Source organism: Brienomyrus brachyistius, unplaced genomic scaffold (genome assembly GCF_023856365.1).
Source record: "Brienomyrus brachyistius isolate T26 unplaced genomic scaffold, BBRACH_0.4 scaffold105, whole genome shotgun sequence".
In the NCBI taxonomy this organism is placed as follows: domain Eukaryota; kingdom Metazoa; phylum Chordata; class Actinopteri; order Osteoglossiformes; family Mormyridae; genus Brienomyrus; species Brienomyrus brachyistius.
Window position 1 is genome coordinate 211,683 of NW_026042380.1, and position 121,283 is coordinate 332,965.

At 45.5% G+C, this 121,283-nt stretch overlaps 4 protein-coding genes and 2 long non-coding RNA genes across 16 annotated transcripts; 2 read left to right on the plus strand and 4 right to left on the minus strand.

Annotated features, from left to right (window-relative positions):
• Positions 1–1,074: 1,074 nt before the first annotated feature.
• LOC125727647 (muscarinic acetylcholine receptor M5-like) lies at positions 1,075–5,825 on the minus strand. Of its 2 annotated transcripts, none has more exons than XM_049004522.1 (2): positions 5,724–5,825; positions 1,075–2,655 (listed from the first exon to the last, which is right to left on the minus strand). In XM_049004522.1, the coding sequence occupies exon 2, from the start codon at positions 2,551–2,553 to the stop codon at positions 1,075–1,077; it is 1,479 nt and encodes a 492-aa protein (XP_048860479.1). In that variant the 5' UTR covers positions 2,554–2,655; positions 5,724–5,825. The 2 variants fall into 2 exon arrangements, with proteins under 2 accessions (XP_048860479.1, XP_048860480.1); XM_049004523.1 differs by lacking the exon at positions 5,724–5,825 and adding an exon at positions 2,938–3,038.
• A 7,989-nt stretch (positions 5,826–13,814) lies between these two features.
• On the minus strand, positions 13,815–43,164 carry LOC125727645 (sodium/potassium/calcium exchanger 3-like). 4 transcript variants are annotated; one of them, XM_049004508.1, is made up of 17 exons: positions 43,038–43,164; positions 32,815–32,898; positions 28,112–28,182; positions 26,640–26,714; positions 25,620–25,704; positions 25,126–25,229; positions 24,664–24,738; positions 23,687–23,712; positions 23,472–23,525; positions 22,646–22,788; positions 22,411–22,577; positions 21,522–21,768; positions 20,548–20,714; positions 18,886–19,000; positions 18,122–18,234; positions 17,270–17,335; positions 13,815–16,836 (listed from the first exon to the last, which is right to left on the minus strand). In XM_049004508.1, the coding sequence occupies exons 3-17, from the start codon at positions 28,130–28,132 to the stop codon at positions 16,723–16,725; spliced, it is 1,572 nt and encodes a 523-aa protein (XP_048860465.1). In that variant the 5' UTR covers positions 28,133–28,182; positions 32,815–32,898; positions 43,038–43,164; the 3' UTR covers positions 13,815–16,722. The 4 variants fall into 4 exon arrangements, with proteins under 4 accessions (XP_048860465.1, XP_048860466.1, XP_048860463.1 ...); XM_049004509.1 differs by having other exon boundaries at positions 43,142–43,158; XM_049004506.1 differs by lacking the exon at positions 43,038–43,164 and adding an exon at positions 41,152–42,458 and having other exon boundaries at positions 22,411–22,574.
• Positions 43,165–45,986: 2,822 nt separating this feature from the next.
• Positions 45,987–81,968, minus strand: zmp:0000001168 (signal-induced proliferation-associated 1-like protein 2). 7 transcript variants are annotated; one of them, XM_049004500.1, is made up of 16 exons: positions 81,643–81,968; positions 57,889–59,724; positions 57,239–57,363; positions 56,935–57,123; positions 56,673–56,847; positions 56,474–56,577; positions 56,040–56,197; positions 55,234–55,834; positions 54,848–55,122; positions 53,496–53,864; positions 53,046–53,184; positions 52,644–52,767; positions 51,245–51,343; positions 50,224–50,308; positions 49,940–50,018; positions 45,987–48,066 (listed from the first exon to the last, which is right to left on the minus strand). In XM_049004500.1, the coding sequence occupies exons 2-16, from the start codon at positions 59,024–59,026 to the stop codon at positions 47,923–47,925; spliced, it is 3,804 nt and encodes a 1,267-aa protein (XP_048860457.1). In that variant the 5' UTR covers positions 59,027–59,724; positions 81,643–81,968; the 3' UTR covers positions 45,987–47,922. The 7 variants fall into 7 exon arrangements, with proteins under 7 accessions (XP_048860457.1, XP_048860455.1, XP_048860456.1 ...); XM_049004498.1 differs by having other exon boundaries at positions 49,880–50,018; XM_049004499.1 differs by having other exon boundaries at positions 49,940–50,021.
• Positions 81,969–87,983: 6,015 nt separating this feature from the next.
• LOC125727633 (insulinoma-associated protein 1a-like) lies at positions 87,984–89,895 on the plus strand. Its single transcript, XM_049004488.1, has one exon. It carries the CDS (start codon positions 88,310–88,312, stop codon positions 89,564–89,566), a length of 1,257 nt encoding a protein of 418 aa, XP_048860445.1. The 5' UTR covers positions 87,984–88,309; the 3' UTR covers positions 89,567–89,895.
• Positions 89,896–95,541: 5,646 nt separating this feature from the next.
• Positions 95,542–111,684, minus strand: LOC125727634 (uncharacterized). The gene is made up of 4 exons (XR_007388807.1): positions 111,543–111,684; positions 109,549–109,711; positions 98,835–99,359; positions 95,542–96,017 (listed from the first exon to the last, which is right to left on the minus strand). It is a non-coding gene; the product is annotated as an uncharacterized LOC125727634 (long non-coding RNA).
• On the plus strand, positions 111,685–114,725 carry LOC125727635 (uncharacterized). The gene is made up of 3 exons (XR_007388808.1): positions 111,685–111,728; positions 111,876–112,160; positions 114,583–114,725. It is a non-coding gene; the product is annotated as an uncharacterized LOC125727635 (long non-coding RNA).
• Positions 114,726–121,283: the final 6,558 nt, after the last annotated feature.

The following is a 121,283-nucleotide window of genomic DNA, read 5'->3' on the forward strand; positions in this document are numbered from 1 at the left end:
GCAGTGATTCAATGCCTGTTTGTGACATAGGAACGGCTTTGCTGTTGCACCCTTCAGGTTGTTAATCTGAATTTTCTTTCCAGCAGATGTTCGGTTTGAAACATAAAAAAGTGTATCCTGTTCCTAAGTGGTCTGTGTACAAAAACGGCACAGTCTGCAAGGAATCCATCGAGATAGCCTGAACACTAGGAAGACATAAAAAATAACTGATACAATGTTTCAAAGCTTTGTTGTAATAGTAAATATATCCATGTTAGACACCTCTATTTATTTCTTCTAAACAGTAATTTCTGTTTTGTTGTGCAAAGGAAAAAAAAAAGCTAGCACTATGATAATGTTTGTTCAGCTAGTGCGAAGCATTCAGCCCCCAAATGTGGTCAATAGCAAGTGTAAAATGCATATGTTTTTCTCCAGTCTATTCAGGCACACGAATAAATAGTAAATTGTGAAGACGCTGATTCTCAAGCCGCACAGAAAACGGCTTTTCCATTACGTTGCATCATCTTTATTTGCGCGGTGTGTTTACCTTCACGACATGTTCGCCGGACAATCGCATAAATAGACCTTAAATAACTGAAATCGTATGGCGGTGTGTTACGTTTCAGGCGAACCGCTGCCAGTTTGGCATCTCTGCTGTGAGTCGCATTATAACCTTATTGGTACAAATGCACTAGAAATGCATGCGCAACAGCCATGATCTGGGTTTCGTTCCTGTAGTCTGGTCTGAGTACATCGGATCGTTATTCCAATTTTCTTCCTTTATTCCTTTTTTTTTTGTACATTCACTGGTTAAATATTTCATGAACTCATGAAATATGCATCAGTCCCTGACTTCATTCGTCTTGTTAATGCCTGAGTGCATATATATAAAATATGTCCCACATATATACACACACTCACGTTGCATATGGCGGGTCTCCATGACTTACATGCGCCCTACAAATGTGGAATCTTCTTTGTGTTTAGTAGCTGGAGTGACTGAAGAAGATCCAGACCACCTTCCTGGCAGGCGAACCAGGCCCCTCAAATGGGGCTCTGGCTGCAGATTGCCCCCCCCCCCCCTCGCCGGGACACTCAGACTGTACTGCTGGTGTGCGGTCTGAAGGACGGGGGGGCACTCTGTGGTGCCTTGCGCCACTTCCTCCTGTCCCAGCGGCAGAGCAGCAGCATCTTGAAGGTCACCCGGAAGGACTTGTTGCAGAGGGCGTAGCACACAGGGTTCACCGTGCTGTTGACGTAGCAGAGCCAGTAGCCGAGCTCCCAAAGCCTCTTGGGCACACAGTGGAAGATGGACACGAGAACCATGATGTTGTAGGGTGTCCAGGTCAGAATGAAGGCCAGCAGGATTGCGGTTAGGGTCCTAGCGGCCTTCTTTTCCTTGACGATCATGCTCCGCCTTTTGGTGTTGGGTGTTTTGGGACGGCTTGAGGGGGGGGCGCTGTCCGTGTTGAGGGAGGACAGACTGCCCAGCTGCCTTGCTCGACAACTCCGAGGCTTGTGCTCAAAGTCCCGTCTCATATTACCTTGCACGTCACTCATATGAATTAGGGGCAGGCACACCATCACGGTGCCCAATGGTTTAGCATCCTTCTCTGTCTCCTCCTCTGAGGAAGGGCAGCTGGAGATATCTTCCTGTCCTAGATGCCAGCTACTGTGGCTCACCCCTGAACGTGGTGATGGGGTCATCGCTCCCCTTCCCCGGATGAGCCAGGGAATCTTCTCTCTGATGGAGAAGACGCCTGGGTATCCCTCCCTGCCCTGGCTCTCTCTGGCCGGAGTCTCCCTGGAGATCCGTATGCTACTCCTGTTGCTGCTGGTGTAGGCTCGTGGCCAAGTGGATGCTTGTGAAGGTCCCCGGCTCCCTACTGAGCCCAGCAGGCTTGACAAATCACGGCTACGATTCTTCGTCTCCCGGTAGACGCGCCAGTAGAGGACAATCATGATGGTCACAGGGAGGTAGAAGGCGGCGATGGCTGTAGCGAATGTGATGATGGGCTCAGACAGGAACTGGATGGAGCATCTCCCCTTATCCACAGTCCTCTTTCCCACAATGTACTCCCAGAACAAGATGGCGGGTGCCCACAGCACGAAGGAGACGGTCCAAGCCAGGCCAATCATAATCGCCGCCCTCTTGGGGGTGCGCTTGACCCGGTAAGTGAGGGGCCGTGTGACGGAGAAGAAACGGTCGAAGCTGATGACCAGCAGGTTCATGACGGACGCGTTGCTGGTGACATAGTCGATGGCTAGCCAGATATCGCAGGCGAGGTTCCCCAGAGCCCAGCGACCCATAATAATGTAAGTGGTGTACAAGTTCATGGAGATGGCTCCAAGGATGAGGTCTGCCACAGCCAAGCTGAGCAGGAAGTAGTTGTTGACCGTGTGCAAGTGTCTGTTCACCCGAATTGAGATCACGACTAGCAAGTTGCCGATGATGGTGGCCAGAGAAAGGGGGCCGGTGATGAGGACGATCACTACTACCTCCCATATTCGGTGACCTCCCAGTGTTTCCATGGTCACATTGGAAGCCTCAGAGACACATGAGGCGTTCATCATGGTGCAGACTGCAGAATTAAAGTAAGTAGTACAGCGGAGAGGCCATGCTTTCAGACTGGGTTCCCCTTTACCATCAAGTCTTAGTCGGTTTCCTCTGACAGGCTGGAAGAAAGTGCAAAGATTAGCGTAAGTAAACAACTATCAAATCCCGCAAATCAAGTGACGGTCGGCTCGGACTGGACAGAGGATCGTATTTGTTCATTTTTATGTCCCCCGTCGTCCTTTTGTAAACTTTCCTAAGTAACAATCTAGAATGGAGACCGTGATTAAATGCACATGGGATGCAAGTCAATTCCAAATAATGCTGTCAAAACAAAAATTGTCCCAGTAACTAATTGCTTATTGAGTTCATTCTCCATTGTAGGGCTTAAGACATCTGCTTACTTAGCTTGGTAGATGCATGGTCGTGTATATTCTGTTGGCTTTTCTGAAGATGAGTTTCCACTGTAACATTCCTGTTCAAGGCGAGAAAGTGAGACGGTGTTGGTAGAGCAATGCCCTTGCGATCACCTGACCTTGCTGCCCGTTCCTCTTCCATTATGATTCAGTGTGCCTTCGATATGGGTTCGAAACGGTGTTCTGTCAGTGGCCTAAGCTGTCAGGTGTTGCTGAGAGACGCTTGAGAGGTACACATGGGTGCCGTGATGTACCGAGGTGAGGTAACACGTCTTGGACACGCATCCGATGACAGCATGGCAAACAGGCTTATCGCCTGCCCCCCACTGCCTTTTCCCAAGAAGGAAGCGGACTGGAGACTGACTCTGCTGGTCTTCATTAGATTTTGAAGCACCGGCTTGTAAAGTGTATAAAGAATCTTGGCGCGCGTGATGTAGGTGCAATGTTTGATGTCCTGTGTTTTTGGCTGGCCAACAGGTGCAATCCAACAGCTGTTTGCTAAGCGATAACGACTCTTTTTGCGATTACGGCACTAGGGAATGAGGCTGGCTGAGGCACCGAGCATTACGGGCATCGGCTGTTTGCGTTGTTCAGTGGCTCTGTAGTACGAGGTCCCTGAGAGCCAGTCAGAGGCCTCGCTCAAAAGGTTTCAGCTGCCTGCCTTAGTAATGCAGTCAGAGGGGGTAGAAATCGCTGTTTGTGTACCTGAAAACCGCACCAGCCAGGTCCCCTTTCTAAACCACGAGGCCCATGATCCTCATTATGGCTATATTGAGCTGTATTCATTAAATTCATTAATTCACCTTCGTCACATATGCCAATGTCAATGTAACACTAATCATTTAGATGTGTGGTCATTTTTCCATCCATTTTTCAACCCCTTCTAATCGAATCATGGAAAATGGCCATGTTTTGTATAGTATGTATGTCAAATAAGATGTAATTTATTGATCCTTGAGAGAAATTAGTCCCCCCCCCCCCTCCAGTATAAAAAGTCATAAGCAAGACCTAGGGAGCCCCAGGATTTGAACCTGGGGTCTTTAAGTTTGCAGTCAAATGCTCTTGTACTGAACTACGCCTCTCCAGACATAAAACCTGCTTTTGTAATCATATTGAATAAATATATGTAGCAATATATTAGAATGTATAAGTAGCTGGTGAAGTTCAGCAGGGTTTAGCGTGGCAAGTTGTGTAGGAACCTAAATCCCATGTTCGGTGACACTGGCTCCTGTCGTTCAACAAGTAGATCCGTGTGCTAACAATGCAAAGATCATCAATTCGGATCAGCTTAAGGACTAAAGCAACAGCTGCTTTCGCAAATTAAATCAACTCTGACTTGAAGACACTTTCTTACAGAGCATTGCGCTGATACAAACTGGGAAATGCACATTTATGTACCAAATTATTTTTTGTAAGTATTGATAGTTGACAGTGGGGTCCATCAAAAACCAAATAAATGTACAAAAGGGTTGCCCACCCCATACCACTGCACTTTCTAGAAGGACCTCATCGTAAAAGGTCTTCAGACAAATAGCCGCCCAAACCTCCAAAATTTCTACGGCACAAATATGGCACGCACTGCACCCAACATAGTTACCAAAACTGTCAGACAAAAATGTCTGAGTGGCATTCCCCCAGTATAACACCCCACCCCCTCCGCCTTCCCGGCACCATCACAACTCACTGCATCCGAGGGATTTAGAGGTGCGGTGCTCAAGGCCCACTGAACAGGAGGAAAGGCTCCAGATAACTTATAACTCGGAATTTGCCAGCCTGGTGCTAAGCCAACGAACATAAAGACTGCGGCCGCAAATTAGGACTGAGCAGGAAGTTATTATCGCTGGTCCTCAACGGCTTAGTACTGCCTAGCAGCTGCCCGTTTTAGTGAACAAAATGCATATAAGCTAAAGCTTCAATTACTGCCGATTTTTGATATCTGACCTTGGCGTCTGTCAAGTGTGAAATAATAGGCCTATATACACTGGGTATATATTTCTCAAAGGAAATAAGCAAATCTATACTTGCAGGAGGCTCAACGTCTGTTTTTAGAATATAGCCTAGTTTCAATAATTCCCTTTTCGCTTATTCTTTGTTTGCCTCAAGATTTCCCTTAATCTTCAAAAGTCATCTCTAGATGAATACTTCAATCAGCCGGGTTAATCAGAGTCGTTATGGTAATGCTGTCCTCTGATATAACTCATCGAAATCATAACTAATTTTCGGAAATTACCTTAATAAGACAATGTGCATGTATCACTTTTTCTCGCAGACTCGCAGTTACTATCGGGAAAGCTCTTCTTACCAAATATTGCTGGTTTTCTGTTTTTCCAGATAATGCATAGTTTGGAATACTTTCACGGCTGTCAAACATTAATACGGTAGCTCAAAAGTGTCAGCGGATGCCTCCTATACCTCCAAAAAGTACCTCTATACCATATAAATTAGGTCCACTTCAAGCAGTAACCAAAGACCCGACGAGCATGGACATAAAACGAGAGGATTTGGTCTGAATCTGATGCTGTTCATTAAACTTGTATAAACTAATAATAAGGTTATTAAAGGAACGTTGTAAACTTTATAGAACAGAAGAGCACTAAATTATCATCACAGACCATGTTATTACAGTTATCAGTTCAGACCATCGGTCAAATTTATCTACGGAAATTTAAAAAATGAAAAATAATCGATTCGACAAACGCCATCAAATAGGCTATTATTAGTATTTATCGTGAACTATTTAACCGTAATAAGCTGGACAACATGTGTACACTTACCAATTTGTAAAGTGAAGACTTTTGCCACGCTGTATGTTTTTATTGTAACTTCTGGCAAATACCGCAATTAGGAATATATTCTGTTGGGCTCATGCAGGGAAAGGAAGCCCCAATTCCCCTACATGGTCCCTCCACTTTCATTTAGCGGGATTCAGAAATGCACCAGCACCAGCGGAGAGGACGCGCCGTTTCTGGATGCGATTTTCCTCCATTCGGTGCAAACTAATTCATTCATCCGTCTTACAAGTCGGCGGCTATAACTTAAGGAGTCGAAGCACGCATCTGGGTCTCGTCGCTGTAACGTGGAAAGAACGTGTCTGCAGGAAAAAAAAACTGCCTGTGAATGAAGACCTGAAAAGGATCTAACACCCCCTCTAACAGCTCGACTTAGCCCCGCGTCCCCCAGCAAGGCGTACAGGTGTCTGTGAAGTCCCGAAGCATCCCAGACCACTTATACGCTTAAGGATCTAGTTTACGACGACCGACCTCCACACGCGGTAATAATAAAATCGCCCGAACGTAAATGGATAACATGCAATGCATATTTATCAAATCAACTCCAGGGCAATCTCGAGCAATGCAATTATAACACGATTTATAACAAACAAACAGCTGAAATCGATGATCGGATGGTGCTATTCGATTATATCTATACTTTAACAGAGTTCATTTAAAAGATAGTGAATCAGTATAGGTCTACACTGTATGTGTGGACTTAGGTTTTGATATTTTTGTCAGTTATCACAGGTCACAGTTTCAGCTTTTTGTCTTGCTTGGTGTATTCTTATTCACCTCTATTTTGTTTAACGCAAGGCTGGCCACGCGCAAATGGGACACCCTGAACTTCTAACATTTCCCTCAGAGAAGAAACGTGGTTGTTTCACTGCGAAGTTAGACTCGGATCTGTGATCGACACACGTGGTTTATTTGGGAATTGCTTATTTGTGGAAGTTCGTGTTGCTCTGTAAATGTCCACATTTTCAGCGTAATCAGCAGTGTTATGTTGGCATATTTAATGTATATTAGCTTACATCATATCTTAACAAGGTACAGTTACTCGCTCAGGAATATCTGCTTAAATGGCCTGTATCCTAAAAATGAATAGCCGAAGCGTTACTCAGCAGAGGGATACCAAACATTCGTGATACCTGACGACTTCTTCCCCATTAGCAGCTGATCATATTCACTGTGTGAGCCCGGGAGTATCCATTACATTCTTTAGGAGAAATAATTGTAATACCAAAAAAATTTATTTGTGTTTATGTTCTTTGGAGTTAATCATTGGAATTTGGGAAAAGCACACAAACATATGTGATGCAGTGTTTCTTAATGGGCTAAATGACTATTTCTAGAGAGAATAATCCTAGTGACTAGAGGAGGTGGGACCAAGACACCTGATTGATTAGTCTCGCCTCCCCTATGCTTGGACTCACCTCCTCTACAATTTAATTGGTTCTGAGAGATTACCAGTCATTTTCCATTCTGCCCTCAGAATATTTTTGTCTAAGTAGAACTCCTTCATTGTACTGAATTTAAACGTTCAGTGAAAAATAACAGGCATGCAGTGGTTTGCACTGTTACCTCACACCTCTGGGACCAGGGTTCGAGTCTCCGTCCTGGCTCCATGTGTGTGGAATTTGCATGTTCTCCCCATGTCGTCATAGAATTTCCTGCAGGTTTTCTCGTTCCCCGCAGTCCAAAAAAAAAAAAAAAAAACGTTACGGCGAAGTGGAGTTACCGAATTGTCAATAAGTGTGAATGGTGAGTGTTCCTTGAGATGGGTTGGCACCCCATCCAGGGTTGTTCCTGCCTTTTGCCTGTAGGTTTTGTGATACGCTCTGAACCCCCTACAATCCTGTAAAATGTTGGACAAGCTATTATAGAAGATGGATGGATGAATGGAATACTGACATTAATGTGCTGATATATCAAGACTAAGATATTTCTAGCAACCTGAGATCATGAAGATGGCCTCAGATCTCCTAGGTGAATTACCTACAACATTAAGAATTAAACATAATTAAATGCGATCTCATTCATTTCTTCCTTCAGTCTGGACATGTGTAATGATTCAAATCATCTGCCGTTTTCTTGAGCGCTTGTCCCTTTGCAGAGAAACCTTACGTCCGTTTACAGCAACATTCCTTAAAGGACTCCTTTGTTCTGCCTGACATTTTCCTGCTCATGCATTGTTCTTGAAACAGGCTGAATTTCTATTTCACGCACTCTTGCATTCTAATTGCAATCAAATCTGTAAGCCCCCCTTTAAAACTATTAATCTATCTATCTCAGAACTGCTTATCTAATACCGGGTTGCATAGACCCTGGAGCACGACTGTGAACCAAATGACACATTCGGGGATGCCAGTCTGCAGTGTTTACAATGTCAAAAAATATTGTATAGTACCATGTTGTACTACATTAAAACCACTCTGAGCTGGACTGGGTGAGGTGATTGGCAATCGTTCATTGTGTGAGTTCACTGGAATCTGGCAAAAGTGTATGAAGTTGTTTTCGAGAACAGCTACAGCAATTACAGGGAAAACTGCTCCTACAGGTCTCACTAGGGACAATGCAGGATTTGCCAAAAAAAAAAAAGCTGGTTAACTCTCCTGGTCAGCTGTGACAGCTCTTTCGACATTAAATCTAACTTACATGCTAGGAGATTTTATTTTATTTTATTTTTTACCTAAAATAGCTCCTTTTTAAGTAACTTTTTTCTGTCAAAAGTGTATCTAAGTTGCTGTGCTGCCGAATGTGAATTTCTTAGTTATAAAAAGCATATTATGTGGACTGGTGATCTTTATGATTGCAGTACTAACATCAAAATCAGGTTTTAAAACATTTGTTCCCAGCATCTGTATGATTGACATGAAAATAATCTATTCGGCCATCTAAAAATAGATCTATTTTGTTGTTATAGGCCCACTAATTATATTTTGTATACGATTATCATGCCCGAGAGAGTTGGATGTTTTTTTTCTTTTAATCCTGTTGCCTCCTGGCTTTTTCGTTAATTGCATCACGTTAATTGTTCATCTACATCACCGTGGGTGTTATATAAAAATAAACCGAACGAAACATAATTGCATGTATGCTAAACATCGGCACCATGCAGACCTTCATTATCCTGGAAATCCCGGGCGGACCGCGTCAGCTGTCACGTGGTTAGCGGTATAATTAAGTGCCTGCGCTTGCCTGTGCGGATGGAAGGACGGTCCCTTGCATGTGAGATTTGTTAGGCAAAATAGGGGTATCGATAGCCCTCGAAAGTACCGGGGTCAGTACGATCGCGAGTCTTTTACTTGACACGGCAGTCCATAACATCTGGATTAATTTCGCTACCATTTTAGAAAAATATTTTCGCACGTTTCCCGTAACCCGTTTAGTATTTATATAAACTAATTGCGTGCCTGCCGTCCCGTACCCTGTCTTTGCTTAAAATGTCCACAGCGGAAATAAAAATTAGGCATATGGCGTCAGGGGTGCTGTAAAAAAATATTGAGGGCCGCCTTATCGTACAGGACACACTATAAAAATGTGTTTATCGAAATGAAGCTGAGAAATTAATTACGGGGTCCTTTTGCAATTTCCGTCATGTTTACAAATGGCTTCTCCTGCACAGGCAAAGATAAAAAAGGGGGCCGGGGTAGGGGGTGTGTGTGAGTAATAATAAAATTAAGTGGCTAACTGGGAAGAGATAAGGCTGCCAGGAGAAAGGTGAGTTCAGGATTCGGGAGATGGCAAAAAATGTGAGGATACGGCTGTTACAGCCCACGTGGATGCAGCACTGTCCGTGGGGATCGGTCCTGGGGGGTGGGGTGGAGGAGCATATGGTAAGCGGACGTAACGCTGTTTTCCGCGTGGCCCTCTCGCGGCTGTTATTGGTGACACATGTTTGCCTTTGGCTGTTAACAAGCTGAGAGGGACTTGTTGGATGAGTTAATGAGTAAGCTACAGGCCTCACATCTGCTCTGGAGGCTTTGGTGGGGCTCCACTGCATTGCTTACTGCAAGCACAGGGATGCGGGTGCGAGCTGAGAGCTGATTGGCCCCCTCCCCTGTCAATCCCCAATTCAAACCATATCATTGGCTAATAATAAGGCTGGCCCTTCTATGAATTATGACTCCCCCCAAAAGACAAGGACCCCCTGGATGAAGGTTCTCTGGTATGATATTGTGGGATAATCTAATTATCTAATGGATAATGACTAAAGGTAGGGTTTGAGTATCATCAACACAGGTGGACATATTTTCTCTTCAGTTAATCCAGCGTTTGTTGATATCCCCATGCTAATAGAATGAAACTGTGGTTTATAGGGTCCAGACTGGGCTCAAAATGGCACAGATAATCCAATGCTTACCCATGAAGGGATACAAAATGTTACACCGGCGCGTGTATTTCCACACTTGACTTCTTGTCGGTGGACGGCCAGCACCGTGTCGCTCCCTGTACGCGGCGTGGAGGAGCTTCTCATAACGGATCGCAATGGCATGGTGGCACTGGCACTTATGGGGACGGCAGGTTGGCACTCGGGGGGTGGGTGGCGAGCATGCCTTTCTTCATCCTCTGGATCCCTTTTGATGTCGCAAGAGGGAAGGGGGGTCTGTCTACCGTCAGCCTGAGTCGGTGACAGTCACGCTCCTGTTCCAGCAGGCCACAGCGACCAGAAGCCGGAAAAATCCAGGACCCGGGCACTGGAACGGCAAAGCTCCGCCCGCCCGGCCTCCAGGCAGCTGCAATACCGCCAAACTTTCCGAGTAACGTTTACCAGAGGGTCCTGTCGCGTTTATGTGCGGATTACCGCTGTGGTGTTCAGTAGGGTCACATCTCCACGGCTTCAGTGTTCTTCCTGTTTTGGCATTGATTTTCTTCTCAAGGGCCAAAATTGTGTGGTTTACGTGGCTCAAGTCAAGTCAGTTGCCACGTCGTCCATATACAGGTATACAGTGGCTTGAAATCATGTCCCCCAGGACTAAGGTGAAACATAGGGTGCTTTTCCACTGCACCAAGAACCGGACTTTTGGTACTTCATACAAGTACCATAAGTATGGAACTTCAAGGTGTCGGCTTACCACTTGGGCTCTGTACCCTAGCAGTGACCCTCCATGAGAAATGCTCATGGGTACCTGTAACTCCACATGATGTAAACTTTGTGAAGGATGGATGGATGGATGGATTATTGGGCTACATCAATATTATTATTGAAGTGAACAGTTCTGTTGGTCTTATATTTATTATTTAACCAATACATTTATCCAGAGTGACTTCATACTTAGCGCACCTCCTTACGGAACTTGATTCTTCTTGAATCGTCATCACTGTGCTGCTTTACCACATGAAATTTCCTTTTCCAGCTTGCGCAGAAGATACCGTTCCGTGAGCTCAGCGCACGGGACCGCAGCGGAGACACGTCCCCTTGCATTTCTTCGCCGTGAACGTGTGAATCAACATCTGGCAACTGCGCCTTTTCCGGGTCTGGAAGAATGTACGGCGAGGCGTCCTGTAAACGTGGAACGTACATTAACCACGGGTTCCTCCTCAATGAAGGTTCGGTAAACATACACACTGTGACACGGACATCTTTCACACCGGCAGATGTGGCTCGCGGCTGCGCAGAGTCATCGTCCCCCACCAGTCGCTCCACGCTGATGACTCACTCCTGAGTCAGAGTCAGGTTTTGGGCTCTCGTCGGCTAGTTAGCTAAGCTCTCGGAGGTTGTTTGTTCAGTGGACGGGGGCCCGGTGCACGCAGATGGAGAGCCTGGTATGGACCTGACTGCGTGCTCTGGCAGCCTGGGCAAACACACAGTAATCTCTGCTTCTCCACAGCCCGTTCTGCTTTCACTCAAGCGGGAGTCACCGAGAGCCAATCGACGCCCAAGCACCCGCCATCGCCCCCCGTGGTGTGCTCGCCGCGCTGCTGTACACGCACTCAGGACCGCGGGGAAGCGGTGAGTCCACCCAGCATGTCGAGAAGCCCATATCGAGGACCGTGTCTCTTTTAGTTCAACGCTGGTGCCGTGAGGTTTGGTCTCGGTGCTTTTCAGTATCTACTTGCTTGTTGCAAAGACACCAGCCGAATTGCTGTGCGTGTCCAAATCCAGTGACAGTTTGACACCGGTCAGTTCTCTACCTGGCGAAAAACGAATAAAGAAATTAATTGTAAACATGATGGGCCGCTTCTGATATTCCCTCCCACTGGGCCTGGAAGGTTGCTTTCTTCTTAGGTAACCCCTAGTAGGTCTTTTGCTCTGAACTACTATCTCAATAGTAGACGAATTATCTTCTGATATCATCAGGACTGTCTCCACCTTTCCAGGGGCCCAGATAAAGCTTTACTTAGGAGTCACCCCTACCTAGAAAATTGCTAGTTATTTCACTTCCTCCACATGTAATTTGGTGGCCTTTGGTAACTGCGTATTGTCCCTATAAGGGCCCTCGTCCAATGTGGCGTATAATTTTACGTACTCAAAGGCCCCTGTCAAGTGCTGGACCCCAATATCCATGGCCCCACTGACACCCCTGGGTAGGGCTGGACCTAGATATTACCATCTTTTTACATTCTTTGCTTTGGTGTCTTTTTTTACCGAATGTAGCTCTGTAATATCAATGCAATTATTATTATTAATCGAGATCAATATATGAGGCTCTGCACTCTCCTCGATGATTGAATCTCATTGTACTGTGTACAATGACAAAAAAAAAAGGAATTCAAATCCAAGTATTTGTCCAAAGCAATTGCGTTTTTTCCTTTGTACGGCAGATTTTTTTTCGGGTGGAATTAGGTTAGGCACATTCTCACAGGAACGTCAACAACCCAAACTGCTACCCGCCATCATGTGATGTAAGCCATCCGACACAGCCCCCCCTTGCCCCCTTCTGGGGAGAAGGCATCTCAGTTACAGATAATGTTTACAGCTTTTGACTTTTGAGAAAAAAATCCCAGGCTCATCGCAAATTAGACTCTGGGTCTGTACCTGCCCTTGAGAAACGCATAATTGCATGCCCCCCGGCCACTCTCCGTCCTCATTCTCTATGGCAACTGCATTGAGCCCTGGCCCATCTGATTGGCTGCAGACTCCTTTATGACATCATAATGCACACTGTCCTTGTGACATCATAATGTATGTCTGCATGGATTCCATCCCCATTCTACGTGATATTGACCTGGCCTCTGAGCTCAGGTCATTTTCTTAACAAGGGAGCGTGCGGGGCTACGAGACGCCACCATTCACCTGCCCCACCCCCCAACCCTCTCACTGTGCAGTGCCACTGCAACAATCTATTTACTTAAGTAGCATAGTTTTATCATCCTCTGCCTCCCGACCGCCGCCTAGTCCTCTCTCTCGCTCATACACACGTGCATGTTTACCACACATCTCCCTCTCCAAGAATGGCAAAGAGGACCTCACGCAGACTCAGCGGCTTACCGTGCCTGGGGGAGTGAGCGGGGGACTGCACAGTGTCTCCCTGACTGATGATGAACCCCCGGCAGGGCAAACGGGGCCTCTTGTTTATATTTATCTGCAACACCCCCCCTGTGCGTAGCACACAAGTGGCAGAGTCACCGCCCGATTGTCCCGCTGCGGGAGTCACCTATGGCGTTGGCACGGCGACTGAGACTACTGCTGCTTTGTAAAACCAACACGCGCTTTATTTTTTGCCCCCGCTACGGAGCTTGGGAGTATATTTTTGTTTTCCTGTTGTTATTCCTTTGTTTGCTGCATGCGTTTGTCCTCAAAGCCATGTAAGACCATCAGGTAAATACTAGGGACACATGGGGACAGTATGAGGCTCAGTGGGCTGAGCCTCTGTGTTACTGATCAGAAGGTTGCTGGTTCAAACTCGCTTTAGTAGAACAGCCACACCTGTAGGCCCTTCAATAACACCCGTGCTGCTGCCCCCCCCCCCCCCCCCCAACTCCATGGGTGCTACTGCAGATCTTGTTCTCAGTTATGTCTGTGTCTCATGGAGAGCAAGATGGAGTCAATAGTACAATTATTATTACATGTGTTTCTGTGACACAGGTCATTTAACATGCTGTGTACCATCCTCCAAAACATTCAAAATGTCACGGGACAAATACCAAGCAGTTTCACGCACTCTGCTTTATTGCACTCAAAATTTGAACGAACATCTGCAAACGTCGTACTAAACACCAATTAACATGGACACAAAAGTCATGTGACAATAGTCATATGACAAAGAAAAACCCAACATCAATTAACTAAGAATATGCTTTTTTCTGTCTGTCATATGACTATAGTCTATGTGACTATTAGTCATGTGACTATTGTTTTTTTTTCATGTGACTATTGTCACATGACTATAGTCATATGACAGAAAAAAACCCCAACATCAATTAACTAATATGCTTTTTTGTGTGTCATATGACTATTGTCACATGACAGAAAGAAAAACCCAGCATCAATCAACTAAGAATATGCTTTTTTCTGTTTGTCATATGACTAGTCATATGACTATTGTCACATGACTATGGTCATATGACTATTGTCACATGACTATAGTCATATGACAGAAAAAACCCCAACATCAATTAACTATGAATATGCTTTATTTCTGCGTGTCATATGACTTATCACATGACTATAGTCATATGACAGCTAGAAAAACCCAATGTGACTTATTAAGAATCAGCTTTTCTCTTTTCTGCAGTCTTTCAACATTTGGTAAACAAGTACAGGAACAGAAAATGTCAAAGAAAAAAATCAAATCCACTTGACAGGGGCCCTTCGCTGACTGATTCTTCACGCATCTGACATATATTTTACACTTAATATCATAAAGTCAGCTATTTACAGAAGAAATTCAGGGCAAGTAATGTTCTTATGTTTTATGTGTTTAGCACAAAACAACAACTCAAACCATAAAAGCCACTTTGTCTGCATGAAGGGCAGCTTTCTGCATATACACAGGGTGACCAGATAATCCATGTCAGTGAGGACACTCTGACACATAAGACATTCCTCTAAGACCAGGAATCATTCTCGTCACCCCATGTTGCCCCCTTTCCAAGGCAGCAATGTCCTTCTTAAGGTATGGTGACCAAACCTGCACACAATATTCTAGGTGGGGTCTTACCAAGGAATATAATCGTAGCATCACCTCCCTTGACTTAAACTCCACACGCCTACAGATGTAACCCAACATCCTATTGGCCTTTCTAATTGCTTCCCCAAACTGAAGAGAGTGCGACATGGAAGCATCAACATACACACCGAGGTCTTTCTCATAATCAGCTACCTTTATTTCCGCGGAATCCATAGAATATCTGTACTTTATATTTCTGCTCCCCGCATGGATTACCTTACATTTATCTATGTTAAATTTCATCTGTCAGGTATCAGCCCAGTCGCTAATTAAATCCAGATCCCATTGTAGCCTCTGTGCTGCTAGATCAGTATCTGCTACATCACCCACCTTGGTGTCGTCTGCAAATTTAACCAGTTTACTGTACATATTGGTGTCAATATCATTAATGTAAATTAGGAACAGTAGTGGTCCTAAAATTGAACCCTGCAGTACACCACTATGAATGCAGGCCCACTGTGACATTGTGCCCCTAATAACTACTAGCTGCTTCCTGTCTGTTAACCAGTTTTCGATCCAAAGCTGCTACAGTTACTAAAATCCCAGCAGCTTTGAGCTTAAGCAAGAGCTGTTTGTGGGGGACGACATCAAAGGCCTCCTAGAAATCGAAGAAGATCACATCGCAGGCCTTTTTGTGATCAATTTCTCTTGTAGCTTCCTCAAAGAACTCAAGTAAATTCTACAATTTGATTGGTTCTCTCTCTGCACCCATCCCTGCAACCAATTCCTTCTGCCCACAGAATTCAATACTCTCATTAGCTGTAGTGGCCAATAACTAGAAAGAAAAAAAAAAAACACTTTCCACTTAAAAAGTGTTTTCACCACATCGGTGTCCCACTTAATCCTCATGTAACACCTGTGTTCCGCCTCACTGGAGGGGCTGGACTAATTTATTTCACGATGCTCAAGTATTAATGTGACAGAATTATATTTATGGAAATTCTGCACAGACAGCGAAAAAAGAAAACAATATATTTAAAAAGGACAAACATCTTGGCTCTTTCCCACAATATGTTTTACATAACAGTCGTTAAAACACATGACACATACAAATAAATATATAGTGGCATTTGATTTACACTTTTTATACCAAAACACAGTGAACAGAAATATGAACCTCATAAATATATGGAAAGTGCCAACACTCTAAATATAGAGAAATCTATCAAATATCAAAGGTATAAAAATGAAACGCGATTATAATGGGTGGAAGGGTTTCGCGTGTTTAGTTTGTAATACTTTGTATACTGTAATATTCAGAAGTGAATAGTTCAGGTCCAGGAAGTAAAAATCCAGACCAAGATTTTGTTTCAACCGACCACTTGAGTACAAAGACTCGCAGTCACAGAGTGCTCAGCTGGTTGGCTGAAACAAAATCTTGCTCTGGATTTTTACTTACTGGACTTGAGCTATCCACCTCTGGTAATATTCATCAGCAGGGGAGTTTCTATTGAACAGATCAGGGGCTAAGTCAAGTTTACCTGGGGTATGACGTTTTTTTGTTGGCATTGGGGATAAAATTGGACCCACCGACGCCCATGTTCGTAAGCAGTCTGACCTAAAGCTCTGTCAGCCATTGTTGAGTTGAGGTAAGTGTCTGAAACCTTTAAATTTCTTCATTTCCTCTTATTAAGGATCTCTGCCACAAATGTGATGTCAGACTGAAAAAATCTCAATGGGGTCGAAGGAGCAGAACCGGCCCCACGTTCAGCCCCAGCAGCCAGAACGGCCCGCTGACTCGCTGGAGCGTCTTTTGGTTGGTGCTCCAGCGCCGCGTCTGTGCTGATGGGTCCGCCGTGTCTGTGCTGATCCGTCCGCACTGGCACAGACACCCCTTATATGTTGGAAACGGGGCTCCGTCCCTTGACGCCGTCCGGATCACAACGTCACAACTGTACATTCAGGATGATGGAGCAAAGGATGAAGATGGCGTAGAGGAAGAGCAAGCCAAAGCCCAGGCGACGGTCCAGCTTCCAGTGGTTCAGATGGACACTTGACACCTGGGGGGGGGGGGGGCGGGAAACAGAGTGGGGAGGGAATTTAGGGACATCGCAGAAAAGATAATTCGACTGATACTAATTCAGCTACACCAGCAGTTATTCTTACAGAAGTACAAAGGAAATCTCACTAGCGCCCCCCAAAGCTGAATCCCTGTCCTGCATCTCACAAGGTAATACCATAAATTAAAAAAAAATCCATTTTAAGTGACGCTGCAAATATACTGAGGCTTGGGTCTGAAGCTCTAGGTTTTTTTCCCCACACCCAGCCGTGACTCTGCTGCCCCCTACTGTCGACTTCTCACCACGCTTCACGGGATGGCCGTCACGCGGCGCGCTTAGCGTTCTGGGAACGGGCCGCCATGGACGCGTGCTGACACCTTCGTACCCCTTTACCCATGACCTGGACGAGCTGCCGGGCGCCAGCGGAACTTACCGTAAGAAAGACAGATGCCAGGAGCAGGATGACGGAGTATATCAGTCCCTTGTTCTTGATGGAAACCTACAATGGCAGAGAGACAACACGCCAAGACTAAGCCGTGAGCAAGAGGTCCGACCCAATTAAGGTCTAACAGCAATAGAAAAAAAAAACTGTCCGTTCTTTTGCAGGTTTCTCTACCTTCATGTTCTGCAGCCCCCACCTCTCCATCCCAGGATTAGAATCCTGTCTCGCACTCGCCTAACTGATCCGCTCCTCCTTATCCAGTCCAGTCACTATGAAATGTTTATGCAAATGCCCGATATTTTCCAAAACGAGGCACAGACTACGTAATTCATCATACGTGTTTTGCCAAAATTCAATGCAGAATAAAATTAAATTAACTACTGGACGCGATGAATGAATATGAGTAGCTTTAAAAAGAGGGACGTGATGTATTTTTAGACTAACGGGCGACACGACGGAGAGGAACGGGAAGAATGAAGCAGGTGTTAACTGTGGGCGTCTGAGAGAGGAGAGACGCCATGCTATTCATGAGCAGCTAATTGTCCACCAGACTGACCTCTCTCTCTCTCTCTCTCTCTCTCTCTCTCTTTCTCTCTCATGACATGGAAGTGTGAGACACTTCAGCGCTAGTGTGGGAAAACGAAGAGAGAGGTCGAACAAATAGATTAATCTCCGGATTCTACACTTTCAACATTTGTCTTGACAATTTTTTTTTTCTTTTTTCACTATGCTAGCTTGCATCCCTTAAGAAGCAAATGGCTGAATTAAAAAAATGTAAACACAAGATGAAACTGGAGGAAGAAGGGAGATCAAGAAATCACGCGAGGAGACGATGGTACCTACTGCTGATCCATAGTCTACCACCAGGGTGCGCAATACCCAGGGAAAACCCAGCCCCAGGAGAATGTCGAAGATGTTGCTGCCTATGGAGTTGGACACTGCCATGTCCCCCAAGCCTGGACCCCGGGAACAACAGGGAGACAAAGAAGGCAAATGCTGACCTTCAAAAAAAGACAGATTTTATATACGCTTTCCACAAATGTATTTTTTGTAACGTGTTACTATAGGTAGACACAGATCACAATGTTTGAAGAAGTATGCATCACCAAAAGCATCCAAAGTGAGGTTTATTTTATGTCTACCTGAGATCCAAGGAAAAAGGTTTTTTTTTTCATAGAAAAATACAATTTTTATTTGACAGGAGGAGGAAGTTGGCAAAATCCCACGCGTGTGATGTCACCATAAATCCCAAACAGATATGAGTCAAAAAAACATAACATCCTCTACAGGAGATAAAGAGGAATTGCTGGTTTCGTCAAGATATAAGAAAACTGAATGTAAAAATCCTGAAATCATGTATCTGGTATCATGCAATGGGTCATGGGGTCCAGTGTCCTTGATGCACCAGAAGTGCCTAATTTTATAACAATTAATTGCTGGTCGTAATTTACCCATAATTCCTCTGAATAATGCTGACATCTGCAGGGACCACCTGCATGGCACCAGATCCACATAGCAAGCTTGGTGTCAGTATAGAGGGCAAATAGCAAGTGGAGAATAACATGACACAAGATGATAAAAAAAAATGCAGGCGAATGTGCAGGCACCTTGGCGGGCGACTATGAGGCTGGCCATGCAGTCGGGCACGCTGGTGCCAGCGGCCAGGAAGGTGATGCCCATAATGAAGTCGGGGATGTCGAGTGTGAGGCTGATGATGGTGACCTGCAGAGACACAGGCCATGTCGTCATGTCGTCACTGCCCCAAGGCGGGTACCTTACCCTCTGGCCCTCATTAAAACCTTTAGGTGTCCGTGACAATGCCTGCATCTCGAACGCCAATTATTTCTCTCAGCTGCCATTTTTAGGACCCCGGGTGCACTGGTAAATAAACACCAGTGAATTTTACTCCACAATATCTGGCCTGTCTTCAAATGTTACACCGTTTTTTGGACCTTGCTTGTCCATGCAGTTGCACGTAAAAATGTATAACACACAGTTACTACACATTCAGTTTACAGGTTCACACCTAAAGACAATATTTTTCACGTTTAAGGGCCGAAAACTCATTTATTAGTAGAACTACTTTCTTCTGCCAATGATTAAACACATCCATTCAGATTCCATTGTGTTTTATGTCTGGGATTTTAAGTAAGAGTATACTCACACTAAGTGTGAGTAAGTGTACGTGTGATTGCTCCGTGCCAGGCCCCCTTCAGCTAGACTCTGGCATGGTATGAATACAGTGAGATGCAACTGACACACGCATACGCACAAATAAGTTATACTTTGACCAGACCTGGCAGGAACAGATCAGGTAGCAACAAATATTTAACAAACATGGCCGCTAAGGGATCACTTTGGTCTGTGGCAGAGGTGCAGTGTTTGCTGGGAATTTGGGCTGACGAAAGTATCCAGGAACAACTGGATGTAACACACAAAAAACGCTGAGGTATTTGGTAAAATACAGAACTATCTTAAACGTGCAGCACGACTAAATAAAAATCACTGCATTGCAAACTCAAACCTATAAGAGGGCCGTGTGTCATCACCCAGGGAAAAATGCACTGTGCAATTTCATAGTAAAACTGTAAACTTGTTTGACAGTTTTACTATGTACTTTCGCAGTTTCACCATGAATTTGTACAGTGAATTGGCACACTTTTAAGGGCTCTACTGTGAAACCTACAAACTCTAAACTTCACTGTCAGAATTATTAAACAGCAGAACAGGTGACCATGAACTTCAAAGTAAAACAAGACTTCACAGTTCTACTATAAAACATTTGTGGTCGAACCGTGAACTTTCTAGTATAACTATGAATAATTAAGATTTAACTTAACATTAACCACAATGTGAGTGCAGGCCAGTAGGGGAGTGCGTAGGGGAAATAACCGTGGCAACCAGGCTAAGTGTGAGTACACCCTGAAGTTAAATAGAATTAAAGATCGCACACTGATTCACTACTGTGATTTTCCTGGCTGGCACAACTTGCACGGTTATAGAAAATGAAGCAACATCCTTCTAACCAATCAGATTCAAGAATACTAATAAGCTCTTTGTTATGTTGTTATGTGATTGGCTAGTTCAGGGTTTAAATAACATATGGAGGTCTGCTGACCTACAGGAAATCTAACCATGTGATAGCATGTTACTCCTCTATATTCCCAGTCCTGACAGGTTATGCCTGTTACATAGGTACTTGTACTTAAACCACCTTTGTATGCTGAACCCTTGGTGCCGGCAGACCCGTCCGATGGAGCCCCTCTTACCATCCACACCATGAGGTAGGAGAAGACTGCGATCCACAGCGTGGAAATCACGAAGGTGACCATGAACCAGCGGCGCCATCGCGGGAGCACGCAGTTGGGCACAGTGCAGTAGAGCAGCAGCCTGAGGGGCCAGGACACCAGCCACTTTATGCGATCACAGCGCCCTCCTGTGGTGGGGAGGACACACAGTCATGACAAGGTCATGCAACTTAAGTATCCTTTAGCCTTGTCACATGAAAATAACATAAGACATTTTTGTTGCCATGGTGTTCTCTTACTATACTAAGCTATTCAAATATGCTACACTAATTGCTATACTAAAACTTACTACCACAGCACTACAAATGACACTCAGCAAAATGTGATCCTTTCACACTATACTAACAACTATTCTTATATGCTACACTAATCGCTATACTAAAACTTACTACCACAGCACTACAAATGACACTCGGCAAAATGTGATCCTTTCACACTATACTAACAACTATTCTTATATGCTACACTAATCGCTATACTAAAACTTACTACCACAGCACTACAAATGACACTCGGCAAAATGTGATCCTTTCACACTATACTAACAACTATTCTTATATGCTACACTAATCGCTATACTAAAACTTACTACCACAGCATTACAAATGACACTCAGCAAAATGTGATCCTTTTACACTATATTAATAACTATTTTAATAGGCTATACTAATCGCTATACTAAAACTTACTACCACAGCACTGCATAAGACTCTCAGCAAAATGTGACCCTTTAAAATAAAAGCGTTTCTTATCTATTTGAACGGGAATCTGCAGAGATCTGAATTTCGGGAAACCGTGAACGGCCTCCACCGTCACAGGCAGCACCCAGAGTGTTGTGTGGGACAATGGAAAATGTCACTGGTTACCAAGCTACTATTGACAGCCCCACAGCATCACGCAGGCAGGGCTGACCCCCCCCCCAGGGTGACACTCACTGGGAATCCTAAAGGGGCTGAACAGTTCCTCTTCTTCATCATCTTCCTCTGCCTCCACGGGCCCTCCATTGCCCTCGGCAACCAACTCCTCCTTCGATCTGCTCTGTGCCCTCTCCACATCCCCAGCCTCTTCTGGAGACTGCCTTGTGGCCTCTGGGAGGTGGCTGCCTCCACCCTCCTGGCTTACACCCTTGGCTGCGACGACCCCCCCATTGCCGGCCGCAGAGTTCTGGGACAGCTGCTGCCTCTGTTGCCGTAGTGACAGGGAAAGAGAGAACAGCATTCGGGTGGAGCATTATATGGTGTACGAGCAAGGGCTCTAAAACCTTTCTCTTTTCGTTACCGTTTGATGCTTCCTGCGTATTCCAGGAATGTTCAGTTTGGGTCCAACTGCCCCCCTAAATGCTGCAGGGCGTCATTCACGCAGACAGCAGTGAAGGAAAACCTTCTGCAAATCCTCACCTCAGTGCCAAAATCCCTGAATAGTTTTAGTTTTTGTTTTCCCAAAAACAGCAGAACACTCCATCAACCCCTCGCTTCCAACACCAGCGCTCTGATACATTTTTTTCAAAAACAAAAATGTATTTATAATATTTTTAGCCCCATCCATTCATCTTTATTACAGGTTTGGTCTGAATTATGATTGATGAGTTATATTACCTATTTACTTCACAAGCTTATTTGTTTTACCTTTTACATTTTTATTAACCTACACAGCATCATAATATATATTGTAAGTACTTAAGAAACCTGTTTCATAAAGGAATATCCGTTTCCTGCGATCAGAGCTTCAGTCCCTTAACTACTGAGGCACTACTATACTAATCACTATACTAAAACTTACTACCAGAGTACTATAGTCCCATTAAGTATGGCGTCCCTTGCTGACCTCATTGATGAGTAGGCGGCTGGCCATGACCAGACGGGTGCGGGGGCAGAAGTGGCCTGTGATCATCACACGCATGCTGGCCTCGGAGAAGGAGATCTGCCGGGGGTGTGCCCTAAAGAGCTCGTCCACCATCACCACAGGGGGCTCGGCCGCTGACACGCCCCCTGCTGGGCGAGGGGGACACCTGTCAGCCCGTGGATATCATGGCGGACCCTCGACCGCCATCGTCGCCTACCTTTCCTCAGCAGGATGGAGGAGAAGTCGCCGTTCGCCCCCCTGTTGGCTGCCACGCCATCATCCTGCAGGTCGCTCCCCCCGCAGGACGAGCCAGGCCTCCCGCAGTGCTGCTCCGCGATCCCAAAGATCCTGCTGTTGAACCTAGAAGATGCAGTTCACACCACAGATAGACAGACACGCACATCAGTCTCCCTCCTGATAAATAATGTTCGCTAGCGACACCGAGCCCTGCTCTTGCCCACAGTAAGTATCTCTGCGCCAGTTTCCATTGCTCTCGAGAGATTCTCATCTCACTATATTTAGTGCTTAAAAGTTTCTCTGTGAAATAAGCAGTAATTGTGTGTCAAATGTACAAAATTTCCAGGAACACGTTAGACGTTTAAGGAGGGAGGCATATGATATTAATGCAACTCATCAGCATGTCTTTATACAGATGGATCTTCACTGAAGCATCTTAATATGCCTGTCAAAGGTACAACAAATGCCTCCTTAGCCACATTTGTGTTCACAGCTGCCCATAAAGTCAGTTCCTTAACCACTCTGGCACCTGGGGGGCACATGTTTGTCACACCCAGTTTGGTTTCTGTGACTTGTAATGATAAAAGGCTACATGTACCGGAACAGTCGAGATGCAGTGTGCGACCTTAGTGCGGCGTCAGGAAGCTCAGGTGATGCCCGCTGACCACCTGATCACATGATGCAAAACTTCCAATGAGAGCATTCCCTCAAGCCCGCCCCCACGGCCCCTATGACCAACCCACTATCCTTTGCTCCTCCCACTACTCCACCCCTAAGTGTGTGGCTGTAAATGATTGGGCGCTCACTTCATGATGAGGATGTAGAGGCCGTACATGGTGACCAGCAGCACAGATTCCCACCTATGATGGGGGGGGGGGGGTGAAACAGAGGATGGTCAAAGATGGAGGCTGCGAATGGGCGGCTGGTGTTGCGCGTCTCCGCAAAACAGCTCTCCTGGATGGAGCATTACCCTCCCCCCAACCGTCTTTACACCCAATGAGAGCTCGACGACGATACTCACCAGACCACCCTCCCGTCGTAGACCACCTATGGAAACACGAGACGGCATGAAGCTCACATCTATCCTCTACCTATCTACTGCACCCTAGGGCTGAGCGATATCACATCGATATTATATCTCGCATGCGCGATAATCACCAGGGCTCCTGATGATGGGCAAAAATATTTGGCCGGACTCTAGTTTTTCAGCATTGTGTGGACGTTTATTTACGCCCACAATTTGTTAAGTGGATTACTAATGCGGCGAAAATATTTATAGGATGCATTTTGTGACACCCAAAAGTTAGAAATCTGCATAAACTTCTGTATCTTTATGTTTATTAAATTCAGTTAGCCGAGTACACCACATGATATACGTCAGTGTGATACACACCTTGGCCTGTATTTATACAATCTGAACCTGAACTACCCACATGTGTCTGTAAAGGATTCCTTTTGTGGGTAACTTCTGCAATACTGACAATAACATTAACGGCATCGACAAACACACACACACACCCACCTGAATGGTATAGCCCATTTAAATAAATGCACAGCGTGGCAATTACTGTGTAGTAATGATAAAAATAACAGATATGCAATGGAGAACTGGGTATGGGGGGGTGGCATGGTCGTGCAGTGGTTAGCACTGTTGCCTCACACCTCTGGGACCCGGGTTCGAGTCTCTGCCTGGGTCACATGTGTGTGGAGTTTGCATGTTCTCCCCATGTCGTCGTGGGGTTTCCTCCGGGTACTCCGGTTTCCCCCCACAGTCCAAAAACATGCTGAGGCTAATTGGACTTGCTAAATTGCCCGTAGGTGTGCATGTGTGAGTGAATGGTGTGTGAGTGTGCCCTGCGATGGGCTGGCCCCCCCATCCTGGGTTGTTCCCTGCGTCATGCCCATTGCTTCCGGGATAGGCTCCGGACCCCCCAGTAGGATAAGTGGTTTGGAAGATGGATGGATGGATGGAACTGGGCATGATTATGCTGCTCTCACCAGGATGAGGGCTACCACTGAGAATAAGTAGAACAGGGAGTCCCGGAATAAGGGCCACCAAGTCAGGGAGATGGTCTGCAGGGAGAGAGGAGGCAGTACGTTAAGAATGTACTGTGATTAGCGGGTTGGGGATCTTTGCCTGTGATCCAGAAGGTCGGCAGGTCAAATCCCGGGGCCGGCAGACTGATGGTGTCCTTAGGCCCCTGAGTAAAGCCCTTAATCCCCAGCTTCGGGGGTGATGCACACTGGCTGACCCTGTGCTGTGACCCCCCCCCCCCCCCAAGCTTCCTCTCACCTATACATGTATCTGTGTGGCTCACAGAGAGCGAGATGGGACATGTGAAAACGAGAATATCCTACCAGGAAAGAATAAAGTATCACTATTCTGTTCTATAAGACAGGACAGAGATTCACAACATCCCAGACAGTGATGCGGACTGGGCCCTCTAGCGCACGACGTACCCGGTACGTGAAGACGCCGCAGATCCCGATGATGACCAGGATGTTGAAGACGGCCGAGCCGACGATTGTACCAACTCCCACGTCCCCTTTGGTGATGAACACACCTGGAAGAGTAAGAAGATCCTACTGACCAGCAGGAAGGGGTCGCGGGGTATCTGCTATGTGACAGTCACTCTCCTGCCATTATTTAGTATTTGTTCTCTTCAAATGTGGATATGTGATATATAATCTGATCTAGCCTGGATTGATCTAGTTTGGGTTGTGCGTAAACTCTCATAAGTCCTAAGCAGTCTGCAAGGTCACAGAAAGTACTTGACAAACTTGGCTGATGCCTGTGCTGACATCTATTGGATAAGAGTGGAACTGCGTGAAGTATAAAATAATGTAAAAACAGCATGACACTTAGGAAAAAAAAACAAGAAATTATGGCTGGAGTGGTTTACTTTTATACTCTGTGCCAATCACAGAGAGACAGAGCATTGGACGGAACTGACCAATCAGAGATGTAAAGAGTTCAGGGGCGGAGCTTCCAGCTGCCATGAAGGTAGCCCCTGCCACATCCTGACTTAGCTGCAGGTTCTGAAAGAGACACGTTATAATGCACAGCTATAATAGGGTCTCGGTGACAGAGCAGCAGTCACAGAGGAAAGCAGCGTTTCCCCAATCCGCTCCTCAGGGACCCGCAGACAGTCCACGTTTTTGCTTCCTTCTAATTCCAGGTAGGACTGTCTGGTAGGGAGCAAAAATATGGACCGAATGTGTGCGCCTGAGGATCAGACTGGGAAACGCTGGAGTAAAGGACCGTCTCTCTGTCTAGCATCTCTGGAAGAAGTACAGTGTGTTTGACGACATACCCCATCTGAGACTGACGCCACATATACCCCGCCTGGAGTTACAAAACAGACGTCATGGTAACAGCAGCCAGATAAGTAAAGCCGTACCAAGCCCAACTTCCAGGTCTGACAAGCAACCCTGGTGACTGGTATCTCCATCACACTGGAGAGGTCGGGCCAGAAACACAATGTATTTTTATACAGACCCTCAGAAACACTTTAGATGACTGAATACCAGAGACAACGTAGACCGTACCACAGCAACAAAGTCAAGGAGAGGAAATATTTCACGTTTTGTGTTTTTGCAGCTACTATTAAATATTATTGTGTTGTAATATACTGGTGTACTTTTCACGGCAGCGTCAGAACAACTATCAACTGTTATACATTTTTTCTTTAAACAACCGTCTGTTTATTAACTAATTCTTCTCTTTGTATTTAACCGATAAACAGTGTGAGCAGGCAGCAGGTTCATGGGTAGATACCAAAAAAGTTCAGCGTTTGGAGAAGCAGCTGCCGTTAAATCAGCGTCTGATCCTGCGTCAGGCGACACAGATGGTCTAGCAGAGTACCAAGATTCGTGCGTCTCCAAAAGCAGTCGTCGATATTTCACGATATTTACATTCGGTTCGAGGTCGTTCGGCCTGACGAGACGCGTTGGAAGAACGGGCCAAATCTCACCTCGGATATCTTTTCGAGAGAAGGGACGAAGTATTCGTCACAGATGATGGCAAGTGCGTAGAACATGTAGACGGCCTATGAGAGGCAGGGAGAGAAGGTGGGGGAGATGGTTTACAGGATAAACACAGTTAATTCCATGGTAGTCCACAGGGCCCCAAGTTTCCAGAGTCACCTGTAAACACCGTCCCAGTATCTAGAGGATACTCTCTACAAACACGTAAATCAGGCGTGGTGGAGGCTCAGGATGGAGGGCAGCACAATGCACAGCCGGGATCAGAACCTCCAACTGGGCTCCAGTCAGAAGAGCGGAGAACTGGCTCAAGAATGGAGGGATAGGCGGCACGGAACGCCGCGCTGTTCTGGAGGCCGCGTGTGGATTCGCCGCTCGCTGATACATGTGTGACAGACCCACCGATGTCAGCTAAAGGCCATGGCAGCCAGGCACAGGGCTGAATCAAGCACCTGCGATGGATTTTCGTGCAATAAAACTGAGGCCTGCTGATGCTTGTTGGCCAGAAAAAGACCCTTTCCGCTGTATGAAAAAAAATAACGCACTTCAGAAGAGGACAGCCCACTACACACAGTACAGAAGAGCTACCTGAAACCCACAATGACCCACGAGAATGAGGTTTGACCCGGCCACTCAGGCAGTGGAACATGGGATGAGGACGTGAAGGGCAACGACCAGGCAGCTTAAACTATTAAAATCAAACACTGCAGGAAAATCAACGTGTCCAAACATGTGAATGTGTCAGGTACTAGAAACACAGGAGGTGCTAGAAAGTATCTCCCCCTGGCAACCGCGGTGTGAGAAGATTGCGTGGAGACGAGGTCAGTGGCGTGATGGTCTGTATAAATGCTTGTGTGGTTCTAAAGAGGCGCAACCAGTCACGGATTTCCGAAACGCAGGATATTCATAAAGGAAGTGTTACCTGATTGGGCAACGAGTAGGATGGCTCATTAATATTCCCAAAAAAAGGTGCTACCTGATTGGCCAGTAAGTAGAATGGGAGGTGGGTGCTAATTAATATTAGTAAAGGTGCCACTACCTGATTAGCTGGTGAGTAGAATGGTGGGGGGGGGGGGTGAGATAATTGTGCTTGTGTGGTTCTAAAGAGGGACAACTGGCTGTGGATTTCCAAATCATAGGATATTCATAAAGGAAGTGTTACCTGATTGGGCAGTGAGTACGATGTCAGGGACTCGCTCATTAATATTCCTAAAGGAAGTGCTACCTGATCAACAGGTGAGTGGGATGACATGGGAGTGCTCATTAATATTCACAGCAAGGTTACCTGATTGGCTGGTGTGTAGGATGGCAGGGGGTGCTCAATAGTATTCATAAAGGAAGCACCACCCGATTATTGGAGCCTTACCCTGCCATCCAAGTCTTGGAAATTCACCAAATGCAACCCCCCCCCCCCCTTCCCCAAGGGTGAGAGGTGGAAGGTCGAATGGAGGGGGCCACTCACACAGAAGACGTGCAGCAACATGCCACCTCGGCGGCGCTCCTCGGTGGTGAAGATGTCGTCCGGAAACTCCACTGGTGGGAGAGCGAGACCAGCACAGGAGTTAAGCGCTGACAGATGTGGGGTGGAGCATGGAAGCCACAGATGATGGTTAAACGGAGTGGAGTGAGCGCCCCCCACAGGACACACACGACATTACACTATCTACCACGTCAAGGAAACACTTCGCATATGAAACCATGAACACAAATTCATTACAGTTGCTTCATCCCCTAATGTTCTCCTACTCCAAAGTCACCTTACAGCTGAGAGCAGAAACCAGTTTCATTCCAGAGCAATCAGCAACTTATTTCCGCATTCTGCAGCTAGATCATACCATAAGGTTGACATTCGGTGTTGAATGAGGCAAAGCTCTTGTGTTACTTGGCGAAATTCTTGACTGACGCTCTCCAGGTGTCACTTCTGAAGTCTGCTCTTTGTGTCGCAGGTGACCTTACACCCTGACACGCTATTCGGTGAGAAGTTTGATTGACAGGTGAACAGGGTCTATCAAAGGAGGTCGAGTGGAGCATTATTGGGCGATATTAAAACATCTTGATCTTCAGTCCCCAGCTTTGATGTTGAGTATGTGGCAGGCCACTGATTAGATGACAGGGCTTTTGTGTCAGTTTAAGCCATCGACAGAACTCCCTGAACTGTACCGGAGCCTTTAAACTTTACGTATGACATCCTTTAACATCCTGAACTATAATTATTGTTGCTGCCTAACAAAGGCCTTCCATCAGATGTGACTTACACAGTGTACATCTTCTTGGCATGTTCTTCTCCAAGGTTCAGCAGATCCCTCACTTTCCTTCTCCAGCAATACTTTCTGTCCCACGTAGACGTTACGTCAACTACTCTATCTCTGTAACCCCTTTTCACAGCTCTCCAATCCCACCTCTGGTGTCAAGGGCAACCGGCAGAAGCAGCCAATGGCCTTACAGTCTCTTCAAGGTCAGCCAATTACAGAGCTGTCTTCGTGAGAGTACACATGGACTTCTCTCTCGGGTTGGTTCACATCTGTGTCCCTCTCCTGGCATTTTAATGTAAATGCCCTCACAACTGTGCACACAGCTGTGTCTATACACAATCTCTCCTAGCGATCTTAATTGGATGTTGACTCTGTTGTGTACCAGCCGAAATCAATCAAGCCTGAGGAAAAAGCTGCATAAATCTTTCATCTCTCTTGGCATTTGCAAGAAGGTTTAAAATCAGTTGAACTCCGTCAATCCAACAGAAAAACGACAGAAACCAGTTCAGGTGAGAGGAGTAGCTGTACAGAATGACCAAAAATCTGTTTTATCCAGTGATAAACTGTATAAATGACAGAATAAACCCCCTTTTTATGTAACTAATCTACATTTGATAATTTGCAGTTGGGGGACGATTCACTACAATTATACTGATAAAAACTGACTGCTGAATTTTAGAATATATATATTCTCTCTCTCTCTCTCTCTCTCTCTCTCCCTCCTGAGTCACTAGTAATGTGATAATCACATCCAGTCCTCCACACTAAATCCACTTTTAGTGGCCCGGTGTAAAAAAATAATTGGTTTTGCACAATCAAAATCCACGTCTCAGCGGGGGTCTCCCAATGCCAGCTAATCTCTGCTCTTTTTCACCCTGAAAATTAAATTTCGAAATTATGTGAACATTTAGCAAAATGGTGGCTTTTCGTGGGAGACAAAGGTACGGGTACTCTGCATTTTTCCTAACCGTTTTATTCCGCATCTGTCAGCGACTGCTGTCTATATTTAAGCCGTTACTCAGCTCCTTCTTGAAGAGGAAGCCCCTTCCTCGCATTTAGACTGACATAATGACTACAGCGGAGATAAATCTCTCTCTCGAAAGTAAAGAGAACTCCGGGTAGATATTCCAAGACTGTCTGCCAACCCTTCGCTCTCAGTGTCAGCCTCATAATATTAAAATAACCATGATGGAAAATTAATTCAATGGAGTGACCCCAATGTTTTCGCCAAAGTAAACAAATAAATGCATGAAGGACATCTGCGGCAGTCATATTGACACATATATAAATATAGTCGATGTGCTTTCATATTCCATGCTGTCCCCTGTGTGCAGTCCTGCTGTCTCAGGATTCTGCCCGCTGAAATACAGATTTTAAAAAAAGAAGCCTGTGGTTGCCTAGCAACGAGGATCTCAGAGGAGATTCGGCAGCTGCCCATTTATGGTCTGGAGAAATTGGGGCTACGTATGGAATCAAAGAAGCATACAGCTCCGGCCTCCCGTACGACCAAATCATTTGTCTATAAATCTGATTCATTCCTTCCTTCCATCCATCCATCCATCCATCCATCCATCCATCCACTCACACAGCTTATTCTGGTCAGGATTTGGTCAATTAGAATTATAACTGCATTATTTATTTATTTATTTTGATGGCTTCATTTCAATACTCTGCCACTCGATTAATGTTGTCTGTAAGGGATACTGTCTCCAAACCAAATCGCAGACCCAGATTCAGTCACTGCCATTCGTAAAATAAAATGACATTTCACCATATGCCTTTATCCCAAGCCGACATGCACGCTGCCGAGGCCAATCCTTGGAGCAATTGGGGGGTTAAGGGCCGCATTCAGGGGCCTAACGGCAGAATCATGGGATTTGAACCAGTGACCTTCCGATCACCGACACGGCATCCAATAAAACGATAAAACAAAAAAACTTGCCGAACGTACATTTCCAAATTCTGGACCAGTTTATTCAGCACACTTGCAGGACAGAGAGGTTGTTACCGGAAAAACGGCAGCTTCTGAGACACCAGCAAAGTGACAGGTTTTATTGTCCTGTTGATGTTCCGATTTTTGTTCAGTACGCAGCGGGGAAAAAAATCCCAGCCTAGTTTACAAGTCTTCTGGTAACAGCACCTTCAGAGCTACATTTCAGAAAGATAAGCTGGATTTAACCCGGGGGGGTTTTGCGGTGGCTTGGCCTGGAGCAGAAATCATGGACGGGGGCCAGGGCTCCACAGCCCAGACGGGTTGGGGTCTGAGCCATGTCAGAATCCGACCACAGCTGCGAGCTCCGGTGCTGTGAGAGACCAGCAGCTTTGGGGCCTTGCTTTAAGCTGACTGGCGTATCCGAGCTGAGCTGTTAGATCCAGAGGATCAGAGTGCCAGCAGTGAGCAGTACCCCCGTCTCCCTGTAGGAGGCGTACAAAGGAGTCCTGGCAGGTGGTTGGGGGTCCTGCTGGTAATTTAGAGCTTAAAATTACCGAAGATGGGGAAAAAGTTCACAAATTCTTAGACTACTTACAGTCTTTGACCCTAACACCATGTGAGCAGACGTCCTTAAGCTGAACGAGTGTCTCACTTCCTGCTTGCTGCGGTGATGTCACACGTGCAGGACTGCCCATAAAACCCCAGGCGTGATTCGACACCCGGCCTGCTTTCGGACACCCGGTAATGGACCGCCCTTTCGTGCGACGAGTTCTGGTCTGAAATTGTGTTTAGGACCTTGCTCAAAAAGCGGGGGGGGGGGGGGGGGGGCATGCAAGATGAGGGAAGCCATCCGTGTCATCACAGGCCATGTGTGAAGGCTGCTTTCACTGGCTGCTTAACTCTCCCGGGGTTCCTGTCCCCCCCCCCCCCCCAAACCATCATGCTCATTGTTTACTTGCTGTTTATCTACCTTCCAAACACCCCCACGCTCAGTTCCTAAACACGGCCCCCGACACACTCGTCTCCTGCTCCCAGAGGAATCTACCCCTGGGCTTAGTTTACAAGGCAGACTTTCCAGAGCTCAAAGCCCTCACTGCCCCCTCCCATCTCCCTGCCAACCACACGACTTCCCAGCATTCCCGGCGACTGAGCTGGCCTCCGCGGTCAAGCCACACAAAAGGGGACTTTTTTTTCGGCCAACAAGCTCTTAAAAAAGAGCAACATCGGAAACAATAAAACGTTTAATAACCTCTCAAGGATCGTAAATCCCGTTTCAGCATCTCGGTGTGTAATTTCCGTCAGCGTGTTGCTTTTTCATTTCTGACATTTACAACAACGAGCAAATGATTAAGATCAGGGTCTAGATCTGAGGTCTAGCTGTAAATTTTCTGATTGTATGAATCGGTACTTTCTCTGGCAAAATCTACTACAATATGTGTTTCTACAGTCTAGAAATAGAACTCAAAATAGATTTGGTTTGGTTTACATCTTGTTGTTCACAACTCATCGGAGCATTACTTTGATAAGTCTGTAAGTTTCTCTGGATTAGGCCAGGATGCTGGAAACGTCAGACACCAATGCCAAAATGCATCCCCATAGTGTCAGTGCACCATATATACATCACAGGTAATGCTGCAGTGTCACCACCTGACTGAAGGTTATAGAGTCAAATCCTTAAGCACATGGAGCAAAGAAATACAAAGCAAAAACTTAACAAGAGGATGAACACTTATGGATCATCTTCTGCAGGTCCTTCAGCAATGACCAGCTGAAATTAATCTGGTTTATCATCAACCTTTTTAAGAGGGACATTCAGGGCACCCAAGTGGCGACGGATATGGGGCCTGAAGTTCCAGGTTTCCCAGGCAATAGCAGGAGTTATATTTTACGCTACTGGGACCATGTGACCTACACCCCAGATGGACTAGAACATTCAGGGCACATGAGCAGACCTTTGGGGTCCGACGGCCTGAAACTCACCATCCCGGGGCCGGTGGGTACAGTTTTCCTCGGCCTCCTGCAGCAGCCTGCGTGTGGTCCATCTGGAGCTCCCAGAATGTGTCCCTGCAAAGGAACAGAAACAACACAGGCCGGTGATGTGATTCCTCAGCGCTTACGCGTTACGCAGACGCAGCCACTGTGTTTAATAATAGCGAAACAACAAATTACTCAGGAAAGTTAAGAGCGACTCCAAAACTTATAAAGGGAACAGAGAGGCAACAAAATGATCGATGACTTAGTGATCTAAAGCGGACTCGCTACAGCATATATTCTATATTATATTATCAACACAGTGGTACACTCACACCGGAAATTCCAGCCTTATTTTTAGCAGTAAATCAGCATAAAAACTCCTTTTCCGCAGAACCCACTGAACACGGATTCTTATTTTCCTATGCTGCGTTGTACGATTTGAATATCAGAGTATGTTCGAACAATTTTACAGAGAAAGCAGACTGAGTAAATCATTAGCATTTCCTGTTCGTACTTATATAATTTATCCCCTGTCATAATTAATAATGTGACGAAAGCAGAATATATACTCACCCATGAATCTGGCTTTAACACTCACAAGTGGGTATGTAATTTAAATTTAAATCTTTCTGGATAATCATAGTTACAGGCCTCTAATCCCCCCCCTCCCAACGTGCCTAACAAATATCTTCGTTAAGCTTTGATTGCATGACTATATAAGAGCAAAATCAACAATGGATCGTCTCCAGATGTTTCTGCTGTCTATCAGCGCTCGCCATGATGAACCAGGGGCCGTACCTGAAGGCCTTGTGGACCCGCTATCGTCTCATCTAAATTTGTCTGAACAGTTTGTGCAGGACATCGGTCATGATTAATGATCGCGTGACTTCTAAACCTCCTCGGCAGCCCTGATCACCGGGATAAGCACCTCTTGCATACAAGGAAGGAAGAGAACAGGCTTCGCAGTGCACAAGGCATAACCTAATATTACCATAGTGCACTTACCTGCCACAGTACCGAAGTATTAAACTACCAGTTTGCACACCGCAGGTTTTTACCACTTTTCCAATTATTTCATAAACTGCACATTTTTTATTCTTGTTAAGCTTTGGAAAGTTGAGTGAACAACCATAAATGAAAATATAAGTCAAATAAAACAAGTTCCCTCATTGGAAAGAATATTTAACAATGTATGTCTGACGTCTTATTAACTGGCCGTGTGGTGATGGAATAGTCAGATTCCAGGTCGTCCTTTAACTTTAAATGCACTAGTTACCTGCTTCACCCCATGAGACAGAGCAGTATTTAATGTCTCTTGTAGACAGAATGCCTCAAATTTTCTCTGCTGTTATGTCTGATAGAGGAATCAAAGATAAGAAAATGTTGTGCTAATAAAGGTACTCAAATGGTGAACATACTGTAAATGTATTTGTTAGCAAAGAATATTGGGTGTATTTTTAGTAAATTGAGTTAAAATGACTAACATGCACATTTTTTTGCAGTGTGTGCAAAAACTTTTGACTGGCGGTGTAATTCAACAGAACTGGGAATTATCCAATTCTCATTAAACAGGCATAGAGTTACATTCACACTGCCATTATTTATTTACCAAATGCTATTATCCAAAGTGACATACAGTTGAATAAGCATAATAAGCCAGTCCATGGAGGAACTGGGGGTTACGGACTGTAGTCAAGGGATTTGAACTGATGACCTTCTGCTCACCAACATAGCATCGAAACCCACTGAGCTACACAACATAAATATCTTAATCAGAATCCCAGAACAGCCTCAGATTAGTGATTTAGTGGCTAAAAGCCATTCTCAGGGGTCCAACTGCGAATTTGCTCTGTTGACACTGGGATTTGAACAGGCAACCATCTGATCTCTTTTGGCCAAAAGACAAACAGAGCGGCTGATTATGCTTGTAAAGGGGCACGTCATTATTAAGAAGGGGAAAACGGAACAAGAACAAATTAGTCATTTGTTGTACTCTCTCGTTTCGCTGATTCTCCTGTCAGTAATTGTTACGGCGGTTAGCCGTATCAAACCAACCTGCCCTCCCCCTCGGCAACCGTGGTAGTGACAGCTGACTGCAGCCACGACCCCGAGGTCAACACAGTCGGCTTGAAATGCCATCGAAACGCGGGAGCGAGTCAAACACAGCACGACAATACTTGCTTCTGTAAAGTTTCCATGGAAACCTGGCCCAAAACAACCAAGGAAAAGGTGCTGGGGTCCAGTTACCAGAGCTTACTGGTTAGCCTGCATTCAGATCTACAAATCATACTGAAGCACAAACCAGGCATTTCAGAAGTTCAAGATCGACATTGCAAAGATGGACTTTACAGTACAGCCTGTGGTTCACGAACACAATCCGTTCCAGGAAAGCGGTCGTGAACCAATTTGTATGCGAACAAAGGCAATTTTTCCCCATAAAAAAGCATTGAAATTCGATTCGTTTGTTCACAAGCCTACCAAATAATAATTTTTGTTAGTTTTCTGGTTTTTATAGGAAAAACACAATATAGTGTGGTGACAGAGAGCAGAGAGAAACATGGAGACTGGCCTGCCAGGGAAATCACGCTCTTTATTAACAGTCCTTAACGCTTGTATTGTTGTTGCTGTTGTTAATGTTAATGGTTGTGTTTCCCTGTTGTTGTGCTTGTGTTTGCCCGTGTCTTGTGTGTACCCGGTCCGATCCTTGCGTGTATTTAGCATGTGTAAATCTTCCACCTTGTGCATCTCGGTGTCTTACAACCTTGTGTTTCCCGTTTATGTATTTGGGTTCCGTGCTCATTGGTTGCCTGTTGTGGTCCTTCTATATACAATTGCACGTGGGGCATACTGGGGCATGCTGGGATATGCTGGGGCATGCTGGGATATGCTGGGGCATGCTGGGATATGCTGGGGCATCCTGGGACATGCGGGGGCATGCTGGGATATGCTGGGGCATGCTGGGATATGCTGGGGCATGCTGGGATATGCATCCCACCAGTCCTACACTAGTATAAAAAAGGAATCTGGTTGAGGAATCTGTTTGTCGATCAAATCTTGCACGTGAACCAATGCATTTTTTCATGGAATTTCTGGTGGCGAACCAAATTGTTCATAGATCACAGCGTTCCTGAACCGCAGGCACCGATGTAATTACATTGATCATTAAGTTAAGTTAAATGAATAAATCAATAAATTAGACGTAAGCATGTGACTTGAGGTGTCTTGAGGTGTGAGGTCCACAGCACAGGCGAACCTCTCAGGATTACATCTTCCTGTCTGATCTTTCATTGGTTAAGGCAGGGGTGGCCAATCTTATCTGCAAAGGGCCAGTGTGGGTGCAGGTTTTTGGGATGACCTTTAGGTCAGCTATTCAAACCCAGGTGCGAGGATTCTTCAGCCAATCAGTCCCCTAATTAGTGATCTAATTAGGGAGTTGCAGTGAAAACCTTCATACACAGCGGTCCTTTCTGGATAAGACTGGCCACCCCTGGCTTATAATCCTGCATGCGGATGGCTTTCCTCTCATGGGGACAGTATTGCCTTCTGTATAATTATCTCCATCTGCAAGAAAACGCTCTTCCACTGTTCCACCTTGATTAGCGTTTACTGTTACACTGTCTGTCCAGCCTTATTGATTTGCCAGCACACTTTGGACACCATAGCTGGCTGGCCGAACATGTATTTATCATTCGTATTTCATTGTCAGTTATCCAGTCCAGGGTCCCAGTAAACGCAAAGCCAATCACAGCAATGGGCACAATGCTGGGGATCCCCTGGATGCAATGCCTGTTCATCGCAGGGCACATGCATACTCAGATACTATGGCCAGACTAGAGACCAGAATTTGCTGCACTGCAGTACTGAAAGGTGCCAGGTTAGGTGGTCCGGACATCTAGAACGATGATCTATGTGTTTCGGGCACGTCCAACCGGGAGGCCCCGAGGTAGACCCGAGACACGCAGGAGAGATGATGGCTGGGAGCACCTTGGGTGGCCGAGGAGACGGAGGTCTGGACATCCCTGCTCAGACTGCTGCCCCCGCAAACCCGACCCCAGATAAGCGGCAGAAGATGGATGGATGGCATATTTGTATACCGTGAAAGGAAATCAGAGTGTTCAGTTCACGACCCACACCATGACAGGGAGAACATGCACCAGGCTTGGATGATGGTATTACGGTATACCTCAGTGATTGCGTGGTGCTGCACAGCGTTAGCAGTGACCGCCTCACTTATGTTAGAGAAGTCAAAGAATAACAGGCGTTTGTGTAGGTGAATGGCACAAAACCAAAATGCACTGTAAATTGCACTGTAAACTGTTGGAGCACACGTGCTATACGTCAGATCCAGTGTGCATGCAGCCGCAGATTGGCCAGTGACAGGGGTGTCAATGACTTCCAGAGTTTACAGTATTGTACTTCATTTACGTTTTTTTTTTTTTATTATTTCATCATATATCATATACCGGGGTGAAATTTCTTGAAGGTGTGACGGTATGAAAAAACAGACCCACTCCCCACCCCATTAGGAAACCCTCCTGATGTGAAACTTAACTCACCAAACTTACATTTTTCTACCTCCCAAAATTTGGTGTATAAGTAGTATTTGCTCAGCTTACGGCTCCGACACATAACGCAATAAGAACACGGCCGTATACCTCAGACTAAATCGTCGTTGTTTTATCAATAAGACGTAATATGAGCTGCAATCGGCGTGGTCACCACCATCACCGTGATGGAATGGTTATGCTTTGCACAGAGCCGCACTTTAATTAGTGTAAATTAATATATGCATTTGTGTATTGCTGTTAATAGTAAATATCGAATGTAATGACTGCTGTGGAAATGCGTGGATTTCTCGTCAGCTTGTAAAAATGAGTGTCATGTAAATTGTTTCCTCGGCCGTGCTGCTGCTAGTATTAAACTAATACTGGGTGTTAACAAAGACAGACTTCCATTTTAAACGAGCTCTCGTCTCCTTTATTAAAACGACTCGCGTGTTTGCCACAATGCGTTCATCTGCACCCTGTATTCGGATCTGCGTCCTCGTGGTGGGGCCCGGAACGAGCGAGGCGGCAGCGGCGTTTTAAGCGTGCGACAGATCGTTCACACTGACTTGTCCGATTTCGTTTTTGTTCAGACGTCGTCTGAAGTGCCCGGCCACCAGTGAGTCGTCCCTTAATCACTTCCTGCCACCGCTGCAGGGGTCTCGAGTGAATGGCCAGGTTGTAAACGTGATGAGTTTATTCCTGCGTGTGTGGCACATCCTCCTCCTCCTCCCTGATGGCCTTATAGCGGCTGGCACCGGCCTGTTTCAGCGCCTCTCCAATTCTCCCGGGAGAAGCACAAGCTCCTAAAGCCTCGCTCCCCTCCGCCAGCTGCCGGCCGAGGCTCTCCTCGATCTCCTCGCACCATATGGCACCAGAAACTCTGTCGCCAGACCCAGTCCTACTCTGCCCTGCCGATAGCCCACTGTCCGTTTCCTCCAGGTCCGCACCTAAAGTCTGGGTCTCTCGTCACTGCTCGGATCGGTCCTCGTCACAGTCTGGAACCCAAACCTAACAATGCCTCTGGCATCTCTCTCCATATTGCTCTGCAGCCTCTCCTCATTTACCGACTGAATTCTGTTTCAACCAATCAGGTCATTGAGCGAAAAATCTCGGTAGCCTAGGTGTGACCGCGACTGTGTTTACGACTTTACCTCAACCTTCCAGGCTCGGTTTCTTTTAACCTTCGCGAAGAGGCCATTTCGTACGTTCAGCCTCAAAGATCTCTCTGACTCCGGCACGAGTCACTGTCTGGCGCACAAAATTTGGTCGCAAAATTCAGCAACTGTCAGAGAACGAATCGCTTATTGCCGTCAAAATTTGCGAATGGTCGCTAATCAAAGTAGCCACTAAACAAGGGGCAGTTGTTTCAATACTGACCTTTTGAAAATGGATCAATTGCTCCGGACAGTAAAATGCACAGCTGTAATCGCACTGTTCCCTGTGAATCAGCTGCAGTGCATATTTCCTTAGCATCTGCTTCTTCTCGCACTGGCGAATGTTTGCATTTTTAGAGATTCACCGCTGATACAACTGATGATGTTACCATACAGTTACTAATTCTCAAACAATTATATCATTACTGGTTAATAGTTAAAAATGATACAGTAGACAACATAAACTGTGTGGGTATTAGGTATAAGGTGCTACAATTGCTGCCAATTCCACTGCCTTTTTGTTTGTTTGGTAGATGCTTTTTCCAAAGGGACACAATTTTTTGAGAACGCAGAGTTAGCTACTCCTCGGAACAACTGGGGGTTGAGGGCCGCCTTGGTCAAGGGATTTGAACTGACGACCTTCAGAGGTGCAGCATCCAGTCTCACCGAACCACGCAACATTTTAATCTTAATTGGAAATCCACAAATACCAGTAGCTCAGTGAATATTATTTCAGCGTTACATTTTCATATTTGATATTCACAACAGTACACCTTAGTAGCGAGTGAAACATATTAGGTACTTACACATTAGAATAAGTACCTAAATAAAACTAAATCATTTGCTTATACGGTAAAATTCAAGTTGAACATCAGTAACCTTTGTAACGATTACCATTGATGGCTCAATTCTTGAACCTTCCCCAGCTGTTTGACGTTCATAGCAAAAATGATTATTTATCACAAAAAGATATTTATCTGCATAACTACGTTCTACAGCGTTTTTGGGATGACCTTTGTAGCTCTGAATCAGGTTACCCAAAATAATACAAATTGAGATTTATTTTTAAATAAGAGGTATACATATGAAATATCTGTTTTTACAACCTCCTCACCCAACTCCATGAAGCTGAACATTTTACAAACAAATGAGGAGTGGAGATGGATAGATTAGGTTCTGGAGCACTTTCGGTTTGCTGGTTATCTCACAAGTAATATGGAGGTCAAACATTAGTACACTGCCCAAAGGGCACGTAGACCAGGCCGTACATCAGGGCTAAGCAAAGGAAGAGTGTATGCTAGGAGCCTGACAAAGAGTATTATAATTTTAAGTCATTGAGCTTTTAAGTCATATGACGAGACTGGTCCTACTGGAAAGCCAGATTAAATCCTACCTGGTTCTGTAGCATCTACCAGAAGACTTATGCTTGATTCATGGCTTCCAAAACTAAAGTACTTCCAATACCTCAAAAGTTGAAGCACTTTGCCCAGAATCAGTGGAAGCACTCAGTCCATCCTCTGATCTCGGCCCTGGATTGTAAACTTCCAAGGGGCGGCAATTCACACAACGGCTTATCAGACACTCTCATCCAGACTGGCGTACAGTTTTAAGCATTCATACATCTGGCTATTTTCCTGCAGCATTTCAAATGAATTTACTTGAGAGAACTTGGATTACACAGGGAAACTGATTACGTCAGTTTCTGCGAAGCACGGATGTAGAAGACCAATTTATATATTCAGCACATTATTTGAGGGCGTCTATTTCCATATCTCTACATTTCACCTTTGTTCAGCATCGTTTAGAAATGTTTCGCATATGTAGTTTTAAAAACTGTGTAAACAGTTTGTATTCTTTTAAAACTGGACCTCTTTGGAAGAAGTTTAACGTTATTTAAACCACGGAATATATTTTTCAAGTTTGTATGTATTTACGTTTCAAATATTAAACACAGTATGAAAGGCGACGCCAAAACCAGAATGGAAATATAAACGAAGTGACGAGAACCATACTTCATATCCCGAAATACTCTGCAGCAGCGGACCCGAAATCTGAAACTGGAATTAATCTAATCTGGCTCCAAGTAGACAGAGAACAGGTTCCTTGAGAAAAAAAAATAAAAAGTTGGGAGCAAACTTTATGTAAACTTTAGTTTCTGGACGATTACAATACAAATGCACTTGAAAAGATGCTTCGGTAAGGTGCTTTACGAGCGTGACGTGTCGTGGTAACAGGGGTGTTTAAAATTGCCGTGACAGCGTCAGACCTCAGGTGTCATGTCCTTAATGAAATTGGTCACTATGGGAATTATACTGATTAACCACCTTCAGTTTGCGTACACGCATAAGTACGTCACTTCCGTGCATATTTTAATATGATTTAATAAATTAAAAAAAACGATCAAACTACATTTTAGAAACGATGGCTAGGACAAGCAGTTCTGTACCAGGAACTACCCATGGTTAAGTAATGCACAAAATGTTTTTCCAAAGCCCTCCTCCATGACACAAGTGCCTTCCAAATAAACAATACAACCCTATACTATGATGGCAGCACTGAACGCTGAAAAATACAATAATGATGCATAAACGTTAACTCGCGAGTTAACACCAAGATGTGCGTTAAAAGGGAGCCCTACTCACTTTGCAGAAGTTGGCTGAAGCCGACGAAAGCGAGGAGTGCCACTGCGCAGCATCCGAGGCGAAGGGCAAGCCGGGCTCCCCTCTTCTTCATCATCGCCTTCATCCCGCTACCGTTTCGGTTCCGTTCAGCACATGCTTGTCGCGGCAGCATACTTTTTGTCCCCCCCCCCTCTCCCCACCCCCTCTCTTCACTGTTTCAGTCGCCTCCCTTAAGACTCAGTGGTTTACGCCGCTAGTAAGGCATGGTACCACTTTATTAAAGTCCTGCATCTCTCCCCTCTGCGTGCTTCGTCCGATCACGGAGCCACATGACCGTACGCTGTACCCGATCAGTGCGGGTAGACTCAGACTGCTGTTTTTCGGATAAAGTGAATAAAATCGAGATGTGGAAGAGAAACTGAGAAACATCGAAACAAATCCGCTAGTCAAATCCGCGGCTCGCCGCCCTCCCCTTTCCCAGCAGTCGACTGCGTCCTATAATAACACCACCATGAATAAAACTGAGGGCGCCACACAGCAGTTTGCGTGCGAAAGGCAGCGTTTGAGTTTCTCTTATCGTAGTTCGGCTTGTTTACGGTGTCTGTTCGAGTATAAATAATGTATCGAAACGTTAACCCACTGGGGGTCAGGAGAATATTAAACAAGATCGACGTAATCACTGTCAAATACATTTTAATTACAGCGCTTTTGGAATTTAGACGCTTTTGTAAATTTTCGTGCTTTTTAGCAGGTTTGCCAACACGCTTTCAGATTCTCAGGCTCAAGCAAGGCATCTTACGGTATATTTATATTATTCCGTTATAAACCTAAAATTAACGATTGAGTTTGCAACCTTACATACTATTTACAAGACATTAAAACATACATGTAAATGCGTGTGCAGACTTGCTGACCAAAGTTGGCACTTCAGTTTTTGTTCATTTTGATCATTTTAGGGTTTCGTTTTGTTTTACCGAAGCAACAAACTTAAAAATAATACTGAGAACTAGCTGCGTTTGTCTTTCTGTCCAATGAATGGAGCAGGCTTTCCCACTGCATTTCTGGGGCACTGCCGGCTTTGCTGAGCTCACAAGCGGTCACTTTTCACGTTCGTCCCGTGTTTGCGGGCAGACTCGTTCCCGGACGCTGGACAAGATTATTTGTTAGGGAGCAGGAGATTTTCAGCGGGTTAGTTATAGAAATTACACAGGCATCGATTCATGATCGCTATGCTCTTATTCAAACCTCCGCCTAGACGGTCTGTCTGTTTACAGGGCGCTGATGAGTAAAACTCGCTAAACTGAAGAGACGGGCTTCACTCGTACCAGTCCAGCTGCGCTCCAAACCCATATAAAGGCAAAACGGCCAAGTACTGAAGTCATAACACCTTGTATAGGTGTCAGACCATAAAGACAGAAAGCCCTACTCTGCCTGGTGTTTAGTCAAGGTTTCCAGTGGCCACGTTCCAGGAAAGTGTTTGCATGCTGTTGTGTGCTCTGTTATATATTGCTCTACAAGCAAATAGTTCAGTAATATATTCATCTTGATTTTATATGCATCATGATAAAAGCACACACAAATTAGTTTTTGGAGATGTGTTGCTCTGGGTGCATATTTGCATTTTTCATTTGCTGCCTCCCACAATGGTAAAACAGTATTTGCTGAAAACCTTCTATACAGGAAACACTCATACACATGTATTTTTTTTGTCTTGCTATATCTAGTTACCTCTATGGATATCATTTTAATTTTCAGGCTGCCGAGGAAGAACATTTAAAAAGTTCATTAACTAGATCTGGGGCCTGTACTACGAAGCGGGGTTACTGGCTTATCGGGGTAACATGTTGGATTTAAGGTAGTCTGGGCAAACTAAGTGACGAATATGAAGTTCATTTAAACTGTGGTACCTTAAATCCGTGATGAACGGGCATCCCTGTACCACACGAGCAGGTAGTTGTCGAATGGTTTGGATGATGGATCCCACACTCAGGACTGGCAACTGTACACCTACCTTACAACCTCACCATCTTCTCCTTCAGCTGCTCTGCTGCACTTTCAGCCCACTGGAGGCTTTGGAAATCCCCCAGGGACTCCAGGTCAATGGCCTGCACCATGTTTGAATAAACAATCACCTACAACCGCGCAAATTAAAAAAAAAAAAAAAAACTTTAAACTGCTGAAATACCCTTTACTCAGAAAAAAATTTGAACACCACTGATATATAGAGTTGGGTGTTTTTGAAAATGTTCGGGTTTAACACCTGCCTCAAGGGTAGAGCAACAATGCTTCCTAAGGGATTTGGCGGAGCAACCTTCAAATGATATCTTTAATCATCGAACTCCCAACTTACCAGCTTGCAGGTTTTAATTTTTTTTTTCTTTCATGTCATCCATTACGCCAACGGACAGAATTAAAGGGTATCGGAAGGTTATCATCCGGCCTTACCACACTCGTTTGGTAGCCATGTCAAAATTAGTCCATTCAGAGACACATTGAGTCAGAGGTCATAGTTCAGACAAGGTCTTTATTGCCAGACGTCCTCCATTATATATGTACAAGAGTCGATCGACTGGAGAGTAAACGAAGGAGAGGAAAGTAGGACAAACTGTCGCCCTTTCGTCTGCTTGTTGGTTTGTTATCTTTTCTCCCTGATCCGAATACAATCAGCTCTGTTCTATTTGAACACCAACACCGATCTGCAGTAGCAGAGAGCACACAAAATAAAGTGTAGCTCTGTACAACTAAATTACAAAGAGAAACACTATACAGAATAGCATATTGAACCTTAGTCACGGATTCACTGTCTCTTACAGAATATTCTATACAGATTCACTGGCTCTTACCGAATTTTCTATGCAGATTCATAGTCTATTACCAAATATTCTTTGCAGATTCACTGTATCTCACTGAATATTCTATACAGATTCATTGTCTATTAACGAATTTTCTTTGCAAATTCGCTGCCTCTTACCGAATAGTTTTTACACTCAAGTCTCTTGCCAAATATTTTTTACAGATTCTTCTCTTACCGAATATTCTTTGCGGATTCATTGTCTCTAACCGAATGTTTAATAGATTCACAATCCCTCACCCAACATTATTTACAGATTAGTTGTCCGTTATCCAAGTTTTTTTCTTACAGATTCACTATCTCATACCGAACATTCTTTACAGATTTCACTGTCCCTTACCGAAAATTCACTCTTAGTGAATACTTTTACAGATTTGCTCTACCTTTGCAAACATTTGTGGCAGATTGACCAGACCTTACAAAACTTCTCCATTGATTTACTGTTCCTTACCGATCATTCTTCACATATTCGTCGTACCTCTTGCACACGACCTCAGATATCATATACGCTCAAATACGGAGAGACCCAGACAGCCAATCCAGAGAGATACGCGTCCGTCCTCACGTACCTGACCGATATTACCATGAGGTGTGGCCCCAGTTCCTCCTGTGTCTTATTAGCCAATTTGGTGCAATTTCCAGTGTTTCCAGTGACTTCTCAATTGTTGTGAGGGAGGGTAGCACGCAGGGAACCTATAGCAAAAGTGTAAGTGGAGGCAAGTCTGTGAAAAGCAAACCGAATGTGGAGTTTAAACCTCAGATTAGCACCTGATGTAGATCGTGTGGTTTTCCAGACCAGGATCTCGGACTGGCAGTCATTTGTCCGCACGGCATCCGAACTGCCAATGCCTGGCCGCTTGGAGGGCTGCAGCAAAAACTGGGAATGGTGTCGTGAAGCTACATGTGGGCTGGGACACGGGATCGGTCTCGTCGTGGGGCATCTGTCCATCGATCATCGACGAAGGGGCCGTCTTCGATCTTAACGTGGGTGCACCTGCACGATCAGAAGGAGTACGGCTGGCCGGTCCGGATGAATCCAGGGTCTGAGGGTGAATTGGAGGGCGGGGCTAATCCGGAGCTGTGTGATTACTTTCTTCACGTGTGTTCAGCCTACGAGGAGCACCGATTCCAACAAGCCCTGCGTAACTGCGAGTCAAAATAAAACATCTGTGGCAAAAATATGAATAATATTTCATGGTTACTTAGGCACGACGTAGGGGGAAAAAAAAAACGTGTTTGTCTTTGCTGTGTAATTAGAGTTATCCATTCCTGTCTTCAAGTTTCAAGGTTATTTCAGAAAGTTATTTTTAAATCTTTAATCCATTAAGGTGCAATTTGGGGCATATTGACCCTTAAACAGCAACAGATGACACACCTTGAATAAGCACAGAGGGAGAACAAGTAAAACCTTCCTTAAAAAATGGGGATTTTTCACCATCCCAAATATTGTCGTAGTATTGACACAAAGGCCCAAATACGCAGAGTTCTGCCAACCCTCCTCCTCATGCCATTTTTGTTTTGATTTTAGGGAAAGAAAGTTCTTTCTACATACACACATATACAGCTGACCTCAAAAGTCTCCCGGTGTGTCTTTTATACTCGAAACAACTTCACACACAAAGTACTGACATGGGGGGGGGGGAGACATCTTCCTGACCACTTCCGATAATTTCATAGGACGCATCGCTTCGACTAAAAGGATGTCAGGGTAATTATCTAGTTAGGGCACATTTAATTCCATCGACATAAATAATCTGCTATGAATACGCTCCAGTGTACATCAAGTAACGAAGAGCATCCGTATACATCATGATCTCGTATATACATATAGATATACTATAGAATTTAATTTCAATATATTGTAATCTGCTGGTACCAGGTAATCACAGTGACTATAAAATAAAAATCAATAAAATAATATTTTAAATTACCAGACGACGGGAGAAAAGTATTTACAACACATATGTTCATCACATGTCCAATAGCCTGTGCGCACCAACCCCCCCCCCCCCCCCCCCCCGTGTTTTTACAGTGCATCCAACTCCAACAGAGTCATCTCCATTGCCTGCAGAAAGAAGTCCAGAACCTTTCATTATATTAATCTCAGATTCTCAATTAATAATGTTGTCACTGTCTCCTCCACCCAAGCCCTGAATTTTGGCGTATGCGGCCCCATGGCACCGTACGTGCGGTTTGAGGGTTTAGAGGAGGGTGGTTTTGTCCCATCGATTCTTGGCCGTGCTTCCCCGAGGTAACAAAGAGGACGGTCTCTCGAGTGGCCCACTCTTTTACCGCCCTCCGTTTGCTCATCCGGCAGCAGAAAGCGGGGGATTCCTGTCAAAGGGAGGAACACGGATTCCGAGGTGCCATGATTCTGGAGGTCAGTAGGGTGACGTCTTCCTCGCCAGCCGGCGGAGATTCAGGGGGAGGATGCAGTCCGCCCCTAAACCCACGCCGTGTCAGACAGATGGGAGCCTTGAAGCTGAACTCTCACCTGATGAGGTAATTGAGCTTAACTTTTAAACACTGACTTGGTTATCTACTTAGTTATATACCCACTTTATCACACAAACGAGTCCCATAAAAGTCCATCACCGAGGGAAAACGAGTCCTTCCTTCTGTTCGGTTCTTTAGATCTGACCCATCTTGGGTCTCAGACTAGGATGCCGTGAACAAGTTCTTCTCAGCACTCGTGGTAGCCTGGTTTGGCGCGGTGTGTTAGCAACAGAGCCATAATTTGGTAGGTTAGAACCAATATGGCCGCCGTTCGTTGTGAATACGGTCTTTCCCGCCTGGGAACGGTCACTGGCATGACCAGAGCCTTCCAGAAGGAATTAAACCAATAACTTAAGGTAGCATGAAAACTCTCCCCTCGTCATTGCTGTTGTATGTGGTACTGTGGTAGCACTGTTTTGTGCCACTGTAAAGCCCACTTGACTTGGACAGCGGTCTTGGGTCTGCTTTTTGTGATCTTTGTCCGTTCACAGATGTGACCAGCAGGAGGCAGACTCTCTCTCTACTGTCGTGGCTGCAAAAATCCTAAGTGCCGTCCGCCATTCTCAGCGCACATACCCTTCCACGTCCGTGAGTGAATCCGTGACAACGTCACATTGACTTCCAGGGAGTGACACCAGTATACAGACCCGGCACACGCTTGGGTCCACTCCCTTTTTTTGTATGACATTGAAAACAAAAAAATTACCAGCCAGATATATAAAGGTATATGCAAGGAAACAGGGGTTCATGTGCTAAACCATCGCAGGGCCAGCGTGAAGCGGAGGATGTCCTAACGACATAATTTAATCTGTCCGACGTGCTTTTGCTCAGGATTCCGGGCAGGAGGTCAGACTCAGCTCGGGGGAGATTTGCATAGAGTGGAACAGAAACCCGCCGATACCACAGCAGAAGGGATCCCGCGAGGGGAATCAGACAGCTGTGCTCTGATGTGGTTCTATTGCTAATGCAGGAGATATACTGAGGACTTTTGATCCAGTTGTAGGAAGCAGATATATATAAAAAAAATGTATAGACTTTAAGTTAATCTGATATACATTTCAAAATAACCACCAAACATATTGCTATCCCATAAATGCTCTCACCATATACATAAAAGCTACAAACTCTGCATTTTGCTATTTAGCCCAACTTGCCGACAAAGTTGAAGTTGGGAAATATACCTACATTCATGCACGTGCGCACACACGCACACACACAGACACACGCGCACACACACACACAAATGCATCCCCATTGTAGGGATCCTCAGTCCTGCAATATTGGAGTCCATTTTTGAAAGAAGGTGGGTATGCATACCGTGGTCAGGCAGAGCCAGCCAATCAGAGGAGAGGGTTAGCGGACATGGGTCAAGGGTCAACAGTCTTTTGGGGTGGGTGCTGGGGGGGTAAGGGATGCACGATGCGCTGGTGGAGCTGCGGGAGGAGCTAGCAAGGCTTGTTGACGCTGCACAGAAGCTCCGTCACCTTGATGAGCCGAGCCACTGTACTCTGGGACTCCTCCTGCAGCCGCTGGTTGTTTTGCCGGAGGCTCTGCACCTCCGCCTGGAGGACCGCCTTGTCCTCCTTCTCCTGGAGGGGAAGGAAGATCCATTCAAGGGGGAGAAACAGATAGAAGATGAAGGTTTCCTGAGGGAGAGGAGGAGTATACCGCTGCTGCAGTTCTCCAAGTGCACCCATGCTCAATAAATATGTTTTCAAAACCATCAACAGGTTTTCACACACAGAGATTTTCTACATTAAAATGTACTAAAAATACACTCAATATTCTTTGCTAACAAATAAATTCACAGTATCTTCTCTATTAGAGTACATTGATTAGGAAGAAAATGTCATGTCTTTGACTTATCCTCTAGCAGCAGAGAAAATTCGAGGCATTAAATGCTGCTCTGTTTCATGGGATGAAGCAGGTAACTAGTGCATTTAAAGTTAAAGGACGACCTAGAATCTGACTATTCCATCACCACACGGCCAGTTAATAGGACGTCAGACATGCACTGTTACAGACTCATTCAAACAACTCTTGCAAACACTTGAGACCGGTAGTGTACATCTGTCACTGAGAGGTGCAAAACGATCCCTCCCCAGGTTGCACGCTTTATCTTTCTCCACAGGGAATGAGCGGAAAACACAAAAGATGCCAGCTGAAGGCGTCGATTCTCGCCTTTAGCTAGCTGACGGAGCGTAATTGGCAAATGGACGTTAAGTAGGTCTCGGGGTGACGGACGCCACCAGGATTCATCTGCCGTTTATGTCGGGGGGGGGGGGGGGGAGGTAAAACGCATCAGCCGGCTACTGTTTTGATCCCTGGTGCTGGCAGGATGAAGGCCAGGAGAATCATTCAGAAACACCTCTTTCCTCTTGGCCTGCATCTCGAAATCGAAATTTATGCAAACTGTCTAATGGAAAGCAGCCGCAATACAAAAAAGGGGAAATTATTCAGGAAAATAATTCCACATATAAATAAAGGATAGAAATAAGCCAAGTGAAGTGACCCGCGGAGCAGAGTAGCCTACATTTCTGCTTCGTCCTTCTGGGTCCACGCATCTACGCAAGATCCCTAACTGGCTTCTTTGTACCTCCACAAATCACCTCTTAATCCCCAATTCAACAAAGGTTCCATCAAACGTCGGACTGATATTACATTTGTCACTCGGGGTGGGTTTGATAGATGTAAATGTAAAATGCATTATGAAAGGCGCGCACCGTATGTGCTGTAATGCAAGGTTAATCGACGGCATTGACGAAACGGCCGATCGCACATGAATCAGAGGGTGAACCAACATATCGGTTACTATTCGAACACACACAACCGTCCGCCATTATATTAGACTCCATATCCATTCGCAGGCTTGGATATAAGGGAAAACAAATGTTCCAGCGGAAGGAAAATTAATAATGTAATTTGACGGTTCGCTTATTTCATATTTGAAGAGGCAGCCTGCGCGATGACTTCCTCCACCGCTTGTGCCAGGCTCCGTCTTTTTTTCCCACTCAGCTCGATAACGAGCTTACATCATATATATATGGTTGCATGCAATTCAAAAAGTCACCGAGATCCATTAGCGGCATATAAAGGCAAATGAATCCATATAAAGAGTCCCAATAACTCATCTTATGACACTTCTGATTTCGTGTCTGCGGTCGGCGATGGTGAGAGGCGTGTCTGCGCCGTGTGTCGGGAACTGCGCCGACACGCTCACTTTCTGACTTCCCGCTTAATTGCTATCGGTAAGCCGGCTGGGGCATATGCAGGGGCGGGACCACAGGTGCACTGGCCCCAGCTGAAAGCTGATTGACCCCAGGAGTCTCCCCTTCCCTGTCACTCACAGATTCAAAACATTTCATTTGCTAATGATAAGGCCGGGCTCTGTTATACCCTCACCATAAAAAATCTCGTCAACAGTCCCCCATCCTGAGGCTGAAGAACCACGAAGCCTGTTACCTTCTGCAGGTCTTCTTGAAGTCTCTTCAGCATGGCTTCTAGCTGGGAGACCTTTTCCTCCAGATGTCCTGGGGAATCGCTGCTAGACGGAACGAGGGAGAGCGAATGAGAAAGGTAAAAGAAAGGATGGAGGAACGAATAAAGCATAATTCAGGAGAAACACATTAATTAATACATGGACAAAAAGAAGATAGATTTCCTGAAATGAGTTAATGAGCAGCAAATAGCCCAAGGATTCACGTGGGTCAGAACCTACTGCAAAATGTGCCAAAGAGAAGACTCACCTCTCCTTGATGTCTCTCAGCTTAGCCTCCATCTGTCCCGGAACATTAGCGCCCTCCGCAGACCCTGGGCCGTCTGTTTTACGATCTGGAACATCACGTTAGTTAATTACTCACCTTCACCCTCAGAGATCTTTTTTGTGCATCGTGTGACCCGTGGACGTTAAGCTATGGAACAGTACCTGAACGCTATCGAGGAAAAATGCTCTAATAAAGGTCCGAATAATGTTGTTTCTGCCTTCGAGGAAATTAGGAACCTTATTACATTTATCACTCAGTGATTAATTTTTAAATAAATTTACATTTAGCACAGAATCTTCGTTTTCACAGCTTGTGCCTCTAGAGAGCAGGGGAATTCTCAAAATCCTCCGGTAATTTATATTACGCATTAACAAAAATTCCACAAGGAAGAACAGACAAGACTGGGTCATATGCCAGGACTCACTTTTAGACTATAACACCCCTTTAATATCTAAAGTTTTGATTTTCTGTCCCCCCCCCCCCCACAGAGAACCTGCTGGATTGGCTTCCCTGTATAATTTTATTTTTCTCAGCTTCTGTTTGCATTAATGCTATAGGAGAAAAACCTTCAGTTAGCTAAGTAGAGGAGACAGGACACACAGTGTTCTTTCCTTGTAGTTTAATTGAATTCATTCGGAAGGGGGACATGAACCGGGTTTCATTTTTCAGTAATCCCAGCGGTCCTGGACACCTTGAACTGTTTTATTCGTTCTCCTTGTCTCTGCTCGACTCCCACATGATTATTCCCTGGTATTCATTGGCTCATCCTCCGCTTCACTGGTTGCTCTTGACCAATGAGCATGATGCAGCCTCCAGGTGACGGTGTCGTTAGCCAATTAGCTTCCCCGTGGAGATCAACGCTGCTAAATGCTGCCTATGACAAGGTCTGATGCGTGATGTATTTACGAATCATATCATACATGGGGGGGGGGTAGCTTTGCACGTAAAAATAGACTCGCCCGGGAAGAATGATTGTCCCCCCCCACGTCCTCTGCAGCGTTACCTTCTCGGGACAAGGCCTCCAGGATGTTCCGACAGGCTGTGGCCAAATCCGCAATGGACTGCCAGTCTTTCCCAGAGGTTTCACTCGTCTCCGACAGGACTGAGAAAGAGTGCATACAAATCCATTAATGAGTGCTGTAAAATTTGTGTTAAGTACTGTAAAGGATACAAAAATGGGTTGTTAAATGTAGCAATGTTTAAGTGTAACATGGTCCCACCACCAGAGGGCACTAGCGGTAACCTTAACGCAACTTCATCTCTAAGGCTGGGTCGATATAAATAAAATAAATAAGAATCAACTGTATCTTTAGGAATACTGAGTGCTATTGTGAACAACTTTAAATCAGTACAAGCTGCACTTTGTAACCCAAACCACTGGTTCAGTTTAGTTGCCTAAGTAGCTATTTGGAATCAGCTCAAATGTATTGGCACTGCACTTCCGCTAGAGTGATTAACATTATGGAGCCTTAACACGGGAACGTTAACGTACACAGGGAGCAGATAAAAACCGCGACTTGATGCCAAAAGCAAGTGGCAGGAAGGGCTCAACCGCAGGGATCTTGAGCACAATGATTTAACCCGATTTTCTTTGGCGTGGACGATTCAACGAGCGACGTGTAGAACAGTAGGCGGTGAAAGTAATGAGAATCACAATAAGCACTGGCCATCCGGTGTGACTGATCAATTCAAAGGGTAAGGGGGCCAGATGGCTGAAAGGACGTTGGGGTTTGGGGGCTGTCACCCCCCCCCCCCCCATCTGTCTCCCTCTTACTCAGGATGGTTAGAAGTGGTGGGGGGTGATAAGAGCTGGTGGTTAGAGGTACTGGCTTTTGAGACGGAGGGGACAGGCAATTAAAAAATAGGAGAATGCATAGACTAGGAGACAACCGCACTAAAGAGGTGTTCAGTCGCCAATCTGTTTAAGAGCTGTCTAACAGCATCTAAAAGAGTCTCTTCAGTGTTCAATAATGGAACACTGCAGCTTTTTATTCACCACTGCCAATTTTTTGATGCACAGTCGCTATTAAATGATTTTATTGAATGACTGTTGTTCAAATGGCATCCTGACTAGGGTGTCCCCTGTCTTATACACTCTACTGTCTGGGATAGGCTCCAAGGCTTGGCGAGACCCTCAAGAGTATTTAAGAATACTCACTTAATAAGAGGCTATGGAAGACGAGTGTATGAACTGTTGCTTGAACTGAACATTTCGTGCTATACAAGAGGGTTTTCCAAAAAAAAAAAAAAAAGAAACCCCTTGATGACATGTGACAAAACCGAAAGTGAAAGTATATTCTCTAATCTTGAATTTTTAATCCTTTAAGTTGGTTAGTTGTGATCACATCATGTAGCAGAGAGGTGCTTATAGGTGTTACTGGGGACTTATAGATGGTCCATACTCTTGGTGATGGAGTTGTGAAGGCTTAGGGCCCGGGAGTTGCGGTCGGCTCTATCTGGGCCAGTGAGCACTCCTGGGGACTGGGAGGGGTCGCTGGACGAGGGTAGATCTTCCAGCCCTATAGACTGCAAAAAAGGAAGGAGTAAGTGTTCAGGCAGGCTGCCACAGACCGTATTTTACAGCCATTCATAGAGTACCCTGCTGCTTCCAGAACTTTTAATGAGGGGTTTCCCAAAATCTCCCATTAGCAACTTACATAGTTGGAACCGTTCAGCTGCAACGCTGCAACTAGGTAAGTTGCTAATATTGTTAGCAACTGTGCTTTTGGGAAATGTTCCCCAGAACCTCACATGATCATTAAAGAAGTCACAGATGGGGGGGGGGGGGGGGGCTCCACTCATACCTGCATCTGCTGCTCCTGGCTGTCTAGTGGCACCTTGGGTTTGGCCGCCAAAATGAGGTCGGGCGTGGCGTCACGTAGCTCCGTGACTTTCTCATAGGCCGGCTCATCCGCCCCCATGTCCACGTCTTCGCTCATTGGCCTGCCAGGTGGAGAAGGACACAGATGATCGGTCACTGCCCAAGAGGAAACCCTTGAAGTGTTAAAGTGCAAACTTCATTGCTACAAGAGCAACTCTTAGCATGATGTTAATCAGTACCGGTTGAAGCCCATGTGGTGCCCTAGGCAAGCTTCACTGCTGGCGCCCCCCATCTAAGACAAAGTGAGATTGGCTTGCTAAGTCAGCACCCCCTCAGAAGATGGCATCCTAAGTGGCCACCTATGTCAGCTAATCAGTTGACTGGCACTGATGTCAAGCTAAAAGCATCTGTGATAACAGTGGAGCCGGCGTACCCATCACCAGAGTCCTGGTAAGTGCCGTGCCTCTCCTGGGAGCAGCTGCGTGACGGTGGGGAGGTACTGACTTCCAGGGTCTCGGTGGTGGGCTGGTCCTGGGGCGAGGTGGCCTGTACAAGGGGGAGGCTTGGAGAGGATGGTCGGGATCCCGGCTGTCCATCCTCTGGCGCCGTTGACACAGGTGGGTCCTCCCTGCCTTCATAAGGCTCCGCACCCCCTTTCTCACGCTCCACCACTTCCTCCTCCTGCTCCTGCTCCTCCTCTTCATCCTCCCTCTCGTCCAGCACCCAGGCCTCCCCAGTCGGCTCCTCCCCCGCCTTCCGCTCTGCATCCTGGATGGCCTTTTGATACAGCTCGGAGAAGCTCCTACAGCCCGGACAGGGAGCCAGAATCAGCCATCAGTATGGAATCACCAGGTGTCCAGCACCACACAGGACACTGATAATATCAATTGGCTACCCTGCCTGTCAATCTTTAGAAATTGCCCAATCAGCATGTTAAAAAACAGTTCATTTACATTTAACATTCTCGTCCTAACTGCACCTCTTCACTGAAATATGCTGATTTATTTTTTGTTGTCAAGTGTAAATGAATGAAATGGTCAGTAGTTTCTGCTTCAAAGTAATTCCAGAAATAAAGAAGCTGGTTCAGACCAGTCGAAAGTCAATGTGTCTATAAACAGCAGCCACCTCTGAATGACAGTTCAAAGCAGATTTCAATCATACCGAGAATTAAAATAAACCCGGCTGCTGCTTGCTTGAGAAGGAGTGCTTGTTATTGTGGGATTATAATATTACCATAACCATAAAAATGACTCAATAATATGTAGAAACTTGAATGAAATTTTACAGAGGAGGTTAATTGTTCCGCACTTGTCAGTCACTCATGGCTCCGCTTATGGGACTGGGTCTAGAACAACATTTATGTTTTTTAAACGGACGTTAAAGAGGTTGAAAGAGCATCCTGTCAGCACCGGAAAGAGGGATTTTAAAGTGGAAGGTGTTATCCACTTGTGTTCAGCCCTGCATTATGTCAGGCCAACACTATTATATTGTATCAGCCTTATGATTATTTCAAAATATGGAAATCAGGCAGGATTATTATTGTCAAGCTCCTTCACATGAAATTTCTGCTTTTGTTCCCGCCATATTGTGAACAAATCCGTCCACCTGACAGCGAAAGAATATGGAATTACATATTTGCTCCTCATAAATATCATAAATCACACGCCTGTTGGCACACTGGCTGATAAAAACAAACAGCTATCTGCCCAGGGGGGTGTGCAGTTGCCCGTATTGTGTTGCCATGACGACCGTCTCCCCATCCCCCCACCCCACATGCTGTCTCACCTGCGCGGCTTGCCGTTCTCATCCGGCGGGATGACAGTGAGCTGGATTTTGGGGGCAGAGCGCAGCAGACACGCCCTGGCCTCTGCCTCCAGAGTCACCAGCGGCTGGCCACACAGCCGCACCACCCGGTCGGCCAGCTGCAGGCCCCCGCTGTCGGCGTAGCCAAACCGTTGGAGGTCCGTCACAAAGCCTTCCTCGCTCAGAGAGAAGCCGGGCTGCCCCGCTCCATCACGCAGCGGCATCACCTCCCTCGCCTCGCAGCCTCTGGTCACTATCTGTGGGTTGGGCATGTATTCAAATGACACAGCATTAAGGGGGGTATAAAGTATGTATCGAAAATTCGAAAAATGTATCGAAAAATACAATAGCGGTAACGCTCCCTGTACCTCAAGCCTCTGCACCACCTCCCGAATGTCCTCTGTTTGGCTCTCGGGGACGCTGACCGACACAACTTCCCCCCTCTCGTAGAAGATATCCAGACTAGCCCCGCCCCTACCGCTGCCATCCATCATTGCCTTCCAGCCAATCACGTCACGGCAGCAGCAGTTGAAGACCACCCTTCGGGTACACCTCTCAATTAGCACCACTGACTCAGCGGACACGCCCAGCAGACAGGGCAAGCTCTGCCCAAGGATGCCGTCTCCCTGTGCTGTCACTGCCCACACCAGGGCCCCGGCACTGTGCAGCTCCGCCCCTTTCGCTCCCTTCAGCTTGTCCTTGCGCTTGCCACCTAGCGAGAGCAAGGGGAACTTGGTGGAGGAGTCGATGGGCGTGGTGGTGACGTAGTTCTCTGCCAGGTCCTTCAAGTACTCCTGCCGTGTACGCATGGCCATGGAGCGGAACTTCTCGGACTTCTCAGCAGCGTTTTCCGCATTCACGGCCTTGGCCAGCAGGAAGTCCCGGAATGCCGTGGAGCGAGGGAAGCGTGCCCCCTTAGGGAACAGCGGCCCAAACAGCGGAATGTCCTTGGAGCGTGTCACGGCCACCCTGAAGCACAGCGTACACAAGCCAGACAGAGACACACAGGGAAGAATAAGACTGCAACACCTGTGACACTCTTTCCTGACTTAAAACATGAGGAAAAAAAGGATTTTCATGCATCAGACAGTGACGGCTGTAATTTAAGATGCTACAACATAATGACAGCTTGTCTTTGTAACGTGGACATGTGACCAGTTCCAGGAGAAGCTACCTATAGTAGGTGCGGTCACTACATGGGTGGTGGACCTGGACGACGATGAACACATGCTGGAAGTGGGATCGAATGGCTCTGGGTGTGAAGGGCAAGGCGCCGGGCTCCTGGAAGACGATGGTCACAATGTCGTTGCCGATGTGCCTCTTCCTCAGTAGCTGCGACGTAGACGTACAGGGAAGGGAACGGGATGAAAGCAGTTGCTGGTTTTCTCTTTCACTCCTCAACGTTATCTCACTCACTCAGGCCTCATATATTGACTTTCAAATACAATTACAGCACATTTCTATATCAAAAAACCATCACTGCTAAGCACAAAGATCACAGTGGTATAACATGGGTTGGCCTGGTATACGAGTCAAGTGCACAAAGGTTATCTGGGCACAATTTCTGAGGGTGGTACTCAGAACCATAACATCAGACCATCTCCGTACCTGCTGGGTGTTGTTGGCTGTGTACGGGAGCATGGTGGACACGTGGAACATGATCTCATAGTCCTGGTACCGGGTGTACAGGGAATGGGTGCCCGTGGAGTCCGCTGCATAGATAAAAACACGGGGCATGTTTTTGGGAGGTACTGAGACGAAGGTAGGGGATTGGTGTGAGAGGGTATGCTCGAGTAAGGGCACTGACTCTTGGTGTCAAGCTGAGCCCGGTATTTCTCGAAGCCCCGCAGACGAACACGCTCGCCCAGCAGGTCCAGGAACTCCTCGAAGGCGGGTCCAGCGTTCTCGTTGTTGTACATGTCTTCCTCTGAGCTTTGGCTGGCCCGGCAGTACATCACCCCAACCTTCCTCTGGAAATTCAGCTGGAGGGGTGTAGGGTGGCTGTGCTTATTCACAATTGTGGGGGCTCTGCCCATCCTTGTCCCTCAAGGGCGGCCGGTTAGACTCACCCCCTGCTCGTCCAGCTTCAGCAGGGTGTCCCGGACCTTGGGTGAGGTGGAGGCCAGCCGCAGACAATGCAGGTTCAGCTCTGGGATAATGTGCTCCAGCAGTCGCTTGGGGGAGAGGCCACGGGGGGTGGTGTGGCGGGCAGCCGAGGGCACCGATTCCTCCAGGACAGATCCCCTGAGGGTCTTCAGCTGAAAAGGAAGCAAGGCGGTTTTATTATTGGGGTGGTTTTGTGATTGTGCCATTTAGGTCCTATAGTTGTGTTGTGTTGGCATGTCCACCTCTGCAAGTAGGTATAACTAGTACCTCTGTGGTACGAAAGATGATCCTGTAGTTATACTGGGCACCACTGGAACCTTCTTTCTCCTCCCGGCGGAAACTGATGGCCACCGGTCCAAGGCGGTCATCCATGCCAAAGAAATTCTGGTGGTCTGTAAATAAGGGTCAGATGTTCATTAATGATGGTCATTTCAGGAGCATCGATCAAGGGAAAATGGGCTAATGGTTCATACACCACTTTACCAACAAAATCTCTTATCCTGTTCCTCCTGCTTCTCATTTTCACTAATGGCCATAAGCAGAATCACGGGATCACAAAGACACGGGCATGAAGGACAAAAGCAGTGAGAAAAAGCTAAAGGGATAGACCTACTTGGCAAGACCAGTGGCAGAGAGAGAGAGAGAGAGAGAGATGATTCTTCCTCTTGCAAGAGGTGGTCAAGCTTTACTTACACCTCACCTGCAACATGCTTAACAGTCATGTGCTACCAGGCTAATTAGCCTTCTGTCCTATGGCCCTGTCACAACTGAGGAGAAGAATGGTTGCCTGTCTTCCTCGTAGTAGTTTGTATACTTCCTGAAACATAATCAACCTGATTCTAGTGTGAGAAGTCAATGAGGCAAAAAGAGGCAATGTGAGAATGAACCAAAAAGACACCAAGGGATGCATGGCTTACCTTTCATGTAGAAGTACTTGCGGTAATAGTGGGCTCCCAGGTCAGCAAACTCAATGAAGAAGTTGCTCTTGCCCTGTTGTTGCACATGGCTCTCCTTAGGCTCTTCCAGGACAGAGACGGCATCGTTGGGGCACTGCAGGCTTGGCCGCAGTCCCCCCGGCTCCCGTGCCCGTCCAAGCCCTGCCCGTTCCTCACCACCCATCTCGTTCCGGAAGTGCGGACAGCTGAGGAGCAGGTCATTGCCATTGCCGTCGCCCTCATCCAGTGGCAGCAGCAACTGCTCAGGGTCATCGGCGCTGCCAGTTCCACTCCCTCCCAGAGAAGGTGAGGGAGGGCCCCCGAGGGTTGGGGGTCGCAACTGGGAGGCTGCTGAAGCCCCTGAAGTGATGTTCTTTTTGCGGCCGATGCTGTCTCTGCTTGACGCCACTTCCTGCAGGTCAAACAGGATGCTCTGCACATCATAGTGCGCAAAGTTGCGCACCCAAGCACCTCCTCCCAGGTTGTCAACAGGAACTGGCTGGGGGATCAGAGGAGGGGTGGGTTTAGACTTCTTGCTTTGCACCTCCGGCTTAGGAGGCTTGACCGGTTTTGTAGTGTCCACCACAGCAGGGGTGGAAAGCCCCCGGAAAAAGCCTTCTGGATCCGGGGCAGAATTCTGCAGCCCGAGCAGAAGGAAAGGGTCCTTGAAGTGTAGAGAAGAGGGGCTAAGTGGACCTTGATCCTCACTGCTGGGTGCTTGGGCTTGTGTCTGCCGCTCCAGGGATGAGAGGCTGCCATACTCCCTGTGCAGAGCCATCCCAGGGTCCCCCAGTACCCTGGCGTCTCCTGACCCAGCCTTTTCAGCTCCTGTTCTGGCTACCTTCCCTGCCCCTTTAGCTGAGGAGTCCAGATCCCCGAGCGTGACGTCACTGTTGCTCCTCTGCATGATGTGACCCCGGCCCAAGGCTCGCAGGTTCAACCCAACCCGGCAAGTTGTCAGGCTCTCTCCTTCCGGCGCATCCTCGTCCTTTCTGGGAGGCCACTCAGCTATCCGTGTCCGAACACCGCTGTCACGCTTGGGGTCGAAGCTGACCGATGCTACGGGGGGCCGAGGACTCTGCCGGCGGAACTTGCGGATGAAGAGGTCGTCCGACTGCATGATTGCTTCAGCCTTGCTTGTGAACTGCTTTCAAGCTTATCCCTGGCGTGCTCCTTTTCACTTTCTACTCGCTTCAAGGTAGGCCGTGTTAAGAGATGGGAATGGACACACACTCACACACATATGCTGACTAACAAACAGTATGACACTGGCTATGCAAAGCCTTAGCTTATGTACCAGAAAACCAGGCCTACTTCTTCACAGCCAATCAGAACGACGTTCTTTGCAAGTTTCACAATTCAGGTAACTTTCCAATAAGCCTTCCGTGGGGGAAGACAATGGGAAGATCCTTGGGGCAGATTAAATCGTCAGTTCATCCTCAAGAGCGAGGAGGAATGGAAACATGGCATCCCATCATGGACAGTATAGGACACCCAGAAATTGAGCCTGGTTCCATGTTTATTTGGTGTGCTGATTTGCTACAAAACTAATGTCTCTATTCCTGACATTATGGATTGGCTGCTCCTCGCAAGACCCCTGCAACTTTGCCAACCTGCCCATTGTAAAGAGGGCAGGCAAATTTGATATAGCTGGCAAGCTAGCTGCAGGGAGCGAGCCAATTCAATGGGAAAGACTGGGGCTGTACCAATGCTCCTCTCCTGACAAACAGGGGACCCTCATCAGCCTCTCGGTCCCATCCTCTGCAACTTTTTACTCCGTGTCTCCTAGGGGATCTCTTCGGGTTTTCATTGCGCCGTCTAGATGGAGAGATGCAAAGCAATGTGTCACCAAAACTCTTCTCTGTTTTGAATGGCATATTACACAGATTTCCTGGGCGACCCTCACTCAACGAAACAAGACTGCTGGATTACATGCAACGCCTGCGAAACAGGCTACACACATAAAGCAACCCACCTACTCAGATTCTATGCTTACACATTGATGCAACTCAGTGTCGAGCATACTGGTGAGGACTCTAAAGTACTCTAAAAGTGAAATCACTCGGTACTGTGACAGACGTAGCCAGGACACACTTTTGACAAGTAAGCGGAGAGCCACCACTCGAGAAAATATGCATCATTACAACAGCAAGCCCACTATGGTAATTTGCATGCTTGAAACCTCGGATGCATTATACATTATACACGAGCACAAGCTACAAAATTGTCAGGATGACAATGGAGAGCCATGAGCAAGTACTGTCAGTCAGCATGGAGTGAACAGTGTGTGCTTGTATGTATGTGCGTGATCGATCGATTACCCAAGCAAAGGATTAAATAACAATGAAAGACCAGCAGTACCACCACGCTAACCACCGAAGGCACTCACTCACATCCCTCCTCTCTATCCCACTCTCCTGCTTGCATTCTCCCACCCCTCCCCCCACATCTCAGCTCTGCGCTAGTAAACTAAACCCTCTCCCAGGAGGTTGTCGAGGAATAAAGTGCAAGAAGTCAGGCGTCACTGCAGAGATGCCAAGGCACTGCAGGAGGAACGCCATTCCTGCTCCCAGCTCCCCGATAGTGCTGCATCCGTGTGCGGGATGCTTGCTTTGGACCCTGCACCTCTCCAGAGATCACAGTGACTGGAGTAGACTGGCTTTCTGTTTCAACCAAAATGACCCATATCTGATTCACGTGGCCCATGCATCTTCATGTACTGTAATACCAAGACATTCTATTGTTTACCAAGCTACAATCAAACCATTTCACCCAAGCAAGGCACTAAATACCAAGAGCAATCTATAGCAAGCTCTGAATTTTAAACCAGGGTTTTAAACTACTGAATAATAGCTATTTTATAATGAAAAATAAAATCATCTTACCTTTAATTTACGCTTTTTAATATCAACAGTAATCATTCTTTTTTTAGATCCAGCGCCTCAGTAAACACATCACAGGCATCATCCACATCAAGACTGTAAAGCAGGGTGATTTCAGAGGGGAAACGAGACCCAGTTATTCAGAGATTTCCTGTTTCTCTTCGCTTTCCGTAAGAAACACCTCGGCTGGATTTGACTGTAGATTTCACCACAAGGTGCAGCTCTGCATCTACACACCCTTCCTGTACCCCAACCACCGCTGGATTTACACAAAGTCTTTGTCCCCCAGCCTGGCCTCACATCGATATGCATTTTTATTTAGCAGATGCTCTTGTTCAAAGCGATGCACAAGTAAGGCAAGTGGGGGAGGGGGGAGCAGCGAGTGGCTTAGTGGGCTAAGTCGCTCTGCCCCTTATCGAAAATTCACCAAATTGAGCCCCAGCCTTGGCAGAACAGTCACATGTCCTTAACCTCCTGCTCCAGGGGCACCACACGTGGCCCCCAAACAATGGAGAACAAGATGGGGTCTGTAAAGAGAAGCATTCCAATGTACCTGCACTCGGGCAAATGGAAAATAAAAAAATTATCAATTAGGATTTATTAAATAGCACCTTATAAGCACATGTGCTGTCGAGGAGTCGGTCAGGTGTATGTGTAGCTAGGCTGAGCTTCCAATGAATGTAAGCAGTATAAGAGCGAGATCTACATAACATCTTTCTATGCATGACTACATAGATGCATTCAGGGATGCCGCTGAAGATTTCAGGCCTCGTGAAGGCATATTGTATTGGGCCCCCAACCCACACCAATCAGATTGTGTTCCAGATTATTTAGGGCAACAGTCATTCAGGAGCCCTTGGAATCATCGTAACCCCCCCACGGCACCCCAGGATACATCCATATATTCTTAAATCATATTTACATTTACATATTAATATTTATTTTACCTAAGTGTTTGTCCTATATCTCCTTACCCAGTGTCTGTCTGCAAGAAACACGCAAGTAAGCATCACATTATACACAGAACCATACTAGTACAAATGAGACCTTTGAATCCTTGAATGAATATTGAATGAATGACCCCAGTTACACTGGGCACAAGGTCACACTACGGGCAATTTACAGATACCAATTCATCAAAGTGCATGCAATTAAGGGGTGGCATGGTGGTGCAATAGCTTGTGATTTACCCCACATCTCTGAGACCAGGGTTCAAGTCTCTTTCATGGCTCCATGTGTGGGGTTGCATGTTCTCTACATGTCCTGGTGTGGCCTCTTTCAGGTTAGCCCCCTCCCCCACAGCCCAAAAACATGCAGAGGTTCATTGGAGTTACCAAAATTGCCCATAGGTGTAGCTGTGTGAGTGAATGGTGTGTGAATATGCCCCGCGATGGGCTGGTAGCCCAATCCTGAGTTGTCCCCCACCTCGTTCTCATAGCCTCCAGGTTACCGGAAATGGATGGACAGGTGCATGCCATTACATAAGAGGTGGGACATAAGAGGGAACCTCACACAACGGAAACAAAACATGCAAAGTCAAAGCGGGATCCCGATGCCCTGGGGCAAATGCCACCCACTGTATTTCTCTGTTGCCTTACTGCTAATGAATATTGATAGAGCTTGTGTTTAAATATTAATTATGTGTGGTAATAGTCGTAAATTTTAGCTTTGCTACTGTCTGCTCAGACAACTATGCAATCCAATATGCACAGGAGACTAATTACCATTATGATGATGTTAATAACGCACGATACACACGTACACATATGCAGATGAATTACGCTAGTCCCGTGCACTTTCATTATTTTTGCTTTCGCGGTTATTCTTGTGGTTGGTGGGAGTTTCCTTTGCTGTCGGCTCAACTCTCAATTTCGAAGCTCTGTGATCAAATCTGGAAACATCGGGAGCATCGATATGTTGTGAGGATATTGTGAGAATATCCTCTTGAAATTTTACAGATGCGCGTTTGTACAAAAGGCTACAAAATGCACGCTCCGGTGGTCTATTTCTGAGCGACTCCGTAGCAGAAAGATGCGAGTTTTTAATGCGATGCCTGCGCCGGATCTCCGCTCCGCCTGCGAGCCACAGCTCCGAGAGACACGGCAAAGACCATTAAACGCCAGTGAAGGGAAACCGATATTTCAGATTCATTTAAATACATGGCAATTAAAACCGCTTATCGAACACAACGCGCACCATTAGCACGCGCCATACAGGCATCGTAGCTTATTTTAATAGCGTTAAATTAGCGAAGACGCAGACTTGCAGTTAAATTTCACAGTCGATGTGTTTCATTTGGTTCGTGTGTTATTTTTAAGAATTGGTGACCATTACATCGGACATATATCGGAAATATAGCTACCGTAATTCATGAAAGGCATGAATCGATTTAGGTGTAAAAGAGAAACCTGGCAGAGATGTAGTAAAGGCTTTTATTTCTGCTGAGGCCTCTTATTTTGAGGTTATGTGGCGTTAATACTTCTAATCTGCTTGCTGCTGTTTATATACTGGATGAGATAAAGTCTATGACTTCATATATGGTTGGTTATGCAGAGAGTTTTGGGTTCGACTCCCTCATTTCCTGTGTATGGCTGGCTATCATTGTGTTTGGTTCTCAATCCTGCTGTGTTGTTCAGGATTTTGTTCAGGTTTTTAATTAATTTGTCTGTCGAAATTTCCCACAATGTCCTGGTGTATTTGTGAGCGTGTGCCCTGCAAAGGACTGGCGTCCCAACCAGGGTAATCTTCTTTGGTAGGCTCCAAACACAACACAGCCCAGAACTGGACAAGCGAATATGAAAATGGATGCATTATTAGAACAATTTATATAGCCCAACACTATAGCAAATTAGCCTTCACGGTTTCAGCTTCTATAGAAGACAAGTCTGTTCCCTGCCTTGACTCTTCTCAGTGGACAGGAAGCCAGCCCGTTGCCCTCAACTCAGAGTGCAAATTAACACCACATGGAGGAAACCTGGTGTTGATCTTCTTCTCATGTGACCTGGCCAGCGATGCTTTCTCACGTTGAATTTTCAGCGATATCGGCCACACTTCGGTGTCTCCCCACACCCAAGGCCACATCAAGGACGGACACGGGTCTTAAAGAAACACTCTGGGTCTGGCAGGTGTTATTTTTACTTTCTGCTCTTGCCGCTGTGTCGGAGGTAAACCAGAGCACCGCACACAAAGGACCTCGGTCGTGATACGACATCTATGCCCGTCACCTCGGAGAGGCAGCTCAGTAGCTATGAGTCACCATGTAGGCTGAATCCCAGAATGCACTGCTACGTCGCTGAAGCACTCTGGAGCTCTTGTGCCATGACGGCACTGGCTCTCTCGTGGAAGCGCGACCGAATTACGCACCGCTGAACATGTCAGAAAAAAATGCCTGTGACTGTGTGCAGAGCAGTTAGAGCGAATGTTTGTTGTCCGTAAGTCGTTTATTTCTAGGTCGGTGGTGACAGCTTACTTCCAGGACTGCATTCGGCACCAAGCTTTCCACACCAGACTGCGTTCAAGGAAGCAGAGAAACCATAAAACCTCACATTAATTAATGACCAGTTCTACACGGACAAAGTCTCAGATTCCCAGTGACACAGACTGCAAGCCAATCAGGATTGTGATTGGTCCAAAGTCGATGACATCACGGCAGCGAGAACTCGCGCATTTTCAATTAGAAGGCTTTAAATTTGTCTATTTGACATTTACTTACAAAAAGGGTCAAATCTGGGGATTCAACCACAAAGGGTTCATGGCCAAGAGATTTAACCGCTTTCTAAGATACCGCATTGGTCTTCTCCGGAAAAGCTTATAACTGTGGCATCAGAAAGTGATTCTCGATAAAGTGGTAAAATAATCTAGCACTTGCTGGAATTAGTCATTCGTAGCATTTAAACTAACGTGACCATTATGACTAATGCGTGTCTTTCTTCCCCGGCAGCGTCACACATCTTGATGCACTTTGTCATTTTCTCCAAGCTCGTGTCGGACGCACCCACTACTGCTTCTGGCATGATTACGCCACACCACCTCTCTGGCCCCAAACCCGGCCCGGGATCGACACTTCAAGCACCTCGGAGTCTCGGAAGCCATCCCACCTGCATCCCAGTTGACGCAGCCTTCGTTCCGTGGTCCTTCTTCCAAGGACACCCCGACACCTAATTACTCATTACTGCGGCTTGCATAATATTTGCAGTGAATTAATTAGCCTGATTACATTACATTACAACATATGGCAGTATAATAGAGATGATCATTTTGTTCATCAACTGCACATGCAAGTCAGTATCCATATATTATGTATATGTTATATATTACCTATAAAAGCATCACAATAAACAGCAGTCTTACAACAGGTTCACTGACAGTTTTCCAACTTATCAGCCTTACGGTTGACATTTATCTTCGACTGATAGCAGCTCTCTCTCACATGTATTCTTTATGAAGAATCCTCCTTAAACCTTTTTTTTCTGGTTAGCACTGTTGCCTCATGTCTCTGGGACAAGGGTGTGAGTCTCTGTCACGGCTCCATGTGTGTGGAGTTTGCCTGTTCTAACCGGAACGTTGTGGGGTCTCGTCCAGGGACTTCAGTTCTTCCCCCCCGTAGTCCAAAAAAATTTTTTTTTATTATTATTAATATTATTATTTGGAGTTATCAAATTCCCGTAGGTGTGAATGGTGTGTCAGTGTGCCCCGTGATGGATCGGCGCCCCCATCCAGAGTTGTTCCCTGTCTTGTGCCTGTAGACTCCAGGGTAGGTTCTAGACCCCCTGTGATCCTGAATAGGACAAGCGGTCACAGAAAATGGATGGATGGATGGATGGATGGAACGTCATATTAGCATAAAGGCTATGAGATGACTGGAAATAACCACAAAGCTAAAACCTGGCAGTGTCTGGATTCTCAGGAAGTCATTCGACAGAAGTTCATGCTCCCCTCTGACCTCGGTCTAATCTCCAAAACCCGCTGTGGAGTCTACAGCGCTTAAGCAGCTCAAAGGTCAGCCAGTGACCTTTAAGGGGAGAGCGGCGAAACATCGCTTTCTGTAGATGATCGAAATCATCAGGGATGCGGGACATACATGATGTTAATCCCAAAGATAATCGCTTCCACTCTAATACCCACATTCATATAAAACATAACTGCGAATGACTGTTAGCTACCGCAGTGCAGCACAGGGGTTGACTCCTGTCCAGTATCTCTGTCATTAAATAACTCACATTGTCCTCTTAACGGTCCTGATGGACTTGTGTATAGCTATTGATTGGTACCATTTTCACGATGTCCCTCCGACATGCCAGTTCGGTACAAACTCCATCCCGTCTCTTGACGTTGTCACTTCTCAGTCGGCCCGGTTTCCCTTTGTCGTCACGTTCGTTGCTGACCGTCGGCTCAAGACGAAGCGCCGAGCGTACAGGTGTCTTCACAATGTGTCATTGCCGTGGATACCATAGCCCAGGTGATGGATTTAAATTCAACTGGCTGCTTTCCACCAACGCTTATATGACAATGATAATAATTGTTCTTATCGATCCTGTTTTCGGTAGCTAGTTATCCTTCCGGGATATAGAGCAGCGTGTAAAGCGGGCCTGAGTCTGGATGGGGAGCCAGCCCCATTGTTAGGCCATCGCAAACAAAGGTGTGACAGGCGGAGATAAGAGTCCACATCCTATTGCAGACAGCTGACAACGTAGAGCGGGAGAGAAAGGAAAAACAGCAGCGAAAAAATGAAAACCAAACGGAGGGGAGATAAACGTTTTTTTTTTTTTTTTTCAGAGGAGACTGTAGTCGTTTGGTCTGTTTCAGTTATAAGGAAGGGAGCATGAGAAACTGAATTGAGAGAAGGTTTGCCAGCCGATGACTGGCAGAGAGAACGGGACAGAGGACACTTTCATCAGGCCTAACAAGCCAAACAGCTGAGTTATTGTCTTTTTAAGGGGTTGGTGTGTAACTCAGCGAGGTTAGCAATATGTGCCTTGCATCCGGAAGGGCATGGTTTCCAATCCCATAGCCGACGTACGCATATCACCGTTGAACCCTTGAGCAAGACTCTTGACCCCAACAACTCCTCACTTGTGTGTTACGTCGGACAAAAGCGCCTGCTAAATAGATTTTTTTTTTATCGCCTGCTAAATTATTATTTTTTTCCGGTGCAGACTTTCAGTGCCTCCCCATTGCCCGCCTGTCTTGGGTGGCACTAAATTATCGATGGGCCAGATATCACGCCGCATCTGCCCGCCCTTTCCTTCCCCTGGCGGTCGCACGGAAGCGATGGGTGTGGTTGCTTTGCCCGGCAGAAATGCTGCACTGGCGTAACCGTATAAAAAAAAAAGAAGAAAAAAACAAGCCCAGGGCCCCCAGGGGGGTGACACTCCTTTTTATGATTAACTGTTTTTTTAGATCAATAATTCATAACGATGTCAAAAAAAAAGCCCAGAACAGCCTAAGGGCGAGCTGGGGCCCCTCCCTCTCTCGCACTCTCTTTCCGCCTCCATCCTTCTTTTGCCGTCTAGCAGGAAAGGAGCTTGCAGATGCTGGGGTGGGGGGTGGGGTGGGGGGGTGCTAAGTAATTGGTTCTGGCCTCACACTCTCCTTTTGTCATGCGGTTATCTGTGCTTTTATTTTATACTGCTGGCTGGTGTCTAATTAAGTTATTGGGTCTCTGGAGGAATTCCGGACCACCCACTTAATAGATTGACTGGAAATAAGGTTACTAGTCAAAACGGGGGGAGTATGTGAAGGGGGGGAGGGGGGCTCTTGATTGGGACCCCCCCCCCCCAGACAGTCCATGTTTTTGCTCTCTCCAGCTCCCTGCCAGATAGTCCACATTTTAAACGAATGACTTAATGAGAGTAGCATTTACACAGGCTTTTCAAGACACCCAAAGTGCTTCACAGAAGAAATGGGGAACCATTTCAACCACCCCCCCCACTGTGTAGCCCCCACCTGGATGATGCGACGGCAGTCATTCTGCGCCAGTACGCTCACCAGACAGTAGCTAAGGTGGTGAAGAGGCAGGAGAGTATTCACCAATCAGATACAGGGGATGATTAGGAGGCCAGATCTGATAGGGCCACAGGGGACAACATTAGGCAGGACATCGGGGTACCACTCCCAATCTTTCGAAAGATGCCCAGGGATCTTTTATGACCTTTTATGTCTCCTTCCAGCTTTGTGCCAAACAGTCCACATTTTTGCTACCGGGAGCCGGGAGGGAGCAAAAACATGGGCTGTATGGCGGTCCCCGAGGACCGGGTCGGGAAACTAAAGGGTCCCATTTGGCTTTGCCATGCTACTGTGCTGCAGTGGGGCATGCTGGGAATGCAGAATCTTAAATCCCGTACTAGATCTAAGGAGTACACAGCACGATTCGAGGATTTGGTGTGTTGATCTTATTGATCGCTGCACAGGAAATTGATGTTAGATGATGTGGACTGTTCCTTTTATACTCCAATCGTCTTGCCCATGGTGACACAACAGAGCTGAAAATGCACCCAGGGACGTCGCTTTAGATCTGCTTTTTGTTCTGTCGGTACCATTCTAGTACCCGACTGTGATATTGCTGTTAAGGCCTCAGCTACATTAAGATGCGCAGAGCAGCAGTGGTGTGATAGTTAGAGAAGCGAGCTTGTAATCCAAAGGTTGCTGTTTTCAATCCCCAACCAACAAAGTACCACTGAGGTTCCCTGAATGAGGTACTGCTTCCCAGCTCCACAACTGGTCCACTGAGGTAGTATTTTGATGTTTGAATTAGTTACTTAAAATAACTCATTACCGAAATTTTGTTACTGAACACATTTTCTCTCTTTAGAAAAACTCACTATCGCAATATTGTAAATGTATTATCTATTTTCCAGCTGCCGCTGATTAAGACCGACTCCCACAGCCTCCTTTCTGTATCCGCGTCACAACGCCGAGAGGGTTAATCATAATCTTGTCCCGCATACGCAGATTAGTTTATTGGATGAACCTCGAGTGAATCTAGGCCGCGGAAAGTAGACAAAGATCATGGACTAAAACCGGGGGCACTTCTCAGTTTCGCTCTCACCATTAGATGGTTAGTGATGGATTCCTGAGCCCTACCCAAAGAGGACCTGGTGTTGGTTGGGGGGGGGGGGGGGCGGGGGGGGGGAATGAAGAGGGGAAAGACGGTAGGCGCCATTTTGATCCCAGCTTGGGGGCTGTTCTGCTTGTTGCATTGCATGATCATCAAAGGATTTGGATAAGTCAGGCTTAATATTCATTATTAATGCACTTAGGGAAATGCTGAATGAGGATGGGGGAGGGACTGACTCTAGGGTGGGTGGGGGCATGCTAGTCATTCGTAAGGAACTCCTGTGACCGTACCTCCACTTAGGGGGCTGCTGGTTCATGGAAACCACATTGCTTCTCCTAAACACCAATCTTGCACCTCCATGGCGATCCATCTGATGGTCACGTCCACCACTCAAGTAGCACTTATCTATCATATTATATTGTCGGCGTGTGTTATAGGGAGACACGTTCAGTTAGCATGGCAAATGCAGGCGACCGTGTTACTCGTGTGAGCGCCCCCTGGTGTTTAAAAACCGAGGGTACAACAACATAGATCTTTCCAGGGATCCTTTACATTTTACTCATTTATTCAAAGCAATATACTTTTTTTTTCTCCGCGGTTTAAACGCCTTGCTCAGGGGTCCAACAGTGAAATCACTCAACCGACCCTGGGATTTGACCTGACAACCTTCTGATCACAAGTACAGTATCATAATCCAATAAGACAGACACTGCCCCCTACAGGAGAATCCTGGATGCCCCGCAGTTAGACCTCAACTTTGAGGCCCTATATTTGCATTGCATGTGCACTGGTGTACTGTACTGGAGGGACATATGCTGTCAATCACTGCCAGGTTTATCATAATTGGAAGTGTCATAAACCAGTGGGTGATTAATTGTCCCAGCTTTCGCTCTTCATCAGGATACAGTATAACTGCTTTTAAGAAACCCACGGAAAATCACAGTAAAATGTTCTGCATGTCTACTTTTTGGCAATTTAAAACTAATTTGTTTGAAAATTATGTATCCTACATGCAATTGATGATGTCCTTCTTGCCCTGAGTAGGAACATCTACAGCAAAAAACACGAAAGGCAATTTATCATCACGTTTGCTGGCAACATTGGGCCCAAGGGACAGCAGTGGTGGCATGGAACCTCGCCACCCAGGCTGCATCGTGATTGGGCAAGCTGGCCCATCGACTGCAGTGATTGGCTGTTAGGCAGCTGCATACACACGCGCGCGCGCGCGCACACACACACACACACACACACACACGCGCGCGCACACACAGAGAAACAGATTTACAGCAGATTTTACAAAAGGACATCCGTCTCTGTGATGACATGGGATTGTTTTATAGGAAGGTACTATAGAAAAATATTGCGTCCAGTGCACCTATAAAACTTAGTTAGATTACAGTCCTCGTTTAACAAGCAACAAGAAGCAAAAGGGACAGGAAAATTCTACACAGTTTGAACTTTTCTTTTTAACTGTTCATCTTTTTGCAATGTGAGGTTGTGTGGGATTGGCCAAGACCAGCAGAGAAAAAAATAGATGAAAATAATTTATCATAAATCTGGCAGCACACGTACCCATAAGAGGCAAAATGCCAAATGTAGAACTTGCGGTGGGGGGGGGGTTGAATCTGTCAGGGCAGGTGGAGACCGAGATAATTCACCAACTAGCTTCTAGTTTGTCATTATCTCTTCCGTACCAAAAATGTTTGGCTAATTCAAACCAGCTTAGATTATCATTTATTACAAGTACATTCATCTCACTGATAGATTTCCATTTCACTACATCGCTCTATTTTGTCGCTTTTAAAAATAATAACATTCGTCACTAATGAAATTAGGCAAAAACTGCGGTCTGTATACCATTGTAAGATTTTTTTATAGCCATTGAATATAATGACATAAAGGCATGTTCCTCTTTGAAAGTAGTTTTTTTAGACTCGGCACTGTAAGTCACCTCTCGGAGGATGTTAATTTATAAAGTGGGCTCAACTCACATTTCTCTATTTTGGAACCAGCCAATCCCAGACTGCACAGTTTTATGCCCCCCCCCTCCTCCCTCCCTCCCTCCCTCCCCAGCACTAGCTGCAAACTAACATAAAGGTTTCTAGCAAAGCAGTCTATTCGTGGATAAATGCTCACCTGTGAAGCGCCAGGCGGTGTCACTACCAGCCGCCGCCCCGCCGGCCGTGGCAGGATGTAGCCTGACCGCGCCGCAGTTTCTCTTCCTCATCTTGTGCGAGATGCTCCTTTTTTTGTTTTGTTTCTCGGTGAAGCACAATCCGAGGAATTCATTTGTTTTTGCCGCAACCCTAGCCGGCGTGCCCGTGTCTGTTTGTGCTTGTAAGGGCTTTGCATTTGTGCTTACATGTCGATGTTTAGAATCATAACGTGCATTTTGCGACTTTCTCCTCCCCGTATTCACGGCCGGAATTTCTTATTATTTTCTATAGTAAACCAGGGTAACTGCACAAAGGACCCTACTACCGGACTTGATCCGCTCCGTGCCCTTAACATCTCTACGGTACCGCCTTCAACCAGCAGCGTACGAACAGCCCGCCTCTCTATGTCACTCGATTGCTCACACGGTGGTTTATGTCACTGGATACGTCTGTTTTTTAATTGCTAGTTATTAGTGATTGTTGTATGTGTGTATTGGCCTTCCAGGGGAAAGAAAACAGTTAAAACAGAAGGAAAAATCAGAATAAAAACGAACGCAAAATAAAACAAAAAGGGGTTTGTGTATTCAATGTATTCAATTCGTTTTCCCGTGTGTCCTGCCGATTTATGGGATAGTAAGACTTAGGCTACATAACAACCCTTTGCTTAACAGCAATTAACCAGCCTAGTGACTGGGCATCAACTATGCAGGAGGGTAAAAAAAACCCGTTTGTTTTCGTTCATACCTGTCCTAGCCGATGTGGTCCCCACAATGTAATATAAACATAATTCACATACAGAGAGAGATAGAGACAGACCTATATACTCACATCTATTTTGGGACCCAACATTCACTTCTATGGGCAAACCCCTACCCAGCCTTAAGCTTAACCATAAGTAACCAAACGAAATACGAGATTTTTGCCATTTTTAGTTGCCATTTGATTGCATTTACAGGTCTTTGTGGGGACCTATTATATTATATCAAATATTTCCACCTCAGGAGAACGGAGGTGTTGCCAACAGCTCATGTGCTGCATGAAACGATCCTTGCAACCACATTCCACCCAGAAGAAAGACGAAAGAAGTTAAACGTATCCACCAAGGACTGAATCCGGCGAGCGTCCCCTTCCTGACGTCCGTGCGCCATAGCAGTGACACTGCCGAAGAGAAAACTAGGCGGGGTGGCGGGGGCTTTCCAGAGGGGGGTCACTCTGCAGTTCTGTTTTTAGGCCAGTTTGGGGCCCACGGGGGCCAGGAAGCAGGTTGGTTTTGTAACTGGATTCGACACTGAACACACGGATTCACCTTGAGCCCAGTCATAGGAGTGGTTTAGTCTGAACATCACCTGAGAAACGTTAAATCACCGGCTCTGGATTTAACAAAAGCACCGTAACACATCTACAAGCTCATATGCACAGGATATCTTGTTCTGCTTCCAAAATAAATATCATTCCTTGATTGGCAGAGAGATGCATTAATCGCTTTTATATACGCGCGAGACCATGCGGTTAACCACCATTTGTTCCGCTGGCCTCTTACTTGAACCGCGGCCCCCTGGACTGTCAGTCTACTTCCAACATTCAGGGAAAGCACGTTTTCTTCTCAAAGGTGCAAGGAGGCCAAGGAAGATGGCAGCCCTTCGCTGGCACTATCTACCAGAGCTTTGTGGACTAAGGGGATAATTAAATGTTAAGCAACATGTCAGATGGAGTGTAATTGGGCTAAGAATGGGTTCATCTCAAGGCTAAGCAGAACAATGGATCTCTCCTGCTTTCTCTAGCTCAGCGTAAGTACAATAATCCGATATGATTACATGGCATAATAAAGGCAAATTAACAAAAATAAAGCTGTTAGCCTTTACCCAGATAAACAGTACAAGAGTCTGTGTAAAAGGACAGACATGCATTACTACAGTACTTATTTCTGATAAAGACTGCTGGTCATTTCCCCTCCACCCTCCTGGCCATATCCCATCCACCCTCTTGGTCCCTGGCCATATCGCATCCACCCTTCTGCCTCCTGGCCACATCCCATCCACCTTCCTGGCCATATCCCATCCACTTTCCTCACCCCTGACCATATCCCATCCACCCTCAGGCCCCTGGCCTTGTGTCATCCACCCTCCTTGCCTCTGGCCATATCCCATCAACCCTCCTCATCCCTGGTTTTATCCCATCCACCCTCCTCGCCCCTGGCCTTATGTCATCCACCCTTCTCGCCTCTGGCCTTATCTCATCCACCCTCCTGCCTCCTGATCATATCCCATCCACCCTCCTGACCATATCCCACCCACCGTCCCCATCCCTGGCAATATCCCATTCAACTTCCTGCTTCCAGGCCATATCCCATCCACCCTCCTTGCCCCTGGTCACATCTCATCCACCCTTCTTGCCCCTGGCCTTATGTCATCCACCCTCCTCGCCTCTGGCCATATCTCATCCACCCTCCTAGCCATATCTCATCCACCCTCTTCACCCCTGGCCATATCCCATCCACCCTCCTCACCCCTGGCCATATCCCATCCACCCTCTTCACCCCTGGCCATATTCCATCCACCCTCCTCACCCTTGGCTTTATCCCATCCACCCTCCTCACCCCTGGCTTTATCTCATCCACCCTCCTCGCCCCTGGCCTTATCTCATCCACCCTCCGGCCTTCTGGCCACATCCCATCCACCCTCCTCACCCCTGTCTTTATCACATCCACCCTCCTCACCCCTGTCTTTATCCCATCCACCCTCCTGGCCATATCTCATCCACCCTCCTCACCCCTGTCTTTATCCCATCCACCCTCCTCGCCCCTGGCTTTATCTCATCCACCCTCCTGGCCATATCTCATCCACCCTCCTCACCCCTGTCTTTATCCCATCCACCCTCCTCACCCCTGGCTTTATCCCATCCACCTTCCTCACCCCTGGCTTTATCCCATCCACCCTCCTCACCCCTGTCTTTATCTCATCCACCCTCCTCACCCCTGTCCTTATCCCATCCACCCTCCTCACCCCTGTCTTTATCCCATCCACCCTCCTGGCCATATCTCATCCACCCTCCTCACCCCTGTCTTTATCCCATCCACCCTCCTCATCCCTGTCGTTATCCCATCCACCCTCCTCACCCTTGGCTTTATCTCATCCACCCTCCTCGCCCCTGGCTTTATCTCATCCACCCTCCGGCCTCCTGGCCACATCGCATCCACCCTCCTGCCTCCTGGCCCTATCTCGTCCACCCTCCTGGCCATATCCCATCCACCCTGCTGGCCTTCCTCTTACTCACACTGCCAACTGGATAATAACCAAATACTCGACATACATAACTAACAAGCTGAAGCTTTGGATCCTGCGACAGACTGCATCCTAACAGTGATAAGAGTGACTGGCATGACCAAGCCCTGCATTCCTCCGAATGCTAAGACTCCGGGGCGCGATGGTGGGGGCGCCTGGGTATCACTGTGTATGTGTCAATGCGCGGGTGCGTGTGCATAGCATCGCTCAGTCCGCTTATGTGCACACTGTGCATGATGACATCACCTCCCCAAAGTGAAGACAGTGGGGACTCTAGTTAATAATGCAGTGAGCTAATCGTATCCGTTTCCCTGGCTTTAGCATGGTCAGCCGCTCAGCTGCAGTTGCTCTCGATGCCTGCGGCTAGCTCTGTAACAGGACTGTCTATTTATCATCATCGCGCACCGATTGGTCGAAAATGGGACATGAATTCCTCCTCGCTAACGCACCGTCCTTGAGCTGTACGTGTTGTACACACGTGCTCGGCCTCACACCTACCAAAATAGCAAATTCGCACCGCGCTCCACCGGGATTACTCCGCTGGTGTCGTTCCGTTGATGAAAAATCCTTTGGATATATTTGTACATGATACGACACTGTGCCGCAATATCAGCTGAAGTCATGCTGGAAGAAAATATACATTTAATATAACATAAAGGAGCTTGCAGGCCGGAAACCCGTCTCACGTTTCCAAACAAACAGGCCGTGCAGTTTAAATCAGGAATGATGCTTGCCAGTTGGGGCTGGATGGGATACGGCCTGTCGCCTGAACAGGATGCCGGGTCCTGGTCGACGTATCCAGCCGCTTGGCCGCAGGTCTGTGGTCGAGCACACCTGTATCCCTCAGCCTCTGAGGTCTGGAACAGAGGGGTCTAAAAACCACAGGGCTTGTGATGGCGCAACTCCTATTGATGCGTGTGTAAGGAAGGGAGGGACCGCCTGCATCGGCAGCTAAGCTGTGTGCTGGCGTCCGTCATCAGTATCAACAAAGAAGAAAATCAGCATCTTTGTCTTCTGCCATGTTCCCTGTGCTGCCTGGAACGGGGTCCAATCTCACTGTGACCCTGCACTGGATTAGTGGGATGGATGGATGGATGGATGCTCATGGGAGTATTACTTACACAAAAATGTACTGAGGGCAGAATTAAAAATGATCGGTTCAGAGAGATAACCAATCAGATTGTAGAGGAGGTGGGTCCAAGTAACTAGAAGGGGTGGGACCAACCAATCAGATGTCTTGGCCCCACTTCCTCTAGTTGCTTGGACCCACCTCCTCTGCAATCTGATTGGTTTTCTCTCTGAACCGATCATTTTTCATTCTGGCCTCTGAACATTTTTCGCGTAAATAAAACTCCACAAGCTGGATGGAAGGAAAACCGCAACCTTCATCTAATAATGACACAAGTAAAGTTTACTGGAGGTGACCCTTCAGTAATGTTCTTTATGAAGTTTTTGTTTTACCCAGTTTGCTTAATGTTATAAAGACGCAGAGTCCTTGTAAAAACCGTAAAATAAAACATCATTTAAGCATCAAACTGCACTCTGTCCTCTTGCCATTATGTTAACAAACAATGTACTGTACTACTGCCTTGTACTTGTCAGGGACTACAATGACAGACACACCGGGGCAGGGCAAGGAAATAACTTGCCAATTCAGTGGACATATTTGCGATCGCCAACCTCTGGGTCCATCTGACCCCCCACAGTTCATTTGGACTCCAGGGGGAGCTGCCCCTACCTGACCCCAGGCCCAGGGTCCGTTTCACAGAAAAAAAAAAATAACGGTAACAGTAAAACAGTGTCATTTCACTGTGGTCTCCCTGGAATGAATTAGCACACTAACGCTAAGCACGCTACCGCTAAGCACGCTAACACCAGCACACAAAAGCTAACATAGCATGCTAGCGCTAACGCCACCGCTAAACACAGTAATGCTAACACCACCTCTAAGCATGCTAGCGCTAACGCCACCGCTAAACACAGTAACGCTAACACCACCGCTAAGCATGCTAGCGCTAACGCCACCGCTAAACACGGTAACGCTAACACCACCGCTAAGCATGCTAGCGCTAACGCCACCGCTAAACACGGTAACGCTAACACCACCGCGAAGCATGCTAGCGCTAACGCCACCGCTAAACACAGTAACGCTAACACCACCGCGAAGCATGCTAGCGCTAACGCCACCGCTAAACACAGTAATGCTAACACCACCTCTAAGCATGCTAGCGCTAACGCCACCGCTAAACACAGTAATGCTAACACCACCGCGAAGCATGCTAGCGCTAACGGCACCGCTAAACACAGTAACGCTAACACCACCGCGAAGCATGCTAGCGCTAACGCCACCGCTAAACACAGTAACGCTAACACCACCGCGAATCGCACTCTTCCCTCTGAGCACCCGTCGTCGAGTGTGATCAGCGCTGTGCTTCTGGCCAGTTTCTGAGCTGAGCCATCCCTCCACCGTGCAACTAGCCGAGCTCAGTAGGATGACGGCTTCATTTAGGATCCGCGCTTATGTACCGTGAGAATCAGCAGCGTGCAGTTTAATGAGTTGCCACATAAATATAAAATGTCCTCCAGTTAAAAAATAACAGAGACCTTGTGGTCTAATTTAACTGCACTATATTTTCTTTTGACTATAATAAACTAGGGTGGTATAGTGGCTCATTGGGTAGGGCAGCAAACTCGCACCTCTGGCAGTCTATGTGTATGAGTGTGTGTGTCTCTGTGAATTTGTAATTATTACATTGTGGGGACCCAGTGTCCACACATAGTCATACATAAAATGGTATTACAGTTGCTAACTTGCTTGGTAACTCGATAATCTAGACACTTGTACTCTTCATTTTGTACTTCAGATCATATGCAAAAAGAATTAATTATAGTAGGGTTTGTGGACGTGGGATTTAGCAGGGAATGTGATTTGTAAGTGTAACATGAGGAAGTTGTGGAATTTGTAATGGCAGCATGAGATAGACTGGGATTTGTAGGCAGAGCCTGGGGGAGAGTGGGTCATGTAGGCAAGGCTTGGGGCAGAGTGGGATTTGTAGGCAGAGCCTGGGGGAGAGTGGGATTTGTAGGCAGAGCCTGGGGGAGAGTGGGTCATGTAGGCAAGGCCTGGGGCAGAGTGGGATTTGTAGGCAGAGCCTAGGGGAGAGTGGGTCATGTAGGCAAGGCCTGGGGCAGAGTGGGATTTGTAGGCAAGGCCTGAGGGAGAGTGGGATATGTAAGCAGACCCTGGGGGAGAGTGGGATTTGTAGGCAGAGCCTGGGGGAGAATGGGATTTGTAGGCAGAGCCTGGGGGAGAGTGGGATATGTAGGCAAGGCCTTGGGGAAAGTGGGATTTGTAGGCAGGGCCTGGGGGAGAGTGAGATATATAGGCAGGGCCTGGGGGAGAGTGAGATATATAGGCAGGGCCTGGGGGAGAGTGAGATATATAGGCAGGGCCTGGGGGAGAGTGAGATATATAGGCAGGGCCTGGGGGAGAGTGAGATATATAGGCAGGGCCTGGGGGAGAGTGGGATTTGTAGGCAGGGCCTGGGGGAGAGTGGGGTGGGATATGTAGGCAGGGCCTAAAATAGAAGGATTTGAAGGCAGAGTGGGAAAGACAATGTACAGGAATAAATTCCAACAGTGCATGCTATTTGACTCCAAGGGGTCAGGTGATCTGTGGTATGTGGCGTGCATCTGTGTGCATGAATGCGTGCTGGAAGATTCTGGATACTGTGCATTTAGTTTTCTGTAAATGAAGGTCTTTTTGCTTCACCATGACGAATGATGCAAGAGCTTTTGATGGCTATGCTCTGCAAGTGTTACTTCTGTTTAATTTTTTCTCACAAGTTCTCAGAGACAGTCAAAAGCGATCCTACGGATAACACGGAAGAGAACTCCTTCAAAGCTTCTTCTGTCCTTTCATATGCCTGTTCTCTAACAAAACCCAGAGAGAACTGCAACAGAGAACCACAGGCAATTCTTTGCACCTGAAAAACGGCCATTGAAATAGATTTTCCATCAAAGTTTTCCAGTTAATGCAGTGAGAGGTGAACGTTCCGTCATTTGGAGAAAGGATTTTTTAGGCCGCTGAAAAATAGGAACAGTAGGTCGGAGGAACAGTGGCTAAAAGGAGCCGGAATGTTCCTTGGGAATTCAGCAAGGAGGTTTATATCCAACTTACAACTAGTGGCCAACCCACTTCAGCCAACTGCATGCATGTGACCCCCAGTCATGTGACAGATTGCTGCTGCTCTCCTTATTGCCTCTGTTCCTCTGTTGCTGTAGCCCTAGATGCGTTTACAGGGGACGGGGCCAACTGAAAGCTGATTGGCCCACACAGTACCCCCACAATTGTCACTCACTGATTCAAAACATTTCATTGGCTAATGATAAGACTCCCCCCCCCTGTATGAAATATGGTCCCTCTTTTTCTCCCCACCTTAATAAATCCAAGAATCGCCCCTGCATCAGAGCGGTCCACCACACAGGCATTCTCAGGAAGCTCACTAACGGCGTCGAGCTGAATCCCACGGAGTTGACCGTGGCGCGAAAACGTAGCTTAGCGGTTCTGCGGAGGCCGCAGTCTGGGCCGTGGGTTGTGTAGGCTCGACCGGCACTCGCCACATTTGCCCCCCCCGGGCAAGGCGGGTTACCTCAGGCGTGCGAGTTAAAAATGTGTCACTGCTGTGTCATTTCCTCGACGCGGGGAAGATGTGAGATCGTGTGCACCGTTGCCATGGATATTGGCTCCCGCCGAGTGAGTAAACAGACCAGGAATGAATACAAGGATTTGTCATTCAGCTTGTGCCACAGACTGTAATTGCCTTAATGATATTTCAGTCATGTGTGTTATGGTAGCTTTAGACAGACGGCAGCGTGAAACATCAAGAAGACGAGCGAATGAGAATGACGGCATTTTTAAGGGGAAGGATGCTTGTTTTAAATTACTTTATTTAGTCCCCAATTTCTATTTGTGCGCTAAACTAGGGGGACGCTTTCTATTCATAGAAAGCTATTTCTGCATCATGTTTTATGGTGGAAAGCGCAGCTCCCCTGCTGATCTTCCTGCCCCCGTACTCTGTGCCCATCCTGGAGTGGAAAATCCACAGCAGAAAACAATGACTTTGTCCCCGTCATGCCTTTATCTGCTGGCTGCGGATCCAGACAGCCGCTGTTTACCACAAAGACCATGGATCTATGGCGTACGAGAGCATAGCGCCTGATCCCCTCAAACCATAGAAGGGTGTTGATCAATCCATCTTCTAATTACTTACCCTGGTCTGGATTGTTCATGGGAGTTTTACTTACACAAAAAAAAATGTTCCGAGGGTAGAAAGAAAAACGATTTGTTCGGAGAGATAACCAATCAGATCTTGGTCACATGTCAGACCAACCAATCGGATGTTTTGGCCCCACCTCCTCTAGTTGCTTGGACCCGCCTCCTCTATAATCTGATTGGCTATCTCTCTGAACCAATTTTTTTTTTTGTTCTGCTCTTAGAACATTTTGTGTTGTGAGTAAAACTTCCACGAGCGTCAGGATCACAGGGCGTCTGAAACGGGGCACAAAGGGCACAAAGTTGGGGGGTACATCCATGCTAATGCTAATGCTGTTTAAAGTCGAAATAATAAACAAATAACACTAAACAAACACGCCCCACAAAAGGACAACATTTGCCTCCTGGGGCTAATTAAAATCCACGACCAAAGTGACGAACAGCGGGAATGTCTTCGGGAGTCGTCTATTGCAGCTTCCTCCGAAGGTTTGAATCTAGCAACAGTCGCCGGAGGGGGGGGGGGGGGGGCTGCTGTGACTCATTCCGCATCCATGGTGCTAAACTCTGACTCGAGTGGCTTTGAGTCTCTACATCCCTGAAAAACAAGTCTTGCTGCTTCAGAATACATGTGACGTCGCAACATATAATAGCAAAATTAGGAAATTCCTTATTTCAGATCAAAAATCCTTATTTTTGGATCCACAGTCCCCTTCCGCTTTATCGCGACGTCTAAAATCACCACATATAGCCCCTGTTGACATATTTGGGATCAGTACCGAACCTAGACCTGGATTGTATTGGGTTCACCTGTGTTACATCTCAGCCCTGTCGTGACAGAGCCTGCCACCAAATCCACAACTTTAAAGCACGTAGCATCTTCCCAGTGGAATGTTCCGGGAGCCACTGACATCAGCTGTTACCAGGGTCCTGACAGAAAAGGATCCCCTAACAAAGCCACTCCGGAACCAAGCATCTGTGGACCCATCCCGTCCCCCTCTGCAGCCAGCCAATCAGCTGCTCCGAATGCCAGAGCGCATAAATATATATATTTTTTTTTCTGCTGTGATGTGCGCGGCGCTCGCATCGGAACAAAGCAACTCTCCGTGCATGTGACAGTCCTGAGAAACACACAGGGCCCTCATCGATCCGAGCTGCCCCCATGGCCCGGCTCCGCAGAAACAGATAACATAAATCTCGTTTTCCAGCATGGACCAGCTGGATAGCATGGGGGGCCACGGGCTACCATCCGCTGCTAAATTTGGAAACATGCACCGCGGTAACTGTTGCCAGGGACAAAGGGATGGAGAGCGGATCAGCAGCCGGACCACCATACGGACGCCCTTGTGCGGTCGCAGGCATAACGGCGGATGCTATCTAGCCCAGCATCTCCCCCTCTTCCCCATCCGCTACCCTGACAAACCCCCCCCCCCACCACCATAAATGTTCCCCTACACCGCCTGCCTCCGCAGCCACCTTGACAACAATACACCCAGGATTCCACCACCTCCCCTTGCAACCCCCCCCCCCTCCATTTCTGCATCTGCGCGTCAATCACATCCCCCCCCAGTTTGCATCTCCCTGCTTAATCCCCCACCAAACAATAACCATGGCAATTTTTTTTTCTTTACCAGAAAAAAAAAACATTTCCCATTTGTCTTACCTCCCGTGTCTGTGAATGAATGCATCCTCCTCTCTCTCTCCCTCTCTCTCTCTCTCTCTCTCCCTCCCTCTCTTCGCTTTCTCCACTGCTCCCCCCACCCCCCACCTCCCGCTACCCCCTCTTGCTCGCTAAGCCAGCGGCGGGAACTGCAGCGGCTTCATGTCAATGTCACATCGCCACTGAGAACGGCAAGGGTGGGGGGGCAGAGGGAAATAGGGGAAATCTAGCAGAAAACCTCATTTCCTCTCTCTGACAAAGGGCTTCCTTTGCCGGGGACTGACATGTATCCTCTGCTGTGTCTTCTGTTGTTGTTTTCACGCTGGAATGCGTGGCGTGTGCGTGTCGGCGTGCATCTCATGCGACGCATGCACCGGTCCCCCCCCTGTCACTGAGAAGATCTGGGTCAGCGTATCGGCGAGCGCTTACCTTCACGTCTCACCCCTTGTCCTTCTTCTCCCTCTTCATCTCAGTCCCTTGTCACACCTCTTCGTGTGACGGTACCACCTCCCCTGCTGTCGCTCCCATCGGTCGCAGTTTAATTCATTCCTGCTCCTTCCCCTGCTTCCCTGATTATGAGCGTTATTTCCTCTCCTGCTTCAGTCTGTTAGCGAGCTTATTTTTCCCATCAAATCACTCAGTCTAAAGAAGCAGGCTCACTTGCTCTCCCTTTCTCTCTCTCTCTCTCTCTCCCTCCCTCTTCCTCTCTCTCTCTCTCGCTCTCTCTCTTTCTTGCCGTTTCTATTCCACACACATCACAGCTAAAGCCAGCCTCCCCCCCCCCATCCACTACCACATCCCTGATAACCCCCCCCCCCCTCACGCCCCACCTCCCCTGTCAAAAAGATGCAGCGATGACTGCAGACAGGATGCTCTCTTGTTCTCTTCCTCTAGAGCTAATCTGCCGCACAGGCTGCCGGTTGGATGATTAGGAGAGTGAGATTAAGGCTCTGCTGACAACGTGCGTGGCGATGTGCCCCCCCTGACCGCCCGTGGGGGCTCTTTCATGTGCCCCCGGCATTTTGTTGGGAGATCGTCACTGCGGTCCTCTCAGATGTTAGCAGATAGACAGAGTGTGCAACGGAATCTCAGGGGTTGCAGCTGAACCGGTGACGGTTCCCTTCAAGAAAATGACACCCCCCCCCCCCCCCCCCACACACACACACACACACACACACCAGCAAATAACAGCGTATTACTTCACCACGGAACACACCCTCGCATCACCCGCTCGGTGGCATCACGTTGTCATGTTGAGTCAGCAGCAAAATGTGAATTTTAGATTTTCTTTCACGATTATTATGAAATTCTATTGTCACGCAGGGAGATGCATCCTAAAACTGGTGATATCCATTAACTGGGCTGGTTTTGTTTTGAATGAATAGATTCCTTGATAAAAAAAAAAAAACAGAGAACAAAAAACAAAAAGCCATAAGTAAAAGGTAATATACATTTCAGCAAAAAAAAATCTAAACAAAGCATAATACAAATATAGATCCTGAACCGGGACTCTGATATATGCTGAAGATATTCGGGGATACTGTCCATTCAAAGGTACAAGGGAGGATCCCTACTGGGTCTTTAAACATCAAGGCCTTTCGGACACAAACACCATCTATGATGTGCGACATTTTTCTGCTGCCCTATGCTGTCAACAATTCAAGTTGCAGCACTTACAAAGCAGCTTTTGTGTTGTACAACTGGTAAAATGGGACCCACCGTACGTCATGGACATCCGATAGACACTCATCATGAAAGGCTTCCAATTTTCCTCTAACAAGGCTAACAGATCTCAGTTTGTTCTTCAAAAACCAGAAGCAGCTCATTAAGAACCTGCGAGCCGACGTGTAACATTCTCAAATCATTTCTGCACTCGTCGCCGCTATCGTCTTAACGCCAGTTAACGAGATGCGGTTGGCCGCCAATCTTAGAAATCCGGTTTATGTTCTGCACCCTGCAGAATAGCAGAGGTCGTCTTTCAGATCTCCAGAGTGGTGAAACCCCCCCCCCCCCCGTGTCAGAGGTGCTTAGGGTTAGAAGCGAACAGACGCGGTGATGGAGGGTGTGAGGACCTTAATACTGCTTGAACCCTTCCACCTTTCCATTGTGTCCTCACAATGAGCATCTGGTGAGGGACACACAGCCCCACCCCCACCTCCATTATTGAATGACCACCAAGTCCCCCCTGCCTGTCCATATGGCCTTAGCCACGGGGTCAACGATCCTGGTCAAGCACATGACAGCGGGGGTTGGTTGGAGATGGGGGCGGTGTTTGTGTTTGTGTGTGGGAAGGGTAAGTGTGTTATGGGCAGGACTCTGTCTTCTAAAATTAGGCGGAGGGGGTTGGTGGTTCTCTGTCCTCGAAGGTGGGGAGTAAAGGTGCGTCAATTTGACACGCATGGGATGCGAGAGACGCGCCTTGTGCCTTGTCTTCCACACATTCCTTTGTCTCCGTACCCTGCTCAAGCATGCGAAGGGTATTTAGGAACATGCTGTCTGCGTTCTTCATCACACTCTTCTCCGGGAAGCCCCCATGCGCTCGCGCATCACATACTACCTATCACCTGACCACCACTAAAAAAAAAATAAAACGGGGTCCGAACCTACACCGTGGCCTCCGGTGTCCCGCCCCCTCCGCTAAAGTGAAAACGCCTGCTGCCGTAGAACACTCACTACAAAACACCACCACGGGATAATAATTCATTTGCCAGCTTTCATCCTAATTTCCAATTTACCTTTCATTACCCTGCGGCCCCGTGAAATAGGAACGGTAACGCAGAGCAGACTGATGATTAATATTCTATGGTTCACGCACTAACCATAACCTCTGTGGACCGGGATTCAAATATTGCACGCATTAAAATCACAGAACAACGAAGCCGCGAGATGTACGATACGCAATCGATATGCGTGCGCTTGCGAGGCATGCATTGTCCTGACTGCCCATACATCATATCACATCCACCGTAAATCACAGGGTAATTAATACCTGCCTTCAGACTTCATCTGTCGAAGATGAGCGTCTGATAGATTTCCTGTCTTTCATTATGAGCCACAATTCAAAATAAAGGAGTTTACACATCCTTATACTATTTTTTATTATATAAACACCAGAATCCTCAACTTATATCTGAAGAAGTGCTTTCAGCTATGGTCACCTTAAAGAAAGTGCTCCAAAATAGATTCCATTTTGAATACCACGAATCATATATTGGTTTGGTATAGGTCACTAATAACTAATTCCTACCAAAGATGATTCCATCCATCCATCCATCCATTTTCCAAACCGCTTATCCTACTGGGTCGCGGGGGCTCCGGAGCCTATCCCGGAAGTAATGGTCACGAGGCAGGGAACAACCTAGGACAGGGGGCCAGTCCCAAAAAAGATTAAGGATATTAAATATATTTAAACAATAGACATTTGTACATTCATGCACCTACACAAACCATCCATCCATCCATCTCTCCGCCCATCCATTTTCTGTACCCGCTTGTCCTATTCAGGGTTGCGGGGGGGGTCCGGAGCCTATCATCCCGGAGGCTACAGACACAAGGCAGGGAACAACCCAGGACGGGACGCCAACCTATCGCAGGGCACAGTCACACACCATTCACTCTCACATGCATTCATACACAAACCACTGTTATAATTTAATAGATAATCCGGCAATTATGCGCAATTTAACAGAGACAAACCGTTTGCGGCTACAATAGGCGAATGGTAAGTAAATCCGAATGTGTTGCAAAATCCATAATAGATATGACGATACCTTTCAAAAATTAGGCTGAGTAATAAACTTAACAAGACAGCTAAACAGATTTTATTATTAATTGGTATATATTGGCAAAAGGTGTCGAATTTACGAGTTTTTGTTTAATTCTCATAATTAGGAATATAGGATAAGCCTGATGGACAGCCGACAAATATTTCAACTATTGTAAGCACATCTAGTTGTAGTAGTTTTTAAATGGAAATCTGTTTCATGCTTAATTTGAATGATAACAACTGCACAGAATACAGGATTCATACTCGTCATCTCATTACTGTCAGTTTTAGTCTACATTAATATATAACTGGCTGAATTACGACACGCTAGTGTAATAAACAGAGGGACGTTTGCGGTATATAACTTAAAATTCTATGCAATTAAACAAATAGGTTTCCATCACATGGTTTGTAATTTCTTAAAAATGCATCAATAGACCGCTTCTATTTCAAGCCGGCATCTCTTACGCAACACATTTTAAAGACAAAGGCGCCGCCTTGTGGAGGGTGTGTCAAAATGCAGAAAATCTAAGAATGCGGATTTTAGGGGCGCGGGTTCACAGGTCATCCGGGCCTAGTGCTGAAACATAACAAGCGAGCGCAGTCATCGAAGTAGGTAGTACTAGTTAGGCTAGTTTCTCAGAATACGGCATGTTAATTAGTATTAAATAATACAGTACTGCATTAAGTATGGGCCTATGTAATCCACAAATAACTTGCAACCGAAAACAAGAAACACTTTATCTAGACGTTAATCTAATGCGTACCTTTAGTTAATAAGGACCTGATTTCACGCTAGCTTTAATGCAGACGTGACCAGTTATCAAGACGCTGATCTGATTTTAGTGTAAACATTCACTTGGAGGGCAGCTGTTGATTATTTCATAACTTAAATAAATAAATTAGGAGGCTATATTATTACATTTACGGGCTTATTACAAAATGAATTACCTCAACGTTGCGTCTGTCTTACGAGGTCCGCACTGCGCGGCTCTCGGTCACGTGTTATCTGAAGGAATAATCTTTGATTTTTATTTCACTGCAACATACGCCTACCTTTAAAAACTGTAATCTATAGGTACCATGTACAACTATTTTATATTACGTTACGGATTAACCGACATGAAAAATGTTTACATATACAAAAGCGCTCATAATAATTAGTTCACCGGGAAACATAATAGTTACTTTCGATATAGCGCGACATTGGTTTAGCGTTACTTAAATAGCGAATAGCGAATTCCAAACTTAATATCTTCGAAAGAGTAAATGATAAATTGTTAAAGCAGTTTGGGAACAGGGGTTTTTGTGACAACGTGTTGTCAGTGATGCAACCTATAAAATGTCAGTGATACAACCTACTTTACAAACATTATTGCTTTTCTTGGTGGCAAAAAAAAAATGTAACAATGTGCTCTTTGGCGTTATTTATTGATTTCTTGGCGTGGTAGACTATATAAAACAAAACCCTATCGGGCTACGTTTTTCTTTGCAGCTTTATGGAAATAAAGGTCAGAAAAGTCAGAGAGAGCGCGTGGCGGGGGCGCTATAGGCACACTTAGAACAGTCCCCAGGGGAAAAGGGAAAGACGCTAACCAGTTTCACCAACTTTGGTCAGCTGGCTGGTGTTAGATTTTCAATTCGAAACAAGTCTGCGCAAGCTGTTAAATGTGTGCAGCAGTTGTATTACCTTGTACAGAGTCTGTGGGGTTTGTAAACTACCCCAACGCCTTTGATGTAGCTAATTTTAGGTTTATAATGCAATAATATAGATTTGCCATAAGATTTCTTGCGTAAGAGTCTGAAAGCGTGAGTGTCACGCCAAATACGTGAGAGCTGGCAAACCTTCGCTAAACATGAAAGGCAGGTACCACCTGGATACGGCGGACGAGTCTGTAGTTTGCCCAGAAGCTGTGGTTTGTCGCTGCAGGACATCTGCGTTGTTGAACCTGGAGACTGCGTGCAGTTATGGGTAGAGAGTCAAAGACCAGCCATCCTCGGGATTAAATTGAACAGGGACCAAGTTGTTGTCATTTTCTCTCTAATATTCACTAATCTGGTGTTCGAGATCGGATTTGTCGCCTTAAAACGTTTTCTTAAACGAAAGTTTTCCTTTCGGAGAGTTGGAGAATTGTGTTTTCTAAAAGAAATGCCATTTCCAAGGTTTAATTATATTCAGTATATTACACATTTCCGTCTACAACGTTGGATTAGCTGTGGTGGCATATTAGTATCTGACTATGTAGCGGTCAATAAATTAAATACAGGCCTAGGAGTTTTGCATTGTTTTTGTTTGATTGTTCTCTAAAATGTATTATCCTTCAAAATGAGCATGTGAGAAAGACATTAATATATCCGGAAAATATATTCAGTAATTCTTTCGAGTTGCAACATCAGAATCAGAATCCGGATTTAATTAGATAATCAGATCATAATCAGATCAGATAATCAGATCCGGATTTAATCCGGATCCACATCACTCCCTAAGTGTAAGTGTATTTAAAGCAAACATTAATATTTTATACATACAAAATACTTAAATTCTTATGCTTCCAGGCTAGAGGCCAAACCCTGTAGCTTAAATTAAATGACCTGTAGATTTATGGCTAAGCTGCTGTAACTATCTTATGCGTAGCGCATTTACATAAATTCTGTGAGGAAAAAGTATCATTTCCTCAAGCATATCTCAAAATTCACGTGAAAGCGGATTTGATAATCCGATTACAAACGGAAAATTGAGTGTACGGTGCGACGGCGGGCTGCTTTATAGAAGTAGCTGCGAGGGCGAAAAAAAAGTTCATATTTTTTTCCGCGTCGTAGTTTTAAAGAATTCGTTGCCTTACTGGGTCTCTTTAACCTTGTCACCCCCCGGAGCACACGTTAACTTCTATTGTACTCCCTGATAAATTAAGGAAAAGATACGGCACGTGCGCGCGCTGAAAGGGGTCCCAAAGGACGCGGGCAAACAAAGGATGCAGAGGCTCGTGGCGCGTGGCAGGGTCCAGTTCTGCACAATGACAGAACACGCGTCCGGGAGGGGTTGGAGGCTGGGCATGCCGTGGGGGGAGGAGGCCGAAGGCTGACATCTGTCGCACTAGTCCTTGGAGACCCCCGGCGTATCGTGTTGTCAAGGGGGCTGCCACTGAGCACTGCGCCTCAGCCATATGGGATACCGGGCTCCCCGGTGCCTTTAAAAACTCCGGACAGAGGAATCAATCAGTTGAGCGCACTTAGCGGAGGGAGACGGATGTATTTACGCTTGATTCTTCCTAAACTCGTGAAAGTTAAAAAGCACGTGTTGCTAGTGAGCGAAGTTGCAGCCAGTGTTACATGCCGATAGCCGCGATGCCGAAGGGGTTCCTGGTAAAGAGAACTAAGAAAACAGGTTCGGTCTGCTATAGGATGCGTGAGGAAGACCGCCTGGACCAAGCATCCGGCTCGCTCGCCTCTCCGTTACATTACTGCGATGGAAAAACGGAGAGATCTGCAGTCCAATCCTTGGATTGCAATAGACAGAGCACGAAACTCAGAAGTCCGCTTTGCTTCAGGGACATTACATATTTCGTCCGACCTCCGCTGTCAAGTCCAGAATCTCCCCAACAGTCCCGATCTGGAAACCGCTTTGGCCGGACACTCAGCTCAAATCGCCCCTTCCGGGCGGAATCCTTCCCTGAGCAGCAAGCGATCAGCTTCAAAACTTGCGAAGCCCCGGCAGTATTTTCAGCATCTCTGGCAGAAATGACCAGCAAACTGGGCACTCTGGGCAGCAAACCAGTCACTCCACAATTCAAGCGACTGGCTTCTCCCAGCGCCAGACTCAAACTGGTGAATCCGAAAAGACAGACGCTCTCACCCTCGGACGAAACCAGCACATCGCCGGTGTTCGGGTTGCGCATCCTGGAGGATCCGGAGGTGGAAGTCAAGCAGCGATCCAACACCAGCATCTCGCTGGGGGAGTACATCTGTCAACTCTGCAAAGAGAGGTACTCAGATCCCCTAACTCTGGCGCAACATCAGTGCTCCCGTATAGTTCGGGTAGAGTACCGCTGCCCGGACTGTGAGAAAGTCTTCAGCTGCCCGGCCAACCTGGCATCGCACAGGCGTTGGCACAAGCCGAAAATCGCCCGGGGCGACGCGGATAAAACCAACCTGCGTGCAGTCGCCGTCCAAAACGCAGATATCCAGCATCCGCCGCCGTCCTCCCCAAAACCTCCAGACTCGCACCCGGGGGAAAACACGTCTTTTAACTGCACCCTTTGTTGCAAGAAATTCCGACGAAGGTCCTACCTGAGGAAGCACCTTGCGGTGCACAGCAGAAGGACCGTTTTACAGCACAGCCGGTTTTCCGCAGAGGAAAATAACGCAAGGATCAGCCAAAGTGCCCCCAAGCACAGCTTCAATGTAACTCCTGCTCCTCTTAATCCGAGACGGGAATCGCCAGCGGCTATAATAACTGACAGCAGTGATACCTACCCGTGTAGATTTTGCGGGGAAACATTTTTTTCCTCTCCTGGACTGACTAGACATATCAATAAATGTCACCCAGCAGAAACCAGGGAGGTAATATTTTTGCCACAGCGCGTTTGATTCACGTCTAATAATACAATTTTTATCGTCCATATAACTGTACTGGTATGGAAATGTACTTTTTTATCCCTCGTAGATTTCGTAGAAACGTGTCGGTCTGTTTTCATACATCACCTTTAGTGTATTTGTGTTTTATATATGTATTTATTTATGCATCTATTTATTACTTATCATATAATTGGAAATGTTGCCGGAGTTATTATTAAACTATTAACATATAGCTTTTAACTTTGCTCGTTATAAACATATTAATTGTTTTATACTGTTATGGTGAAATGCCGCCTTGTTTACAGCAGTAACGTTATATCACTGATCTATGTGAATTTCGTCATGGGAAAATTACTTTATAAGTCTATAGACCTAATACATGTGAATAAAGTAGACGATTAAAAGTTTTTTTTGTATTGTTTAATTATTGCTTATTTCCCTTTGCGGACGCACAATAACACGAGATGCCCCACATTCCCGGCCACGAACTTAAATCCATATCCAGTATTGATTAGTGAAACACAGTGTACCTTTATTAGCCATCGGTCGGCTACAATTACGGGAAAGCAGAACTTCTCAAGCAGCACCATTGCGACCAGATGTCACGTGTTCAGTTACCGCTAATGGTGCAGCGCTGCCGCGAAAACAACGCTAACTTAGGTTTTTCTTCGGTAAATCGAGGGTTTTAATGTCACCGCCTGCCTAAAGTACCCACATTAACTCTAAGAGGCTGAAATTAAATAGATCTCTAGAGGATTGTGGGGATGTAAGTACTATATAGGTTCTTTACTCTGAATTCACCAAATCGTACTAACGTAAAAAGTGTAAATATGGCGGCAGGGCTTAGTCACATGATGTCGCTGGTCACTAGACAGCAAGCCAGTGCCAAATTCATACACCCCATCTGATCTGTAAGTGGGGGTGGGGGGTTATGTGTATGCAGCAGGGAGGCTGGAAAAGCAGCCAAACAGTGTACTTTGGCAGAAACAGCTTGTAGCGGGCAATGTTTATCAACTGAGGCAGAAGATGGAAGGCTGTTTTTAAAGCAATGTTATTGTAAAAGGGAGTCCATGAGAATTGTGGGTAAGACTGCTTTTTCTCATTTAAAAATACTCACCATGAGAGTGACAGTCTGTACAGACTCATAAGGACCTGTACATAAAAACTAAGGGTAGGGTAAATGGAGAGAGAGAAAGGACTTTTTAAAAGACAAAGGGCTGACTGTGTGTTACATCATCCATGCAAAGCCATCACCCAGCACAGCCTCTCCACATGCAAACTGCCTGACAACATGAGGCTGTTTGAGCGCAATGGCCGCCTTCTGAGGGAAGGTCGGCCTGCTGCGTCTAGAAGGCCTGACGCTTGGGGTCAGCTGCTATCCGTCTGGGTCGCTATTCCAACTGTCGGCAGGCCAGCAGCGACTGGCCGGGGTGGGGGGGTGATTAACCTTGACTGGGTTTCGGGGCAAAGGTGAGGCTGGTAGTCTGGTAGCTCAACAAAGGCGAAACGAGTCATCGCCAGTGACCGTGACCGTTTATGAGAGTGGTGTAAGACGTCTGAAATGGCCAAATGTGAACAGAAATGCAAAGGGACTTGTTTATTGGGGAAGAGGTAAAAGTACAAGGCAATCGCTAGTGCTTGGACCCCTAATGAAAGTCAGGGACAAAAACAAAAAGCAATGAGATACTGCATTTATTCTAATATGGCATTTATTTAATATGGGGGGGGGGGCTAATCTGCTCACAATCTGACTGCAAGAGCAACAGATGATCCTACTGCAAATTTTTTTCCAAACATTTTTCTCTCTTGGGGGGCGGGGGGTGGCGTGGGTGGAGATTTGCGATAATTTAGTCTGGGTATTATGTTGTGGGGAAATGTGTCATACAGAACAGATCACAGCTGCAGAGCCCGGCTGGAATTGCTGTTTGCCGGTGTCGGGGCGTGAAAAAGCAGCTTTCGGAGCTCGGCTGGAAAGCAAGCATTGCGTTTGTCATGTGGGCCTGGTGCATTTATGTTAGACAGACAGACAGGCAGACAGACAGACATATAGACAGACAGACAGATAGACAGACAGACAGACAGACAGACAGACAGACAGATAGTCAGACAGATAGATAGACAGATTAGACAGATAGATTAGACAGAAAGATAGACAGATTAGACAGATAGATAGATAGATAGATAGATAGATAGATAGATAGATAGATAGATAGATAGATAGATAGATAGATAGATAGATAGATAATTTCTGAAGGAAACTGCAAATTGATAACAGTACCGCACACATTTAGATGCGAAGCAGCGCAGAATACAGACCTTTCGGTTACCTCCTGTGAGCAGACCATGGGGGCAGGGCAGCATGGGGCAAAAGTCTTGCTGGGACCGATAGGGGCTTGGGGCTCCAGAAACAGATGCTTTCAGGGACACTTTGGATTGGGGGCGGGGTTGGGGGGGGGGGGGCATAGAGGGATTTTCAGAGACAGGGGCTCAGCAGACCCTTCGATGGGCGTCCAACTGCTCCTGACACATCAGCTGGGGCAGAAGGTTCATTCATGAGAGTCGGTCGGAAACCCTGAGGGCCGACAAGCCGACAGTCCCCAGCTCTCCTTTTGTTCCTTCAGCCCCAAGAGGACAATGTGACACCCTCAGCAAATGAGGATATTATGGCCCATTCCTGCCTTCAGTCTCAAAGTTAATTCGCCCCTTTTCATTTCCTGCTGGTCCGCCGACAGCCGCAGTGACAGATAGATACCTGGGACATTTTAACCCACAAAAACGCTAGTAATCATTTAGAAGGACACTTGCCTTTGCAAGGACTCGGCAATTAATTTGTTTCAGGGCACAAAGAAGATGTTAAAATTCATTAAAATACAATGTGATTGACTAATCTACTAATCATTACCCGTCTATTCCCGTTCTCTACAATACAATCATTTTTAGTCAGTCTTTATTTGAATGAGCATTATTAAAATTAAATAAATTAAATAAATGTGCCTCTGAAAACAAACTCGGGTCATTTATTAGCATAATTCACTGGCTTTCTGCTGGGGAAATTTATGCATTTATATTCATCAAATTTAAATGCAGATGAATGTTTTTCTCCGTAACCGAGACCGTTCCTCGGGGGCTTGTGTGTGTCGTTTTTTTGTGCGTGTGTACATATTAATGTACAATGGTTTGAGCGATGGCGGTACAAAGGAGATCCTACCAACTGGCCAGCGTCAGTTTGCCAAGCCTGAAAAGACAATAAGGCGCGCGCGCGTGTACCCCCCTAACCAAAGGCACGGGGAATGACGCCGTTGAATAATTATTTAACGACTCAGCACAGCCTCCCCCTCCCCCTTTTTTTCAAACACACAATAGAGCACCGTGACAGTCGCATCTGTTCTCGTTTGAATGGCTTCCTGCGATCTATACATAACCCCAAAGCTAAAATTCCGTTGGAAAATATTAACTAAATGAATAATGCCACAATAAAATACAATCTGGAAAGATTCAGCGCATCTGCAACTCAACTGCAATCTTTTAACCTTACTATGCATATACAGACCTTTATTTATCATTATGTATCGTAGTCATTGGTGCAATAGATTAATTGAACAAAAATACCACAAAGATTTTAGGTAAAGAGGACAATTCTGTGAAAATGCTAAATCCGATAAGATTGATGTATACTTTAAAACTTAAACCGTCAACTTATAAAGAATGAAAGAGACAATATTTGTTAATATTATTTAAAAAGAAGCCACACGCATGCATTTTATATTGAATCGAATATCCCGTTTCATTTTAAACATTCGGAAAAGACTCTGATGTTTGGTTTGCAAGTAACGCCCCCGTGTGGCACATGAACAAATCTACATCAATCTAAAATATCACAATTTATTGTCAAATTCCTAGGTTAGGGTTTCTTAATCCTCGTCCTAATGATATCATATTACGATGGTATTTAGCCTATGAATAACTCACAATGAGTTGGATTAATTGAAAAATCGTTATATATGAAAAGGATAATTATTTTACGAAAGATTAAATAATTGAATGCACCATAACACTTTTCTACGCGATTATCACGTAAACCATGCGTAATTGAAATAACGAGCACTTATTACTCATCTGAAGAGGCAAGTGGTGAGATTTTAGATATCTAGGCACTGTTACACCCATGGTTATAAGTATCGCTCGACTACAAACTAATTTTATTTATGAAAACTGAAAAAAATAATAGGGAACCATCTAGAAACACGGCCCTCGACATCCGAGCACTGCTGGTTTTCCAGCCTTCCTTTCCCTGTCAGCCAGGTGTGAAGCGTCTGACCAATCAGAATCAGTAATTATTAACCTAACTACCTGGGAGAACTGAAAACAAGGCCTGGATTTGGAATCGAGGTTCAGATTTGAAGAGCCCTGATCTAGAAAATCCAGGAAATATATCAAATACCCCATCTGAAGAACTCGAGGGGACTGTAACTATATATTATTTCTCTCGTAATTGAATCAAAAATAAATAATGCAAATATGTAAATACCGCGAAGATTAAACTACTCTGTTTTCCGTGTTACGGCACAGAGAAGTCAGCGAAGCCTGGGACATTGTCATCAGTCGTGTAGCAATCAATATCTTAAAAGCGCTCTTTGCTCCCCAAAAGGTCAGAAGCGCTTGCATACAACATCTATTTGTAAGCCATAAAATGACGCAAGAACTTAATTAGCGTGATTTTGCTCACCATGACCGTGTTAGGAACCAGTATATTTGTTTTGCGTTACGATACTAAAACAAAGCCATACATACAGTCTCGGTTAATATTTTCACTTATCTGTTATCTTATCTGTACCTGTAGTGGAACAGCGGGAAGCTTTTATACTTTTCTGCAATACGTCGGTTTATACTAGCTGCCCCCCTAAAGACAGTATTAGCAACTTGCCCGCACAGCGAATCTAACACTTGACTTGCTGAATAAGCAAATGAAGCGGGTGCTGCTCCAAATGTATATTCTTCTGCATCTATCGATGCGTCGCAAAGCTGTGCTCCTCCTATGCTGGAGAGCTATTGGCTTAAACTGAAACCTAAACTGAAAGGCCATTGGGCGAGAATCCGATACGGTAAATGCAGAAACTGAGTTGGACTGTTTAGTGAGTTGAAATAGGCAGTGGTTGTGAAGTTACTCACAAAAGTAACCCATTATAGAGAGTTCAGGTTCAGAAAGTACAAATCCAGACCAAGGTTTTGTTTCAACCAACCAGTTGAGTCCTCTGTGACTTTGACTCTTTATACCTGGCTTTAAAAATCTGGCCTCAATCCCAAATCCAGGCCATGTTTTCAGTTCTCTCAGGCAGTTAGTTTAATATTTACTGACTCTGTTTGGCCACAGAAGCAATTTCAAAGCAAATCAATCAAGCAGCACAGAAATATAAGCTTCCTCGATCGTCCAGAGGAGGATGGGGTCTGCTTCCGAGTCTAGGTTCCTCTCAAGGATTCTCCCTGCTAGAGGGAGTTTTTTCTTGCCACTGTCGCCTCGGGCTTGCTTGGTTGGGCCGGTTATATATAAAGTGCTTTGTGACAATGACTGTTGTTAAAAGCGCTATATAAATAAAATTGAATTGAATACATACTTGGCTCATGGGTTCAGGAAGCCTGGCAAATCAGCAGTCCTCAGATATTGAGGATGGTGATTTGAACAGCCATGCCTCATACTCAACTGATTGGCTAAAACAAAACCTTGGTCTGGATTTGTACTTTCTGTCTGTACTGGATTACTTTTGTGAGTAACTTCCCCAACACTACAAGTAGGTCTACATTTCATACAATCTCTCCCGTAATCATAGAGCCTGTCGACATAATATTTTTGAAGGAATTTATCAAAGTAAAAGCTCGGGATTGGATGGAACTTGGGGCGTGCTTGTAATTTATTAATAGGTACATACATATACTGTATGTCTTCCTCTGCATTTTCAGATAATATGAGCGATATGCAGCCTGTAAAAAAAGTGAATCTTCAAAACATCCCAGCTGAGCAATTTCAAAGCAAATCAATCAAGCAGCACAGAAATATAACGGACTCATTATGTGGTAAGAGAAAGGCCTAGCGGAGGGAAATAGCGACTCTAAGCAGCTTAACAGGAAAACTTAAAAGGCAATATCTGAGCTAGACAGTGGACAGATCACATCAGACAGAACTCGCAGAATTAGTCTGAACAGGTACTTCAAGATTATTTCTCATGATAAAGTATACCACACTGCCGTTCATGTACAGTGCGGCAAAGAACGTCATTAAAATTCCACTTCTGATGTTTGAAGAGCTTTGTTAGCTTGATGAAACACAAGACCTGCAGTCAGGGAAGTGGAGCAGATTAGCCGCTACCCCGTGCTTCTGGCTCCCGGGCGACGAGAATCAGCATGTCTTTCTCTCCCACAGCTGTGTTTTGGACAAGCTCATCGATCGTTTTTGAGGTAAGACCTACAGCTGAGATCACATGAAAGAAAAAAAATAATAAGATCCAGTCCATATCACCAACACAACCTACTACTTCACCCCGATCACCTTCATTTGTTAAGCGAAATCACCTTTACATTATATGCTGTGCAAATAGTTAAATACCAGTGGTTTCCATCAGTTCACTGTGAGGTATTGTGAGATATGGTGATTAGTTCTGAAAGGTTTTGGAGACGATATGGTATACCGCGGTATTTTCATACCGCGAAATGCATTGTGTGGATTTCTCTCAAAATACCAGAATCGCATTGCTCATGAAAATACCACATGCGATATGGGGGTGAATCTCAATATGCACACTTGACCATACTTAGGCTCTCACGTACACATTTTACGTGATTTTCCATCGCTGAAAACCAGTTACAATACTCAAGAACAGAAGTGCAGAGGACTGTAAAAATCCCTGGATGTCGTATACATTGGCTGCATCCTCGCCAAATGAGACCAAAACTATGATTCACTGCGCGCCAGGTTCGCTCTTGGGAGGCGCGGTAACAATCTTTGCGCTCTTGGTATTGAGAAACACCCTCAATGCCTGAGCATCATGATACGCGCAAAAATTAGATCCTGTCCAGATCTGAAAGCATCAACCATGATATTTGACCCTTGAGCCTGTTTACTTGACTTTGCATCTGTGATTATGATTTAGTTCTTCGGTGTCTCAGTTTAGTTGGTCTGACTATTTTGCTAGTTTAAATAACCACGATACTCTGGACATTGTTTTTTGGCCGTCATGCATCGCTCCGCAAATGGACTCCCATCTTTTTCGGTGCCTTTGCAAGTGCTTTCAGCCACCTGTCGGATGATATGATAAGAGGATTTTGTGGGACAAGGTGACCAAAGAACTCAGGTCGATGATGCCTTTCAGGGCACAGAGAAGGAAATGTGGGACAATGACGTCAACTATGTCCAGTGGCCCATAAATGGGACAATGTGATTATGGTATGTGTCACATTCTGTCAACAATCCTGTAATAAATATCAGTGTTCCTAGTAAAACTACAGGTGTCAATTTACCTCCAAAATCAGTTCCCGCTCCCTATTCAAAGATATTTCGTGAAGCCATTTCCACACTGAAGACCTTGGGCCATTTTCAGCAGAGGTGTCTGTTACCACCATTCTAAACTGTCTACGAACATCAGGGACCTACCAGGCTGATGCAAGTGTCCACTCAGCAAAATCCATAATCCAGGAGTTTAACTCGTATTTTAGTTTTTAAAGTTTACGCTCAAGATACCTTTTGCATTTCATTTATAATGTGAAATGAGCCTGCCATGTGACTCTGACTGCAGTGGTGCTGACAGACCATTTTTGCGGGATTATCGTTTCCGAGGACCAAGCCTGCAGCTCCCTTTGATATGACGGCATTAGGTGACTTTAAGTGTTTCGACTCACTCAAAGCATTAACTGTGTTGACCCACAAACTTCAAAACGCATCAGAACCTCTGACCGGTAAAAACAGTAGATTGTAACTCATCCTTGCCACGCCCGCAGTAGCATCAAAATCCAAGGGCGAACGTGCTACGTTCATATACATGCAGGCGCTGCAGACTCCGTCCGCTAATCTTTCGCTTTGTTCAGAAAGTTCCGCGTTATTTTATTACCCTGTGGGCGCTGGGACGCAAAGAACGACAAATCACAGAGGAGAGCAGTGATTACTGCAATCACAATTTTTCATCCTGTCTGCTTTGAGGGACTGATTAAATCGCTAAATGATTCGTTAAATGCATCTGAATATAGTCTGTATTTGTGATAGCGGGAGAAAAGGCCCGGGAATTGAGGCTGCTATGTTGGAAAGCTGTCAGGCTGTGGACCGAGTCAGATTCAGATTCAGTCCAGTGGCCTGTACTACGAAGCGGGGTTACTGGCTTATCGGGGTAACTTGTCGGATTTAAGGTACCACAGTCTAAATGGACATTTTGCTCAGACTACCTTAAATCCGACAAGTTTCCCGTGCTCGGCTAAATAGTTCAGTTCCTGTGCCTTTACTGGTTCGTTTCCTTGATTGAATAACTCATCCAGCTGTTTCACATTAACATTAGTGACACGTGCATGATTATAGGAGACTGACCAATCAGCACGCAGCAAGAACTCAGCACTTAAGTGGAATCCAGGTGTTTTTGTTTGAAATGGTAGTTTGCAAACCCTGACTGAGTTAACATGGATCAGGTGGTCACCCTACTTAGACTACTGGAAGAAGCTGTAGTCTACCACTTGCCCCATATTCCCCGGTCTTTGGAGGAGTGAAGCGCAGGCACTGTGATTAATATACCGGCCCCTTTTCCTTGGCGCCCTGAACAACATCTACATTAAGATGTACTTGTGTCATTTTTAGCCTGCAGCTGCACAGAGCCAACTGGACAGGGACAAGTGCAAAAGCCTTGGCTCCCTCACCTTGAAGTATCTGATGGGGCTTGAAGTAGTTTGTCCCCATACACCTACCCCGGGGTCAAGTTGACCCCAAGGGCGCACATCTGGCTTTTCTCATAGTAGCACGACTATTGCAGGAGCACGTAAGAGTTATAGATTTGATGTCATGCATTTACTGCATGTCTCAAGTGTACAGGGACGAAACATAGCTGGCAGGTAATTTAACTCCCGAATACACAGGAACAAGTTCGACAGTATATGGCAAAAAATTACCTAAAGCAGACCATAACATGTTGCCAGTTCTCATAATTATTAATGTCCTGAAACGCACTTCATGACAGTTTAATATTTTACCTTATTATTGATTATTAAACATGAAGGCCTCTTGTAAAACTTTACGGTAATCCAAAGCCCTTACCAACTGTCGAACTGTAGGTCTCTAGGACTGTCTGTGACCGTCACTGCTGTACCCAGAAGAGGTGTCCATGACGTCTCCATTCTGGCCTCTAACTTTGCCAGCTCATTGCCAGACAGGGAGCACAAAGAGGTCAATTTAAAATAAGAACCATTCCTAGTTGTGGATTTTTTTTGAAGCCACATTTTTAGCACGCCTGATAGGTGGAACCTAATTGGCAAGACAAGCAAAGCGAGTGTCCCGAAAATTAAATTTGATTGTGACTCCGTAAACAACCCCCCCTAGGGGGGCTGGACTGATTTGTTCGATTTTCATCGGTCATAATTTCATGTTCTGCGACATCGCCTATTGCTGTGACATTATCTTATTTCCGTGGCACGAGCTGGAAAGAAAGTTAATAAGCAAACAAAAAAAAGATAAATGAAATCAGCCAAAATTCTATGAGCAATTTGCCGTTTCCGCTTCCCAGATAAGGTTGGGCAGGGGCCGGATCCGAGCCCCACTTTAATCTTCCGTTGACTGTTTCTCCTGCGGAAAAAGCAAAAACAAGAACTCAAGCTGGGTTCCATGAAACAGCCTGGAGCAAACAAAGTGATGGCACTGGGAAGTCCATCCATTGATCTTCTATACCCACTTATCTAATCAAATGGTGGAGGCTCTGTGGGCAGGACGCCAATTCATCCTCTGGACACAAGTACAAACAAACAAATGCATTTCGCTATTTTTCGTTTTTTTGATTGCATTCATAGAATTTCTAAAAATTGAATTTCCCCTTGCGCGGGTCAAAAAAAAAAATGGTCCCCATCATGTCAAAATAACTGGTTTTCATCATATTGCGGAGACATTTGGTCCCCACAATGTAATATATACATAACCCACACATGCATACACAGACGCAGAGCATACAACAGGAGAATAAGCAACTCACTATATAAAAGTTACATTTGAAGTTACATTTATTCAGGATGTAAAGGAGGAAGTACAGGATGGCCAGTAGATACAGATTCTGAGAGTTTTTCTACATATAAAAGAAAGCAAGAACTTGGAGAATTATTAGAAAGGAAGGCTTCTTTATGTCTGTGATGTTTACACTTGGGCAGTGTTGAAGCTTGATATGTCTGTGATGTTTACACTTGGGCAGTGTTGAAGCTTGATATGTCTGTGATGTTTACACTTGGGCAGTGTTGAAGCTTGATATGTCTGTGATGTTTACACTTGGGCAGTGTTGAAGCTTGATATGTCTGTGATGTTTACACTTGGGCAGTGTTGAAGCTTGATATGTCTGTGATGTTTACACTTGGGCAGTGTTGAAGCTTGATATGTCTGTGATGTTTACACTTGGGCAGTGTTGAAGCTTGATATGTCTGTGATGTTTACACTTGGGCAGTGTTGAAGCTTGATATGTCTGTGATGTTTACACTTGGGCAGTGTTGACTCTCAGTTTCCTTTAATAACAGGTATTTCTCTTAGTCCACTACTACGGTTTAGCTTTCGTCTGTTGGACCTTTCGTGGAGCCAGCGATAAGCCAGTTAACGGGGCCTCCTCTCTCCTCGCCGCTTCAGTTTCCCCGAGGTCAAGACACTCGGTTGTCACAATAATCACCTTATTCTTCGTGAGCATCTATCTCGAAGAAGGAGACGGTGCCCTTGCAGCAGATTTCATTTCCCAGAGGATACCGGAGGTCACATTTGTTCTGATAAATATCCTATGGGGGGGGGGGGGGGGAACTAATAAATCTATGTAAAAGTTGTTATTTGTAGACAGAAACTGCAGCGCTGCCTAAATATCTGCCATGTAAGAAAAATGGCCCTGTTAATCACCAAGATCACTTTAATATACCGGGTTTGGTTTGCAAGTGGATAAAAAAAACATCCGAAGCTGGTTATTAACTCACCTGTTTCTGTACATAAGCAGAAAGGCAAGAGTAAATTTTCTCCGAACAAGGGATTACAGTTTTCCCTTAGACAATATACGTTTATTGCATGCTACAAGTATCTGGAAGGGAAAATTATTTGGCTGAGAAGTAAAGGGAAGAGTTAAGCCTTTGAATGTATATGCTGTCTGATGCACCCTGGGAGTTCTGGAACAGAAACAGTCAAGGTTTGGTGGTGGTGCTAGTGAGTGATCATTCCGTAACAACATAAGGGATCATCTGACAATAAAAAAATAAACACGGTTGCTCCTGTAGAATACAAAAACGTATCAAGACCCGCAGCCTTCTAAGATATTTTCCCCAACCACTAGGGGTCCCCCTTTTTCCCACCAAAAACAAAAGGAAAACAGACACTCCCCAGGCGGGTGGTACACACTGGCACACAGAGGACTGTTATTCTAGAAGGCCTTGATGATATAGCACCGAGCGGAATGCATTTATTGTGTGAATACTTTGGTACACCAATCCTAGACATAACACAGCAGAATTGGCCAAATTTTTGCAGCTAATCGCTTTGGCTTTTGTGCTTAAAGACGCTGAAAATTATCATCTACCTTCTAATGGAGACAGATTTTTTATTTTTTTTGTAATAAAGCAACATTTCACCCAGAAATCAGTTTCCTAGAGTCCCGATTATGATATTCTCACTGACGGCAATTGCCAAAAATTCTGTAACTTGCATTTCTGTTTTAATTCCTTAGGCCAAAGATACTTTATCTTAACATAGATATAATACATAGAAAATGTGATATTTTTTACTAAAAACAACAATACACAAATGCATATACACGTGTATTAAAATCTGTGTTATCTGTATATTTTGTCTTATTTTATATGAAAGGTAAACAAACACAAACATATATACGTTCCATACAGCTCTGTAAACAGCGAACTGTGTTTTCCGATGAAGCGGGCAGCGCGGACAGAGCGGCTGGCGATGCCCGCGTCGCCAGGGAGACCGTCTCCGTTTCACATTTCTGTAAATCGATCAGACATACAACGCGAGGCTTCGCTGCACACTCCTCTCCGGGGAGCGAGGCCGGAGGAAATCCCAGATTCAATTTGCTCAGACCCAGTGATAAAATATCTGATCCCTTTTATGACCAAAATGAGCTACAGTGTTTCCAGGGCACCTGATCTCGTTCGTAGGTTTCGGTGTGGTCGACATCTGTCACATTTACACATACTGTCAATGATTTCAGGGACTAACACACTGAAAGGCAGCCGCAACAGCCACAAACTCCGTGTGAAGCTATTCCATGACTAGTGGTTTTGAATGTTTTCGATGATCCCACAATGCCAGTGTTGGTACTGCATGGACAACACAAGATACTTCAAGACGTAGGTCACCACAGCTTACACATAATTTGTGTCGGTTTGTTTAAAGAGCTGCACGATATATAACGAGGTTCCATCATTTTTTTCTACAATTAAAACACCCAGCAGAGGAGTCATTATGTGAAATGGGGAAGGTAAAGCGATGTTGGTGCAGTGATAAGTTTGGCCTGCAGATGGCGCTGTTACCACTAAGAGTCGGAGCTCTACATATTTTCCCCCTTTGTATGCATCCATGCAGACGGGAGGACAGCGGGCGTGTCATGCTCACGCCTCCACATTCACCGGGTCACAACTTATCTCAACTAACACCAAAGCAGTCCAGCTCTGAAGAATCTGAAGCGACGCGTCTGTGCCGCTGATTGAAATGCACGCTGCGTTCGCTAACAACAGAAGCTCACCCCCCTCCCTGGCTTGCAACAAAGGTGACACCATATAGACTCACACTTTGTAAGCGAACCGGCTGCTCTCTCCCACCACCTAACACATTTATCGCAATGTGTACATTCCCTCCGCAGGACACCTGAATGTTCTGTCTGTCTCATGACACTCACCGCAAAGCTTCCAGTCCAAGTGCTACCCAGACTAAGACCCATGCAGCAGAAGTCTGAGGACCTCATTACTGGCAGGACATCGTAAAACTCATTAAAGATTACCCGATTCAACAAGACCTGCATATTTTACATCTCCTGCCACCATCATTCTGGCTTTCTATCACCTTCCTACCTCCTAAACTCTCTCACTCGCTTTGTCACGGATCAAGGTTCAGCGTAGTCCGAATAAATTCCCTGACTCCAACGCAAACTAGCTTGACATTTTCGTGCTCGATTTTTTATTTTTTTTTGCGCTTGGATGCTGGCCCCAGCGTGTAACAGGGCTGCATTACTTAACATGAGCACCGTCAGTGTTCTTGCACTTCTGCCAGCTGATGGCGTAACCGCACTGTGTTTTTCCCCCGCACTGGCCACGCACGTCGAGTGTCCGCTAAGTGAACAAACGCAGATGCAAAAATTTGCTGTCCTGCTTAGAAAGAATGTTCAAACCACGAATGACTCAGTCATTTTTTTTGGCCATCTTCTTTTGAGGATTATTTAATCAAGTTTTTTGGTTTCTTCAAATAGGTCTAAGTGCATCAAACGTAATCGTTTATTAAATCGCAGCACGTTTGAAATCCAATACAGTCCAACGCATTTACACCTCACCAGATGCGTAACTTGCACAATATTAATTTATATTTATTTGTTATCGGTGAACTTTGTAATTGAAGTTTCACATGGAAGCACACAGACAATGATGAGAGGGAGAGCTGCAATATGACACAGGCCGACCGGCAGCTGTGACAGTCCTAATAACCTGGTGGATGTGGCCAGTTCTAGCTGTGCAGATGCACCACATCTCTCTCCAAGCGACCTGGTTAGGAGATTTTAGTCAGGGTCTTGGCGAAATTCTTGGAGAACTGAATCTTCTTTTATGCTTCCCATCTGGTGACACCTAGTCATCCACACACTTGTTCACTAAATGAATGCGCATTATAATAAGTAAACATAAAAGTAATACTCTGAAAACAACATACAAATTTAGAAAAAGAACACCTTTCGCCTGTATACATAGCAATTATATTTTTCTTCCAGAAGGATTATTTTTATTTATGTACAAGTGCTTATGTATTCACCGCTGCATCCAAATAAGCAATCCATACACCTACAGACTAAAAGAGAATATACTCACAGTTAGTACCGAGAAAATAGCAGAATTACGTCCTTGTAATTTTTTTTAAAACAGAGAATTTATGCCGAGGCTTTGGGGAAGTACACAGGGTGGTATGTTAGCATTACATTTCCAAACAAATGTAAAATGGTATTTTCTCTTGACACTCTTTGATATATTGGTCGGTTAGCTATACAGATAGTATCGCCAGAGTGCCAAGTACCTCCTGACATCAGAAAGATTCATAAAAAAAAATTCCAAAGTCAAACTTACTCCAATCATTTAACCAAAAAAAGAAACACACTGCAAATATAACAAACGATTTAGTACGATGCTTCACCCAAATCAAAGACCCAGGTAGCGCTAGACATTGTCTTTAGCATAGATTATATATTTAATGTATTAATTGACCGAAGATGCTTGGTCCCACACAAAAGTGGCTTAATGAAACAGTCCTCTAATCGGTCAGATAGGAACACGAGTCAATCATGACATAAGGACTCATGGGAGTTTTCCAAGCAACTAGATGAGGTGGGACCAACCAATCAGATGTCCTGGTCCTACCTTCTCTAGCGCTAAGATCCACCTTCTCTACAATCTGATTGGTTATCTCTCTGAACCAATCATTTTCTTTCTGCCCTCAGAAATCAGGTTGAGTTAGAAATTATAACACATTATTTCTGGCACCGTGACTGGAAAAGTTTTCATGGAATTGTACGCTGTTAATAAATAGTAATAAATCGAATGATAATGATGATAATCATGAGTGAGCCATCGTCAGCTCAGAGTGAATGACGACGCTTTGTTTACAAGGCGACGCACGCAGAAGGTGTTTGTCAGCGCTCCGCCATGCACATATACATGATACATTCATTACACTTATTTTACATGATACGTCATCCTTGTCTTTCTATTTCTAATGGCAGGACACCGTAAGATGTAAGAAAATATGTGCACAGCCAACAGCATTGTTGGAACACAATAAAAACACAGCTTCCCTGCCTCCGTTATCTTCCCCCACTTTAGACACAAATAATGTGATGCATTGTAGGAAACCAGACAGTGTAAGGTATGCTTTATAACCCCCCCATAGCAAAGAGGCTCAGATGCAGCCATAATCTGATTTAGTTTAACCTGTAGCCATCGTGTTTAATCTGGTATCTAAGGATACTAGTTACGTCGTATCCAAGATGCGGGGATTCTATCTGAGATAACTTTCTGGACTGTATACCAAATGTTCACAAAAACTATATTCTATCTTGATAATAAGTTCTCTCTCTCTTATCGTTTTTTAAATAAAATTCCCCTCAGTGGCAGAATGACCTTCCTAGGAAAAGCTGACTCTGAATGTTTTCCTCTTCGGCTCATCTATTCATATCTAAATTGCGGAGTGTGTTTCAGTAAATGACTACATTCCCTAGGGCTGTCCGACTGTCAAATGTGGGACTACATTGAATGGACGGTAATCGTAATGTGATTTATCCCTTCTTATGTTTCTGATTAATCTGATTTGTAACCTTTATGAATTCCCGCGGGATGCTTTTTAGGGATCGTTTAGCGTCTGCTTGGCTTAAAGTTGAACTTTTTTTTTATTACGCTGACGGCCATTAGCTATAAGCATTCCGCATCATGGATGGTTGCCTAATAATGAAATAAATGCATGAATAAATCATGGCGACTCAGAAAGCGGAGACGCGCCCGTGTGGGCTGACTGCGAGAGAAAAGAGAATCGGCACCAAGCCTCGCTAAATCCGCTTGTATAAACTCTCCTCCATCAGCCACGAAACACTGCGGCTGTAATATCTGCCGCATCGCTCACACAGAATTCACAACCATTTTCCCCCGTCCCAACAGCTGATCTTCAAACATTTATAAAGAATCCGAGCCGTAAAACACACACCACACTTGTAACGAAAAGCTCAGGGAATAGTCTAGAGACTGCACCACTGAAAAGAAAGAAAAAAACGACACTTGAATTGATTAAATTCGGCTGCCGGCAATTTCTCTGTATGGGTTGTGCATCTCCGCGATCCTAATTGGATAGGTAATTGGAAACAGATGGATAGATGCAAAGACAATATAGGCCAAGGTAAAGTGGAAACTCAGTTTTAGTGTCAAAACATCCTTCAAGCAACTAGCATAATAAAAGCGATCTATTATCAACAGTATTTGAAACATCTTGTGATGTAAAATATATTACGATATGGATTTTAATAGGCACACAAATTACTCTTCACATGACTAGGCATATTAGAAAAACTGGCCCGTATATAGGCTTCACTTATATAATAATTCTCTCCGTCTGGTGTCCTGAAAAAACCGAGTGTTTTCTTTCTAAAAACACGTATCTTTTGGGACACCCTGTGAATTACTATCGTAGGCTTGCGGCGGCTGGTATTTATACCTCCCCAAATAGAGCTGGGCGTGAAGCAGTTCCTTGCTACACCGGGATAAATCTCTAGGTTGCTCTTTTTTTTTGCAGTAGCAGTTGAGGGCCGCAGCGGGTCGCTACGAAGTTGTCGGTTCGAAGTGCTTCTGCCATGTGCCGTACTTAAGGTGCCCGGCTACAGGAAAGGTCGATAAACAAGCTCTATGTCAAACGAAGGCTCGTGCAAGACCGCTCATTTCCGCCGCCGTGATGAATAATGCACGGCAATGTAAAGTGCAAGATGCAAAGTTTGCAAAGACCGAGTCCACAAACAGTTATCCATTTCCATAAAAATCCATGGAACAGCACTACCGCACAGACGTTCTTCCTCTTCGGGGAGTGTTATGAGGAAACTGAAACAGTTCCAGAAATACCATCCATGATTAATAAAGCAAATAATGCATGCATTATTTACTCATCGGAAATAACAGCTCAGTCAGTGGTCAATGGACAATTCCAGAGCAGTAATAGTGGTCTATTGAGAGAGAAAGAGCCTCATTCTGATTTTGCTTGTAGGACACAAGACATTTGCTGACTCGGGGAACAAAAGAACAAAGAATGACGGAAAAACATTAAGTGGGAAAACAAGGATAATGACCCATATAAAACTAATGAAGGGGAAACAGGAGCTTCTGTTAATCTTGTATACCAGTCTCATGTTAGCTGTGGTAACCATATAATTCCATAACTGGGCTTTAGCTTGCAAAGCATACATAGAGACAAATGTTTGGCTAAGGTGTGGGAGATGGATGGTCTAGACCGCTGTCAACTACAAGTCTACAATGGACAGTGTGTGACTTGGTGGGTTAGGACACTGTGTCTATGATTGGAAGGTTGCTGGTTCAGATCCCAGGGTCGGCAGAGTGATTTTTGCCATTGAGTTCCTTGGCACAACCCTTAACCCCCCCCCCCCAAGGAACTGTCTAGCCCAGGTTTTGATTAAAAACCATCTGCTAAATAAATAAAATTGCAATTTCCCTCGGATCGGAAGACAGACGGAGGTCGTGTGCGCGAGGGAAGGGGAGGGGTGTCACCTACAGAATGCGAGTTCGCATTTTCGAGCTGCGATCCCTCCTCGTTCTCACTGCAAACCGGCACTCTCGTGTTCTGCGTTTTCGCAGGCATGTAGGGAACGTCACGGCACGCTCCAACAAGCCCGGATGGGGATGTGGAGGATGTGAGAAACTATTACAATGTCACCAATTCCATTCGCTGCAACGCGATTGCTTCCGCGGCAGGTAAAAAAAAATATTAATTAAGCCAAAATAAGGTATTTTTAACATCAGCTGTTAATCTTTTCCCGGATAATGCTTAACCCATCCCAGGACAGCGGGCAAATGGCAGGACAGCACCCCATATATGACATCAGTTTATGACAAAACACATACACACACACGCACATACAGCACTGTGGAATATTCTTAGGCAGTCTAAGGGAATGTTGGTAATACACATAATCCATTATGGAGGTATTTCTAGTGCATTATAGATGAAAGCTTTGTAGAGCATTCTTCCTGCATAATAAGCATGGCTATAATGTGTTATGCCTTTTTATAAATAGTTATAGCTGCGTGTCTAATACTTTATGAAAGCATTATAATGCATTACGAAGGTGTCTATAATGTACATGGGTGCTAAGTGTTACTGAAAGGTTTAAAGCTATTTTTCTGGGCAGTGAGTGCATATTTATTCAGACAAAAAAAAAAACAAACACAATTTAACAATAGAACTATGCATATTCAGAGTAACACAACAAAAACAAATAGGATTTTTTTTTCTGTTTTCCGGAAAAGTTACTGATATCTCGCTGGACGGCCAGATGAGCACCGCTTCAGTTCCCAAACCTCTCCTCAGGGGCACCCCAGCCATTCCACGTGTTTGTTAAATTTCACCAGTAGCTCACATAATTAATTAACTTAATTAGTCGAAAAACTCAATGAGGTATCGATTAGCTGTACAAGGTGCGCTAGTGGTCAAGTCAAAAAAATAAAAGGGTGTAATGACTGACACTCTTCGATGAACATAAAATCATGGTTTTACACCAACATTATCATATAAACATAATTTTCTTTGACTGCTTGGGACTTCTACAAGGTACAGTACATACTCAATATACTCAATGTACTCAGTATACACAATTGTCTTACTAGCAACGATATACTCTACAGAAGTGGACTGCATCATGGGGAGTATCCCTCCCTTTTTGGAGAAGACCACAACGTCCAGGACCCTGCCACAGAGGTCTTGCACAGGTCTCACACACTGGATATATTCGTTGGTCAGGCTTATCGTAAAAGGCCCAAATTAAAACTATTTCTTTCTCAGGCATGCTTGACCGTAAGCTTCACGTGAAACAATCAGCGATGCCTTTATTAGAACCTCAGATTTGTGGCCGACCGGCTGAAATCACAGATGGGCTGTGACTGTCGTAATCCTACCCAGGGTACTCACGCATAATTGCCTCAGTAAAAAATCCAGATGTAGAAAGGCACCGGTGTGTGAGCGATTGCGTGCCACTTCGCACTCTCTGGGCCATAACAAATGCTAAACATGCTAATAAAAAAAAAACAACGAAATGCTAAACATGCTAATACAAAACAGCGAATGCTAAACATGCTAATAAAATGGCTAATGCTAAACATGCCAATAAAAAATTTGGGACACCTGTTATTCTTTCGACAAATTCCTCTTTTAACTGCCCACCTCCTACTCAGAGCCTCCCCAAATCTATAAGCCTCATTTCTCTCAGCACACCTTCCACGTAGCATCAACCCACAAGCTTTATCTGCGTTTCAATCTGGATGTTCATCATAATAAAGAGATTTGTGCTGTCTGGAGATGTGCAACAAATCCAATCTACTGTTAAAACGCAGTTAAAAGCAGTGAATGATGCTAATGCCCGGAGAGGCCCGCTTGCTGTAAAATAAGTCATTTTTATGCTGTTTACCGAGTGGCATAATGTTCTTGTTTACTGTTTTTTATTGCCGACAGTTTTACGGCTGCACAGTTACACCACGCATCACCAACATAATAAACTACCGGTAAATTTGTTTGTGCGCATTCTGGCTGGTCGCCCTAACAGAGAGCATTTGGTGCACAGGCTACTGCTTTTGTACAGAGGTCAAAGTCACTCGATTCTACAAAGAGAAAGCGGACTCCCTCCTTGGGTACAGATTAAATGAAAATGCCGAAAACCGGCAGCCTCCCCCCCCCCACCCCCAGGGATCCCAGAAGCAGTGGAACTTGACACGCATGACCCAGAAGTTCGCAAGTCCTTGGCGAAGGCATTGCCACGAAGACGGAGTCCCCATACCTTTCAAAGCCTCCTGGCGCTTGACACCTAATGAGGCCTCGGTCGCCTCTCTGGGGTTGAAAAATGTAGCCAGGGATCAGCAGGTGGTTTAATGGGGGGGGGATCTGTTCCCCCAATCAAGCAGAATGGTCCTATTATCACCAGAATCGGCCACTGTTGTTCTCTACGAGCGGACCAGAGCGTTATTGGGAAGAAAGGGTATTGAGCACAGAAGCAATCAACAGCAATCAGTCTGAGAAATCAGAAGCCGTGGACAGGTTCTCCTCTACTGCCAGGAAAATAGGTCAGATGACTAGCTGACCTAATTGTGACACAGCTCCACAGAAAGTTTCCAAAAGGATATTCCTGACCTTCAGAAACTGTGAATGTGCCTAAGAGCCAGCAACGACTGCTCCAATCTGGAGAATGATGGACACCACAACATTTAAAGAGCTTTTTGCCCCCAACACAGTCAGACGGAGGGCAAAAAGGGCAGCCAGTCACTATTCAAGTCCTGTCTCCGTGGGTCACATTGAACGTAAGCTTCGGTGCCAACCTTTTATATATCAAGGAGTAAGTTGCACTTCATAAAGAATGTCATTGTTTGATTCAAAAAAACATAAAAACGAAACGACAACCACTTCAATCTGAAGAAGTCGGCCGCGCTTTTACGTTGGCAAAAGCGAACCTTCAGCCCCTTTTTGCAAAATGAAGTAAACACGGTCCTCTGCCGTAAAAGAATCCTGCAGGCACACCAGACTTCGTGAAGAGGCAATTGTACAGCCCTGCCCTTAAATCTTGGCTTTGGCTGCGTTTGGTTTCTCTAATGGCAAGCAAGCAATTCTGCGAAAAATTAGCGGGAATAACGGAGCGATGCCGCGCAAGTTGGAATACACTTTTGGCACTCCGGTACTCGTCGTGTTGACTTCAGAGGATCAGCGGTACACCTGTGCTTTTTATCTGAAAGCCAAATAATATTAGGAAATCACTGGTTTATTGCCTCTAAATGAGTACAATAATTTAAAAAAATAAAAAAAGCTATACATGAGGATCAGTAAACATGTCACATAGAAAAAACTTTATGTTATAATCAATGAGATTAATAACAGCCAGTTAATAATGTGCTGTAAGAATTATTAACGGTTATTCTAATTATATGCTTCACTACTGTTCATTACGTTTTTCACTCAAATTATTTCTAAAAAATGTATAAGTTCCGAACATTTTTAATCCAAAGATGTTCTACGCTGCATGCAATTTTAATTTATGTACAACTGGATGCTTTATTTAGCAATTCAATCGCTTGCTCATCAGGGTTCCTCTCGAGATTTAAACCCCCACAACCAGCAGCTACTGGGCCTATGTAATAAGCCGGCTGAGCGGCATCATATTAAAGAATAAAACGGAGAATTATTGTTGGCGTCCGTGTCCGTTTTCCCCATCTAGCTCCTTCCGAGCCAGTCACTCTTTGGTGCTTTATCAATGTCCCCATGAATGACCCGTTTATTCGGACGCACAGGTGTGACGCAACGATCACCACAACGTTCTTAATAAATCGCTAAAAATGACAGGCCGCGGAAGCCATTACTAAATCAATTAAATCAGCACGTTACATAAGCAACAAACTGCGTAATCAAATAATTACCAATGTGCAATTTGTAGGCCTAATTTACAAAATAATAATTTAACAATCACACTGGGACCCCATGGAATTAATATGACTATGTTTTAAGTTTTCGCTAGGTAGTAGGCCTACTATTGCAACAAGGAAGAAAAAAAAATCACTGCCACTAAAACACACTGAAAGTTTTCGCTCTATGACGTTTCGCAGTGAGAAGTAACTTTTGTAATTGTATTTATTAAATTTATATACAAAAGAAAATTATCTTTATTGTAGAGTTGGGGATCTCGGGTTTATCAAAGACCCCGCGAGGTGCTGATTTCTGCTCTACCGCATCTCATAGATTTATTCACAAATGTAATAAATCCATGTTTAGGACAGGGTCTATACTCACCTAACGCTCCTGCTGCATCACTATGGATAGCAAAGTTAACCCAAAAACCTGCTATAACCGCGACCCTCAACAGGTTTCCCCAACCCACGTACAGCACACCTCATTTAAGGTTGCGGCAATTACTAACGGCGGCCAGAAGATGGCAGTGATACTGCTGGCACAAATAGAACACGAAGACGGTTTCTGGTATATAAAAAAAACATGCGTACTCAGGCGTTAATTTATGATACTGATGTGCATACAAATACACTGATATAATTTATATATCAAAAGTTGCGAATAGCCTGCGGGATGAAAAGGTGTTTTTCAAACTTCTTTGTCTTCTCATTTCAGCTGTGTGCCTGACCACCTGACCTTCCGCACCCAGCCGAGCCCAAATCAGACAGCAATACCTCGCGGAATGAACTAAGCACGGAAAGAAATCGAAGGAGTAATGAGGCAGCCGCTGCGTTTCGTGCTTCCATCTGGCGCTGTTTGTCATCCTTGCTGCTCGTGACTATTCACCTTTTCACAATCGAAGTTCTGCCGGATCTGAGATGGACCTTGCATTGCACCTGCCACGTGCCTCGTATCCGTCATACTGCCTTGATGACTGGCTCGTACGTGTGAGCAGCAAAGGTGCGGCGTTGAACAGGAAGGATGTGAAGGGGGGGGGGGCAGAACCAAGGTGTAGGGTATGACTGGTATTGCACAGAGTATACTGAAAATAAGCTGGATCACCATAAGCCCTGGATTTTGATCTGTTTCCCGTGTTACCTCCAGGAAACAGCACCCCCTGCTGTATTTTTTGATGGCAACTACACCTATCTTTGAAGTCGCACATCTGTGCTGTGTGGCCGTTTTCTGCACATTTAGCTGAAATATTTATCTGCCCGTCTGATTTTCATGTGTAGGCAGCGAGGATGCACAAGTAATAATATGTGATTTGTGAAGGACTCCCGGCTATGCGTATGACGGGGCCTCTGCAAAGGTCGTGTGTGAGTCAGATCCTGCTTGGGAATCTTCAGCCTGCAGATTCAGAAGCTTTCATTATTAATGCCATATTTACAGATGAAAGTAAAAAAAATGACCAGTAAGAAAATAACTGGGGAATGTGAACCAGCAAGAAAAATAAAAGCCCCATTTAATTAGGGAACCAAAACCATTGAAAAGTTACTACAGCTGCGACCAGCATTTGGATGTAGACCGGCCTGGTATCTGATTACTGTGAGGGATGACTTGTTGGCCGGGCCGGCCCATCCCTTTTCGGGGCCCTAAGCAAAATTTGATTAACCTAGTTGTTTGTCATCTTTCTTCCCATTCTGATAGGCTAAACAGATGGGGCGCCCCCTGGTGGCCGCTCAGGTGCTTAGTTCGTTTATGTCTTGGGCCTGGCTTGATTGTTGGACATTGAGGATCTAATATTGTCTGCTGAAGAGAGCTTGAGAGAATATAGAGAAGTAGGAACTGAGAGCCTTCTGGACCTAGAGCAGACGCAGATACTGCATGACGTGGATGTGGAGGGAAAAATGCTGTTATAGATAATGCCACAATTACTGAAAACATAGAGTTGCAGGACATTATTTCGTAACACTGGCACAGTTTAGCAGGAATATACAGAGGGTTAAGTGGAGGGGGGATGGAAGATGTGAATAAAGAGGAGATTGAAAATCAAAAGAGGATGGCGGACGGTGGAGTGGGGAAAGAGAAATGGTGAGAGGGGGAGCGACAGACACTCGACGGGGAATGGGGCCAAATGAGGGGGGCTACAGAGTGACCACGATAAACAAGAAGGCAGCTGGGGGGATGGGGGGGGGCAGGGAGAGAGCTAATGGGTGTGTGTGAGCGCGCATGCTGTGCTATCAATTGATTTACCCTGATGGTATCGATCCTATGACTGCCTAATCTCTGTGCATGCAAAAAAAAAAAACACAAAATAAGCCGACAAGAATAAGGCCTGGCACATGTGATTAATGGGTTTTGTGGGCCCTTAGGGGTCAGGGTTAAATAAGTGCAAAGCTGAAACAGCCCCTCCCGAGTCCCCCGTGCCTGACACACTCTCTGATGCAGCCTGTGGTTGCCCTGCCAAAGCATAACAATAACCAACCGACATATGTGTTTAATTCACTTAATCCCAGGTCAAGAGGTGTCTCTTGTTGGGTCTTGCTTCTTTTTCGACCAAAATTAGATCAGCCTTCATCAAATTAGGCAAAGCAAATCTGACCGAATCATGCAGGCATAATCTGGAATGGAATTAGGCCCTGGTTGCCAAAGCACATTAGCGTCACACCAAATATACAATTTTTGCTGACTGACTATAGGGATCATCAGTGTAAGCAAGTGGTCTCAAACTGTTTTTTTACAGTGGGAACTATTGAATCGTGGTAGAATATTTTGCCAGGTGGTGGTGGTGATGGTGGTGGTGGGGGGGTCCTCTGTTATATTTTGCTGATTGGGAGTGGGGGGGTTAAGGGGAATTGGATAGGAGCATGATTGACTGTCAATCACCCGCACTGCTCTAAGCCGTATATTACTAATGTACATATAGTGTGCGTATGAAAGGATTCAAGTAAGTGTGAGAAAGGTGTGAGAATTCAGTGTTTTTCCAAGTATAACATTCAACTATCCAGAAAATTCAACTATCCAACAGTACCTTGGTCCAGTGGTGATGAAGGCAAGACTGTACAATGTTGGTGAGGGTCTGCATCGTTACCTACCTGTCAGCCCGATCCAGTTAAATCCATAAGCTCCTCTTTGACCTCTCATTGCCTACATGAGCCACTCCTCGCCAGATGTTTTCGGTTTTACACGCAGTTTTCTGAGACCTATAGACGCTGTTGAGTTCAAAACCCCCCCCCCCTTAGTTTCTAAGGTACTCAAACCACCTTGAAAGGCACCAATGATAATTCCCAGTCATTCAAATACCTTAATATTTCCCATTCGCACACACACTGGTTCTCACTCTGGCATAATTCTGCATTCACCCGGTAACTAGCCAGGACACCGACTGAAATGGTGCATGAAACAATTAATAATCCACATGGCAACAATCTTCATGTAGGGAACTGATGTCAGTACAAAGAGGGACACTGTCACGCTACGCATGGGCAATTCGAACAGGAATCCGGGAGAAGACAGGGTACAAGTGTGAGCATCGCGGCTTAATGGAAAGACAAAGCAGAAATGAGCCAAGGGAATGAAAACGGAGATCACGAAAAACAACAGATTTGCTAAAGGAGTGGGCTGCGCTTAGGCTAGAAATGCAGATAGCAAGGAAAATTCGCGGCAGCTTCTTTGGATTTTCATGCTTCCGACCTGTTCTTTCATCCAGCCGTGTCCTATTTTTGGGCATGGCAACATCTTCCTCCCAGATCCTGGGCTTCACTCCTGCATGCCCTCTACAGTGCTCCACTGACCCCTGACATCTGCTCTGGCTTCCATGACTTTCCTGAAAAGGTTGTCACTATCATTGAGAGCGTTCATGATTTTGAACTTCGTAGGCTGCCACCTGCTGGTGAACGGGGGATATGCGTGGAGCACTATATAGTTGCTAGTTGGTCTGTCTTTTAATGATGGTCAAATGAAGCTTCATGAACCATTTGCTGTATTTTGTGACCCCACTCTGATCACAAAAGGGCTCAAAGCGTGCCCCAAAGCAAACCAAGAACGCCATCTAGTGGGGTCAGAAAATACAGCAGATGGTTCATGAAGCTTTATATGGCTATCACTACTGTCTCGTACCTGAAGCTGAAGAGGTCTCTGAATCGATTGGTGTTTTCTGCCCTGCTCTGTAGTGCAAGGCATGGTCACTACCTTTTGGGGATCTGTCCTCTTCATTCTAACGTTAAAGTGCTCATCACCATACTATACAAAAAGGGCCCTGGTGATAATTAAAGGAACACACCAAAGAAGAAGAAAGCTTTGAATAATGTACTGGTTTGTCCATTTACCATTGGTTATTTACCCACAGCTGCCTTGATCCCTTTAAAGTCCATAGTCAATGACAAAAACTGTCATGGGAACTGAAGGCGAAACAGAAAATGACTGGTGCAGAGAGGTGTCTTGGTCCCACCTCCTCGACAATCTGATTGGTAATTTTTCCGAACCAATCATTTTTCATTATGCCCTCACAAAAATTTTGCGAAACTCCCTCAAGCATGAAGAGCTACTCCTGACTAACCTCAACTGCTCCGTCTTCCAACTCTTATCCTCACACCCTAATTTCGGTATTTACATCTGTCCCATGTTCTTCCTGTCCGGCCTGAAGAAGCACCAGTGTTGTCCATCTCGGAGATCGACACTAGATGCAGTCAAGGACAGCAGTCAAGGACGGCATTTCCCCACTCTTCTTATGCGGCAAACCAGACTACAACAGTTAAAACGTCTTATAATATCTCACTCACCAACACAGTAAATATCATACAATAGTATCTCCTTTATATCTCTAACCTACTGGTTGGTTTTTCCCACGGCAAAGGCATCTTTAGCACTGTGTCAAACCTGGTTAACAAATTGGGCAATGTAGGGAAGTCTAAGAGATTTTAAATGCGAATATAGCATGCTTCTGTCTTTAAAAGGTATGCAGTCATTAACATAATGCCTGTCACGATTGGACGCAGGGAGAACGGCGATCGTGCGGGTAAGCGGGTAGGCGAGCGAACAGGAACAAACAGGCAGGCAGATAACGGGGTAAACTGGGGTTTATTCGGAAGCGCGGACGGGGAAACATCTCACGCATACAAACATCAATGACAGACAATGGACTCAGGTAAGACACGGACTGAAATACACAGGACTGAGCAAATGAACTAGACACAGCTGGGTACAATCGGGAGAAAACACGTGGGTAATCAGGGGGCATGGCACACAGGAGGAGCGGACGAGCCGGGCATGACAATGTCGTTTTGCATTGGTAAAATAATGAAAATGCTATTAAACTGTGTCATCTATATACCTATACTAATTACGCTGGCAATCAATCGCATATGTATGTTCTGTATGCAAATATAGTGTATGCAAATAAAGGAAGTTTTTTTTAAAAAAATCGTCAGTTACGAATTGACACATTATAATGTGCTGGTGAAAAGATCACGTTTTAAGCAGTTTCGTATTAGGTTTTTGCCGCTGGATGTCAATATATTTATGTATTTTTACCACATATTTCTATGACGAAAGGAGATCAATCAAATAAACAGTTCGATTAAATAACAGTGAGACTATTCTCTTATTTCTTTACTCAATGACCTCGTTTCAAGTAAAAGGAAATGAGTTTCACGACCCGCCTTTTTAGACTTATTAAGCCATTCACCTCACGGTACCTAATTAATAAGCATATTAATAATTACCATATAAACTGCATATTCAATTCATATTCCTGAAATAAACGTGGTTCTAATTTTAAATGTTTTTTGTTTTTTTTTATTGGACCGCTAACAGTAACGCGTTAGCGTTGATTTTAAAGTCATAACGCCTTATTATTTCTTCGACTGTTGTAACACATGCCGTATTTGGTACCCAGATAAAGAATATATTACCAAATATGACAAACGACTTTTAATAGAGACCTGACCTGAGGTGTTCCTTCCTGGTTGTAAACACCGTGAGAGCTTGGCCAGGCCTCTAAATTGACAATAACCTGACTGTATGCCCTGAGACCGACTGGCATCCCATCCAGTATGTCCCTCGCCATCTGCCTTTGGATTCCTGAGATCCAGCCTCCAGGCTCACCACAGGCCAATATTGTATACGCTAAGTGATATGGGAGATGAATTTATTACATGTATATACTCATCTCTCCGGGGAAGGATAGAGAGGTGGAACATCTCTCTATCATTCAGACTGAACTGAGTTACAGGATCAGGGAGCCGCAGTAGTTATTAAGAGAGAGAGAGGGAAGGAACAGCAGAAAGGGTGAGACTGCAGGAACAAAACAGCAGAAAGACAGGCGGCAGGCTGAGACCTACCTGCGACCCCAGCAGTGCCAGAACGAAATGTCACAGTTGGCTGCTTATTGACCCCCCCCCATCTGCACTTTCTGTCCATCCATGTTTTTTTTCCCTATTTTCTCGCGCTTGCCCTCCTACGTTCCGCCAATTAAACAAAGAGAGCACTTAGACACGGGGTGGGGGTTAATGTCATTTTTACACTTATCATCTGAAAGCTTGAATGTGCTCCTGCGGGTTTAAGGGCGTATATTGTGACTTATCGCGTTATATATGGTCCGTGTCCTTTGTGTACGGGATTGCAGGCAGTTACCCGAAAGAGTGGTCTTTTACTCTCTTTTAAATGCTATGTCCATCTCAACCATCGCTCCGTCCATCTGCCAGCTCTACCATCTTGTTGCAAGCTGGCATTTAAACCGGGTCGCCAGCAGTCAGTTCAAACGGTTTGATCGATCTACCCCGATGCAATTACGAAGGCATTCGCTCCCCGTCCAGCAAAGCGATACTCCCTCTGGCCACGGCGGCGGGCTGACAGTGGTTCGGCTTTCCGTGACCTCCTCGGTAACCGCTCTGCACTCACCATTTCACATCCAGTAGACCGTGTCCACGTTTCGGTCTTTTTTCGTCAGCGCTTGGCAGCCGTTTGACAGCCCGTGCGGGCTTGACAGCGCCGCCGTGCACCGTCGCAGGACCCCTATCTGGAGAGACGACTTCTCCAGATCTCGCAGGCACGGAGGATCCTTTAAACTGGCAAAAATTAAATAACTGGAATTGGGTGACTGGGACGGGTTTGCAAGATCAATTTACGTAGCCGTATATAAATAGATATAAAGAAATAAATGCGGGTGATCACTCGGGTCACCCCATGGTCAGTGCAGCCGCGTCGGAGCGAAGCAGGCTGCTCGAAGCAGGTGCTTAGGGCTGCAGGAGATCCGCGGGGAGCTGCAGGACCTGCACATGTGTTCTTCTGCTGAAGACTTTGGCAGGCCGATGAATCATCGGAACATATTGTACAGCCGCGACGTCTCCCCATGCGAAAGCTCTTAATGCTGAATTCTGGGCCCTTTCACATATATTAACCGCTATAAGCCTTTGAGCTAAACGTCAATTGAAATCCGGAGATCCAGCACAGATGTCAAGCCCCCGAGATGGGACTGATAATTGCTTTTGTAAATATTAAGTGGTATGAAATGATTGAAAGCATAAAATCTCTGGATTTTGATTCATGCGTTTGATAATGAAATATGACGTGATTCGTAGAGGCGAAGAACCCAGAGAATATTCCAGATAAATGCCACTGCAATGTTTCTTTATTCAGTTGGTACTGAAATATGTTAATAATCAATAAATTGTATAAATCAATAATAAAGCTACCGAATAGTTGAATAAATATGACAATGCACCTCAAAAAGATTATTTATGCATCACCCGCCTACTTATTACTAATAATTGTTGTTTAACAGATGGTCTAAATACAGACTGATTCATGGAGTTTTCGTTTTGTGTAATTTAGGACTTCATGTAAAGGCGACCAAATGCTTTCTTTTGGAGCGTATGACCTCTGAGTTGCCCTAGAAATGGGTCTAGAATCTTGTCTTTCCTCTTCTTTAACTCATAGGTTTGGATGCAACACTTACATCCCTGTCCGGTAGTTATAAAAAAAAATAAATAAATAAATATATATATATATATATATATATATATGTTCCCTGCCTTTTGCCCATTGCTTCCGGGATAGGCTCCGGAGCCCCCGCAACCCAGTAGGATAAGCGGTTTGGAAAATGGATGGATGGATGGATATTTACCTCGTGGAGACATTTGTCCGGTCCTCACAAGGGAAAAAATATCTGTGAATGTAATCCAAAAACTAAGACTTACTGCTAAATCAATGGTGTCAAATACGTACGTATGTGCATTCATCTATAGACACAGGCTTAAATGTATTTGTTGTGTTTGGCAGAGAGAGAGAGAGAGAGAGAGAGAGAGAGAGATGGACTCCAGCACAGTGAGTGTGTGGATGCAGCAGTGAGGATAAGTATATGTTCATCAGCGTGGCAGACAGGCTGGGAAGTATTGCGGGTTAATCAGTGTGCATTTAGGAATAGTTATGGCAATTGACAGACAAAATGACTCCACATGAACCACTCGTCGAATTTTTTGAACCCACTAGATCAGGGCTCTCCAACTCCAGTCCTGGAGGGCTACTATCCAGCAGGTTTTCTATCCTACCTGGCCTCGGATGAGCCACACCTGTTCCTGGTATTTACCTGCCCTTTCTTGAACGGAGAGCACCACCTAATGGGGTCAAAAAATATAGCGGCTGGTTCATGAGGCATCATTTTGTCCATCGGCAGTTCCTGATACATGCACTTAACAGGAGACTATGACTCAGACGCCTCTGAGGACCTACGACAACGCTAGGCTACTATTCATAGTCACATTTTCACAGTGATCAACAAGAGCTGACACACACTCAAGAGCTAGAAGGCATGCGGTTTCCTGTAATCACTAGGCATTACTTCCAGCCCAGCTTATATGACATGTCACTGCTCAGCTGGGTGGAGGTGTATGTGGTAACAGACACCTGTGGCGAGCCAGTTGCAGAACAATTGATTCACGTTAATTATTTCAAATTAACACTAAATATTAGTGCCAACGATTTAAGCTTTTGTATTTTACACTCCTGATAATCGGATGAATGAAATAAAATACGAAAGCAGACCCTTATTCAGTATAACATCAGAAATCCATTTGCTATACTTCAGTATTCATGCCGAATCTGAGACCGGCTGCATTTCCTGATGTGGTTCAAGGATTATTTCTGCAGTATTTTCGCTCTGCTGGGGAAAAAAAAAGTAATTGAAGAGACAGGAGCGTTTCCACGTAATTTATCACCACACCGACAATCTGTAAATGGCATATCTATATATAAAACAGAAACCCAAATGTCTGGAGGTATTTTTTTAAACCAAAGCTAGACAGGCCGAGCGTACATTAACAAAAAAATTTTAAAATACCAGTAATAAAACAGAAATATCACCAAGATATTGATATTAGTCTGCGCCATTCTGCTTGATTGTCAGGTAGCATAATTTCAGCCCAATAAATGCCACACCGTGCCCCCATTTTCAAATTTTTAGCTGCTGGATACCAATGCCACCATCCCAGGTCTGCAAAGAATCAGAGTTCTGTGTAATGTGAAACCTTTCTCATTAATAACTGTGTTTAAAAGCATCGATAATTACAGTGATCTGTCCAAATGCTTTGAATTGGCCATTTTTTAAACAGTAAGGGGCATGTATAGGCTAACTATTGGGGGTAAAAACATTGGTATGGCAATCTAGCTCCCCCCTGCAATCATACCACAGAAAAAAAATTCCAAAGAGTCACGTGCGAAAGACTGGATCGTTGTAGTTTTGACCCTTGTGATTCAATACAAAATGTCCAATTACGCTGCACTTGACATCTCTTTAAAAAGAGCTCTGTGTTTTTTTTTTTTTGGCGCTATCGGGCTGTTGGGAATCTTAGGCAGTATGAGGTACCCGTGTTAATGGCCAGTAGGAGAAGCTTCGGATAAGTGAAGCTCTGGGTAGATCTGAGGCGAACAGAATTACATCCGCGTTCTCATTCTTCTCCGGGCTGGGCAAAGCGACGTTTCAGAGACGAGAAAGAAAGCGGGGGGAAAAGGCTGAAATATGCAGCACCACTTTAGAAATCAAGACGGATTCACGGAGCGTGTTCCTGCCAGCATTATTATAAATTTCTACTTTATCGGCAGCTGCCGTCAGTTTTTTTAAGGCTCGAAATGCACTGCGACGTT

Coding starts and splice junctions, on each gene's coding strand:
- LOC125727647 (XM_049004522.1), bottom strand. CDS start 2,553: ATGATGAACGCCTCATGTGTCTCTGAGGCTTCCAATGTGACCATGGAA.
- LOC125727645 (XM_049004505.1), bottom strand. CDS start 41,302: ATGCTGCCGCGACAAGCATGTGCTGAACGGAACCGAAACGGTAGCGGG. Junction 28,183..32,814: donor TACCCACCGGCCCCGGGATG/GTGAGTTTCAGG, acceptor CTCTCCCACCAG/TGGAGTTTCCGGACGACATC. Junction 25,230..25,619: donor ACTCTTTACATCTCTGATTG/GTCAGTTCCGTC, acceptor TTACTCTTCCAG/GTGTGTTCATCACCAAAGGG.
- zmp:0000001168 (XM_049004494.1), bottom strand. CDS start 59,026: ATGCAGTCGGACGACCTCTTCATCCGCAAGTTCCGCCGGCAGAGTCCT. Junction 55,123..55,233: donor AGGTGGTGCAGAGGCTTGAG/GTACAGGGAGCG, acceptor CCCAACCCACAG/ATAGTGACCAGAGGCTGCGA. Junction 50,022..50,223: donor CTGAGAGACATCAAGGAGAG/GTGAGTCTTCTC, acceptor CGTTCCGTCTAG/CAGCGATTCCCCAGGACATC.
- LOC125727633 (XM_049004488.1), top strand. CDS start 88,310: ATGCCGATAGCCGCGATGCCGAAGGGGTTCCTGGTAAAGAGAACTAAG.